This window comes from Bufo gargarizans, chromosome 1 (genome assembly GCF_014858855.1).
Source record: "Bufo gargarizans isolate SCDJY-AF-19 chromosome 1, ASM1485885v1, whole genome shotgun sequence".
NCBI classification, from domain to species: Eukaryota; Metazoa; Chordata; class Amphibia; order Anura; family Bufonidae; genus Bufo; species Bufo gargarizans.
In genome coordinates this window covers 671,358,014-671,502,192 of record NC_058080.1, presented here as the reverse complement: position 1 = coordinate 671,502,192, position 144,179 = coordinate 671,358,014, and the positions used below count along the sequence as shown (strand labels likewise).

Sequence of the window (144,179 nt, the reverse complement as noted above, 5' to 3'; positions counted from 1 at the left end):
CGTGAAAATCACCGCTCATGTGCACAGCCCCATAGAAATGTCACCACCAGACATCTGAGAAGCTCTGACAGATGCCCTTCAGAACCTCCTCCTTGAGCTTCCTTTTGTTTTGCTTTCATTTTCTCATCTCGTTAGCCTCTCTCAGCTGTCATGTAGTTGCACTGATTGCATCCCTTTAAATCCCTTCCCAGACTGCTTCACTTTGCGGTTTATATTCCTTCCTGGAGTGTGTGCATGCTGATCCTACTTCTGAGTCTTCTACAGATAAGTTTTGTTCATTCATTTGTGTTTTTCTGTTTGCTGGATCCCAGATGACCCTGACTCCCTCCGTATCAGGTGTAGGGAGCCGGTGGCCGTGTCCCCTCACTATTATAGGGTGTTCAGGTGTTATACAGTCGAGGTACGAGGATATGCGATCATCTACCATTGGGATTTTCGCATAGGCTGAGCAGTCAGGGAGAGAGCTAGGTCTGATGCAGGGCTCTCCCTTTTGTTCCTTAGTTTTGGATCCAGTGAGTCGGATATAGTTTCCTGTACACCTTCCGTGAAATGAATGGGTTAGGATTCAGTGCGGGTGCAATGCGTTCAACTCACGCATCGCATCCGCACGGAATACTCGCCCGTGTGAAAGGGGCCTAAGGGTGAATGGGACAAGGTATAAGGCCTCTTTCACACGAACGATACAGTTTTACATATTAATATACACTACTCACAAAAAGTTAGGGATAGTTGGCTTTCGGGTGAAATTTATGGAAAACGTAAAAAGTTCAGACTACAGTGATATTATATCATGAAAGTATGGCATTTAATTAGAAGCATGCAATGGTGATTTCTCAAACAATTTGTTGAAACAAAAGCCAACAACAGTGGTGGGCATACCCCCACAAAAATGTCAGTGTCTCAAAAACTTATCATGTGACCTTCAGCATCATTTACAGCTTGACAACAACGTCTCATGCTGTACACATGGACTTATTCTCTGCTGAGGCATGGCATCCCACTCTTCTTGAAGGGCAGTCCTCAGGTCATTAAGGGTTCTGGGGTACAATTGCGAGGTACTGTTGATTAATTGTTAGGTGTCGTCTTGGTCTCATGATGTCCAAATGTGAACAGTATGATGAGGAGGACTGTTTAAATACCAAATCTAATTGAACCAGGAAATGTATTGGGCGATTCATGGATCAAACATCTGTTGTGAATTTTACCACTAAGCTTCTTGATAGAGAGAAGCAAGTTGTGAAAAAATGACTGAAACATTGACCAATTGGACACATGCATTCAAAAGTTTGGAGAAGGTCACATTAAGTTCACCTGTAAAAGTTAGAGTGCATTTTAGATTCATCCTGAAATTTTACCCACAAGCCATATATCCCTAACCTTTTTGTGAATGGTGTATATAAAAAAAAAAATATATATATATATATATATATATACACACAGTATATATATCAGGTATCACAGTGTTAAAAAATGTCTGAACTATGAACATATTAGAAAAATGTTTCAGAGTGGTGAATGCTGTAACGGAAAAACACTTTAACCCCTTCAGGACCCTGCCATAAGGACGAGGCCATTTTTTGCATATCTGACATGTGTCACTTTATGTGGTGATAACTTTAAAACGCTTTTACTTATCCAAGCCATTCTGAGATTGTTTTCTCGTCACATATTATACTTCATGACAGTGGTAAATTTGAGTCAAAATATTTCATTTTAGCAATTTTCCAAATTTCTATTTCTCTGCTTTCAAAACAAATAGTGATACCTCCTAAAATAGTTATTACTTTACATTTCCCATATGTCTACTTCATGTTTGGATAATTTTGTAAATTACATTTTCTTTTTTTTTTTGTGGGAAATTAGAAGGCTTAGAAGTTTAGAAGCAAATCTTAAAATTTTTGAGAAAATTTCCAAAACCCAATTTTTAAGGATCAGTTCAGGTCTTTGTGGGGCTTACATAATAGAAACCACACTTAAATGGCCCCATTTTAGAAACTACACCCCTCAAGGTATTCAAAACTGATTTTTACAAACATTGTTAACCCTTTAGGTGTTCCACAAGAATTAAAGGAAAATGGAGATGAAACTTCAGAATGTCACTTTTATGGCAGATTTTCTATTTTAATCCATTTTTCCCAGTAACAAAGCAAGGGTTAACAGCCAAACAAAACTCAATATTACCCTGATTATGTAGTTTACAGAAACGCCCCATATATGGTCATAAACTGCTGTACGGGCACACGGCAGTGCGCAGAAGGAAAGGAACACCATATGGTTTTTGGAGGGCAGATTTCACTTTACTTTTAACACAATAAAAGCATTTTTAAAACAAACAAAAAAAATCATCTTTTAGTGTCTTCACATAGTTTATTTTTATTTTTATGTAAGGGCTTATTTTTTGCGGGATGAGGTGAACGTTTGATTGGTTGTATTTTGGGAAGCATATGCCTTTTTGATCGCTTGGTGTTCCAATTTTTTGTCACCTTACATCACAAAAAGTGCTTGTTTTAGCACAGTTTTTATTTTATTTTTTCTACAGCGTTCAGATGAGGGGGTGGATCATGTGATATTTTTATAGAGCCAGTCGTTACGGACGCGGCAGTACCCAATATGTCTGTTTTCTTCTTCTTCTTTTTTTTTGTTGTTGCAATTTTGTGTTTTATTTTGTGAAATTTTATTTTATTCTTTTACTTGAAACTTTATTTTTTCATTATGAAAAACACTTTTTTTATTTTTGTCCCACTATGGGACTTCAACTTCTGGCGTCTGATTCCCTCTGCAATGCATTACAATACAAGCTGTATTGTATCACATTGGCTGTCAGCTTTTATGCTGACAGCCTGCCTGTGAGACCCAGCCTAAGGGCTAGATCTCACAGGCTACCATAGGAGGCAAGCCCCAATGCCTATGGAAGGCACTGGGCTTGCCTTCTCTGCCATGGGGTCCCTGCCACTGCAGCACGGGGACCCGATGGAGATGCGGAGGGCACCTGTACCCTCCGCAAACCCTCTGCATGCTGCAGTCAGCTTTGACCATGGCATATAAGGGGTTAATACGCAGACATCATTGTCTTCACCGATGCCGGTGTATGCAGCAGGGACCCGGCTGTCAGTGACTGCCGGGCCCGTGCTGCTGATTGGGCGGGCACAGCTCCTGCACCCACCTGATCAGCCCGCAGTACATGTACGTCCCTGGTCCTTAAAGGGGTTCTCTGGGAATTAAGAAAATGAAAATACTTAAATATTACTTCATTATAAATACATTACCAAATACCTTTAACTAGTTATAAGGGCTTGCTTTGTCCGGGGAGCAATCATTAGGAGAAAATAAATGGCCGACATCCTACTAGTTCACACAAAACCTGTCCTAATTACACTGGAGGACAAGCTAAAGAGCTGCACCATCTTCCTCTCTTGTCAGATTTTGATCCTGAATACAGTTTAATATGATCTTCAGATGAATCTCTGTAGGAATGGAGTTCATTAGGAGACATGAAGTACAGAGAGGAGGTGAGGATGTAGATAATGAGCAGCAGCCCTTGTATGCAGTCTCTATTACCACAGACTGTCCTGTCCATCCTCTCTGTACTTCATGTCTCCTCATGAACTCCATTTCTACAGAGATTCAGCTGAAGATCTTAGTATCCGTATTCAGGATCATAATCCCTGACAAGCAGAGCAGAGAGGAGGATGAGGCAGTTCTTTAACTCAGCGTTGTAAAGTAACTTGTCCTGCTGTGTGAGAGGACAGGTTTTGTGTGTACTGATAGGATAGCGGCCATTTTATTTCTCCTATTAATTGCTCCCTAGACAAAATGAACAATTATAGCTAATGAAATGTATTTGGGAATATATTTATACCATAGTAATATTTAAGTATTTTTTTTTTCTTAATTTCCGGAGAACCCCTTTAACCACCTCAGCCCCCCTAGCTTAAACCCCCTTAATGACCAGACCACTTTTTACAATTTTGCACTACACTACTTTCACGGTTTATTGCTCGTCATACAACTTACCACCCAAATGAATTTTACCTCCTTTTCTTCTCACTAATAGAGCTTTCATTTGGTGGTATTTCATTGCTGCTGACATTTTTACTTTTTTTGTTATTAATCGAAATTGACCGAAATATTTGCAAAAAAATGACATTTTTCACTTTCAGTTGTAATTTTTTTTTTTAAACTACATTTCTATATAAATTTTCTCTAAATTTATTGTTCTACATGTCTTTGATAAAAAAAAAATGCAATAAGTGTATATTTATTGCTTTGGGTAAAAGTTATAGCGTTTACAAACTATAATACAAAAGTTTGAATTTCTGCATTTTGAAGCAGCTCTGACTTTCTGAGCACCTGTCATGTTTCCTGATGCCAGTGACAGTGACAGTAGAAACACCCCACAAATGACCCCATTTCGGAAAGTAGACACCCTAAGGTATTCGCTGATGGGCATAGTGAGTTCATAGAAGTTTTTATTTTTTGTCACAAGTTTGCGGAATATGATTATTTTTCTTTTTTTTTCTTTTTTTTTTTCTTACAAAGTCTCATATTCCACTAACTTGTGACAAAAAATAAAAACTTCCATAAACTCACTATGCCATCACGAAATACCTTGGGGTGTCTTCTTTCCAAAATGGGGTCACTTGTGGGGTAGTTATACTGCCCTGGCATTTTAGGGGACCTAAAGCATGAGAAGTAGTTTGGAATCCAAATGCGTAAAAAATGCCCTGTGAAATCCTAAAGGTGCTCTTTAGAATTTGGGCTCCTTTGCGCACCTAGGCTGCAAAAAAGTGTCACACATGTGGTATCGCCGTACTCAGAAGAAGTAGGGCAATGTGTTTTTGGGTGTATTTTTACATATACCCATGCTGGGTGAGAGAAATATCTCTCTAAAAGTCAACTTTTCCCATTTTTTTAATACAAAGTTGTCATTTTAGAGAGATATTTCTCTCACATAGCATGGGTATATGTAAAAATACACCCCAAACACATTGCCCAACTTCTCCTGAGTACGGCGATACCACATGTGTGACACTTTTTTTGCAGCCTAGGTGCCCAAAGGGGCCCAAATTCCTTTTAGGAGGGCATTTTTAGACATTTATATTCAAGACTTCTTCTCACGCTTTAGGGCCCCTAAAATGCCAGGGCAGTATAAATACCCCACAAGTGACCCCATTTTGGAAAGAAGACACTCCAAGGTATTCCGTGAGGGGTATGGCGAGTTCATAATAAGTCGCATCTACAGCCTGCCAGCGAATGATCGCCGCTGGCAGGCTGTAGATGCACTCGTTTACCTCCGGTTCCTGTGAACGTGCGCTCCTGTGTGCACGCGTTCACAGAAAATCTCGCGTCTCGCGAGATAACGCGTATATGCGTCCAGGAGGAATAAATCGACCGCCTCTGGAACGCAATCCTGCATTAGGCGGTCCGGAGGCGGTTAAGTCACGTCCAGCTGTGACGTACATGTATGGCAAGAGTCCTTAAGGGGTTAAAAACCAGCAATTAGCAATTTGCCATTTTTAGTCACCCTGTCCCTTGCAAAAAAAGGTAAATAATATTGACACCAATAAAAACTACAGTTCATCCTGCAAAAAACAAACAAGTTATAGAGCTCTGTTGACCAAAATATTTAAAAAAGTTATGACTGTCAGAAAATGGCGATGCAAAGAAAATTTAGATTTTTTCCCACGTTTTCCAATACAAGACATGGTAAATTAAATGGTGGCATTAAAAAATGCATCTTGCCCTGCAAAAAATAAGCCATCATATGGCTATGTGGACTGAAAATTCAGCAAGTTATGGCTATTGGAATGTGGGGAGAAAAAAATAAAAAATCCTAAAATTAAAATAGGCTCAGTCCTTAAGGTGTTAAAGAGACAACCATGAAGTTGGCTGGTGGGCAAGAGATGAAGATCTTTGTAACCTAAGTGGTGCTGTGAGTGCAACAGAGGCGCAGTCCGCAAGGGGTCCCTTTAAGATGAGAAGTGCTTTGCGACACCAGTTGCAATGAAGCAACAACGGGACAGAATCCCTTTAAGAAATGGTGTTGGTACCCAGGTGTAGGAATGGCCGAGTGGTATAGGGTGGCCTATAATGTCCCTTAATGTTTTTTGCACGTGTCATGGTGCTCCTACCTGGATACACTGGAACCCCAGGCGTTGGCTATGAAGCAGACAAAGGGGATAATTGAATTGTGGGATGAAGGATAAATTGAGTCCAGACCTTGTGATGAAGTTCAATAACAACTTTACTTTGCATAAACGTTTCTCCAAATGGTTTACAGACTTTGTCTTGGTCCCAGCAGGCTTTAGCATTAACTCTGGCAGGCAAACAAACTCAACTCTGCTACATCGGTTTCTCTCTGGCTCTGATGTGCTGACAGAATAATTTGCTTTAGCTGTATGCTGCAACTTCTCTCTTTGTAGTCTGACTCTAGCTTAATCCAGGCAACTTTTCCTCCTGGCTCCTGAGGCTCCAAGCTGTGGCCTCTGACTCCAGCAGAGTTTAGGGTGCTCTAGCTGGCTTGGCTTTGCTTGGCTGGGGCACGTCCAGCAGGGACATGCACATGCTGCACACCCTGCCCCTAGCTGGGGGTGTACTAGACTGCTCCTAGAAACTAGTCCCCTCCCCTCATTAGAGGGAGAGTTAGAATGGAACGAAGAGTTCCATTCTCTGTAACTGTAGCACTGCCATGCTTGCTGCCACCTACTGGAGAACCAGGTAAATTACACGATACATAAAAAAGTTACAAGAAATAGGAATGCACATTGTGAAGGACTTGGAATAAATACACAGATGACATGACACTAGCCCATTAGAGATAGTAGTGGGATGCAGAAGTGGTAATGCCACTCTGGGGTGTTACATGAGCAAGGCCCCAGTTCAGCCACCAAGAGAAAAGCCAGTCAGCTCGGAGATGTACCTAGTCCATGTCTTAAATGGCCATGACTGACTATCCGCCCTCCTAGCCCGCACAGCCAGCCCCTTTTAAATTTTATGATAGGGGCTGTCCTACGAAAAATATTCAACATTTTGCAAACCAGCACCTGGATCCGTATACTTTTGTAATTGCATGTACTTCTAAATTTTGTATAGCCACTGAGTCATTTACTAAAATCCATCTGAATAGTGCCACCTGCTGTTTGCCTTTTTTTTTTTTAAATACTATATTCAGCTCACTGAGGTGGACATACACCATCCTTCAACCAACACCAGCTGTAGCAGAAAGGACACGTCCACTGAGAATGTGCACGACCCCTGAGCTGCCAGCTTGAAATAAATCTAGCAGAGCAATTGGAGCAATGATTGGGGAGATCTCTGGATCCATGCTTGATACAGGGCTGGTTCTATAAACATATTGTAATGGGGGCGTGGCTAGGCTACCGGGGAGAATGGCTGCTTGAACAGGGAGCTCCCACACCCAGAGACTCTACAAAGCATTTCCCTGACATCTAACTGTTCCCTGCCTGTCTGCAGACCCCACAGACATCATGAGGAAAACCAAAAGACAGCTACCCCAACTCTCTGTCAAGAAATTGGAACAATACTTCGACCAGGAAAACAGCAAAGATGGCGTCGGTCCCCCTAGCCAGTCTCCAGTCTCCGGCTTTCGGCTCAGCTCTCTCCGACGGAGAATCCTCGCCCTCTTTTACCACAAAGTCCTCTGACGCCATCCTTACCTCAAACTCTGGAAAACATCAGACCCCATTTAGCTGGATCCTCATGCTGCAAAAATGGCGCCTGCATGATGCAGCTATCCTCATCTCTTAACACTGGCCTGGTCAAACAACGACCGCGTCTTGACTTCTTACAAACCATTCAGATCAGTGACCCCCATTCTGCCACTACATCTGGGTCTTCTGCAGGGTACCCCTTTAGAGATTACCCCACAACAGATATCCCCCTCTCTGAGGATACTTTGAAAAATATGCTGATAGTCCTAAAGGACTCTCTTCATAGCGACTTAGTGGGCTTGATTAACCCTCTTTAGGCAAGAGTCCAAGAAGTAGAAGAGAGGGTACTCCATATTGAGACAAAAATTGAGGAATTTTCTACCTCCCAAAACACGGTCATTGACGCACATAACGACATGTCTGATGAGTTAGAGGTGCTAAAAGCTAAGATAGCAGATTTTGAAGACCGCTCTCGCCGAAATAATATCAAATTCAGAGGCATACCAGAGACTATCACTCCTTCAGAACTACAAGCCTACCTACGCAAATTGTTCATTAATCTGATAACGTCTCCACAGGACCTGATTGTCGATAGGGCACACAGAGTCCCAAAACCAAAGCACTTAGATGCAGATTTCCCCGGGATACACTGGCACGGCTCCATTTCTATCACATCAATGAAGCCTTAATGACCGCCGCCAGGAAAATTGGGACTTTGCCATCTCCCTTTGAAAATGTGAAGTTGTTCACTGACCTTTCACCTGCCACTCTGCGGCAACGCCGGTCTCTGTTGCCTATAACAGCTGTCCTTTGCAATAACTCCATCCATTACAGATGGGTTTATCCACTAAAGGTGATCATTCCCAGGATGGTTTCCTACATATGGTTAAGTCACTAGAGGATGGAAAATCCTTGCTGCAAACATGGAAAATCCCTCTGGATCCGTCGGGAATAAAAGATCCTTCCCAACTACTCCATGTACAAAAAGAATGGCAGTAAGTTCTTCAGGGACGTTCCCGTGGAAGATGAGGCCTTCTTCCTTATTCATATGGTGCGGTGAGCACTGCACATATGGCCTTCCATCCTGGCCTCTTCTCTGAACTGTCGCTCCACTTTACCGCGGTTTGTTACCGTTGCTGACAATGCTTTTTTTTCTATGTTATAACTTTCTTTTCTCCTACAGTTTGGTTTTAGTTTAATTGATGCCTACTATCTCATGTTCCACCATGACCGCTGCCTTAAATACATTGATGGGGTTAAGATAATGTCCTTAAATGCCAAGGGACTTAATTGCCCTCAGAAACGGGCCTATGTATAGAAGGAAGCCTTAACTGCACATGCAGATGTGCTATGTATTCAAGAGTCACACCTGTTGTCTGCCGATGCCAGCTGAGTAAAATACCGCCTTTTTCCCAATATTATCCACTCCCATAATGTCAAAAAATTAAAAGGAGTCTTTATAACTGTCAAAAACACAATAGCCTTTTCCATTACTACCAAAATAATAGATACTAAAGGACGATATGTCATTCTGATATGCTCTATGAATAATATTATTTACACTCTAGTTAACCTATATGCTCCTAATTAGAGATGAGCGAATTTCCGCTTATGAAATTCGTTCACACTTCATTTGTTGGTAAAAGGTGAATTGCGTTATGGATTCTGTGACGACGGACCATAACGCAATTCTATGACAGAATGCCTTTAGAGGCATTCTGTTATTCATTCGGTCATAATAGAAGTCTATGGGCTGCAAAACAGATCCGTCCCGTTCCCGTTATGCAGGGAAGGACTTCAAATGATGACCCTGCCGAAACTGATTTATTTTTTCCGGACCCTACCCATCTCTCTCCCAGAGATATTTTTCAAACAGCACAGACACTCCTAAACAACTACCTCTGGAAATCTGGTCGACCCAGTATAGCATATTCACTGCTAATCAAAAGAAGAAGAGCAGGAGGCATCGGCCTCCCCTCTATTAAAGACTATTATAGAGCATTAGGACTGTCTTTTGCGTGAGACTGGTAGACCCCTAACCCTTAAAAAACGTGGGTACAAATTGAGTCATATATTGCAGGCAGATATTCTTTACAAGACCAACTAGTTGGTATTCTTTGAAATGCTCAACTACCCTCAGGCCATCTCCCTACCATGTCCCATGCCTACTCTCTTTGGTCGCAGATACATACCCAAAACAGCACTTCTAACTCATTCTTACCCTCTCATGCATCCATAACGGTGCTAGAGGCAAACTTAAAAGGATTGGACCTGACACAATGGCGGGAAGCAGGAATCGCTCATGTAGCCCAGTTATTGAAAAATCTATCAATCCTACCCTTCGAGGACTTAAAAAACACTTACTCAATCCCCAAAAGGGAACTATTTAACTACTTGAGAGTGCAACACTGCCTTGGCCAACTCCTCCACCTCCCCACAAGATCAATACTAACATTATTAGACTATTAGAGGAGGAGTGGGTCAAAGCCTTGCAGTTCTTAGTTGCTTCATTTAAATGTGTTACTCATTATGAAGCAGGGAAAAAACTCTGTTACGTTGGTATTTTACCCCTGTGAAATTGAGCCATATATACCCTGGAACGTCTCCATGCTGCTGACGGAATTTTGGTTGCACAGGCACTCTTCTCCACATACAATGGTAATGCAGAAAACTCTTTAGCGTCTGGAATCAGGTCTTTGATCTGATATCAGCTCGGAAACTGTCGAACCTTCACCAGCCCCGGTGTTGTTCTTAGGTATCCACCGTTTCCTGCCAGGCGTTAGATACCTCTTGGAATAAATTAGTAATTACACGCCATTGCCCCCCCCAGATATCCAAGAAGTATTCACTGTCCTAAACATCACTTATAAATTTGAGGGGTCACTCCCAAGCACCATTCTAGACCCCTCTATCACCGAAACTACCAGGACCCCTTGGCGTTCTTACCCTAACTATACCTCCTGAACATACTTAGTCTAGAGTATACTTTGGTCACCCTTGAGTGGACTGAGAGAAATATGTTCAGTTGAATGTTGTTACACACAGGTGTTCACCCTGCACACCTCGTGAGGAAGCCCTGTGACCATCAGGTCACAGCACAAACTACGTCAGGAAGAAGAGAGATTGCTGGATCCTGCGGCATCAGGAGCAGGAGAGGTGAGCTGATTTTTACTTGTTATTTGCTTTGAGGCTGGGGGTCTGATCAGTGGCATGGGGATTCTGATATTAGGCATTGGTGCCTCATCTTTAGGCATGAGGGTCTTATTTAAATTGGGGCTCTTTTCTGAGGTCTGATTGGGGTCATTCACATTGAAGTCTGAGCTGAGGTCTGATCTGAGGTCTTATTAAAATTGGGGGTCTGATCTGAGGTCTGATTGAGGGTCTTCTTAACATGGGGGTTTGATTGGGGCTGTGAGCGGAGGTCTGATTAACATTGGGGGTCTCATTATTGGTCTGATCTGAGGTCTAATGAAAAATATTTTTTTCTTATTGTTCTCCTCTAAAACCTATGTGTGTCTTATAGCGCGAAAAATACGGTACTTGCTTGGCTGTATTCCCATAGAAGTGAATGGAGAGAGCAACACACGTGCAGTCACCTCTCCATTCACATAGGCCGCAACACCAGGTGGAAAGAAGGTCGGGAGAACCTTGTTTTGGAGATAGATATGGCTCCCACCTGTGGGACCAGCACCTATCAGACATTTACAGCATATCCTTTAGCTATTCCATACATGTCTAACATGAGATTACATTAATATTTGACAAAAGAGACAAGACTACCATAAGAAAACCAATACAAAGGGGGGAATTTATCATGGGAGGGGTTGACTTGCTTTGAGTTTGCACAAGTTGAACCAAAATAAAGCATGCATGAAGCTACGTTTCGGGGGAACCCCTATCTCAAGCATCACCATCATTATCATGCTTGAGAAAGGGGGCAAGGTTCCCCCGAAACGTAGCTTCATATGTGCTGCTGCATGTTAATCACATTCGGATGCTGTTTCTTTAAAATCTAATCACCTGGGACTTTTAAAAGTACTTTTATGGACATGCTGGATATGTGATGTAAATTCTTCATTACATTGTTTTCTATGAAGATGAAAGTGAACACTCACAAGTAAATGGTTGCGGTTTTGGTGCGTCTTTTTTTGTATATTAGATGGACATTTTTGGTTGGGAAATGCTACTCCAATATTTTTTTGCCACCTCCTCCCTTTGCCTTACTGGAGACAAAATGCAACTTAACCTGTTAAGGACACATGACGTACTGGTACGGCATGATGTCCCAGTACCTAAGGACACATGACGTTCCGGTGATTGGAACTGGGTGCCTGCTCAAATTATTGAGCAGGCACCCTGGGACAATGCACCGGGGGGTCCTGTGACCCCCCCGTGTCGGCGATCGCAGAAAACCGCAGGTCAATTCAGACCTGCGGTTTGCTGCGTTTCCGGGTTATTCGGGTCTCTGGGGACCAGATAACCCGGAACAGGATAGTGATCGGTGGTGTGATAATACACCACCAATCACCATCCTGCGGTCCTGAGAGGTGATGGTGACATCACCTCTCAGGATCGGCTCTCATTGGTGGGCTGGGGCGGGCGGGCCATTCAAATTACTGCAGCGCTCTTCTCTTCCTCCTTTTGTGTCTGGGAGCAGAGGAGAGAGGAGCGCTGCACGTCGATCTCCAGATCCAGCTGCAGGGATCATCAGCCAGCACCCCCATCTGTGCCCCAGCACCCCCATCTGTGCACCACCTTCACCCAGGTATTTAGGGAAAGGTTAGGGACAGGTTAGGTTAGGCAGGGATATTCAGGGAAAGTTAGTGAAAAAAATAAAAAAAATAAACAGTTTTTGTTGCATCACCCTAAATCGGTGTCTGGGGTCCACAGCACAGCTGTGTGACCCTAGACCCCCCAGGGGTGCTGCAGCTTGGCCCCCTGCCCCCCCCCCACAATTTTTTTGGGGACGCATGCAAGATTTTGTATTTATTTTTCTGCGTACGTTGACTGTGGCCGTCACTCTTAGCGTCCGTCCACTGTTAGCGCATCGCACAGCCCACTGCTGATCAAGTTCGGACGGTGGATCAGCAAGTTTGAATTGTATTTTTATTTTTTCAAATTTTTTGGCCTTTTTTTTATATTTTTTTGTCTGTTAGGTTTAGGGTAAGTTCGCGAACACCCGTGCCCCCACACACACGCACACCAAATAAAGATTATCATGCACGCTCGCACACACACATTCCCCTATGGTCCGTCGGATGTTCTCGGCTGAGGAGGCTTACGCCCAGCTTGCCTCCGAGTCCGAGAGCCCCATTGAGGATGAGGATGACCCCACTTTCCTTTTGTCATCCGCGTCCGCCTCATCGTCTAGCGATGATGAAGAGTCCCCAAGGCGGCGGAGCAAGGGGACCGCCCTGCTAGGGACCCTGTGGCCCACACTAGTACGAGCAGCTCTGGAGCTCGTACTCGTTTTCCGGCCCACCAGTTAAGTCCACCGGAGCCCCCTGCCAGTGAACTTGCATGGTGTACCCCAGAGCATTTTGAGCCCGCGATTCCTGATTATGTAGGCCAACCAGGAATCCAGATTTCCACAGTGGGCTTCACTGAATACGACTACTTTAGTCTTTTTTTCAGTGACCACTTTGTAAACAAAGCAAACAAACCTGTACGCCCAACAGTCACTGCCATAAGCAGGAGAGGAGCAGACCCTGGATCTCATATACATGGCGAGCTAAGTATTTGTCTTATCTGCAATACTGCTATTTCCTTGTTCACCCCAGCATACCTGGAAGCGCCTTGGATTGGACATTTGTCCACTGTGTGTACTTGTATATCCTATGGTGTCTATCGGTCCCCTGGTGACCTGGCTGACTGCCAGTGAAACGCGTCGGGAATCTGGGACTCTTTTCATTTTAAATACGGTCTGTGTGTTCCCTGGTGAGTGTTACCTTTGTATTCTGACGAAGCTGGGCAGTCACTGTCACTGCTTTCAAAGGACATACAGTGAGGGCTTCATTTTCGAGTTAGAACCTAGGGATAAATTAGGGGAAGAGACCCAGCATCTGTCTCCCTCTTTATTTGTATCCCTGTGTTTCTAAAACTCACCCTCTTAGCAAGCGTGTACATCTCACAATTGCTTCTACTCTCTACCACACTATACTATTTGGTGGTGCATGACTACTGATGTATGTAGCTTCTTGTTTGACAAATTATTGGGCCTACTATTTTAACATTGACTATTAAAAGTTACTTTTTAAGGTGACCCCACAATTCAGTTATATTTCCAACAATTTGTTGCTAAACACCCGGGCTCCTTTTTGGCTAGGCCAGGTGGCTAGACTCCGGTCAGTGCAGCCGAGATGACGACGTTTTGGGGCCTCGTGCTGCAAATGGGCCTAGTAACAAAACCTAGTGTCAGGCATTACTGGAGTGGGGACGTCCTCTACTAGACCCCACTTTACAGTACGGCCATGACACGCTCCCGGTTTGAGGCCATCCGGAAATTATGCAGATAATGCAGCATGTCCCCCCAAGGTGATCCTGCCTATGACCGCCTGTACAAAATCAGGCCGGTCATCGATCACTTTGGGGCCAAATTTGTGCAGGCCTATGTATCTGGAAGGGAGTTCGCGGTTGAGGATTCTCTCATTTCTTTCAAGGGGAGACTCCTTTTCCACCAGCATGTTCCCTCTAAGTGGGCGAGGTATGGCGTGAAGCTGTACAAACTTTGTGAGAGTACCTCAGGGTATACTTACAAGTTTCGTGTGTACGAGGGGCGAGATTCCCGTATTCAACCCCCAGAATGTTCCCCCACTCTGGGTGTTAGCGGGAAACTTGTTCCAGTCCCTCGCCGCCAGATCCACGTCCGCTTGTGGGACCGTGCAGAAAAATCAACACGGCCTCCCTACCCACCCCCTCCAGGTACCTATCTCCAGGGGTGCGACCCGTGCCCTTACCAGTGGTACCCTGTTGCTGGTCAGATATAAGGACAAGAGGGATGTCCTTGTACTGTCCACAATTCACGGTAACTGCATCACCCCTGTCCCTGTGCGAGGTACCGCGGCAACGGTCCTCAAGACCGATTGTATCGTCGACTACAATCGGTATATGGGAGGAGTTGATCTCTCTGATCAAGTCCTCAAGCCATATAATGCCATGCGCAAAACCCGGGCATGGTACAAAAGTTGCAGTCTACTTGGTACAGGTTGCCTTGTACAACTCTTTTGTGCTGTCCCGGAGCGCTGGCAACACAGGGTAATTCCTTCAGTTCTATGAGGCAGTCCTCAAGGACCTGATCTCTTCTGACCGGGAAAGAGCAGGCCGGAGTACTTTGGGAACTGAAAGCGCCCGGATCGTCCCTGGCCAACACGTTCCAAGTGTGGTCCCCCATACTGGAAAGAAGGGTCGGACTCAAAAAATGTGCAGAGTGTGTCACAGGAGGGGGATACTGAAGGACACCACTGCTCAGTGTGACACGTGCCCCGATCATCCTGTCCTCTGCATTATTGGTGGCTTCAGGGAGTACCACACTTCCATGGAGTACTAAATTTATATTCCCCTTCCCCAATTTAGCCACTGACAAATCGGATAAAAAACTATGGTTCTCAGACTTGAGACACTAAAACAATGTTTTTTTTCAAAAATATTATTTAGTAAAACTAAAATTAAAATAAAATGCAGACATATATTCGGTATCGCCACATCCGTAAGAATCTGCTCTATAAAAATACCCCATGACCTAACCCTTCAGTTGAACACGGTCAAAAAATAAAATAAAAACTTGTCATAAAAAAATTAATCAATCACAAAAATTACATCACAAAAATTGTAATAGCAAGCGATCAAAAAGTCATATGCCCCCCCAAAATAGTGCCAATAAAACCGTCCTCTCATCCCGCAAAAAATGAGCCCCTACCTAAGATAATCAGCTAAAAACAAAAAAAAAGAACGGACTCAGACTATGGAGATACTATTTTTGTTTATAAAAAGATAATATAGTGTAAAACATAAATAGGGCGCAGAAGGAAAGGAACGCTGTATGGTTTCTGAAAGGCAGATTTTGATGGCCTTTTTTTTTTTGGCACCATGTCCCATTTGAAGCCCTCCTGATGCACCCCATGAGTAGAAACTTCATAAAAGCGACCCAATCTAAGAAACTACACCCCTCAAGGTATTGAAAACTGATTTTCCAAACTTTGTTAACCCTTTAGGTGTCCCTCAACAGTTTATGGCAAATGGAGATTAAATTTCAGAATTTCTATTTTTGATAACCTTGCCTCACAAAAATGTAATATAGATAAACCAAAAATCATATGTACACTAAAAATAGTCCCGACAAAACGGTCACCTTATCCCGTAGTTTCACACGGCGCACCTTTCCCTCTACGTCCTACCATGTGCCCGTACAGTAGTTTACGGCCACATATGGGGTGTTTCTGCAAACTACAGAATCAGGGCAATAAATATAGCATTTTGTCTGGCTGTTAACCCTTTCTTTCTAACTGGAAAAAATGGATTAAAATGGAAAATGTTACAAAAAAATCTAAATTCAGAAATGTTATCTCCATTTGCCATTAACTCTTGTTGAACACCTAAAGGGTTAACGACGTTTGTAAAATCAGTTTTGAATACCTGGAGGGGTTTAGTTTCTAGAATGGGGTCATTTTTGGGTGGTTTCTATTATGTAAGCCTCACAAAGTGACTTCAGACCTGAACTGGTCCCTAAAAATTGGGTTTTTGAAAATTTCTGAAAAATTTCAAGATTTGCTTCTAAGCCTTGTAATGTCCCCAAAAACTAAAATGGCCTTCCCAAAATGATCCAAACATGATGTAGACATGTGGAGAATGTAAAGTAATAACTAGTTTTGGAGGTATTACTATGTATTATAGAAATAGAGATATTGAAACTTGGAAATTTTTCCCAAATTTTTGTAAATTTGGTAATTTTTTCATAAATAGAAATAATTTTTTTTAACTTCATTTTACTAGTGTCATGAAGTACAAAATGTGACGAAAAAACAATCTCAGAATGGCCTGGATAAGTCAAAGAGTTTTAAAGTTATCACCACTTAAAGTGACACTGGTCAGATTTGCAAAAAATGGCCTGGTCCTTAAGGTGAAATATGGTCGTGTCCTTAGGGGGTTAAAAATAAAATAAAAATAGGCAGTGATATATCTGGAGTGAAACTAATTTACATAGCTAACTGCAGCCACTTTTCAAAAATGGCAGGAGCCTCGTAAAATACAAAGGTTGCAAATTCTGGCGCACAATGCAACTTGCACCAAAATTTGCGACTTTTCTATGGGGGTAGAACTTTGATATTCCCGTCCCCCCTCCGAAAATTCATTAGATCTTACACAAATGCCATGCAGATATTCCTTGCTCAGACTAAATGCAGACATCCAGCACCGCTCTGAAGCACACACTGATAGTATGCAATGATGACACTTTACTACAGGAAACCAGTTTCTATGACAACTTCCTTCATTTACTACCTTACATTCACTTCCTTGTGAAGTCCTCAATCTCATGATTATTTCACACTGAAAAACTCAAACAGTAAGAGGTTAAAAACGCCTGGGTGAGAATTATAGCAATAAGATCACCAAACGTTAATATTTTAATTTCCCTCCAAAATTGTAATATCCCAGCCCCCAGTAGGGTGGCCAGACGTCCGGTTTTAGGCCAGACAGTCGGGTTTTCAGGCTCCCTGTCCTCCGTCCGGCGCAGTGCCTGGACGGACACAGGGATGTCCTCCTTTTCAGTAGCTCACGTCTCAGACAGCAGCACTGCGCTGTCTGAGTGTGAGCTGCAGCAACTGACCGAGGCTTCTCTCATCCCCAGTCAGTCACTAGAGCCGCAGATATGACTCCCTGTGGATGACTGAGGGGAAGAAAAGCGCCGGGCTGCCCCCGCTCACCTTTCATTCACAAAGTTCTTCCCTCTCCTCCCCCGTGTTTTTTCCAGCCAATGGTGCGGGCGTGGCTTCACTGGCATGGGGCGTGGCTTTATGTGGTTTGGGGGCGTGGTTTGGGGCGTTGTGGGAGTTGTTTGGGGTGTTGTGGGAGTGGTTTGGGCCGGTCCGGCTTTCTAGGGTGAAGCCAGTGGCCACCCTAGCCCCCAGTAATATTCTCATCCTGTGGCTCGTGCTGTACAGCCGGAGCTGTACGGAGAGAATCCGAAACTGAAGAGTAGCTTTCAACCTGCCATAATGGCAAGAACTTAAAAGGGTTTTCTGAGATTTTAATACTGAGGACCTATCCTCAGCTGTTTGAGAAGGCACTGGTGCTCCTGTGAGTGCTTTGGCCTTCTCCGTGCTCATCAAGCACAGCTCTGTACATAGTATAGCTTCTGTGCTTGTATCGCAGCTCAGCCCGATTCACTTCTTTGAGGGTGAGCTGCTCCTAGTTCATGTGATCGATGAATGTGTCGTCACTGGCCTAGGAAAAGCTGTGAGAAGGCTGCGGCGCTCACAGGAGCGCCGGTGTCTTCTCAAACAGCTGACCAGTGGAGGTCCCGGGTGCCAGACACCCACCGATCAGATACTGATGACCTATTCTGAGGAGTAGACAGAAAAGACCGGCACTCACTTTTTCTTCTGCTGATTAAATCTCTTTATACGTCACATATGAGATATTCTGTGACGCGCGTTTCGGCTCCAATACAAGCCTTTCTCAAACAGATATAGCATACAAAATGACACAGTATACACGATTTAAATAGACCGCCTAAGCGGAAATGACATCAGGTAACCATAGTAATCAATCAAACAAAAATAAAACAACAACAGAAACACGTGAGAAGCGACCCAACTGCAGCAGCATCAATCAAAGTAGTAGTATTTGAAGATCATACGGAATTCTTTCAATGATCATGGCGACTTCTAATTCAGATGATGCGGTTGGGGGTTCCTCACGTTTTCTGAAAAAATACATAAAAAGACAAATAAATACAACATTTTTGTATATACACACTATATAAAATGGAGCTTGGAAAATTACAGGAAGCTATTCAAATCATACTCCTGGTTTAACCCCATGGGTTCCAATGTCTGTAATGTATGAATCCAATAGGATTTGCGTTTTTTCAACATTTTAATCCGATTACCCCCTCTGCGAGGTTGTGCCACATGTTCAATGATTTGAAAGCGCAATTGCGCAATATTATGTTTGCAGCGATTAAAGTGGTAAGGGACCGGTAAAAGCAAGTTGTTTTTCCTTATAGTGGACTTGTGTTTAGAGAAGCGATCTTTCATTCGCATAGATGTTTCTCCTATGTATAGAAGTCCACAAGGGCACTTTAGTAAGTATACAATATAATTGCTGTTACATGTGAACAAACCCCTAACACACTTCCAACACACAGGTCTCATCTTTCCACACCAGCGATTGCCAGAGAGATTACCAGCTCTGACAGAGAGAGGTAATCACTTCCAGCTGACACTGCTGGCCTGGAACGTGGGGAGTAGTCACCCACCCAGCACTTTGCCTACTTCCAGTAAGAGCTGGCCCGGATCAGCTATACAGCCATACTAAGCCATACTAAAATAGTAAAGTGTCAATCAGCATTAGCTACCTCTGACGCCTGAAAATACCGGCTCTTACTTCACCAAGGCCAGGATCCTTTGTGTGGCAGGGGGATCATCGGTTGGTGTCCCTGGATGTGGAAAGCCTATATACCCGTATCCCCCAAGACGAAGTTATAGAAGCCGTCATTATGATTCTAAAAAAATATGGATAGAAGTGAAGCCTTTCTGAATTTTATCAGAGAAGGTCTAGGATTGGTCCTTAAAAACAATGCCTTAGTCTTCGGGGATACCTTGTATACTCAAAAGTCTGGTATGGCGATGGGGACTCCCGTCGCATGCACCTTCGCCAATCTATTTTTGGCAAGGTTTGAGGATCGTTACAGCTATGCCATAACTAACCCTTTCCTCCCCTATATTAAGTTATACCTGAGGTATGTGGATGATGTGTTCATGGTATGGTCAGGGACGGAAGTCCTATTTATGGACTTCGTCAAACATCTCAATACCGTCAATGCCACGAACATGAAATTCACATACAACTATGGAGGTGATAGATTAGAGTTTTTGGATGTCCTCATATCTGTACAGGGGGGAGAGTTGGTTGCCGAGGGCTATAGTAAGCCCACGGCAACTAACTCTGTTACATTTTTCTAGCTACCATTCGACTCACGTTAAGAAGACTGTCCTCTATGGCCAGTTTGTTAGGCTACTTTCACACTTGCGTTTGATCGGATCCGTTCTGAACGGATCCGATCATATTAATGCAGACGGAGGCTCCGTTCAGTACGGATCCGTCTGCATTAATAACTTAGAAAAATTTCTAAGTGCGAAAGTAGCCTGAGCCCATCCGTTCAGACTTTCAATGTAAAGTCAATGGGGGACGGATCCGCTTGAAGATTGAGCCATATGGTGTCATCTTCAAGCGGATCCGTTCCCATTGACTTACATTGTAAGTCTGGACGGATCCGCACGCCTCCGCACGGCCAGGCGGACAGCTGAACGCTGCAAGCAGCGTTCAGCTGTCCGCCTGGCCGTGCGGAGGCGAGCGGAGGCTGAACGCCGCCAGACTGATGCAGTCTGAGCGGATCCGCATCCATTCAGACTGCATCAGGGCTGGACGGAAGCGTTCTGCTCCGCTCGTGAGCTCCTTCAAACGGAGCTCACGAGCGGACAGCAGAACGCTAGTGTGAAAGTAGCCTAAGATTGCGGCGCATCAACGGGACCGAGGAGGGTTTCAGGAGACAGACTATGGACCTTAGGGGCCATCTGTCTTCCATGGGCTATCCCTCGGCCTTGTTGAATGAGGCCCTTTCTAGGGTTACTGATATGAGTTCAGGAAAATCTGTGGTAAAACAAGGTAAAGAAGGGCAAAATACTCAAAAACTGTTTGTTTTTTAAGTTCAGTCTGATGGCAGATCTCATTAAAAAAAGTAGTGAGGACCCACTAGGATTCGCTAAAGCAGGACGAGAGCTTGGAAAGTATAAGGGGTATTCGCCCGTTAATAGCGTTTAGAAAATGGCATACTCTGAAGGACAGGTTAGTTCGTAGCCGCTTTACTGTACATAGTGCAACTACATGGTTAGATAGTTTCCAGTCTAAGGGCAATAGACTGTGGAGATTGCTCGTTCTGTGCCTTTAACCCTCAGTGGGACGTGTTGTCCTTTGGGGGTTTGAGGCACAGAGTGAACACATTAATTACTTGTCCAACTAAGTTTGTGGTGTATGTAATATTTTGTATATGCGGGAGATTTTATATTGGGAAAACCACCCTTAGCATGTTTGAGAGGTTTTGTGAACATTTAAATACCTTGAACACTGGCAGAGGTGTTCCTTGCCTTTTACAACATGTGAACAAGGACCACGGTGGAGATCGAGGTTTGCAGGAGTGGAGGTGGTGCCACCTCTACCACAAGAGAGCGACAGAGAGCTGGAACTAATGAGGAGAGAAGGAAGGTGGATATTCCATTCCAGAGCAATGGGACCCCTGGGACTTAATGAAAAGTTGGATATGGGAGTGTTTTTGTAGATTTGTTTGTTATGTTGTTTTTGTATATCAGGTTGGCGTCGTCTTTTGATAAAGGTCTGTAAGTATATGTAGTGCAATTCAGTCTCTATTGTTAACTTCCCATTATAGGGAGTGATGCTATCACCTGAGGGTGTGTTTTGCACCAGGTGTGGTTTTAAGATCTGCATTGCACTTACATACAGACTGAGGCCAGAGGAAGCGCATACAAGCTCTGTTTTACATGTGCATCAAATGTTGTTTGTCCCGCTGGCCCATTTTTAAGCAATGGAAGAATAAAGAAAGTTTTTGACATCCCAAGGTAAGTGCCACAATTTTATTTTTCTTGTGCACTGGATTCTTGGTGACACATACCTTCCGTCAACGATGGTCCCTTGCGCCTTCTTACATACCTCCCCCCTTTGTTCAACCCTGAGGGGGTGAACACTTGCCAGACAGACAGTGTACCCGGGACAGAGCATTCACGTTTCCCTGCAAGCGGCCTGCCCTGTGTTCCACTGAGAACTTGAAGTTCTGTAGTAATGACAAGAACCATCTAGTGACCCGAGCATTCCTCTCTTTGGCCTGGCTCATCCACTTGAGAGGGGAGTGGTCGGTCACTAGACTTTCTCCCTAACAGATAATAGTGGAGAGACTTGAGTGCCCATTTGATGGCCAGGCACTCTCTCTCCACTATACTGTACCAAGTCTCGGCTGGGGTGAGTTTGAGGCTCACTAAAACAATGGGATGCTTCTCCCCATTGATTTCCTGAGAGAGTACAGCTCTGAGGCCTACTTCAGAGGCATCGGTCTGTACCACAAACTCCTTCTTGAAGTCAGGCATCACCAAAACAGATAACCCACACAGGACCAACCAACACGGAAAAAGCCTCTTCCGCCTGGTCATTCAAGCGAACCATCAGACTTCCGCCCCTTCAAGAGCCCTGTCAACGGATCCGCTAAAGTGGCAAAATGGGGAACGAACCTCATAATAGCCTACCATTCCCAGGAACGACTTAACTTGCCTCGTGGTGACAGGTCGTGGCCAATTCCGAATCGCCTCTATTTTATTCACTTGGGGTTCGATAACTCCACGTCCAATGATGTACCCCAGGTATTTAGTCTCCTCTAACCCTATTGCGCATTTCTTTGGGTTAGCAGTCAGTCCCGTCTTCCTAAGGGAGTCCACTACAGCCTGCACTTTGGGTAGATGACTTTCCCAGTCGGTACTGTGGATGACGATATCGTCCAGGTAAGCCGACATGTACCGACGATGTAGACGAAGTACAATGTCCAAGATTTGTTGGAACGTGGCGGGGGCACCATGCAGACCAAAGGGTAACACTTTATACTGATACAGCCCCTCAGGAGTGACAAAGGCAGTTTTCTCTTTGGCAGCCTCCGTTAAGGGCACCTGCTAGTAGCCTTTCGTGAGGTCCAAAACAGAAAAATATCAGGCTTGTCCTAACCTCTCGATAAGCTCATCTACCCGGGGCATTGGATACGCATCGAACTTGGAGATTTTGTTTAGTGTGCGAAAATCGTTACAGAACCGCAACTTCCCATCCGGCTTGGGTATTAAGACTATCGGACTGGCCCATTCACTTTTGGACTCTTCAATGACGTCTAGTTGCATCATTAGCTGCACTTCCTCCGCGATGGCTTGTCGCCGAGCCTCGGGTACCAGGTATGGTTTTAACCAGACTTTTGCCTGAGGCTCAGTGAAAATGTCATGCTGGATTGTGGAAGTGCGTTCCGACTAACGAACACCCTGGCTTCCTGAGCCTGTTTAGAGGAGAGGTTGTCAGCAATTTTTACGGTGGCAACTGCTTCTCTTGCATCAGACCGAGGAGCTCAAACCTTTTCTCCTACAAAACCTTGCCGTGGGCTGTCTTCAGTAGAGGACTCCCCATCTATCTATGGTTTTAGTAAATTCACATGGTACACCTGCTCGGGCTTTCGCCGCCCGGCTGGTGTACCCTGTAAATTACCTCTCCCACTTTCTTGAGTACCTCGTAGGGCCCCTGCCACCTAGCTAGGAATTTACTGTCTACGGTTGGTATCTGGGTGACGTACTCAATAACACTTTTGTGCGGTGTGGGTTGTTGTTCCCATGCTTCTTTGGCATTGTCCAATAGACCACGAGGGTGTCTGCCATATAGCAGTTTGAAGGGCGAGAACTGGGGCACCTCTCGCACTGCGAACATGGAATAGGGCAGAAGAAGGTCCCAGTCCCTCCCATCCTTAGACACCACTCTTTTTAACATATTTTTCAATGTTTGATTAAATCTCTCTACCAGGCCATCCGTTTGCGGATGATACACTGACGTCCATAGCTGTTTTATGTGGAGCAACTTAGAGTTCCCTCATGACCTTGGACATAAAAGGGGTCCCCCAGTCAGAACCTCTTTAGGTAGACCCACTCGGCAAAACATCTCCATTAACTCCTTAGCTATGAGTTTGGCTGATCTACAGTGGATATAAAAAGTCTACACACCCTGTTAAAATGTCTGTTTTTTGTGCTGTAAATCATTTCAGAACTTTTTCCACCTTTGACCTATAAACTGTACCACTCAATTGAAAAACAAAGTGAAATCTTTTAGGTGGAGGGAAAAAAAACTAAAATAATGTGGTTATAACTGGGGATGTGGCTGTGTTCAGAATTAAGCAATCACATTCAAAATCATGTTAAATAGGAGTCAGCATACACCTGCCATCATTTAAAGTGCCTCTGATTAACCCCAAATAAAGTTCACCTGCTCTAGTTGGTCTTTCCCGAAATGTTCTTAGTCGCATCCCACAGCAAAAGCCATGGTCCACAGAGAGCGTCCAAAGCATCAAAGGGATCTCATTGTTAAAAGGTATCAGTCAGGAGAAGGGTAAAAAAAGAATTTCCAAGGCATTAGATATACCATGGAACACAGTGAAGACAGTCATCATCAAGTGGAGAAAATATGGCACAACAGTGACATTACCAAGAACTGGATGTCCCTCTAAAATTGATGAAAAGACCAGAAGAAAACTGGTCTGGGAGGCTACCAAGAGGCCTACAGCAACAATAAAGGAGCTGCAGGAATATCTGGCAAGTACTGGCTGTGTGGTACATGTGACAACAATCTCCTGTATTCTTCATATGTCTGCTCTATGGGGTAGAGTGGCAAGACTAAAGCCTTTTCTTACGAAGAAAAACATCCAAGTCAGGCTGCATTTTGCAAAAACACATCTGAAGTCTCCCAAAAGCATGTGGGAAAAGGTGTTATGGTCTGATGAAACCAAGGTTGAACTTTTTCCAAAAGATATGAATTCCAAAAGATATGTTCGGCGCAAAAACAACACTGCACATCACAAAAAGAACACCATGCCCACAGTGAAGCATGGTGGTGGCAGCATCATGCTCTGTTTTTCTTCAGCTGGAACTGGGGCCTTAGTTAAGCTAGAGGGAATTATGAACAGTTCCAAATACCAGTCAATATTTGCACAAAACCTTCAGGCTTCTGCTAGAAAGCTGAACATGAAGAGGAACTTCATCTTTCAGCATGACAACGACCCAAATCATACATCCAAATCAACAGAGGAATGGCTTCACCAGAAGAAGATTAAAGTTTTGGAATGGCGCAGCCAGAGCCCAGACCTGAATCCGATTGAAAATCTGTGGGGTGATCTGAAGAGGGCTGTGCACAGGAGATGCCCTTGCAATCTGACAGATTTGTATTGTTTTTGAAAAGAAGAGTGGGCAAATCTTGCCAAGTCAAAATTTGCCATGCTGATAGACTCATACCAAGACTGAGTGCTGTAATAATATCAAAAGGTGCTTCAGCAAAGTAATAGTTAAGGGTGTGCACACTTATGCAACCATATTATTTTAGGGTACTTTCACACTTGCGGCAGGACGGATCCGACAGGCTGTTCACCCTGTCGGATTCGTCCTTCCGCTATTTCGCCGTGCCGCCGCTCCGTCCCCATTGGCTATAATGGGGACGGGGCGGAGCTCCGGCACAGTACGGCAGTTCGCGGTGAGAGGCCACTGGACTAAAAAGTCGGACATGCAGGACTTTTAGTCAGGCGGCCTCTCGCCGTGCTGCGCCAGAGCTCCGTCCCCATTATAGTCAATGGGGGCGGAGCGGCAGCACGGCGAAATAGCGGAAGGACGGATCCATCCTGCTGCAAATGTGAAAGTAGCCTTATTTTTTAAAACATTTTCTTCCCTCTACCTAAAAGATTTCAGTTTGTTTTTCAATTGAGTTGTACAGTTTATAGGTCAAATTAAAAGGTGGAAAAAGTTCTGAAATGATTTATCTGTGTCTCATTTTTTTACATCACAGAAACCTGACATTTTAACAGGGGTGTGTAGACTTTTAATATCCACTGTATGTGGCAGTGGCACTGCCTCCGGGTACCGAGTGGCGTAGTCGAGGACGACCAAGATGTGTTGGTGCCCTCTAGCGGACTTTGGTACTGGGCCTATGAGATCCATAGCGATTTGCTCGAACGGAACCTCTATAATCGGAAGTCTCTCCCTATTATTAGTTCATAAGGTAAAGTGGTGGCAACGGCCACCTCGTAGGTCTACTTGCCGCCTCCCGTGGATAGAGACACCAGGGCGGTGGGATAGTCCTTTAAATCTCCATGTATACACACGACCCCGATTTTTCAGCCAGTATACTCGTCACGCCACCCTCACTGCAATGCCTGCATCCTCCACCAATTGTGGGGATTCGCTCTGGTAGTTTGGATAAGCAGGTGCAGTACAGAGGCAAAGTACAAGTTCGTAATTCAAACGTCCGTGTTTATTCACACATAAGGTAAAACAAAAACACTCTTTGCAAGTTTGTGCATAAAAAAGGTCACCTTGTCGGCGGTTCTGCCTCCAGCAGTCCTAATGCAGGCTTTAGGTGGCCTGCTCTCCCAACACACAGGTCTCAGCTTTCCAGCCCAGCACAGAGCTCAGTTCCCACACCAGCGATTGCCAGAGCTCCTCTGTCAGAGAGAGGTAATCACTTCCAGCTGACACTGCCGGCTGTTTTTTTTATAGGCCAGTCAAAACCCGGTCTGGAACGTGGGGAGTAGTCACCCACCCAGTACTTTGCCTACTCCCAGTAAGAGCCGTCCCGGATCAGCTATACAGCCATACTAAAATAGTAAAGTGTCAATCAGCATTAGCTGCCGCTGACACCTGAAAATATCGGCTCTTACTTCACCGAGGCCAGGAACCTCGCTGACACATTCCATTAACAAGGGACCCTTGCGCCTTTCTATTATATATATATATATATATATATTTATATCAAATTAGATAAATTATTTTAGTGTGCCTTATAACATATATACACTAATGTACTATATATGACCTAATATACCGTATTATATTGAGTTGCATTTTTTGGGTAACTGTAGGCATGCTTTGTACTGTACATACTTACCATAGCATAAAATGAACTGAAAAAGAGAAAGGACACATTTTGGTTCAAATAAATAACCTTTATTGGATAAAACAAATTAATAGTTTTAAGCACCAAAAGTGTGAGTATGCAGTTACATTTAATATGGGAATTGTGATTTAAAAAAATATCAAATAGTAAAAATAAGGGATGGGTGGAATAAAATGAAAGAATAACTGAACTAAAATAGAAAAAAATAAGCAAACGAGAAACACAAAATTAAATATTTTCATCTCATAGTATTGCCATATATAAATGTAAAAAAAAAATAATCATACTTTAATCACTTAATAAATACTTTAGAATAAAGGACCATTTGTTGGAACTGGACACTTCTGCATCACCATTTACAATACAATGTGCATCTGAAAATAGTCATTTATTAAAGTGATATTGTCTCGTAGAAAAAGCACAGGAACGTGCCATCGTAGCTTCAGGTTTAGAATATTGCACAAAGCTATAACATGAGCACGCTGCATGATCCTATGATGACTTCATACCTTTAATAAGGTCGGCTATATGCAAAAGAGGTACAGGCAGCGTACTGTATATGTGAACCAATCTACAGGCAGACGTACTGTAGTCATCAGCATTCACAGAAGGTAACCTGTGCCGTCACAGGGCAATATGCCAAGTACACAAGCCCTGGATGTAGTTACAGATTGCATTCAAATAAGGTACATGGAGTTGGAGGGCACAGTATACGCTCTGCATCCGGAGCCAGCTGTGAGACAAAGCATTATAATATAAGCCCAATCAATCCCAAAAAATAGAACCACAAGGGAAAAAAGTACAACAAAACTCTCTCATAAATGACCATTACTGCCTAAAATTAGTTTGTGGTAGGCTTTACCTTATAAAAAAAAAAAGTCAGGGAATTTTTTTTACACAATTTTATAAATATGATTTTAACTAAATCAGCAGCAGATTGAAGATTTATTTAGAAGTGACAGCAGCCATCTGTCCTGTACATCCCCCCGTAAAGATGCATGCCTAGCAGAGCTGAGCATGCACATTCATGTCAGTGAAAAGAAGGGAATAAGCCGATGACAGACTCCTAATGCAGGGGCTTACTTGCCAGCAGAGCCATCTTTCTGCTCCCTGATGCCTCCAAATGAATTACAGTTGGTCGAGGTTACTGAAGATGGCCAGCTAAACCTGGAGAAGAGTAAATATGGCTCCTCCCAAGTAAAAAACAACACGTCAGTGCTGGCCATGCCTGTCTGGATAATGTCAGAAATGACCTACATTGTCACATCTCAGCAACTGGCATCGGCCAAAAGAAAGCTACTTACAGTATGTTTCATAGAAACATCAACTGGGGTTTAGAAAGGACAGAAGTGTCAGTTATAGGAAGATAACAGGGTGGCATATCGCTAGGCTACTCCACAAATGTCAGATAGGTGCTCCTACCTCCAGAACAGTGCCCCCGAAGTGAAGACAGAAGCTGCGCCCACACCCTCCATTCACCACTATGGGAGGTCCAAAGAATAGCCCGGCGTCGGCTCGACCATTTACGGCAGTCCCATAGTAGTGAATAAAGAGGTGGCCACGCATGGCACTGCCGAAAATTGCAGAGAGCACTCGCTTGTCTATTTTCTGAAGTTTCATAGCAGTGAATGGAGAGGTGGGTGCACGCTTTGTTCCCCCCCTTCGCTTCAACGGCTCTGAAAGGAACACAGAGGTGGGACCCCACACCAATCCTAGCAATATGCCAAAAATGGTAAGATGGAAAACCCCTTTAAATCTGATCAGTTCTCCTTTTAGCAACTACTTGTATCCCCCATGTAATAACAATGCTGGAGCATCTTTTCTTAGAAATCTCTGTTGTGCTATTACTCTGTTATTCCTCCAGGAAGATATGAATAAATTGACAACTGGGAGTTACCCTTCCCCTTGTTAGTGAAGTGTTTCCCTACACAGACTGCACTGCAGGTACTGGCTGGACAGCGTCAGAATATGTAAGGCAACCTTTGACAAAGGTTATCATCGGTTTTCAATGTTTTCATTTGTTTCCAGGAGGAATAACAGAGGAAAAGCATAGCACCTGTAGAGGAAAACACACATTCAATTGCACACTCTAATTAAATTGAAAAGCATTTGGATACAACTCTGCTATTATTGAGGATTCGCTAGAAGATATATATTCCCAGTTTTGTGTAGTATTCTTCATTACAGTTTTATACAGGACAGCACAGATCAAAGAATGTCCACATTTCATTTTTAGTGCTTTACTCATTTTAAAGTGCAGTGGCTCATGTCACACCTAAGACTACTATCACACTGCCGTTTGGTTCGGATCCGTCATGTATCCGCACTGATGATACAAACGTCTGCATCTGTTCAGAGCGGATCAGTTTGTATTATCTGTAACATAGCCAAGACGGATCAGTCTTGAACACCATTGAAAGTCAATGGAGGACGGATCCGTTTTCTATTGTGCCATATTGTGTTAGTGAAAACGGATCCGTCCCCATTGACTTACATTGTGTGTTAGGACGGATCCGTTTGGCTCAGTTTCGTCAGACGGAATGGAGACGAAACGAAGGCAAACTTATGCATTCTGAACGGATCCTTATCCCTTCAGAATGCATTAGGGCAAAACTGATCCGTTCTGGACCGCTGGTGAGAGCCCTGAACGGATCTCCCAAACGGAAACCAAAACGCCAGTGTGAAAGTAGCCTTAGGGGTTAAAAACAACATTCAGAACATGGTCACATAGCATTGCATTTTGAAAATAATTAGCTACAGTTGTGTTCAAAATAATAGCAGTGTGTTTGAATAAGCGAATAATGCTCAAAATCCTTCTAATAGCTCCTATTCCCATACACACACATGCATTGGGAACACTACACATTCTATTCCAAATCAAAACAGGAAGAAAAATATATCAAATAACAAATTGAAGAAAAGTGAATATTAGACTGTTCAAAAAAAAAAAAAATAGCAGTGTTTGTATTCTTTACAAACTCAAACATTCACTATATAAACTGAAAAATGGTTGAAGATTTTGCTTTCCTTTGAATCACTTTCCTAATATTTAGTTGTATGACCGCTGTTTCTGAGAACTGCTGTACATCTGTGTTGCGTGGAGTCAACCAACTTCTGGCCCCTGTGAACAGGTAATCCAGCCCAGGATGATTAGCATTAGGTTAGTGATGTCTGACTGCTATTATTCTGAACACAACCGTAAATCCATAAAAACTATATACAATATTTCTAGGCCTTTTACGGATGGGATTCAGATCGCCTATGCACATTCAGAGTGACCGAGAATGTCGGAGAGCACATGCCAGCCTCCACAGATTCAGTCTTTATGCTGATGTGTGTGGAGCATCTAAGTAACTGAATGCCAATATATACCATTTTACCAATAACAAAAAAGATGGAAGATTGGTCTGTTGAGAGCCTAGACATGGAAAGGACGGTACCGACACAGACGGTATTGTGTGCGTACCAATGCCGGCATTCAGATGACTTTATTGTGTCTCCGTGTGGGAGTCATACAGTATATTTACCTCCATAAACAGATCCTTGCAAAGGAACTTTTCCTAAAAACCACTGGGAATGGTTTTCCTACGTTCCCCTGACGGAGCAGTAATACAGCAATCTGATATTAGAAAAGATGGCCTGCTTTTTCCCACAAACCACATCACTCTTGTCCATGATGACGTATACAGCAACTCAGGCCCATTCACTTTAAGGGGTTCTCCCACTAAATATATTCTACAGTTTTCAAACCAGCACCTGGATCTGAATACTTCTGTAATTGCATGTAGTTAAAAATATATTACAGCTACTGAGTTATTCACTGAAATCTATCTGTATAGCGCCATCTGCTGTTGGCTCTTTTACTTTTTAAAACAAATCTTTTTATATTGAGAAGAATAAGGTTACAAATTCACATTGGGCATATAAGGTCATATCAAAATAAACCTATTTGATACAATCCACTTTGTACTTTCGAGTCACTTTATAGATAAGAAAACATCTAAAAACCTACCACCCCCACCCGACCCCCAGTATTCCCTATCCCCCTCTCTTACCCTTACTCACTCCGGCAATGGTTCGTCTCTTTACCCTATACTCTTAGATCACAATGTGGTTATGAGACATCCAGTTACTCCATAGCTTGTTGAACTTCATGTTGTGGGCAACATTTTTTATTTTTTTTAGGAATATAGTTTTTCTCATACACCAGCATGTTATTAACTTTTAAGTGGAATTCCTCAGGTGTCAGTGGTCTCACCTGTATCCAGTGTAAGGCCCCTTTCACACGAGCGAGTATTCCGCGCGGGTGTGATGCGTGAGTTGAACGCATTGCACCCGCACTGAATCCTGACCCATTCATTTCTATGGGGCTGTTCACATGAGCGGTGATTTTCACGCATCACTTATGCGTTGCCTGAAAATCGCAGCATGCTCCTCTTTGTGCGTTGCAGTGCGATAATCCACGCAACGCAGGCCCCATAGAAGTGAATGGGGTTGCGTGAAAATCGCAAGCATCCGCAAGCAAGTGCGGATGCGGTGCTATTTTCACGCATGGGTTCTAGGTGACAGTCTATTCACTGTATTATTTTCCCTTATAACATGGTTATAAGGGAAAATAATAGCATTCTGACTACAGAATGCATAGTATAATAGTGCTGGAAGGGTTAAAAAAATAAAAAAGTTAACTCACCTTATCCTCTTGTTCGCGTAGTTCGTTCCCGGTCTGTTCTTTGCTAGCTGTGGGCTTGGGCTAAAGGACCTGTGGTGATGTCAGATCACATGCTCCATCACCATGGTGATGGACCATGTGATTGGAGCATGTGATCTGACGTCACCACAGGTCAATCAGCCCAAGCCCACAGCTAGCAAAGAACAGACGGGGAACGAACTACGCGAACAAGAGGATAAGGTGAGTTAACTTTTTTATTTTTTTAACCCTTCCAGCACTATTATACTATGCATTCTGTAGTCAGAATGCTATTATTTTCCCTTATAACCCTGTTATAAGGGAAAACAATACAATCTTCAGAACATCAATCCCAAGCCCGAACTTCTGTGAAGAAGTTCGGGTTTGGGTACCAAACATGCGCGATTTTTCTCACGCGAGTGCAAAACGCATGACAATGTTTTGCACTCGGGCGGAAAAATCGCGCATTTTCCCGCAACGCACCCGCCTCTTATCCGGGCAAAAAACATGACGCCCGTGTGAAAGAGGCCTAAGGCTATCAGTTTCCTGGCTACATACAAGAGCCTTCCCAATGCGACCTTTATAGCCTCGTCCGTCCCTACCTTCGAGACATATCCCAATATACATATTTTGGGGTCTCTATCTACTCTTACGGAAAATACTTGGCGTATAATCTCTAATATACCCACCCAATACCCGTCTAATCTCTGACAGTGCCACATCATGTGAAGCAGATCAGCCGCTTCCAATAAGCATCTTGGACACTTTGCATCGTTTCTGACACCAATGTGCTGTAAAAATATTGGCGTTTTATATACTCTATGAATAATGAAAAGTTGGGAGAGTTTCCCCCTATTCACTCTATGACACCGCCTCTAAAATATCATCCCATTGATCCTGCGATATCTCCCCCACATCTCTCTCCCATTTCATTATCCTACCCCCTGCCGCCATACTAAATCGCTGAAGATGGAATTAATTCTATCGAATCTATCCAGGGGCAAGCAGACAGGGGCGTCGTGGAGTATGTATAGGAGTTGGGGCATCGTTACCATCTTGGAGATTAACTCTTCCCACTACTGATAGAAACAACTTACACCATGCTCTAATCTTCACTCTAAATTTCGCCAACAGCGGATACAAATTTAACTCCTCAAAGTCCGTGAGCCTGGGTGAAATTTGAATCCCTAAATACTCTCAACACATGGGATATTGTAAGCGATGGCCATGGCAGACACAGCCTGACCATCAATGGGTATCAGCGCCGATTTTTACCAGTTGATCGTAAGTACACAGCATGTTCAGCCCTACAATTCCCAAACTCAGAAACAAACCGTTAACAACACCTTCCATGCAACTCACACTCCTGCATCAGAGGAACCGGTAGTAAAATGTCAGTCAGATTGTCGAATCAGTAGAATCGTCCTGTGACGAGTTGTCATCCTAGACAATCTGGTAAAAAGAGAGAGGGGGGAAAAAAAGAAAAAAGGGGAACAGGAAAACACCCCCAAGAAGCCGGGTGGAACAACAAAAACCTATCCTCCTGGACGCCAACTTCTCAGATGACCTTGTTTTGCTCTTTTAATTGATTTTCGCGGCAATCTAGCCATTGTGCCGCCTCTTCTGGATCCTCAAAGAACCGTGTAGATCCCAGGGCCACCACTTTGAATTTAGCCAGAAACAAAATAGAATATTGGATTTGCAGATTTCTGAGTCTTCTCTTAACATCCAGGAAACGTGCCCTCCTCTTCTGGACCTCTGTAGAATAGTCCGGGAAGATGGAAATTTTAGCTTAATTTATGATCAGGTGCTTAGAGGGTGGTGTTGCAGCTGGCAACTGCCACCATGAGATCTTTAGAGTGGGTTCTTGTTTAGAGTGGGTTCTCACCCCTTCCGACACCCTGGCAAATCTGCTAAGTCGCGCTACAACGCTCCTACTCACCACCTCATGCGGGCCCTCCTCTACGCCAGTGCCAAGTTGTTTATGATCGCAAGGAGTTCTTCCCCTTCTTCGGCATCCTTGCTCATTAATGAGCAACGCAGATGGATCCCCCTGTTTTAAGCACACTTTCAAGGTGTTTCCCATCCTCCAGGTATCTTTTTCAGCAGGATGCATCAGGATACTGGCAGGAGCGTTCTTAGGGGCCTCTCACTCCATGCTGCGGCAGGTCACCAAACCTCCCCCTTTTGGCTCTTTTTCTAATTTCTCTGTCCTGCTCACTGAGACAGAAGCAAATGCTTAGTTCCATCACTCAACTACTAATAGCTGCAGCAGAAAGGACACTCCCCTTGCGCTGACAGCTTTAAATAAATCTAGCAGAACAATTGGAGCAATAAATGGGGAGATCTTTGGATCCAGTTGACGCACAGGGTTGGTTCTAGCTTCGTTAGAAAGAGGTTGACATGTACTAGATTATTTCTTCCATTTTTTACATTATTCATAAAATAACCCCTTTAATCATGTCTCCGCTACCAAAAACTTGCGGATATTTTTACATTATTCATGAAATAAGCTTCAATATTGGACACATCACAGACATGAAGAGCACTGTGTAGAGGGAAGGGGTCAAACCACACCTTACAGGTTGCATTCACACTCCGTTTTACATGTGTGCGTTAGAGGTGTACGTTGAGGATCTCCCTGACATAGATCTTTGATGGATACTACGGTAAATGCATCGCCCAACATGCCTCCGTATGGAATAGCAGTCGTCAGCAACGAAGGTATGCTGATGTCCACCAGCCGGATGAAGGGACACTGCTGCCTGCCTCCATCACGTACATAAGGGTCTATGCATACATTTCACGTATGAGCCGGGAGTTTTCATCTGGACAGTGAAAAAGGCAGTGAGAAAGTAGCCTTACCGCGAATCAAAGATAATAACAGTAATATAATATATCAAAGCCCCAGTCTGTGTGGGCGCCTAATGCAAAATGAAATACCTGGGACTCATTGGAACATATCCTCTGTGTTCAGGAATACACCAGCAGGGAAGGGAGCTTCTGATTAAGTAAAACTCTTTCATGTAGGGCTGCAAAAGTGGGTGACAAGTTAATCACCTTTTTTTTCTCCCAGCGAATGCACTTGTATTAGGACATGAATTAAAGAACAGCTCCACATCATCAAAAGACAAGCTTCTCTTTTGAACCGATCTTTTATTCCCAAAACACAGATTTGACCTAGCTGTTCTGGCGGTTACACAATATCGGGTAAGGCGGGCGGCACTTCAACAAAAACACTTCGAGAAGACTACTGCTGGCATCTGTTACCAGTAAGACCCATTATACAACCGGCTGCAGGAACCACTGGGCATGTCACATAGATTATTATATATCCAGTAATGTCTATTACTGGTGGGTAAGAAAATAGAGCTGTATTAACGTGCTACGCTGCACAAAAAGCTTCTTTGTAGGATCCAGTGAAAGATTACAAGGTCAAATGAGGGGGGAAAACATCACCCGCTAAATCCATCTACAGGAGTGTACACATTTGTACATGTCATAGTTATGGATGTTACACAAGATCATCAACCAGATTGTTAGGTTTCTTCACAAATTATGAACCGTGGAGGGAATTTATCAAGCCCTGCTCTGCAAAAATCTGGTGTGAAAAAGTTGCAACTTTTGGGCTTATTTGATCCAAACAATTTGTGCCATTTTGCATTTTTATTCCACCCACTCTAGTTTCAAAAAATGGGTGAGAAAGTGGTGTGGTTAGCCTGGTAGGCCACTTTCAGACAGGTGAGTCCCACGCATTGGACTGGCAGCGCGTGTCAGGGAGAGCACCTGTCCTGAACTTCCAGCACTGCCGGGGTCGCATAGCATTATATTGATTTAAGATGCTATGTAACCCTTACAGTTCTGGAATGTACTGGATAACACTGACAGCATTATGTCAGTGTTCTTCAATAAATTCCAGACCTCTACTGGTTACATAGCATCATAAAATCAATAAAATGCTATGGGACCACCGACAGTGCTGGAAGGGCAGGACGGGTGCTGCTGCATACCCACGCTGCGAGTCCAGAGCGTGAGACTTGATCGTCCGAAAGGGGCCTTAAAGGGTCATTAACTTTTCAAAAAAACTTTTGAAATGCCATAAAGACATATCAAAAGTTTAGATCTGTGGATGAGGGGAGAGAAGCACGTGCATATTGTGCCCTCTCCTCCCTGCACTAGATGGGCTCTATAGAAGTCTATGGGCCAGTCTCGATTCAGTCCTCAGCAGAGAGGTGAGATAGTGCCATATGCATGGGCTTCTCTCTCCTTGTTCTAGGGATCGTGAGGGTCTCAGCACTAAGACTTTTGACATGTCTCTATGACATATAAAAAATGTATTTTGAAAGAATATTCACCATTTACGCTCAGTGAAGCCAGATTTAGGAACTGCAAGTTTTTAAAAAGTCACAAAAATGGTCTCAATCTTACTACGGCAAAGGACTGACTAATTATTTTCACAATACGTTTTCCCCTATAGGTATATATTGTTAGATTATAGGGAATGTGCAATCAGAAAAAAGCAGTGTTTAAATCGCTTTTTATGTTAAGGATTTTGGTGATTATTTTTTTTCCCCCCATGTTGCTATCTATATTTTATGTAGGTCTAAGATATGTCAAGACTCCCTGTTTTCTGAGAGCAGCCACATGGGCCATAGACACAATGGACCAGAGGGAATCCCACTGACTTCTATGGGAGAATTTTCTAGACAGTTCTGTGACCTGTATAGAGGTCAGGAGGGAGAAGATAAGCTGTGATATCACCTATTGTGAATGGTGGATCCATTCTTATCTATACAGAGATGTTACTTCTCATTGTAATTCTGCTTAAAAGTTACCTGTACAGAACAGAAAATCATGACCCATTATTAGGCCTAGTGGGCAGTGCAAAAATTGCAGGATTATATGAAATTTTTTTTAAATATAGTGACATGGAAAATGACGGTAAAAACAAAAAAAATTTTTTTTTTTAAACAATAGGACATTTTATGATGACACACTTTGGCAGATGAAGTTATAACTTGAAGGGGCTGTCCCTCATATGGACAATTCCTTTCCATGTGGGTAATTAGGCCATTGGTACTTCATAGCGGGAGTCCCCCACTATGAGCCAGAGCTCTGGTGGACTCCGTATAACCCTGTATGAAATGCTTATTCATGTGAACATACAACGTTTCCTGTCAACAGCTGATCACTTGGGTGACTATATTTTATATATTGATATCCAAATCAGACATCCCCTTTAAAGGGAAATAATAAAAATAAGTGTATGTCCATGTTCAGCTTTGAATTTCAGTACAAAACACCCAAAAAAAAAAAAAGAAGAACAGAACAAAAAAACATCTTCGATGAAAAAAGCAGGCCATTGCAGTCATTTACCAGAAAAGCAGTTTTTTTTTTTAGATGGCTAGATAGAAAATAATTATTGGACACAAGATCATTTCATTGAAAGCCACGATAGCTAATTACCACAGGAACCTACTGATCAAGATATGGTAGAACTGCGTGTCACCTCAATGAAGTAGGGATAGCTTGAAATCCGCTATCTTGTGGAGGCGTAAAAGGGATTGCAACCTATCCTGATCTGCCGACAAATAACTGATCCTGCTGGCGCCTTTAAAACAAATGACAATGATGGCATGTTGAATATTGCGGCATAAAATCATAATATGGGGCAGCATGGAGTTTGTAGTTCTCCCCATGTTTGCGTGGGTTTCCTCCCACACTCCAAAGACTGATAGGGAACTTAGATTGTGAGCCCCATTGGGTACAGCAATGTCTGTAAAGCGCTGAAGAATATGTCAGCGTTATATAAATTGAGTAAAATTAATAAGAAACAGCATGCTAATGAGGAAATAGAGCATGTCTATGAATATGGCTTTTATGTTACGGTATTTTATTTTTTAGTTTGTTAGATGTTGGTGCATTTTTTGATAAGTAAAAAAAAAGGGAAGCAAGTATTTGGTGGGTTATTAACTTTTCATCTCCTAAATTACACAGAAAACACACACACACACACACACGGCGATGATATTAAAGATACAAATCTGTCACCTCTCGTACAAAGCAGAGCTTAAATAAATTATATCGCTGGGGACAGTATATATAGAAACCTACAGGTATTTCAAAAAGGCACAAATATTCCAAAATGAACTTCATAATACATATTATGTGCAAAATGCTAAATATTCAGTAAAAAAAAAAAAAAAAAAGGAATAAATCTCACCAGGACTTCATTTTCTTCTCGAGCTGTGCGGCCGTTCCTTGCAAATTTGTAAAGAATGGGCACTTGCTTCTCGCATCTCATTCAAAGCGAGATGTTTAATGTGGGGGTAACTGATTAAAGGGGTTTCCCACTGCAAAGACATTGATGACCTATCCTCAGAAAAAGGTCATCAATATCAGACTGGCGGAAGGTCCAACTCCCAGGACCCCTACTGATCAGGTGTTTGAAGTCTCATTCGCAGAGTCACTGCAGTGTAATTACAACGGCTCGTTCTATTTATTTGAATGGAAACTAAAAGGTAGCTATTCTGCTCTCTCTTCCTTTTAGGCCTCATGCACACAAAACAATTTATGGTCCCCAATACACGGGCCCCACCTGTGCAACGGCCGGGACGGATCCAGACCCATTCAACTTGAATGGGTACGTGACCTGTCTGCACCACAAAAAAAATAGAACATGTTCTATTTCTTTGCGCTGCGGAGGCATGGAGAGAAACCCCATGGACGCACTCTGTAGTGCTTTAGTGGGGTTCCATGCCTCAGTTCTACACCACACCTTTCGTATTGCGGACCCGTTCAAGTGAACGGGTCCGCATCTGTGATACAGTGTGCACACGGCCAGTGTCCATATATTGTGGACCCACTGTTTGTGGGCTGAAATACAGGCACAGCCAGGCAACCGACAAGTGCATGAGGCCTTACACTTATGATAAGTTTATATCAAGTAGAAATGGCCTCTCTTGGATTAAAGGGATTGTCTAACTATCTATACTCCTCAATGAATACAGTGACGCCACTCAGCATCTCACTGATATTTGATTACTTGGCTGCATCGATGACGTAGCCATATACCCCACATCACCGTTGCAGCCAATCACTGACATTAGAGACTGCTGAGACTAGTGATTGGCTGCAGCAGTCACGTGGGATATACAGCTAAATCACCACTGCAGCCATGTAAACACACTGGAGCACCAACGCTAGAAACAGCAGCTAGTTAAGCGGCGAATATACCATTTTATTTTTATGTTTACACATTTAGAGGCTTTGGGAAGCTTTTTAAATAAGCTAGACAAGACCTTTAACAGACAATGACCGAGGAATTTAACGCATTATTTCCAACTTTTAGCATCATTTTACATGTAAACCTACCGTACATTACTTTTTCTGCATTGAGCTGGAGCAGCTGCCATTATTATTGTCAGGACTGTAATCTCCCAGTATCCCCTGGAGGGTATATCTCTGTCAGGTCTGTTTGAGATGAGTGTCCTGTGTGGAAATCACTCTTCGTGTGTGAGCGTGATTCCCCGTTAAGGACATTGCTCATTTCTCAGGAGCGGACGGCATTATAGTGATTTATAATGCTGTGTGTCTCTGCGCAAACTTACTTCTACAGAGTTATACTTTCAGGGCACGCTCGTCTGAAAGATGCCTAAGGGACCTTATTCTAACAACTCGCTTTCTGGGAAGTGTCATCTTTACATCAGACAGTGTAGAGAAAAAAAGAAAATCCCACTTTCTCACTGCAGAAACGGAACAAAGCTGTCAGAAGACTTATCTGGTGAAAAGGTTCTTGACTGTTTCCAATAAAAACCAGCTGACTTGCAAAGATTTCCTGTGGATTATATCTATACTCAAATCTTATATACCAGAAACGAGTCCCAGGTTCACTTCAACCAAAAAAAGAGCAAATTTAGTGGATTTACGTTAGCACTCAAAAACACCAGACTCACAGTTCTCCCAGCATTCACAGTGCCAAGTTAGCGCTAAGAGCTTTTAAAACAATAGTTTGCATAGTTTATATTTTTTAAAGATATTGTGTTATATAAAGGTGAGTGGCAAAGATTTTAAAAAAATATCTGTATACATTTACCATAATAATATGGGAGGAAAAACTAACAATGTCACACTCAGTCTTTTTACCTAGTAGGCAATGTACACCATTTTAGTAGGTAACAATAAAAAATAATAATAATAAAAAAAAATAATAATAATCCAACAACCAAAAATGTTGGTATAAGGCTGGAACCGCTCCTGTCGTTTTTGCCAGTTTTATTTTTTTTTGCCAAAAGAAGAAGGAAGGCCTTAAACCACTACTTCCTGTTGGATCCATTACTGGCTTTGATGCAAATATTGTCTTAAAAAAACTGCAAATCAAAGGGTTTTTCAAGAGTTCACTATTGATGGCCTATCCTCAAGATAGGTCCATCAATATCTGATCGGTGGGGGTCCGACTCCTGGCACCCCTGCCGAACAGCTAGTTAAAGAGGCGCTAATTCTCCTTACATTGTATAGTGGCTGTGCTTGGTACTGCAGCCCAGGCTCTTTCACTCAAAAGAGACTGAGCTGCACACCTAGGCCATGAGGCCAATTAACACAACGTTATAGACCTTGGAAGAGGCCACATCTGTCACTAGAGGGCCACGGTCTTTTCAAACAGCTGATTGGCGGGGGTGAACGGAGTCAGACCCGACCGATCAGCTATGGATGACGGGACATCAATACTGAACTCTAAGAAAAACCCCTTTAAAAACGGCATGCGTGTTTCCAGCCTAAAGAGTCAGGTTATAACTGAGGCACTGAACCATCATTAACTAGGAAAGGGTGAGCAAAAGGGAAATAACTAAGGTGGGCAGGGCTTTGTTTGCTTGGTCTGGGGGGGGCATTCTGCTGCAGAAATCTGCCTCCTAGCCAAAGGTGAAGCAACAGCCCCAAATTTATTGATCCCGATGCACCACTGGAGAGACAAAGTTAAAACTTACTGACCACATATATATATTTTTAACTTTCGTCCCCCTATAACTTACCAGATATTTTACATATAGAGTGAGGTAAACTACATCAACTTGGTTCCAACAATCCCTGCTGGCGTTTTTCAGTAAAGAAAGCAAAGTAGGTTGATGAAAGCATGGATAGGAGGGACATTTTCTCTCCGGGTCACTCCATACTTCACAGCCAAGGGGATCTCAACCATCTGAACACAGTAATACAAAAACCACTGCAAAGTGGTATTTACAGGATGAAACCCTAAAATATTGGGGTTGTAATGATTTACAATTCATTGACATATGTAGAAAAGCACGTTGCCGATTTATCACTGTGCATGCTATGTACTACTTGGAGAAATTGGATGCAAAAGCTTCACATGAGCATCATGCCTGCACATCGGAATTCAGTTCATTTCTACAGAAAATAGTTTTATCTACCAAGCAAATGTTATTTTTGGTTTTATCAAAACTAAGCAAAATAGACTGTGTGTGTGACACCTACAGTATAAGTAGTAAGCGGAGCAGCCAAACCCAATGCTTAACCTAAATCCTTCAATTAGTAGTGAATTTAGGTAAGCAGGTTGGTTAAAAATAATCTGTTATGGGGCGCTTTCCCTAGAGACCACAGAACGGCCATCACACGCTAAATGCTAAACGGCCGTATCAAAGAAAATATGCACAGTAAATAATACTAGGTTCTTCTGAAAGTTTGATGTATAAATATAAATTTTGCATTTTCCTTAGGAAACCCGGTAAGGAAGTCAAAACGATATTGCAAAAAAATAATTAAGACCAAAAAAATTAAAAGCCAACAAATATTAAAAATGCAAAAAATATAAGAATTAGTAAAATGACTAACTGCTCCTTATGTACAGTACGTAATCGGTGGCGGGAGCAGCTACATGTATTTGTGCATGGAAAAAGCTCTTCGTCCATGGCAACACAATAGTCTTGAAGGGAAAGAGGGTGAGAGACGTCAGACCAAAGTCTCAGGTGGACCTTACCAGATATGCTGTAATATTAAGTAATGGTAAGCACCAAACCGTGGCCGCCTCACCGTAATGTTACTGCAATCCATTGGACCCTCGATTGGAGTAAGCAGGACACATTCTGCTTCTGATTAATACAGTTGCTGAAAAGGAGGTCAGTTTTCGTCCTTCTCCTCCAGGTGGACTGGGTTCAGTGCATCCAGTGATATGGATTTTAAAGATGTCATTTGTTGACTCCGACATAACAAATAAGTGAATAGTGTTTGCCATAAAAATACCAAACCTTTGAACTGGCCAATACGCGACATGAAGATAAAAACTGGATTTGGAAGCTGAGGAAAGGCCAAAACATCCATTACGTAAAGTATGTCATGGTTGCCATCGGATCTGTCGTTGTATGAGGCTTCTCTATAGTGGAATGTACCTGACATACTGGCCTCCTCTTTCGTTTCTTCATGCAGCAAAAGCAATTCCGTTTGGCTGTGGATAGCTCAAGGGTTCATGAGATCCACCTGTGTGTGCAAATAAGAGACCATATTATCATGTTTATGAAGTGTCCATCATGAATGAGCTTTACAAACCAGCCATAATATTAACACCCCCCTCTCCCCCCCATCTAATACTGTACAGGCCTCTCGTGTTACCTAAACAGCTATGGCCCATCAGACATGGACTCCACAAAATCTCAGCAATCTGTGCTACAACAGCTCTTCTGTAGGACCACATGCATGAATCAGTCTAGGGCGCTCATGACCACGACGTACGTTTCCCAGCTGTCCTTCCTTGGACAACTCTTGGTAGGTATACCACTGCATACCAGGAACACCCCAAGAGATCTGCTGTTTTGAAGATGCTCTGACCCAATCGTCTAGCCATCACTATTTGGCTTTTGTCATAGCTGCTCCTTACATTTGCACAATTTTTCTATTTCTAATACATCAACTTCATGAACTTACTGTCCAATGTATTCACTTTACTGGACAGTGGTTTTAATATTATGACTGATGGGTGTATACTGAAATACTAAACAGCTGAAATACAAAATCTCTAACATTTATCATAGATGGCATCACTAGGATGTGCCCCAAATGTGGGCTCCAACTGCAGGATCCTCTCCCAGTCACAAGAATGAACATGGCCTCCTTACACTCTAGTCCTCTAGACACAGGGTCAGTCTCATCCAGCAGCTTTGTCTGATATACCATAGTGATATGCCATCAATAATAAGACCAGGAAACTGAAATTTCCCTTTACTTTATATTTATGCAGAGAAACATATACAGTATATGCCCAGTGGGTTACAACCCAAGATCACCATGTTATCTCCCACATGTGCGTCCAATCCTGGCTAAGAAGAAAATCCAGTGCAGCATTGTGGATCTTTTTTTTTTTTTTTTTTTTTTTTTTATGGCGGCTATCATTTCGAATTACTTTTGCCTAGAAGAAACAGATTTTAAGCAAACAAACGGATCTGACTATATGTGAGCAGTTGCAGACTTGTTTTCCTGATGCACAGCTTTTGAGGGAGTCTGTCGGCTCATTTTCATCTATTAACCTACTAGCAGTGGTCTGTAGGTGACATATACAACATGTAGAGCATACATTTTTCCCTTGCTGGTGGTTTGGTGGCCCAGGAAAATAAGTTTCTTCCAAAATGCAAGTATCCAACTGGGCAGTCCATAGCACGTTTAGTGTCTAGGTTCTCCTCTCCTAACTGAGCCCCATCCCTCCCCCTTGCTCCGGATTGACACCTCGCTCTCCTTCTGATGTCACACTTCCCCACTCTACAGCCTGACCTCTTTTGGGTATCCTAACTGTGCAGTGCCTTCTATGAGGCCACTGTCCATAGTTGGTAATGTACGGCCTGGCTGCACACTGCGACTGCACCAGATTTCAGAGTGGGGATGCGTGACTTTGACATCTCTTTCTCCTCCCTATCAGGAGCAAGGGTGAGGAGGGCCTGAGCACTTGCCTAACTATGACCTGCCCAAATGGACATTGCCGCTTCATTTGGACAGGGCCAGCAAACAGGGCAATTGCCCAGGGCCCCCCATCCCTAAATGGGGCCCCCTGCTGAGCTGCCTAGACACATGTGGAAAAGAGCAGGTGGCTGCACCTGAGAAGAGCACAGACAGCACAGCAAGGAGCACTGGTCCCTGGTCTCCCGCCCACTGTAGCCCGCAGGGTCCTTATGCTGTAGTGAGTAGCTGGGTGCTGCATCCATAGCACCGGTTCCACAGCAGTCAGGCAGACCTTGGCCCCGCCCCCTTCCTCTCTCTCACCGGAGGCCCTGCACTGTGAATGTAATGGACTCTTCTAGCCTGCCCCCGAGGTCAACAGCGTTTCTGGTGAGTTCAGAATGTCACCCTCTAATGACCTGACAAATATGTGCTGCCGGCCCCTCTCTCCTCTCTGTACTGCAATAAATGACAAGGGCTGCTTGTTGGCAAACATAACCTGAACAGTCCAGACCCCCGACTAACAGGAGGGTAGACAGCCTACAGAGAATGTACAGAATCAAATGTACTGCATCCCCCCCCATAGCTGTTTTTTTGTTTAACCATTTGCTGCATGGAACAATATAATGTCATATTTCTAATGTATCTAATGCTTGTCTAGCTCACAAATATCTTTATTTCTGCATTGTCTATCTACCCATATATCTTTATCATCTGTATTTCTCATATCTATCAATAAAGCTTTATTGGCAGGTCTAAAATTATACATTAGTATTGCCAAAGCATGTGGGAAATAGGGGGTTGAGAAATCGGAACACACCCGGGGTCGGTGTATAGGAGTCCGTGGCGTATCAGGCTCCTCTTAGTCTGTGGCAGGCACTGATATATTGTGCTGCTATGTCCACAGTGTTCTCTTCCTCTCCCAGCAGAATGGGCAGTTTCTCTTCCTCCTCCATGGAGCTGAAGTCTGGGAGTAGATCAGAGAGTCTCCTAAAGTGGATGTCCCTCACTGCTGAGTATTTGGGACAGTATATCAGGAAGTGGGCGTAATCCTCCACCGCCTCCAGGTGGCATGGCTGGCACAGTCTGCTTGCTCTAGGCATGTAGCTCTATCAATGCCGTTCGGATTTAATGGCCAGGCTGTGGGCGCTCAGTCTGTAGCGGCTCAGGATTTTCTGGTATCTGGGGTTCCCTAGTTTCTCCAGATATGGGGCCAGTTTGTAGTCTCTCTGCAGGCTGTGCAGAAAGAGAGAGGTGGTAGTCCAGCTTCAAAAAAATTGTGCTTTATTTCATGCAGTAAAAAAATTCCATAAAAAAAAAAAAAAAAAAAAAAGACAGGCAAGCAGTCTACACATTTTGGACCTATAAATCACGGTCCTTACTCATGACAGAGCTGCCATTAACTCGTGCTCCCTATGAATCACACTTCCGCCAATCCAATCTGGAATGCAGGTTCACGTGGTTCATACAAATCAGGAGAAACCCGAATTAAACTTCCCTTAAAAATTAACACTATATGTGCCAAAAAAACAGCATAATGTGATGTTGTTTTATTTCTGAATGACTTTATAATGTTATGTTTTTTTCTTTTCTTGGAAGCTGGACTACCACCACTTTCTTTTTGCAGTTCGAACAGCCGAGTCCAGGCTGTGTCTGTGCCTCCTGAGTTGTTGCTCGCAGTTGAGCGCTGCTTTGTCGTTTTCAAAATAGTCACTTTTTTCTCTGCAGGCTCTGGTGCACCGTCAGCTTCTGGGATGCTCTTACCTCCTTCCTCCATTCACTGACATATTCCTCTTGTCTCTTGTTTACTGGCTTTTGTGAAGTGGTGTGGGGTGATTTTCTGGTCGGGCTGGGTTTCAGCAAGTTGATTTTGGGGCTTTGCCTTGCCTGGGATTCCTTGTAGCAAGGCTTTATGGTGATGGGAGCCTTCACTACTACCATGTAGATGGCACCAGAATAATAGCACTCTCTTCTGGATTGTAAAGTGTAGAGAGAATCTGCCCAGCTCCCCTCGACAGGCACTGTTAGAGGTGCTCCGATGGACCTGGAGGAGATTCTTACAGAATTACAGGAGGAATATTTCTTTTGGGCTGGAATCCCATCTTGACCAGTCGGGGTACGTGTAAAGGCCCCAGACTTCACTGCCATACAGGAGGCTTGGTGCAATGATTGAGTTCGTACAGTCATCTTCTGATGTTGTGGAAGGTCTTGCATGCTTTGTCTTTCAGCTCCTCAATGGCTGATTTAAAGCTCCCAGTTTGGTCCATTATCAGGCCCAGGTAGGTGTACCTGTAAGAGGGCGGTTGTGTAGGGGGCCTGGCTGACTGTTTTCCTTCTCTGGAACACCACAGTGTTGGTCTTTTTTAAATTGATGGGAAGGGCCCATGTGGTGCTGAATTTCTCCAGAATGACCGCATACAGGAGAACTTTCACCTCAGCGTCATGGAGCATGAGACCTGGTGTTGAGGATGACTCCAGAGCCGCTGCCAGCTCGTTGATGTAAATTTTAAAGAGAGTTGGACTGAGGCTGCAGCCCTGTCCGACTTCTCGGCTCTGCTGGAAGCCGTTCTTTTCCCATTTACCTTCACTCTGCATCGGTTCTCTGTGTAGGAGCTTTTGATGACGTATGTCTTTCCTCCTATTCCGCTCTCCAATAGCTTCAGGAGCAATCCTGGGTGCCACACCGAGTCAAAGGCCTTTTTGAAGTCCACGAAACAAGCATATATCTTTCCCTGCTTTGTGTTGTGGACATGGCTCTGGATAAGGCGGTGCAGGGTGTAAACCTGGTCTGTGGTGCGGTGGTTTGGCATGAACCCTGCTTGGCTTTTACTGAGTACATTGTGCTGGATGAGAAAGCTGAGGATTCTCCGGTTCAGGATACTGTTAAATATTTTCCCCAGATAGTTGGTCGGGTCATATCTGTCCCCGCTCTTGTGTATTGGGGTTATGACACCTTGGTTCCAGGCTTGGGGGAAGTATCCAGCGCTTAGCACAATGTTGCAGTTTTGCTATGGCTGCCTATATTGATGGTGGGCTGTACTTAATCATTTCGGGTGGGATGCCATCTGTGCCGCTGGCTTTCTTAACTCTTATGGTTGATATTCTCTCCATCTCCTGCAGTGTTATGGGTGAGTCTAGTGGGTTTTGGAAATCTTTAATTGTCTCTTCTATGCTCTTCAGTTTTGACCTCATTTGTTCTTGGTCTGGGTTACGTTCTACATGTGGGATGTCTCTGTAGAGGTCTCTCAAATACTGGAGCCAGATGTTGCCGTTCTGAATATGGAGGTTGTTTTTCTTCTCATTTGTGTCCAGGTGGTTCCATAGTTCCCAGGAGTCATCTTGGAGGGCATCTTAAAGTTGTGTAAGTTTGGTTGAGGTATATTCTTGCTTTTTTCTTCTGAGAAGGGTTTAGTATTGCCTCTGCGTTGTGTCATAGACTTCCCGCAGGTTGGGGTTGTTGGGATCTCTATGCTTTTTATTTGAGGCCGATCTTAAGGTCTTACGTACAGCTCTGCACTCCTCATCAAACAAAGTGTTGAGGTTATCTTCTTTTTGCTTCAGGTGGCTATACTTTTTAAGGTCAGACATTTCTGCCATGGTGAAAAATAAATTATTTAGATCTCTTGCAGCTTGATTGACTCCTTCTGGGTTTATCTCAAACACCTTGTTGAAGTAGTAGAGCATCCCTTGCATTTCTGGTTTATTGTGCACCTCTTTATATTTCTGAGCAGATGTCTTGGACCACTTATAAGATGGAGGTAATGTGAAGAGGCCGGCCTGCTGAGGTATTTGCCCTGGTGGTTTGTTTGTGGACTTAATATATAGGGATGTTTGGTTATGATCAGACAAGTGCGATTGTGGGCTGACTATGAAGGCCCCAATGTTTGCGGGATCCATGTCTGTGATGGCGTAGTCCACTACGCTGCTACCCACATGGGAGTTTAATGTAGTCCTTACTAAAGAGTCTCTCTTGGTGCGACCGTTGAGAATGTGGAGTCCTAGGCTTCGGCAAAGATTCAACAATTTTTTGCCACTTTTATTTACTGTGCTGTCATGACTGATCCTCTCTGTATGCACTGAGCTGTCGCCGTCGGTCTGTGCTCCATTTATATAGAGGTTTCCATCTGTGGTCAGGTAGTCTCTTTCCCTGCCTGTTCTGGCATTGAGATCTCCCATGATAAGGACTTTGCCCAGGGTTTGATAGTGGGTGGCTTTCCTTTGCAGGATCTCAAAGCATTCTGGGTTGTAGTAAGGGGACTCAGGTGGTGGTATGTAGGCCGCACAGAGGCAGATGTCGGACTGGGAGGTGAGGATGGAGCAGTCTATTCTGATCCAGATGTGGCTGTTTCCCCGTTTCAGTGGTTTGATCTGCTCATGGAGCTCCACTTTATACTACACTAGTATTCCTCCCAAACAGCAGCCAAGTTTGGTGGTTTTATTTTTCAGGGCCGGGACAGAGATTTCCCTGTATCCAGTGGGTCCATGTTTCTAGAAGGATCTGAATGTCGATGTTTCTCAAACTCTGGGTGAAGTCGGGATCCTTTACTTTACATCCAAAGGCTGACACGTTCAGACATTGGATGTTCCAGCTGCTGATTATAAAGGATGTCATAGCGGGTCCTTATACCTTGTAAAGAGCGGGTTTCATAGGAAGAGCTGAGGGTCTGACTGGTTCTGGTATGATAGATGAGGCTTGTGTTGTCCAGTCACTTGAATGTTCTACACAGAGTTCCGAGCAGGTTTTTTACCTCGTCTCGGTCTCTGCTCTGTATTTCTCTGTGTGAGGCGGGTGGTTTCCTCCATAGTTTTTGCCTCTGGTTGCCCGAGTTGGGGTACAGGGCCTTGTTTCATATCTATCAATTTCATATCTATCTAATATCTATCTATCTACCCATCTAGAAAAATATTCCATGCTGCTCCAAAAAGTTGTTCAATGCAACATTTCAGTCCTCTTACCAGGACTTTTCTCAAGCATTATAAAAATACTATGTGAGAAAAGGACTGAAACGTCCGAATTGAACAACTTTTGGGAGCAGCGTGAAATTTTCTTTTCCATTTACTTGGATGCTGGATCACTTCCACAGCTGCTGTCACGGCGTCATTCACATTGCTCCTGCTGTGCCGCTTGTGTTTTATAAAAAAAAATTCTATCCATCTTTCTATCGAAAATTTTGGAAGAAAGGCAGCATTCTGACTTCAGTGAACAAGTAGATTCCTTTATTCACCCAAGACTCAATGCCATTGAGCGTTTGGGTGAATAAATAAATCCACTTTTTTTTTCATTTTTACTTGCATTTTTAATTTTTTCTTCATATTTCTTTCTATTTATTATTTACTTTGAATGCACAAAACATTATCTCCATGTCCCTGCTGTCTCTATATACAGAGCACTGGTAACAATGACTATTTTCAGGTGTTTTCTAATTATTTAAGAGAGTTAAGCAAGTCTCTTGGGCAAACTTGCTAAGGGAAGCACACAGAGGGCTCATGCACACAGTAAATCTGTATCATAATTAACATTTCTTACACATTTTCTAACTCTTAAAATAAGATAAGCTTTAATACCAGTTAGTTCTCCCAATCTGTGCAAGGCAAGCTCTCCTCCTCATCTTCTGATTCAGGCGAGGCCTCCTTGATCCGTCTAAGTGCTTCGTGAATGCTGCGTGTCAGTGGGTCGGTGTCAGGCAGAAGGGCGAAGGATTCTTTTAAAACATCCTTTTGTACTTTCTTCAATTTTACCCCTTTTCTGATTTGAGCTAATATGTTATCACTGTCATCCTCATCTGGGAAAGGAGCTAAGGCTCGCTGTTCCACCTTCCTCAGGTGAAAACTACCACGTTTCAGGGATGCCAGGACTTCATCCATTGGGGAGCTTACTGCAAAAGAACATAAGGCTCAAGAAAACAGTTTTCTCATAAGACAGCTTAAATGAAAACGTTTAGTTTATTACAAGAACCACGCGTCATGGCCTAGAACTAAAAATCCCCTATATAAAGTCTATTCATGTATTATGTGAGTCAGTGAAGCTGCCAACAGGATGCTTTATGTAAGAGAGACTAGACATTCAGAGAACTGAAAATCTGCTGCTGGTTCCCCTATAGAGTACAGCTGATCACTGGGGTCCAGAACATTAGATTACTGGTTTATCTTTGGCATTGCTCAAAGCAGAAAGTCCCTTTAACCCCTTAAGGACCAGGCCATTTTTTGCTAATCTGACCAGTGTCACTTTATGTGGTGTTAACTTTAAAACGCTTTGACTTATCCAGGCCATTGTGAGATTGTTTTTTCGTCACATATCGTACTTCATGACACTGGTAAAATGGAGTAAAAAAAAAACAAAAAAAAAACAAAAACAAATCTACTAAAAATTTGGAAAAATTTGCAAATTTCCAAGTTTCAATTTCTCTTCTTCTATAATACATAATAATACCTACAAAAATAGTTATTTGTCTACTTCATATTTGGATCATTTTGGGAATGACATTTTATTTTTTGGGGATGTTACAAGGCTTAGAAGTTTAAAAGAAAATCTTGAAATTTTTCACAAATTTTCCATAACCCACTTTCTAAGGACCAGTTCAGGTCTGAAGTCACTTTGTGAGGCTTACAGAATAGAAACAACCCAAAAATGATCCCATTCTAGAAACTACACCCCTCAAGGTATTCAAAACTGATTTTACAAACTTTGTTAACCCTTTAGAATTAATGGAAAAAGGAGATTGTCGTATAACTTGCCAGTAAAATCTCTTTCTCGCTCTTCATTGGGGGACACAGGAACCGTGGGTATAGCTATGTCCTCTAGAAAGCGTTGACACTAGTAAAAGCTGTTAGCTCCTCCCCTGGCAGCTATACCCCCTCCAGCCTGGAGAGAGAGCTTCAGTTTGTGTACAAGCAGTAGGAGAAGCAAGCCAACCAAGAAAGAAACATGGAACACCAACCATGCCAAAAGGACCCAACGGGGTTCAAACCAGCAACTGCTCAACTGTGGTCGAACAACAAAACTGGGTGGGTGCCGTTTCCCCCAATGAAGAGCGAGAAAGAGATTTTACTGGTAAGTTATACAAAAATCTCCTTTTCTCGCCCATATTCATTGGGGGACACAGGAACCGTGAGACTTCCAAAAGCAGTCCACAGGGAGGGAAAAACCACAGACCCATGGAAGCAAGCGCCCCGGCAGGAATCTAAAAAAACTGCCGCCTGCAAGACCATGCAGCCTAAGGGCGGCATCCGCCGATGCATAAGTATGCACCTGGTAAAATTTGTGAATGTGTGTAAAGAGGGCCAAGTAGCCGCCTCACACAACTGAGCAGAAGCACGATTCCTCCGCACCCAAGATGCGCCCACCGCTCTGGTGGAGTAAGTCGTGACACCTAAGGCCGAAACCCTGCCTCAGGTGCGGTATGCTTCAGCAATTGTAGATCGAATTCGGCGTGCGATTGCCACCTTGGAAGCCGCCAGTCCCCTTCGAGGACCCTTTGGAATGACAATAAGGGGATCCGCACGGCGGATGGGACCGGAGGCTGCTAACTAGATCTTCAGAGCTCTGACCACGTCCAATGGTGTAACTCCGTTTCCTTAGGGTGGAGGAGAGGGGCACAGTGAGGGAAGGACAATTTCCTCGTTAATATGGAAGTCAGAGACCCCTTTCGGAAGAAAAGAAGGGACAGGCCAGCGAACCACCTTGACCCTATGAAGAACCAAGAAGAGTTCTCTGCAGAGAACGCCGATAGTGATAGCGACCAGAAAAACTACCTTCCAGGACAGGAGTCTGAGAAACTCTCCCACACGGGCTCCAGGGAAAACCTGGAGCGCTGAGAGGACTAAACTCAGATCCCAAGGAGGTAAAGGAGGACGGTACAGAGGAACCGTATAAGCTACTCCCTGAAGAAGGTCCTCACAGGCGCTGGAAAAGGATAGAAGGCGATGACGCCTGACCCTGCACGAACTAACACCAGACCAAGGTCCAACCCCGATTGGAGAAAGGACAGGACCGTGGGGAGAAAAATGAAGTGGCAGAGCACTTCAGCTTCCACAGAAACCCAGGAAGGACATCCAGGTCCTGAACAGATCCTGGACGATGCAGGCTTGCGGATGACATCCGCCTAAAAAATCTCTTCGAATAAAATGGTGGTCTTAATAGCCAAGCTGGCAAACGAAGAGACCTAAAATACTAATGGAAAACCGGACTCTAAAGGAAGGACATCTCTGAGTGGCAGTGACCAGGACGTCCGCTAGAAGGAGACGAGGTCGGTGTACTACGTGCGACGGCCAATCCCCAGGGCGACTATCTTCTGTAGAACTCTGGGTAGGAAGAGGAAGGGGGAAAACGCAAAGGAGGGAGAACCCTTACCAGGGAATCAGGGCATCCACGCCGCAAGCTTCGGGGTGGAAAGCCATTAAGTCCACGTCCAGGTGACTCCAACGCAGACAGCCCGCCTCGAACACCATCCGCAGTCCAGGAATACAGAAGGGAGAGGCCGGCAGCCGTTTGTTCGAGGGGGAAGAAGAAATAGAAGGGTGTTCCTACCAGGAATGGAACATCTATCATCACAGCAAGACGTGACAGCAACCCCGCGCCGTCTGGTGTAGGGAGTCTCGCAGTCTACCCTCGGAATGGGCAGTGGGAAGTAAGATCACCAGAGGGATGACGTGACTTAGACATTAGTGATGTCTTAAGAGAGGAATATATTATAAGTAACTCACCCAGGACCAATGTGAAGGATTCACCTGCAGAAGGAGAGATGTGGAACGCACCACATCCCACCAGCTGGGTCCGGAACTCTGGAATAGAAGGCCACTAAAGAATACCCCGTGCAATGCAGATGTAGCCAGGGATTGAGTGGCTGTGCCAAAAACTCTGCCTGAGGAGGAAGCCAAGTAAGGGGAGCCACAACTGTATCGCTAGCCCATACTCCAGCAGAGAAGGGGGCCATACCGCAGAGGCCACCAATTCAGATCTAGAAGAATCCGCCACCTGACGAAGGAGCTATGCAGTAAGAACCATAGTATGTAGTGGTAACGCAAATACCACTCTCTCAGAAGTAGCCAGTGCCTGCCCTGTCGGCACAAACTAAAGGGAAGCCGTGAGGCCATCCGTAGGAGCCATGGCACCATACTGCCCCAGTTGAGAAGAGCTAGCTATAACACTTTACCTGGAAGGCTCTGAACAGGAGCAACAGGAAGCTAGCATCAGGGTAGAACCCCCAGCTGAGGAGGACTGCAGAGTCAAAGAACACTCGACTCGCTGAAACGTACTCCCCAGAATATGCGCAATGGCATATGCACTACGTAGTGATGAGGACAATGTCCTGACCAACTGGAAACGAGGAGGCCCATGGAGAAGGGTGGTCTGTAGGACCCATAAATGTTGCTAGGCAACTCCTCTGAAAGACAGAGGATGGCACAACCATGCTCCAAACCAGTACCAAAGATAAGAAGGATACCAAGTGGAAACAGCGACAGTATCCACTGGCGGCACCCATACACCGCAGATGCAGAGCACCAGCACCCACGGGTATCGACTGTTGCCACGCCCCAGAGAAGCAGCTAAGGCATCTAGCGCCGTGGCGTAGTTGAACTGTAGTAATCTAAGATGCTCAGGTATTCCCCTGTAAGCGGAATACTTGTGGAAGGGGAATGCAACAGGAAGCACGGTGATGGAGGCAGGAAGGGGTTAACTGTTTTTACTTACAGGCACCTTGTACTGAGAATCCTCAGAATATCTGGAGGTGGCTGGCCAGAAGGGGTTAAGCTGCCCTGATGAAGGGGGGCGGGGGTGAGTGGCGGGAATAATTTGCGCCTGTTATTAACCCTCCAGTCCCCTGACACCTGCGATCCTACATAGGGGTGGCCGGATTCGCATGTTGCGCCCGGCCGACCTGAGTCCATAGGGGCGCAGAGAAACCGGAGCAGTACACCAGCGCCTGCCCCGTCGAAAAAAACTCTACTACTGACACGGGCCGACGGTGAACACGCGGGCCGGAACACTGATGCGGTGCATGGCCGATTGCGCGACAGTTAACCCCCTCCAGAGCAGCACGCTCACTGTGTCTTAGCACACTGACACTGGCGGCACAGCAGCGGTCCCCCTGGATCGTGATCTTCCAGCCATAGGTTGTCCCTGATAGTTCCGCCAGTGCCCAACAAGGGAGGGATAAATATACTTACCTACCCTGTACCCATGTACTATGCCAGGATTAGCTGAGCGGAGCAGGCTCCTGCTTCTAGCTGCTCCACTAAGCTAAAAGAACTGCATGTCAGCTCTTCGCTTAGCGAAGCAGGAGCCTGCTCCGCTCAGCGAATCCTGGCATAGTACATGGGTACACATGTGCTATGCCAAGAGTTAGTAATCCTCCAGGGAGTACGGGCATGACCAGCAATATGAGCTACTGCCTGTACTCACAGCACTGCTGCTGCCCATTGAGAAAATGTGTACTCCGTACTCTGCCGACAGCTCAGCAGTGTACAGAGAATAGAGTTTTAAGTGCACAGGGAATGGTGTGCTTTAGGTAGGAAAAAAAGAGTAGTAAAAAGGAGATTTTTGTATAACTTACCAGTTAAATCTCTTTCTCGCTCTTCCTTGGGGGACACAGACCTTGGGTATAGCTCAGCTCCCTAGGAGGCGTGACACTAAGTAAAACTGTTAAGCCCCTCCTCCATCAGCTATACCCTCAGCCTGGAGATAGAGGCTACCAGTTGCGTGTCCAAGTAGTGAAAGGATAACAACCAATAACGGAAACAACCAGCCAGCAACCCAACGGGGCGCCAGACCATAACCCTGTAACCAAACACAGAAGGGTGGGTGCTGTGTCCCCCAAGGAAGAGCGAGAAAGAGATTTAACTGGTAAGTTATACAAAAATCTCCTTTTCTCGCCCATTTTCCTTGGGGGACACAGACCTTGGGACGTTTAAGAGCAGTCCAAGAAGGGAGGGACCACAAACCCAAGGCGGAACACCACCAGAGCATCAGGAAACCGCTGCCTGCAAAACCAGGCGGCCCAAAGCAGCATCCGCTGATGCATGCGTATGCACCCTATAGAACTTTGTGAAAGTGTGCAGAGAGGACCAAGTGGCTGCTTTGCACAACTGTTCAGCCGAGGCCCGATGCCTCTGCGCCCAGGAAGCTCCGACTGCTCTGGTGGAATGAGCAGTGACGCCGAAAGGCGGAGGTCTGCCCTTGGCTCGATAAGCCTCAGACACCGCCAGTTTAATGAAACGGGCAATAGCCACCTTGGAGACCGCCAACCCTTTGCGCGAACCCTCCGGAACCACAAACAGGGAGTCCGTGCGCCGAAAGGACCCGGTGACCTCCAAGTAAATCCTCAACGCCCTGACCACATCCAGACGGTGCAGTTCCCGTTCTCTGGGGTGGGAAGGAGAGGGACAGAGCGACGGAAGGACGATGTCCTCATTGATGTGAAAGGCGGAGACCACCTTTGGCAGGAAAGTCGGGACAGGCCGAAGCACAACCTTATCCTGGTGGAAGATCAGGAAAGGTTCGGAGCAAGAAAGAGCCGCTAACTCCGACACCCGTCGGAGAGACGTGACGGCCACAAGAAAGATGACCTTGCAGGACAGAAGGCGAAGGGAGACCTCCCGTAAAGGCTCGAAGGGGGCTGATTGGAGCGACGAGAGCACCACATTCAGGTCCCAGGAAGGAACTGGAGGGCGGTACGGCGGAACAGAGTGAGCCACCCCTTGTAAAAAGGTCTTAATTGGCCCTAGAGGGGCCAGGGGACGCTGGAGAAGAATAGACAGCGCCGAAATCTGACCCTTCAGAGAACTGAGGCACAGCCCCAGGTCCAGACCCGACTGGAGGAAGGACAGGATTGTGGGAAGAGAAAACCTGGGGGAGGTGGGATGCTCCGGGACTCACAGAACCCCAGATAGGACCTCCAAACCCGATAGTAGACCCTAGAGGATACGGGCTTACGAGCCCGGATCATGGTGCGGACTACGTCCGCGGAGAAACCCCGTCGCGTTAAGACGGCGGTCTCAATAGCCACGCCGTCAAACGTAGCGAGCCTAAATGCTCGTGGAAGATCGGTCCCTGAGAGAGAAGGTCTTCCCTGGAGGGCAGTGGCCACGGTGCGTCTGCCAACAGCAACATTAGGTCGGCGTACCAAGACCGGCGGGGCCAATCCGGGGCGATTAGAATCGCGGGGACGCCCTCTGCCGCGATCCTCCGAAGAACCCGTGGCAGGAGGGGAAAAGGAGGAAAGACGTACAGAAGGGAGAATTCGCGCCACGGAAGGACGAGCGCGTCGGCGCCGTATGCCTTCGGGTCCCGTGCCCTGGCCAGGTATAGGGGGACCTTGTGGTTGAATTTGGAGGCCATGAGGTCCACGTCGGGGCGACCCCAGCGAAGACAAAGGGCTTCGAACACCTCTGGGTGCAGGGACCATTCTCCCGGGTCGATGGTGGACCGGCTGAGGAAATCCGCCGCCCAGTTGTCCACCCCCGGGATGTAAATCGCAGATAAGGCCGGCACGTGCGTCTCCGCCCAGAGGAGAATGAGGGTCACCTCTTGCATCGCTGCGAGTGCCTCCCTGATGGTTTATGTATGCCACAGCCGTGGCATTGTCCGATTGGATCCGAACAGGGTGGCCCCTCAGCAGATGGGTCCAGTGTCTGAGGGACAGAAGAATCGCCCTCAGTTCCAGAATATTGATTGGAAGTCTGGACTCCGATAGAGACCAAACGCCCTGGACGGACCGGGGAGGGAAACCCCCCCACCCCCCACCCCCGTAAGCTGGCATCTGTGGTAATCACCAGCCAGTTCAGTGGAAGGAAGGACTTCCCCCTTAGAGGGATATGCAACCACCAGCCGAGGGAAGCCCGAGCCAGGGGAGGCAGAAGAAAGGTCCTGTCCAGACTCCTCGGTGATTTGTCCCAGGCCGACAGAATTGCCCTCTGAAAGGTGCGGGATCGGAATTGTGCGAACGGCACCGCTTCGAAACAGGCAACCATCTTTCCCAACAACCGCATGCTGGATCTGAGGGAAGGGCGGTGATGACGGAGGAGACTGCGAACCGACCCGCGAAGGGCCAGACGCTTGTCCGACGGAAGGCGGACCTCCGCCAACTCTGTATCCAGGAGCATCCCCAGGAAGATCAGCCGTCTGGAGGGGGTAAGGGAAGATTTGGGGTGGTTGATAATCCAACCGAACCGCGTCAGGGTCTCCAGAGTGAGTTCCACACTGCGGGATGTCTGAGAGAAGGAGGGTGCCTTGACCAGGATGTCGTCCAAGTATGGGAGAAGAAAAACACTTCTTGAACGTAGAAGGGCCAAGACAGGGGCCAGGACCTTGGTGAACACTCGAGGAGCCGTCGCCAGACCAAAGGGAAGGGCGATGAATTGGAAGTGATCGTCCCCCACCGCGAAGCGCAGGAAGCGGTGATGACATGGAGCAACCGGAACGTGGAGGTATGCATCCTGAATGTCGATTGAGGCCATGAAATCCCCTCTTTCCAGGGAGGCCACTGCGGACCTGAGAGACTCCATCCGGAATCTCTGCAGTCGGAGAAAACGGTTCAGGCGTTTTAGGTCCAAGATCGGACGCACTGAGCCTTCCTTCTTGGGAACCACAAAGAGGTTCGAGTAGAACCCCCTGAACCTTTCCGTCGGAGGCACGGGGGCGACGACACCCTTGTCCATTAGAGAGTGAATGGCCGCGAAGAAGGCGGCCACTCGTACGGGATCTCGCGGAGGACGGGATCGGAAGAAACGGTCTGGCGGAATGGACGCAAATTCGATTTTGTATCCGCAAGATACAATCTCGAGCGCCCATGCGTCTGAGATGTGGGCCCGCCATACGTTCCTGAATAGGAGAAGGCGGCCCCCCACCCGGGTGGGTGGGGGCGCACCTTCAGGCAGAGGGCTGCTGGCCTGTGGGAGCCCGTGCAGGCTGGGACTTGCGCCAGGTAGGTTGCGTCCGAAAAAAACGGCTTCTTGCGTCTATCCTGGGCTGGGCCAGAGGAAGAAGAACTGGCCGCGGGTCTAGACCCGGTGGGCTTGCGAAAGGACCGAAAACGGGACGAACCAGCGCGACCACGGGGGGCGCCCATTGGCCTGGACTGGGGGAGGTGAGTATTCTTCCCACCCGTGGCCTCTGATATAAGTTCGTCCAGACGGGTTCCGAACAGGCGGGAACCCGTGAATGGTAGGCCGGCCAAAGAGCGTTTGGAAGCGGCGTCCGCCGCCCAAACCTTCAGCCAGAGTTCCCTCCTGACAGAAACTGCCAGGGCAGAGGAACGGGCAATGAGGGCACCCGCATCAAGGGAGGCCTCACAGACGAATTTTCCGGCCTGAACAATTAGTTGGGCTAAGGAACGGAGGTCCTGAACAGGGACGTCCGACCCTAACTCCCGTTCCAGTTGCAAACCCCATTCAGAGACCGCTTTGCCAACCCAGGCGGAGGCAAAGACCGGTCTAAGGGCCGAACCAGAGGCAGTAAATATGGCCTTGGAGAGGGATTCCGTACGACGGTCCTCAACAGACTGGAGGGAAGATCCGTCCTGTACAGGAATAGTAGTGCTTTTGGAAAGGCGAGCCACGGGAGGATCAACCTTAGGCGGGGATGTCCACGTGGTCACAGAATCCGCTGGAAAGGGATAACAAATGTCCAGCTTTTTGGGTGTAATAAAGCGGACGTTAGGCCGAGTCCAAGCCTTGGATACCACAGAAGAAAAATCAGCGTGTATGGGAAAAACCTTGGAGGCCTGTTTGGGGCGGAGAAAGGACACGCCGGCCTGTTCAGAGCTGGGGGGGTCATCGTGTAGCTGAAAGGTATCACGGATGCTAGTGACAAGATGCCCCACCGCGGACGCCAATTTGGACGGAAGCTCTGAGTCCATGTCCACGTCCGAATCCGCCAGTTCTCCCTCAGAAAGCGTATCCCTTTGAGAGGATAGACTTGACTGAGCTCGCACGCATGGCGGAGAGAGCGAAGCATCTGGAGAAGATGTGCGCTCAACCCTTGAACGTTTCTGAGTATGCCGGGCCCTGGAAGATTCGCTGGGAGGCAGGGAACCAGTGGGGGCGGCAGAAACGGTAGTCCCAGCGGGTGCGACAGGGATTGTGGCAGCCTGCGGGAGAGGCGGTCTATCCACGAGACGGCCCACTACGTGTGTAAGGCTTTCCACCGCCTGAGACAAAGACCTAGCCCAGTCAGGGGGTTCAGAGGCACCGGGGGGCGCAGCGGGAAGCGGGCCCTGCACCGGGGCCTGACATGCAAGGCAATGCGGCTCAGATTGCCCACGCGGAAAAAGTTCCTTACAGGCGGTACAGGCATGGTACCAGGGTTTGGGGGCACCTGTGGGATCTGACATGCTGAAGTGTGGTTGTACTCTAATATAGAGACCACAAAGGGTTATAGCAGCTATGACCAGGAGGGTTAGGAGAGGGTTAACTGTCCTACCAGTGCCTCAGAAGAACGTCAGGAGATGGCCCAGATCAGCAGCAGCAGAGAAGCAGTGAACAGCAGTGAGCAGCAGAGAGCGCCCACAGAAGCCGAGCGATGTACACAGGAGGTTAGAGTCCCCCACCGTGTCCCAGCTTCCTGTCAGGAGTGAGGAAGCGCGGGAAACCTCAGCAGAAAGCACGGGGAACAAGCTCCGCCCCCTCCAGCGCTTGAAATGTCTCCTGTGAAGGAGAACGTAGCTCCGCCCCCAAAATGACGCGCGCGTAAGCCCCGCCCCCTGCCGAGACCGCTAAGCCCCGCCCCCCGTTCTCGGCGGGAAGGGGGAGAGAGAAGAGAAAAATGGAGTCAGCCCTGAATGAGGGGGAGGGGGGGGGGGGGGGGGAGAGAGAGAAGAGAAAAATGGAGTCAGCCCTGAATGAGGGGGAGGGGGGGGGAGAAAGATAGCAGCATGGGGGGGGAACGGCGTGGGGGTGCTGAGGATGCTGCTGTGCTGCATTGTCCTGCAGATGAGCGCTCAGAATGAGCGACCACGGGTGCCCCCCTTACCCAGAGGGGTAGATGCTGCAGATAGGGACGGGGTATGGGCTGGAATAGCCATCTCACCGTCCGACGTCTTCACCCTCAGTCCTTTCCAGCAGGGTCGCCCCTTCAGCCACTGGCACCGCAGTGGCAGGAAGCTGGAAGAGGGGCTTGGCGTGCGGGCGACCCCCTAGCTGGCGGGATGTAGGGGAGCCATTGCTGCCCAGATCCTCCTATTGCTTCTGTGGGGGAGGCAGCAGTGCAGATAAGTTGGCACTGGCGCAGCTCAACCCCGGGAGAGCAGAGAGGTCTAATGCGTCTCTGGTATCCCTAGGAAAAAATAAAATAACAAAATTAGAAGAAAAAGTAAAAATAACAAGGAGAAAACAGCCCTGCAGTAGCAGGGAGTGTCTTGCCTCCTTGGACACTAAGCTAAAACTGGTAGCCTCTATCTCCAGGCTGAGGGTATAGCTGATGGAGGAGGGGCTTAACAGTTTTACTTAGTGTCACGCCTCCTAGGGAGCTGAGCTATACCCAAGGTCTGTGTCCCCCAAGGAAAATGGGCGAGAAAATAGAAGTATAGGACTGGGGAGCTGTGAATACCATGCTCCTGGAGATGGCTGTACCCACCGCTCTGATGCCTGTAGAAGACCAGGGAGAAGTGAGAGCAGGAAGAGCGCCGGCGCTGTCCAGAGCAGAGCAGGTAAGTTATTTAGTTTATTTTATGTCTGATTTGAGGTCTGATGAAGCTTTGGGGTCTGATCTAAAGTCTAATGAGAAACTGGGGTCTGATCTGAGGTCTGATGAAAACTGGGTGTCTGATGAAAAATATTTCTTCATATTTTCCTCCTCTAAAACCTAGGTGCGTCTTATGGTGTGGAAAGAACTTTAAAATACAAGTTTTACTGAATCCTTTCCCAAAAACTGTATATCAATCTGCTCAGCTCCTCCTGCTCTATAACCGGGTGCTATCAGATTGCATTGGATTTTGTTGTTACAGGTCTCTCCTAAACAATATGAGGCAAAAACTGAAAAATTTGCTGGCATTCTATTTATTATCACTGCCACAGCTTATACTTGCAAAATGTGGTAATCTGTTTTCATTTCAAATAAGTTTTACAAAAATTAGCTGTGATGTACCATCTCATGAACTGGTCGATAAATAAAGCTGCTACATGTACTGGGGAAGAGGTAACTATAAGCATTACTTGTTTTGGGCAACAAAGTACATTTTATCAATTTCTTTACAACTGAACTAGTGACACATAATTTATCATATGCCGATGTATGTACTGTGGGGGAGATTTATCAAACTGGTGTGAAGTAGAATTGGCTTAGCTGCACATAGCAACCAATCAGATTCCACCTTTCATTTTCCAAAGGAGCTGTGAAACATGAAAGGTGGAATCTGATTGGTTGCTATGGGCAACTAAGCCAGTTCTACTTTAGGGTACTTTCACACTGTTTTCCGGTATTGAGTTCCGTCACAGGGGCTCAATACCGGAAAAAACTATTCAGTTTTATCCGAATGCATTCTGAATGGAAAGCATTCCTGTCAGTTTGCATCAGGATGTCTTCAGTTCAGTCACTCTTACGGTATTTGGCCGGAGAAAATACCGCAGCATGCCTTAAAGCGAACCTTTCACCTGCATTTCACTTAATAAACTATCAAAAGTACCTTATAGATCATCCTCATTGTGTGATCATACAGTCTTGTCCCGCTTTTCTGCCATGTATATGCATGAAAAAAATCGCCTTATAAAGTACTCTTCTCCAGCTCCACGATAGAAGTCAAGGGGGTAGCCCTTCCCTCACTAGACGGGATCGCGCTGCTACTGAGGCCGACGGCGCATGCGCCGCCTGTACAAGTGCGGTCCCGGCGACTGAGCCAGGTGTCAATTAGACTGCATAGAGGCGGGGTTAGGGCAGGGGAGTTACAGCCTGGAGTGAGGGAAGGGCTACCCCCTTGACTTCTATCGTGACTTGTGGAGCTGGAGAAGAGTACTTTATAAGGCGATTTTTTCATGCATATACATGGCAGAAAAGCGGGACAAGACTGTATGATAACACAATGAGGATGATCTATAAGGTACTTTTGATAGAAATGCAGGTGAAAGGTTCGCTTTAAAGGAATTTATGAAAAGGTAAAGGTGGGTTCATTTTATGTGTACAGCTTGAATGGTTCCTTAAAATAAATAATAAATTAAATAATAATCGTGGCTCCATACCTCTTCTCCTTTGTATGCCCTCCAGATCTCCAGTTTTCTTCAGTTTTTCTCTGGCACTGAGAAGCTGACTGCTGTCAAATAACTGGGACAATGGGCCGCTGGAAGGTGTTTGGGGTGCAGTCTCTTCTGACTCCTTCTTAACATGAATAACTCTGACTTCTAAAGGATTAACTTCTTTCTTGTGAGGTGGAGGAGGTGGCGGAGGTGGTGGCGGGGGTGGTGGGGAGGACAATGGAAGGGAAAGGGGTTGCACAGCATTAGCTTCAAGTGTTTTGTGAGTTAAAGTCGGGAGAGAAGTGGTTTCCTGAAGTCCAGAGGTATCTACATCAGGAGGTAATATATTCTCTTCAAGTTTTAGGTTTTTGAGCTCCAAAGGTTGCATGTTTTCTGGTGACTCCATATCAAGTGTCCCCTGTGTCTGAATACTGACAGAGAGGGACTGTGGTTCATCAACACTGGGGCAACTTTTCCCATGGTCTTTCTTCTACTATGAGTCAAGCGCAGTCTTGTTGATTTAAAGATCACTTGCCCAGGATGTCGCTAAACAGATAAAAAGTAACTTTAGTGATAAATCAATTGTGAATTATAAAAATACTGCCAAATCGTGCTATACTGAGATTACTTAGCAAGTCCTCTTACTTCTCAACCACTCCAGGCTGGAGGCATTGCCAGCATTTTTTAATGGGGTACTAATCAAGCATTTGCAGTGAATGCGAGTTCCAGCAAGAAATCTATAACAGATATTTCCTATTGAAAATTACAAGGGAAACTTTAAAGCTACTAAAACATAATGTTACACGGGACCCTAAGCCATGATGAAGGATTTTTCTCGGCATGATTTAAGGGAATCTGCTACCAGTCATATCATACCCTATCAGAGGGCAGCAAAAACTTTCAACTTTGATTGAAATGCTGGGTCACATACTTTTTTGGGCCAAGTAGTTTCCTTAAAATCCCTGGTGAGAAGCTTTAGGACAAACGCGAGTGCTGCCATGAAGGCTGCCAATCAGCAGCGGGGAGAATCAGGAGCTCGTGAATATGAGGACTCCTCACTAAAGCTGCCCAATAGGAATTTTAAGAAAAATGACCCGGCGTTTCAGTTACGGACTGTGTCACCAGTTTATGCTGCCCTCAGATAGAACAGCATAAAACATGGGACAGATCTCCTTTAAAGGGAATGTGTCATCTATAACTTTTTTTTTTTTGCCAGTTAAAACCAGATAGTGACCCCTTTGCGACCTCTGCCGTACATGTATGGCGGCAGACGGCACTTTAACCTCTTCTGGACACAGGGCGTACAGGTACGCCCTTATGTCCTGGTACTTAAGGACACAGGGCGTACCTGTACGCCCTGAGTATTTCTGATCACCGCCGCACAGCGGGCGATGATCGGAAGCAGGTGCCTGCTCAAATCATTGAGCAGGCACCTCGGCAAAATGCACGGGGGTGCCATCGGGTCCCCATGCGGCCGTAGGGGGGACCCGATGGCATGGAAGGCAGCGCGATGTCTGAGGAAGGCACGTCCTGTGACGTGCCTGTGGGATCCAGCCCCCTGGATCTCACAGGCCCGGAAGCTGTATGAGTAATACACACGGTACATACAGAAGCATTGGAATGCATTGTAAAGGATTAGACCCCCAAAAGTTCAAGTCCCAAAGTGGGACAAAAAATTTAGTGAAAAAAAAAAGTTTAAAAAGTAAAGTTTTCCCCCCCAAAAACAAAAGTTTCAAGTAAAAATAAACAAAAATGTCATTTTCCCCAAATAAAGTTAAAAAAAAAAAAAGGTAAAAAATTGAGGGGGGAAAAAGTATACATATTAGGCATCGCCGCGTCCGTATGGACCGGCTCTATAAACATATAACATGACCTAACCCCTCAGATGAACACCGTAAAAAACAAAACAAAAAAAAAAACTGTGCTAAATAAACCATTTTTTGTCACCTTACATCACAAAAAGTGTAATAGCAAGCGATCAAAAAGTCACACGCACCCCAAAATAAAGCCAATCAAACAGTCATCTCATCCCGCACAAATCATACCCTACCCAAGGTAATCGCCCAAAAACTTAAAAAATTATGGCTCTCAGACTATGGAAACACTAACACTTTTTTTTTTGCTTCAAAAATGAAATCATTGTGTAAAATGGGGTCACTTTTTTAGAGTTTCTATTTGAGGGGTGCATCAGGGAAGCTTCAAATGGGACATGGTGTTAAAAAAAAACCAAAAAAAAAAAAACAGCTAAATCTGCCTCCCAAAAACCTTCCAGTTTACGACCACATATGGATGGGGTATTTCTGTAAACTACAGAATCAGGGCCATAAATATTGAGTTTTGTTTGGCTGTTAATCCTTGCTTTGTTACTGGAAAAAAATGGATTAAAATTGAAAATTTGCCCAAAAAATTGAAATTCTGAAATTTCATCTCCATTTGCCAATAACTCTTATGGAACACCTAAAGGGTTAACGACGTTTGTAAAAAATCAGTTTTGAATACCTTGAGGGGTGTAGTTTCTTAGATGGGGTCACCTTTATGGAGTTTCTACTCTAGGGTTGCATCAGGGGGGCTTCAAATGGGACATGGTGTCAAAAAAACCAGTCCAGCAAAATCTGCCTTCCAAAAACCGTATGGCATTCCTTTCCTTCTGCGCCCTGCCGTGTGCCCGTACAGCGGTTTACGACCACATATGGGGTGTTTCTGTAAACTACAGAATCAGGGCCATAAATATTGAGTTTGATTTGGCTGTTAACCCTTGCTTTGCAACCGAAAAAAAAATATAAAAAAATGGAAAATATGCCAAAAAAGTGACATTTTGAAATTATCTCTCTATTTTCCATTAATTCTTGTGGAACACCTAAGGTCCCTTTCACACGAGCAAGTTTTCCGCGCGGGTGCAATGCGTGACGTGAACGCATAGCACCCGCACTGAATCCGGACCCATTCATTTCAATGGGTCTGTGTACATGAGCGTTGTTTTTCACGCATCAGTTCTGCTTTGCATGAAAATCGCACCATGTTCTATATTCTGCGTTTTTCACGCAGCCCTGGCCCCATAGAAGTGAATGGGGCTGTGTGAAAAACGCATTGCATCCGCAAGCAAGTGCGGGTGCGATGCGTTTTTCACTGATGGTTGCTAAGAGATGTTGTTTATAAACCTTCAGTTTTTTATCACGCGCGTGAAAAACGCATCAAAACGCATTGCACCCGCGCGGAAAAAACTGAACAACTAAACGCAATCGCAGACAAAACTGACTGAACTTGCTTGCAAAATAATGCGAGTTTCACTGAACGCACCCTGAACGCATCCGGACCTAATCCGTCACGCTCGTGTGAAACCAGCCTAAAGGGTTAACAAAGTTTGTAAAAATCAGTTTTGAATACCTTGAGGGGTGTAGTTTCTAGAATGGGGTCATTTTTGGGTGGTTTCTATTATGTAAGCCTCGCAAAGTGACTTCAGACCTGAACTGGTCCCTAAAAATTGGGTTTTAGAAAATTTCTGAAAAATTTCAAGATTTGCTTCTAAACTTCTAAGCCTTGTAACATCCCCAAAAAATAAAATATCATTCCCAAAATGATCCAAACATGAAGTAGACATATGGGGAATGTAAAGTAATAACTATTTTGGAGGTATTACTATGTATTATAGAAGTAGAGAAATTGAAACTTGGAAATTTGCAACTTTTTAAAAAAAAAATTAGAAAATTTGGTATTTTTTTTTTTATAAATAAAAATGATTTTTTTTTTTTACTTCATTTTACCAGTGTCATGAAGTACAACATGTGACGAAAAAACAACCTCAGAATGGCTTGGATAAATCAAAGCGTTTTAAAGTTATCACCACTCACGCTGGGTTCACACCTGAGCGTTTTACAGCGCGTTCCCACGCGCTGTAAAACGCACAACAGGCAAGAACCAATGATTCCCTATGGGAATGGTTCACACCTAGGCGTTTTACAGCGCGTACGATCGCGCTGTAAAACGCCCGACGCTCAAACAAGTACAGGAGCTTTTTTTGGCGAGTTTGACGCGCGTTTGGGCCATAGACTCTTTGGACAACACTGCTGTCAATCACTCAAACGCGCGTTTACTATTACAAAAAACGCGCATAAAAACGCGCGACAAAATCGCGCATAAAAACGCGCGTTTGCGAAACGCTTAGGTGTGAACCCAGCGTTAAAGTGACACTGGTCAGATTTGCAAAAAATAGCCTGGTCCTTAAGGTGAAATAAGGCTGTGTCCTTAAGGAGTTAAAGATGGAGCCTACTCAAGTGCAGCAGGTGCAATAGCCATAGGGTTTCTGGTGTTTCAAAACAGACCCGAGGAGGATGCAGGCAATTAGCCATAAGGCTAACTGCATACATTTAACCCCTTAGATGCAACGCTCCTGTAACAATGTTCCCCGGCTCAGATTCGGAAACCTGTTACATTAGCACAATGGATGACAGCCTCAAGCAGGCTTCAAGGCTTTTAAATGGAGTGTACTATAGCTGGATCCTACACTGCCCTGAATGTTGTAGGCTTAAAGCCCAGGAGAGGCAAATACTTGATGGTATAAGACCAATCTGTGGTAGCCACTGCATTGTTGGTACCGTAATTGGGCCCAACACAATTTTGATTAAAAAAAATCTAATATAGTAAGTATAGCAGTAATGCAATTCAGAAAAATCTATTTTGTATGTGTGCGTTGTGCTAAAAAAAAAAAAATTCCCCTCCATCAATCTGCACTCAATACCCCATAATGAGAAAGTAAAAACTAAATTTTAGAATTTTTTGGCAAATTTATTTAAAAAAGTAGACAAGTATTCCAACCCTTTGCTATGACACTTGATATTTAGCTGTGCGAGTTTCCATTTCTCTTGGTCAATCAGTTGATTGGACATGATTTTGAAAGACCCGTCTATATAAGGTCTCACAGCTGACAATGCATATCGGAGCAAAAAACCAAACAAACAATGAGGAGGAAAGAACTGCCTGTAGAGTTCAGAGACCAGATTGTGTCGAGGCACAGATCTGGAGAAGGGTACCAAAAATTTCTGATGTACTTAGTTCCTATAAGCACAGTGGTCTCCATAATTCTTAAACAGAATTTGGACAACCAGGACTGTTCCTAGGGCTGGCCATCCCTACAAACTAAGTAATCGGGGGGAAAAGGGCCAAGAACCCAATTGACATCTGGTGAGCTCCAAAGATCCTGTGTGCAGATGAGAAAAATTCCAGAAGGTCAACCATCACAGCAAGGCCTATTGCACACGACCGTATGGCTTTTTCAGTGTTTTGCGGTCCGTTTTTCATGGATCCGCTGTTCCGTTTTTTGTTTCCGTTGTGTTTCCGTTTCTGTTCCGTTTTTCCGTTCCGTTTTTCCGTATGGCATATACAGTATACAGTAATTACATAGATAAAATTGGGTTGGCCATAACATTTTCAATAGATGGTTCAGGAAAAAACTGAACGGAAACGGAAGACATACGGATGCATTTCCGTATGAGTTCCGTTTTTTTTGCGGATCCATTGACTTGAATGGAGCCACGGACTGTGATTTGCGGGCAATAATAGGACATGTTCTATGTTAAAACGGAACGGAAAAACAGAAATACGGAAACGGAATGCATACGGAGTACATTCGGTTTTTTTGCGGAACCATTGAAATGAATGGTTCCGTATACGGAACGCAAAAAACGGCCAGTAAACGGGGAAAAAAAAACGGCCGTGTGCAATAGGCCCAACACTCATCAATCTTGGCTTTATGGCAGAGTGGCCAGAAAGAAGCCTCTCCACAATAAAAAGGAGATTTTTGTATAACTTACCAGTTAAATCTCTTTCTCGCTCTTCCTTGGGGGACACAGACCTTGGGTATAGCTCAGCTCCCTAGGAGGCGTGACACTAAGTAAAACTGTTAAGCCCCTCCTCCATCAGCTATACCCTCAGCCTGGAGATAGAGGCTACCAGTTGCGTGTCCAAGTAGTGAAAGGATAACAACCAATAACGGAAACAACCAGCCAGCAACCCAACGGGGCGCCAGACCATAACCCTGTAACAAAACACAGAAGGGTGGGTGCTGTGTCCCCCAAGGAAGAGCGAGAAAGAGATTTAACTGGTAAGTTATACAAAAATCTCCTTTTCTCGCCCATTTTCCTTGGGGGACACAGACCTTGGGACGTTCAAGAGCAGTCCAAGAAGGGAGGGACCACAAACCCAAGGCGGACCACCACCGGAGCATCAGGAAACCGCTGCCTGCAAAACCAGGCGGCCCAAAGCAGCATCCGCTGATGCATGCGTATGCACTCTATAGAACCTTGTGAAAGTGTGCAGAGAGGACCAAGTGGCTGCTTTGCACAACTGTTCAGCCGAGGCCCGATGCCTCTGCGCCCAGGAAGCTCCGACTGCTCTGGTGGAATGAGCAGTGACGCTGAAAGGCGGAGCTCTACCCTTGGCTCGATAAGCCTCAGACACCGCCAGTTTAATGAAACGGGCAATAGCCACCTTGGAGACCGCCAAACCCTTGCGCGAACCCTCCGGAACCACAAACAGGGAGTCCGTGCGCCGAAAGGATCCGGTGACCTCCAGATAAATCTTCAACGCCCTGACCACATCCAGACGGTGCAGTTCCCGTTCTCTGGGGTGGGAAGGAGAGGGACAGAGCGACGGAAGGACGATGTCCTCATTGATGTGAAAGGCGGAGACCACCTTTGGCAGGAAGGACGGGACAGGCCGAAGCACAACCTTATCCTGGTGGAAGATCAGGAAAGGTTCGGAGCAAGAAAGAGCCGCCAACTCCGACACCCGTCGGAGAGATGTGATGGCCACAAGAAAAATGACCTTGTAGGACAGAAGGCGAAGGGAGACCTCCCGTAAAGGCTCGAAGGGGGCTGATTGGAGCGCCGAGAGCACCACATTCAGGTCCCAGGATGGAACTGGAGGGCGGTACGGCGGAACAGAGTGAGCCACCCCTTGTAAGAAGGTCTTAATTGGCCCCAGAGGGGCCAGGGGACGCTGGAGAAGAATAGACAGCGCCGAAATCTGTCCCTTCAGAGAACTGAGGCTCAGCCCCAGGTCCAGACCCGACTGGAGGAAGGACAGGATCGTGGGAAGAGAAAACCGGAGAGGTGGAATGCTCCGGGACTCACAGAACCCCAGATAGGACCTCCAAACCCGATAGTAGATCCTAGAGGACACGGGCTTACGAGCACGGATCATGGTGCGGACTACGTCCGCGGAGAAACCCCGTCGCGTTAAGACGGCGGTCTCAATAGCCACGCCGTCAAACGTAGCGAGCCTAAATGCTCGTGGAAGATCGGTCCCTGAGAGAGAAGGTCTTCCCTGGAGGGCAGTGGCCACGGTGCGTCTGCCAACAGCAACATTAGGTCGGCGTACCAAGACCGGCGGGGCCAATCCGGGGCGATCAGAATCGCGGGAACGCCCTCTGCCGCGATCCTCCGAAGAACCCGTGGCAGGAGGGGGAAAGGAGGAAAGACGTACAGAAGGGAGAATTCGCGCCACGGAAGAACGAGCGCGTCGGCGCCGTACGCCTTCGGGTCCCGTGCCCTGGCCAGGTATCGGGGGACCTTGTGGTTGAATTTGGAAGCCATGAGGTCCACGTCGGGGCGACCCCAGCGAAGACAAAGGGCTTCGAACACCTCTGGGTGCAGGGACCATTCTCCCGGGTCGATGGTGGACCGGCTCAGGAAATCCGCCGCCCAGTTGTCCACCCCCGGGATGTAAATCGCGGATAAGGCCGGCACATGCGCCTCCGCCCAGAGGAGAATGAGGGTCACCTCTTGCATCGCTGCAGCGCTGCGAGTGCCTCCCTGATGGTTTATGTATGCCACAGCCGTGGCATTGTCCGATTGGATCCGAACAGGGTGGCCCCTCAGTAGATGGGTCCAGTGTCTGAGGGACAGAAGAATCGCCCTCAGTTCCAGAATATTGATTGGAAGTCTGGACTCCGATAGAGACCAAACGCCCTGGACGGACCGGGGAGGGAAAACCCCCCCCCACCCCCGTAAGCTGGCATCGGTGGTAATCACCAGCCAGTTCAGTGGGAGGAAGGACCTCCCCCGTAGGGGGATATGCAACCACCAGCTGAGGGAAGCCCGAGCCAGGGGAGGCAGAAGAAAGGTCCTGTCCAGACTCCTCGGTGATTTGTCCCAGGCCGACAGAATTGCCCTCTGAAAGGTGCGGGATCGGAATTGTGCGAACGGCACCGCTTCGAAACAGGCAACCATCTTCCCCAACAACCGCATGCTGGTTCTGAGGGAAGGGCGGTGATGACGGAGGAGACTGCGAACAGACCCGCAAAGGGCCAGACGCTTGTCCGACGGGAGGCGGACCTCCGCCAACTCCGTATCCAGGAGCATCCCCAGGAAGATCAGCCGTCTGGAGGGGGTAAGAGAAGACTTGGGGTGGTTGATGATCCAACCGAACCGCGTCAGGGTCTCCAGAGTGAGTCCCACACTGCCGGATGCCTGAGAGAAGGAGGGTGCCTTGACCAAGATGTCGTCCAAGTAAGGGAGAAGAAAAACACTTCTTGAACGCAGAAGGGCCAAGACAGGGGCCAGGACCTTGGTGAATACTCGAGGAGCCGTCGCCAGACCAAAGGGAAGGGCGACGAATTGGAAGTGATCGTCCCCCACCGCGAAGCGCAGGAAGCGGTGATGACATGGAGCAACCGGAACGTGGAGATATGCATCCTGAACGTCGATTGAGGCCATGAAATCCCCTCTTTCCAGGGAGGCCACTGCGGACCTGAGAGACTCCATCCGGAATCTCTGCAGTCGGAGAAAACGGTTCAGGCGCTTTAGGTCCAAGATCGGTCGCACTGAGCCTTCCTTCTTGGGAACCACAAAGAGGTTCGAGTAGAACCCCCTGAACCTTTCCGTCGGAGGCACGGGGGCGACGACACCCTTGTCCATTAGAGAGCGAATGGCCGTGAAGAAGGCGGCCGCTCGTACGGGATCCCGCGGAGGACGGGACCGGAAGAAACGGTCTGGCGGAATGGACGCAAATTCGATCTTGTATCCGCAAGATACAATCTCGAGCGCCCATGCGTCTGAGATGTGGGCCCGCCATACGTTCCTGAACAGTAGAAGGCGGCCCCCCACCCGGGTGGGTGGGGGCGCACCTTCAGGCAGAGGGCTGCTGGCCTGAGGGAGCCCGTGTGGGCTGGGGCTTGCGCCAGGTAGATTGCGTCCGAAAAAACGGCTTCTTGCGTCTATCCTGGGCTGGGCCAGAGGAAGAAGAACCGGCCGCGGGTCTAGACCCGGTGGGCTTGCGAAAGGACCGAAAACGGGACGAACCAGCGCGACCGCGGGGGGCGCCCCTCGGCCTGGACTGGGGGAGGAGAGTACTCTTCCCACCCGTGGCCTCAGATATAAGTTCGTCCAGACGGGTTCCGAACAAGCGGGAACCCGAGAATGGTAGGCCAGCCAAAGAGCGTTTGGAAGCGGCGTCCGCCGCCCAAACCTTCAGCCAGAGTTCCCTCCTGACAGAAACTGCCAGGGCAGAGGAACGGGCAATGAGGGCACCCGCATCAAGAGAGGCCTCACAGACAAATTTTACGGCCTGGACAATTAGTTGGGCTAAGGAACGGAGGTCCTGTAGAGGGACGTCCGACCCTAACTCCCGTTCCAGTTGCAAACCCCATTCAGAGACCGCTTTACCAGCCCAGGCGGAGGCAAAGACCGGTCTAAGGGCCGAACCAGAGGCAGTAAATATGGCCTTGGAGAGGGATTCCGTACGACGGTCCTCAGCAGACTGGAGGGAAGATCCGTCTTGTACAGGAATAGTAGTGCTTTTGGACAGGCGAGCCACGGGAGGATCAACCTTAGGCGGGGACGTCCACGTGGTCACAGAATCCGCTGGAAAGGGATAACAAATGTCCAGCTTTTTGGGTGTAACAAAGCGGACGTTAGGCCGGGTCCAAGCCTTGGACACCACAGAAGAAAAATCTGCGTGGATGGGAAAGACCTTGGAGGTCTGTCTGGGGCGAAGAAAGGACACGCCGGCCTGTTCAGAGTTGGGGGGGTCATCGTGTATGTGAAAGGTATCACGGATGCTAGTGATAAGATGCCCCACCGCGGACGCCAATTTGGACGGAAGCTCTGAGTCCATGTCCACGTCCGAATCCGCCAGTTCTCCCTCAGAAAGCGTATCCCTTTGAGAGGATAGACTTGACTGAGCTCGCACGCATGGCGGAGAGAGCGAAGCATCTGGAGAAGATGTGCGCTCAACCCTTGAACGTTTCTGAATATGCCGGGCCCTGGAAGATTCGCTGGGAGGCAGGGAATCAGTGGGGGCGGCAGAAACGGTAGTCCCAGCGGGTGCGACAGGGATTGTGGCAGCCTGCGGGAGAGGCGGTCTATCCACGAGACGGCCCACTACGTGTGTAAGGCTTTCCACCGCCTGAGACAGAGACCTAGCCCAGTCAGGGGGTTCAGAGGCACCGGGGGGCGCAGCGGAGAGCGGGCCCTGCACCGGGGCCTGACATGCAAGGCAATGCGGCTCAGATTGCCCACACGAAAAAAGTTCCTTACAGGCGGTACAGGCATGGTACCAGGGTTTGGGGGCACCCGTGGGATCTGACATGCTGAAAAAGTGGTCGTACCAATACAGAGACCACAAGGGATATAGCAACTATGACCAGGAGGGTTAGGAGAGGGTTAACTGTCCTACCAGTGCCTCAGAAGAACGTCAGGAGTAGAGAGGATCAGCAGCAGCTGCAGCAGCAGCAGCAGCAGGGAGCAGCAAACAGCAGAGAGCCTGCAGATAGCGCCCACAGAAGCCGAGCGATACACCAGGTGCTCAGAGTCCCCCACGTGTCCCAGCTTCCTGTCTAGGAGTGAGGAAACGCGGGAAGAATTCAGCAGAAGCGCGGGGAACAAGCTCCGCCCCCTCCAGCGCTTGAAATGTCTCCTGTGAAGGAGAACCTAACTCCGCCCCCAAAATGGCGCGCGCGCGCGTAAGCCACGCCCCCTGCTGCCGAAAAAACTCGCAGGGCTAAGCAGAAGCAGGATGCCATGAAATAAAGAGCCCGCAGGCCCCAAGAGTGCGGCGATTATTCCCAGGTGGGTGACCTTCTGCCACCATCGTCCCCTGCCCCGCCGATGCCGGTATGGTCATGTCGGGCATAAGCCCCGCCCCCCGTTCGGAACGGAGCGGGCGGCGGCGGGAGGGAGAGAGGGAGAGATCAGCCGTCTTGAAGAGTAGCCTGAAAATGGGGGAAAACGGCGTGAGATACACGGAGGGGAGCTGGGGAGGGTCTGCTGGAGCGCTCAGAATGAGCGACCACGGGTGCCCCCCTTACCCAGAGGGGTACATGCTTGCCGATAGGGACGGGTATGGGCTGGAAAAGCCATCTCACCTGTCTTCACCCTCAGTTCCTTCCAGCAGGGTCGCCCCTTCAGCTACTGGCACCGCAGTGGCAGGAAGCTGGGAGAGGGGCTTTGCGTGCGGGCGACCCCCTAGCTGGCGGGATGTAGGGGAGCCATTGCTGCCCAGATCCTCCTATTGCTTCTGTGGGGGAGGCAGCAGTGCAGATAAGTTGGCACTGGCGCAGCTCACCCCGGGAGAGCAGAGAGGCCCAATGCGTCTCTGGTATCTCTAGGAAAACACAAAAATAAAATAAAATTACAACAAGGAGAAAACAGCCCTGCAGTAGCAGGGAGTGTCTTGCCTCCTTGGACACTAAGCTAAAACTGGTAGCCTCTATCTCCAGGCTGAGGGTATAGCTGATGGAGGAGGGGCTTAACAGTTTTACTTAGTGTCACGCCTCCTAGGGAGCTGAGCTATACCCAAGGTCTGTGTCCCCCAAGGAAAATGGGCGAGAAAATATATATGAAAGCCTGTCTTGAGGTTGCAAAAAGCACCTCAAAGACTCTCAGATGGTCTGGTCTGATGAAACCAAGACTGAACTTTTTGACCTTGGTTCTAAGCATCATGTTTGGAGGAAACCAGGCACTGCTCATCACCTGCCCAATACCATCCCTACAGTAAAGCATGGTGGTGGCAGCATTATGCTGTGGGGTTGTTTTTGAGCAGCTGGGACAGGGAGACTGGTTAGAGTTGAGGGAAAGGTGAATGGAGCAAACCTATTCAAGAGCGTTCTGGGCCTCATACTGGGCTGATGGTTCACCTTCCAACAAGACAGTGACCCTAAGCACACAGCCAAGAGAACACAGGAGTGGCTTAGGGACAACTCTATGAATGTTCCAGACGCCTGACTTGAACCTAATCAAACATCTCTGGAGAGACCTGAAAACATAGAACTTGTGACAGAATCCCTTTAACAGAACTCCCTACTGCAAAATTCAAACGGGTGAAACCAATATTTGGTAAAAAAAATTAATAAAAAATTCAATGGGAAATCTCTCTATAATAAACCAGTTAGTCTGGGTCAACGTCATGTTTTTGACATACGGTACCATTAATTAATAAGTATCATACGTTGTACAACCCAGGTGCAAATGTTCCTAAACTAAATATATCGGAATGAGGAGCGAACCTGCTTAAATGTGCGTAGCCTGTCCAATGTTTTTTGGCGCTCCTGAGTAACCCAAGTGTTTTTGCGATCTTCTTCATCTTGTAGTTTGTCTCGTGCCTGAAGACATAATATAATACATACAAAATTAATGTAAAAAATTAAAGCAAATGTGTTTTTAAAAGAATCATAGCGTACAAAAAAAAAAATGTTAAAATTTATATATATATATACACATATTATATATATATATATATATATATATACACACACACACATTATATATATATATATATATATATATATATATATATATATATATATATATATAGATAGGCTTCCACCTTTCATTTTTCCGAGCTCCTTTGGAAAATAAAAAAGGTGGAATCTGATTGGTTGCTATGGGTAACTGAGCTAGTTTTCTTTAACACCAGTTAAGGAAATCATTGATAAATCTCCCCCATAGTTTTCAAATCCTGGACATCCTTTAATACAAGGCACTTACTAATGCATTGTTATTCTCCATATTGCTTCCTTTGCTGGCTGGATTAATTTTTCCATCACATCCTATACACTGCTCGTTTCCATGGTTACGACCATTCTGCAATTTATGAGAGGTAGTTGTGTTTGAACACTATAGGAAAAAGCCTATGGGCACTCCCACGGTCCCGGCCACCAGACAGGCCGGCGCTTTTTCCTATATTGTGCAAGTTCGACCACCACTGATTGATTGCATGGTTGTCTGTAACCATGGAAACGAGCAGTGTATAATGTGATGGAAAAATGAATCCAGCCAGCAAAGGAAGCAATATGGGTAATAACAATATATTAGTAAGTGGCTTGTATTAACTTTCTCTACATAAATGCCACTTGCTGAAGTGAGACAACCCCTTTAACCACTTCAGCCCCGCTAGGTGAAACCCCCTTCATGACCAGAGCACTTTTTACACTTCGGCACTACACTACTTTCACCGTTTATCGCTCGGTCATGCAAATTACCACCCAAATGAATTTTACCTCCTTTTCTTCTCACTAATGGAGCTTTCATTTGGTGGTATTTCATTGCTGCTGGCATTTTTACTTTTTTTGTTATTAATCAAAATGTAACGATTTTTTTGCAAAAAAATGACATTTTTCACTTTCAGCTGTAAAATTTTGCAAAAAAAACGACATCCATATATAAATTTTTCGCCAAATTTATTGTTCTACATGTCTTTGATAAAAAAAAAATGTTTGGGCAAAAAAAAAAATGGTTTGGGTAAAAGTTATAGCATTTACAAACTATGGTACAAAAATGTGAATTTCCGCTTTTTGAAGCAGCTCTGACTTTCTGAGCACCTGTCATGTTTCCTGAGGTTCTACAATGCCCAAACAGTAGAAAAAACCCCACAAATGACCCCATTTCAGAAAGTAGACACCCTAAGGTATTCGCTGATGGGCATAGTGAGTTCATAGAACTTTTTATTTTTTGTCACAAGTTAGCGGAAAATGATGATGATTTTATTTTTTTTATTTTTTCTTACAAAGTCTCATATTCCACTAACTTGCGACAAAAAATAAAAAATTCTAGGAACTCACCATGCCCCTCACAGAATACCTTGGGGTGTCTTCTTTCCAAAATGGGGTCACTTGTGGGGTAGTTATACTGCCCTGGCAATTTAGGGGCCCAAATGTGTGAGAAGAACTTTGCAATCAAAATGTGTAAAAAATGACCGGTGAAATCCGAAAGGTGCACTTTGGAATATGTGCCCCTTTGCCCACATTCGCATCAAAAAAGTGTCACACATCTGGTATCGCCGTACTCAGGAGAAGTTGGGGAATGTGTTTTGGGGTGTCATTTTACATATACCCATGCTGGGTGAGAAAAATATCTTGGTCAAATGCCAACTTTGTATAAAAAAATGGGAAAAGTTGTCTTTTGCCAAGATATTTTTCTCACCCAGCATGGGTATATGTAAAATGACACCCCAAAACACATTCCCCAACTTCTCCTGAGTACGGCGATACCAGAGGTGTCACACTTTTTTGCAGCCAAGGTGGGCAAAGGGGCACATATTCCAAAGTGCACCTTTCAGATTTCGCAGGCCATTTTTTACACATTTTGATTGCAAGGTACTTCTCACACATTTGGGCCCCTAAATTGCCAGGGCAGTATAACTACGCCACAAGTGACCCCATTTTGGAAAGAAGACACCCCAAGGTATTCCCGTGAGGGGCATGGCGAGTTCCTAGAATTTTTTATTTTATGTCACAAGTTAGCGGAAAATGATGATTTTTTTTCTCTTTTTTCCTTACAAAGTCTCATATTCCACTAACTTGCGACAAAAAATAAAAAATTCTAGGAACTCGCCATGCCCCTCACGGAATACCTTGGGGTGTCTTCTTTCCAAAATGGGGTCACTTGTGGCGTAGTTATACTGCCCTGGCAATTTAGGGGCCCATATGTGTGAGAAGTACTTTGCAATCAAAATCTGTAAAAAATGACCGGTGAAATCCGAAAGGTGCACTTTGGAATATGTGCCCCTTTGCCCACCTTGGCATCAAAAAAGTGTCACACATCTGGTATCGCCGTACTCAGGAGAAGTTGGGGAATGTGATTTGGGGTGTCATTTTACATATACCCATGCTGGGTGAGAGAAATATCTTGGCAAAAGACAACTTTTCCCATTTTTTTATACAAAGTTGGCATTTGACCAAGATATTTTTCTCACCCAGCATGGGTATATGTAAAATGACACCCCAAAACACATTCCCCAACTTCTCCTGAGTACGGCAATACCACATGTGTGACACTTTTTTGCAGCCTAGATGCGCAAAGGGGCCCAAATTCCTTTTAGGAGGGCATTTTTAGACATTTGGATCCCAGACTTCTTCTCACACTTTCGGGCCCCTAAAAAGCCAGGGCAGTATAAATACCCCACATGTGACCCCACTTTGGAAAGAAGACACCCCAAGGTATTCAATGAGGGGCATGGCGAGTTCCTAGAAATTTTTTTTTTTTTGCATAAGTTAGCGGATATTGATTTTTTTTTGTTTTTTTCTCACAAAGTCTCACTTTCCGCTAACTTAGGACAAAAATTTCAATCTTTCATGGACTCAATATGCCCCTCACGGAATACCTTGGGGTGTCTTCTTTCCGAAATGGGGTCACATGTGGGGTATTTATACTGCCCTGGCTTTTTAGGGGCCCTAAAGCGTGAGAAGAAGTCTGGAATATAAATGTCTAAAAATGTTTACGCATTTGGATTCCGTGAGGGGTATGGTGCGTCCATGTGAGATTTTATTTTTTGACACAAGTTAGTGGAATATGAGACTTTGTAAGAAAAAACAAAAACAAAAACAAAATTTCCGCTAACTTGTGCCAAAAAATGGGGGGGGGGGGACGACGACGTCTGATCACCCCCCTGTCACTGATCACCCCCCCTGTAAGGCTCCATTCAGACATCCGCATGATTTTTTACGGATCCATGGATACATGGATCGGATCCACGGATACATGGATCGGATCCACAAAACGCATGCGGACGTCTGAATGGAGCCTTACAGGGGGGTTATTAATGACAGGGGGTGATCAGGGTAATCACCCCCCTGTCACTGATCACCCCCCCTGTAAGGCTTCATTCAGACATCCGCATGATTTTTTACGGATCCATGGATAGGATCCACAGAACGCATGCGGACGTCTGAATGGAGCCTTACAGGGGGGTTATCAATGACAGGGGGTGATCAGGGTAATCAGGGTGATCACCCCCCTGTCACTGATCACCCCCCCTGTAAGGCTCCATTCAGACATCCGCATTATTTTTTACGGATACATGGATCGGATCCACAGAACGCATGCGGACGTCTGAATGGAGCCTTACAGGGGGGTTATCAATGACAGGGGATGATCAGGGTGATCACCCCCCTGTCACTGATCACCCCCCCTGTAAGGCTCCATTCAGACATCCGCATGATTTTTTACGGATCCATGGATACATGGATCGGATCCACAAAACGCATGCGGACGTCTGAATGGAGCCTTACAGGGGGGTTATCAATGACAGGGGGTGATCAGGGTAATCAGGGTGATCACCCCCCTGTCACTGATCACCCCCCCTGTAAGGCTCCATTCAGACATCCGCATGATTTTTTACGGATCCATGGATACATGGATCGGATCCACAGAACGCATGCGGACGTCTGAATGGAGCCTTACAGGGGGGTTATCAATGACAGGGGGTGATCAGGGTAACCAGGGTGATCACCCCCTGTCACTGATCACCCCCCCCTGTAAGGCTCCATTCAGACGTCCGCATGATTTTTACGGATCCATGGATACATGGATCGGATCCGTAAAAATCATGCGGACGTCTGAATGGAGCCTTACAGGGGGGTGATCAATGACAGGGGGGTGATCAATGACAGGGGGTGATCAGGGAGTGTATATGGGTGATCACCCGCCTGTCATTGATCACCCCCCTGTAAGGCTCCATTCAGACGTCCGTATGCTTTTTGCGGATCCGATCCATGTATCCGTGGATCCGTAAAAATCATACGGACGTCTGAACGGAGCCTGACAGGGGGGTGATCAATGACAGGGCGGTGATCAATGACAGGGGGGTGATCAGGGAGTTTATATGGGGTGATCATGGGTGATCAGGGGTTTATAAGGGGTTAATAAGTGACGGGGGGGGGGGGGGGTGTAGTGTAGTGTAGTGTTTGGTGGGACTGTACTGACCTACCTGAGTCCTCTGGTGGTCGATCCTAACAAAAGGGACCACCAGAGGACCAGGTAGGAGGTATATTAGACGCTGTTATGAAACAGCGTCTAATATACCTGTTAGGGGTTAAAAAATTCGGATCTCCAGCCTGCCAGCGAGCGATCGCCGCTGGCAGGCTGGAGATCCACTCGCTTACCTTCCGTTCCTGTGAGCGCGCGCGCCTGTGCGCCCGCGCGTTCACAGGAAATCTCGCGTCTCGCGAGAAGACGCGTATATGCGTCCAGGAGGAATAAAGCAACCACCTCCCGGACGCATATACGCGTACAGCGGTCGGGAGGTGGTTAAAGGGATTTTCCGATACCTTAATATTGATGACCTATCCTCAGGATAGGCCACCAATATCTGATTGATGGGGATCCGAGACCCGCACCCCCACCGATCAGCTGTTCTGCAGTAGTTCTGTACATTTCTGTAGTGGATTGAGCCGATTACAGTAAACAACCGGCCTATCCTGAGAATAAGTTATTAATACAGTTATGAAAAACCCCTTTAAAGCCTGAAGGCTAAGGACAGACACTTTTTTGATTCTTCATAGCTGCATTCCAAAGAGCCATAACTCTAAGGCTACTTTCACACTAGCGCTCATATTTTCCGGTATTGAGATCCGTCATAGGGGCTCAATACCGGAAAAAAACGCTTCAGTTTTGTCCCAATTCATTGTCAATGGGAACAAAACGTAACTGAACAGAATGCTCCAAAATGCATTCCGTTCCGTTCTTTTTTTTTTTTTGGCACAGTTAGCGGAAATTGATTTTTTTTTTTCTCACAAAGTCTCCTTTTCCGCTAACTTGGGACAAAAAGTTCAATCTTTCATGGACTCAATATGGCCCTCAGCGAATACCTTGGGGTGTCTTCTTTCCGAAATGGGGTCACATGTGGGGTATTTATACTGCCCTGGCATTTTAGGGGCCCTAAGAGAAGAAGTCTGGAATATAAATGTCTAAAAAATTTTACGCATTTGGACTCTGTGAGGGGTATGGTGAGTTCATGTGAGATTTTATTTTTTTGTCACAAATTTGTGGAATATGAGACTTTTTAAGAAAAATATAAAAAACAAAAAATAAAATCAATATCCGCTAACTTGTGCAATAAAATAAAAATGTCTGAATGGAGCCTTACAGGGGGTGATATGACAGGGTGATCACCACCCTGTCATTGATCACCCCCCTGTAAGGCTCCATTCAGACGTCCGTACGTGTTTTGCGGATCCGTGGTGTCAGTGTTTTTCAGATCCACGGATCCGCGAAACACATACGGACGTCTGAATGGAGCCTTACAGGGGGGTGATCAATGACAGGGGGGTGATCACCCCATATAGACTCCCTGATCACCCTCCTGTCATTGATCACCCCCTGTAAGGCTCCATTCAGGAGGTCCGTATGTGTTTTGCGGATCCACGGATTGGATGCGCAAAACACATACGGACGTCTGAATGGAACCTTACACCTCCTGGGGATTAAATATACTCCCAATACGTCTACAGTAGGGTTGTGCCTATTATTTGCACAAGCCTTTAAGGTGAGCCTCCAATTGGAGTATCTTGTCTAATTGTATATACGTTTTCACCCTATGGTGCGCCTTTTCTTTGTTTACCTAGTAAACAACGCCTGAGAACGTGATCCCTTTAAAACCTGGCAGAATAAAAGTTCCTATTCACATTACCTCTATGATAAAAACTCCACACTTGGCATGTCTGCCCTGCTCACCTGCCTAGTAATTTCAGCAGATTAACATGGTCAAAACTGCAGGCAGCCTCCTTTTAACTAAAGGCTCTTCATGAAGTACATATAACGTGATGAAGTGACGTTGTAGGAAATATGACATCAGAAAATATCCTATTGTGTAAATCACGTTTTTATGCTTAACATATTTGTAGAGAATTTTTGATGTTTTTTTTTTTTTTTTTTTTTTTATGCTGTGTAAATGCATTAGAGCTGAACCCGGATACAAGCTCCCCTTCACTCATTTATCCGGTATGAGTGGAGCATCAGAGCATTTCGTTGCTCCGATACTCCACTCTTGTCCATGGCATATGTCTAAGTATTGCAGCTTCTCTCTCTCTCTAAGAGAACGGGCCTGAGTTCAAATGCCGAAATAATAACAAATAAATAAAATGTCATTTTTAAGAAAAACAAGAATGTAAATGTTCATAACATAAAAGTATAAACTCACTATTGGTGTGGCATGATGAAGTCTATACTGCTCATCAGTCTGAAGACGCTGCTGCATCTTTTCACTGTTCTTAGCGATGCAAATCTCCTAAAAACCATTGGGAAAAAATGTTAATAAACACAATGCGATATAAGGGGGAAAGATCATGTTCTAGCGTCTAGTCAATTCAAGCATACAGTCAACTTTCAGATTGTGTATTGCTTTGGACAAGTAATCTGGACAGGGTCAAAAAAAAATTTGATGGACTTTGTTACAATATACCATTGACAGCAGGAGAGTCTAGGACATGAGAAAGATTTGTCATGATGCAGTGTTTGGCCCGGATGGCAGGAAGGATGGCCTTGTCCAATATATTCAAGCAGGCCCACTGACGGCACAAGGATATATTGACGAATGATGGCTCCACTTTTAAACCCTGGACTCCAGTCATACATGTCCAGCAGTGGTCCTGAAGAAGTTAAATCATCTGGACCACTTGGACCACAAGTGCTAACAATCAGGGGACAATTCTCCCCATGTCCAGCTCTCTTTGAAACTATGTTCTCTCTGAAAAGCTGCACCGTTGTAATGAGGAGGCCTCTGGTTAGGGCAGCATGAATCTGCAGAAAGGTTCCTTTGTAACTCTACCGTCAGCTTTCTCTTACATCACATGGGGAAGAAGGGGGCCCTCTTTTTCTCATTCACAGGACAGTAGATTATACCTTTTTATTTCTGAGGTAGGCTTTTTTCGCTGAAATTCGGCCTCGTTTTGCCTCCAGCTGCCGAACTTTTAGCTGAAGTTTATGCAACTCTTCCATCTGTAAATGTATGGATGATGCCATGTCTTCTATATCGAGCATTGCCTCCATACTTTCATATGTATCATAATAAACCACTTCCTCTCTTTTCTCTGCGGGTAAAGATTATAAGAAAAAATAAAATAAATCTTAGTGGAAGTGTGTGTATACGAAAGATAGATTAGACAGATAAATATATTAGATTGACTTTTAAGTGTAAAGATAAAGACAACACAAGTAAACACAATAAGCAGAGTTTAAATGAGTAGTCCATCACCCAAGTGAAAAATTGCCCCCATCAAACGTTGCGATGACTTGCGATGAGTATCTTATATCACTGTGAAGGAATTTTGGGCCACTTTTCTCTGCAGAATTGTTTTAATGTGGCTCCATCGGGAAGTTTTCAAGCATGAATTGCCTGTTTAAGGTCTTGCCACAGCATCTCAGTAGGATTTGAGTCAGGACTCACTCATTCAGAGGTGGACTTGCTTGTGCACCTCAGGTCATTGTTCCGGTGCATAATCCAACTATGCTTAGGCTTCAAGTCACAAACTGATTGCCGGACACTCTTATCAGATCTGATAGAGAGCAGAATTCATGGTCCATCAATTATGACAAGTATTCCAGGTCCTACAGAAGCAAAGCAGCCCCAGACCACCAACCCAGCACCATGTCTGACTGTTTGTATGGCTGTAATGTGCATTTAGCTTTATGGCAGATGTGATGGGACCCACATTAGGGCTGAGCGATTAGTTGAAAATTAACCGAAATCAAAATGCAACTTGATTAATCAACATAATCTTGCCATGTCAAGTATTTCAATTATTATGGTTTCGGCTGGTGCTGCTCTACTCCAAGTCTCCTCTCCCCTGCTCTTTAGATGTTTGTGTCCGTCTCACCCCACTCCTCCAACTGCACCTGCCCCCATCCTACTGCTCCAACTGCGGTCTCCTCCCTCCCCCAATGCTCCAACTGCGTCTGCCTACCCCCACCCCTCCACCTGTCCAACTGCAGCCGCTTATCCCACCACCACCTCTCCAACTGGGGTCACCTATCTCCCACTGCTCCAACTATTGATAGTGAACTATGAGGGCAAAAATGTTCAATTAATCACAATTTCAATTTTGGTCACAATCACCCAGCACTAAGCCACATGTTCCAAAAAGTTACACCTTTGGCTCATCAGTCCTGAATATGGTCTTAAAACTCTTGAGGGCCATCTAGACGTTTTCTGGCAAATGCAAGATGAATTCTTTGTGTTCTTTTCAGCCAGCAGTGGTTTGCGCCTTCTAACTCCTGCATGGATGTGATTTTTACCCAGTGTCTTTTTTATTGTGGAATCATGTACACTGAACTTAAAGAGCCAAAGTTTTCTTAAAGGATAACTGTCACACTTAGACCCTAATTTCAATTTTCATATATGTAGTTACTAATAACATGATATTCCAGAATCAGTTACTATTAGACTGACTTACCCCATATTTAATAAGATTCAGCCCTTAGGAACCAGTCTGCATAAAACTGCAATTTCACTATTCAGTTAAGATGGCCGCCACTGCCCTCACCCTGAGGCTAATCCCGCCTGCCCTCACTAGCCAGTACCAATAGCCCCCAAAAGTGTCAGTAACCCCCTAAAGGGGTAATCTCCTGCAGCACAAAGGGGTCCTCTTACCACATGTTGCTTTCATTTATACACTGAGCAGACGGCAAATCTCCCTTCCCTGGTCTGCGCTGCTTCGACTCTGCATTGTCCAGCTCTGCTGAGTGAGGGAGCGTCTGCCAAGCGCAGGGACAGGGAGAAGTGCACACAGCCCAGGCACTGTTATCAGCTGCTGGGGAGGACCTGGCTTTAATCATTTACTTACAGTCCCTGGCTGTCAGTAATCTGACCCTGCATGCTGCGTCCTCCGTCCTTCAACACATAGACGGACCTGCCTAGCAACCTTATTTTAAGCAGAGGTAAAAGTAGGCAGTACAGGGAACAAAACTGTGGAATTGAGGGGTAACTGAATACACAGTGAAAATTTTAAATAGGACCACCAAGGTGATATTAATCATCACTAATCCAATACTCCAAAAAAAAATATACGACAGTTATACTTTTGATATGACACAGACATACAAAAAATTTTGATTGGTGTGGGTCTGAGTGACGAGACCCCCACGATCCCTAGAATGAAGAGAGAGAAGTTCCTGCATATTGTGCTCTCACCTCGCTGCAAGAGAGATGAATCCAATAAAAAAGAAAAGGCTGTAGGCCTGTCTTTATTCAGTCCCCATCAGCAAGGAGAGCGAGCGCTATATGCAAGTGGTTCTCTCTCCTCGTTCTATGGATCAGTAAGGTCTTGGCATCATAAATATCAGATAGAAGTGAGTCCCAAAGGTGGGACTGCGCACTTATCTGTAGAACAAGCCCCCAAAGTGAAGGGAGAGCAGCCTCAAGTTCCGAATATGGTGGAGCTCTGGCACTTCTTGTTCTCCATTCACTGCTATGGGACTTATAAAAACTGCCAAGTGTTACTTTCGGAAGTCCGTAGCAGTGAATGGAGAGGACAATGTACATGTATGGTGTGCTCTCCATCGCTAGTCCAATTCTGACATATCCTAGTGATATACCATTAATGTTTAGATAGGACAAGCCCTTTAACTGAGGCAAGTGAGACCCATAGTTCTTTACATTTTTGTCTGGGATTTTATTAAATTTTTTTGCAACGTTCTGGATGAGCCATCAATGCGTTCCTGGTGAAATTTTGGTAGGCCGGCCCCTCCTAGGAAGGTTCGCCATTGGTCCAAGTTTTATCCATTTGTGGATAATAGTTTACAGTGTGGTTTGCTCGCGTGTCACAGCCTTAGCAATGACTTTGTAGTCCATTCCAGATTTCAATCACTGTATTTCGCATAGGATTTGAATCTCTTTAGAAAGTGGCACGGGGACGCTTTTTGAGTCCTCCTAGCCTGCTTCACATTGCCAGACAGGTTTTATTTAAGTGACGTTTAGATTTAACTGGTCTGGCAGTAATCAGGCCTGGAGGTACCTAACAGGACAATACTTTTTTTTCACAAAGGGTCCGATAGGGCTGAAAAGTATTTTCCTTCAATAAATGAAATCATTTGAAAACAGCCTTTTGTGTTTATTTGGGTTATCTTTTTCTAATACTAAGGGTACATTCACACGACTGTAGTTTTGGTCCGCATCCAATCCATTTTTTTATTATTTTTTTTTGCGGATAGGATGCAGACCCATTGAATTCAATAGGTCTGCAAAAAATGCACAGAGTACACCTTGTGCGTTTCGCATCCGTATGTCCGTTCCGCAGCCCCGCAACAAAGATAGAACATGTCCTATTCTTGTCCATTTTGTGGGCAAGGATAGGAATTGTTACAATGGATCCGCAAAAAAAATAAAAACATGATGCAACATGGACATCACATGAATGTCATCCGTATTTTTTGCGATCCGCAAAATACATACGGTCGTGTGAATGTAGCCTAAAGGGAAATTAACACTCTTACACACTGAACAGGAAGTTCAGGAGCAGCCCCCCTTTCTCTCCTACTCCCCTGACATCGGCTGCCTCCAAGCCTTTTCATCTTGCTCATTCCACCCCATTTACCATCTGAGACAGAGCTCAGCAGTGCAGAGAATTGGTGAAGGACCTGAGTGATGTCACAATGTGGGTGGTGCTCCTGTGCTGTGTGTCTGTGAGAGGTTAGTCACTCTATACGTTGGCAAATACTAGGAGTAGAAGTTCTTATACTCATTCCCTGTAATGTCTTCTGATAGCTCGTAATAATATCCTAGAAATGCCGAGTTGTAGTTCCCTCCTCCTATACCCCTTTCCCTATAATGTCCACTAATGTCCCATACTAACGGCCTTCGGGCTTTCACACAAGCAGATCCTGTGCAGGTAATCCGCTGTGTGAAAGAGTGCCAAGCCCCGCTCTGGACAGCAGAGACACAGAGCATTAACACGACTGATAATGTTCCATGTCTCTCTGTGATCTTTTTACTACAAAATCACAGTGAGATAAAGTCGTCACCGTTATTTTGTAGTAAAAAGGTCACAGAGAGGCACGGAGCATTATCAGTCATGTTAGTGCTCCGTGTCTCTGCTGTCCGGAACGGGACTTGGCTCTCTTTCACGCAGCGGATTACCCGTACGGCATCCGCTCGTGTGAAAGAGCCCGTAGAAGCTTGAGTAATAATGACTAGCAGAGGAAGATCTCTGACAGAAGGTTTCGGTCAGAATAGACATTTTCTTTCACCAACTGTCACTAGCATGTGGCACTATGAAGGAGTGAGGAGGGGTATTTATCTTGGCAGATTTAGTATTCTTTAGTCATTTACAGTTCCACATGGTTGGAACTAGGAGATTCCTTCCAACAAAATGGCCCCTCTCACTGTGTAGACAAGCTATCCAGACTAATGCCAGCCCCTCCTCCTATACTTTCTGCCTTACGTGTACTAGCATCAGAGGGTGAGAGGGAGTTGAAGACATGGTTGTAGTCTGAGAGAACAATGCACAGCTTTTCTATTGTATTTTTCATAATCTGCAATTGCGATAGCTGACGAAACAAGAGAAAATAACAAAGACACATAAGGAGATTAGGTTATGTTTTTTTGGTTGTTCTTTTTTGTTTTTGGATTCTGGCTTTAGTTTCCCTTTAAAAGTAGTGTGAGCATCTGAAACATTCAATTGTGACCAATATACAGCAATCAAAGAAACTGGGAAGGTGACATACAGTGGCCATATTCTGTACAAACAACTAAAAGTTGTACAGAATACAGCCAAGGCTCATTCTAATTATTTTAACAAGAGACTAAACTACCCACGCTGTGGACCAAGCAATTTGAATTAGGCTACTTTGACATCTGCGTTTTTATTCAGGTTTTGAAATCCGGCAGAGGATCTCAAAACCTGAATAAAATGGATCTGTTTTATAACACTTTGCATCTGTTCCATTTGTATGTGGTTGCATTAAATCCAAAATGAACAAACCGGATCCGGCATTAAAATTATTTTCCGTCAAAGATTTTTATGCTGGATTCGGTTTGTTCCATTTCACAGACTGGACACAAAACCGCAGCTTGCTTGTGTCAAGTCACAAAATGTAACAAAACTGAACTGATGCATCCTGATCAGATTTATCCCCATTGACAATGAAATGGGGACAAACTGAACCATATCGCTCAGTTTTGAGATCCTCTGCCGGATCTCAAAACCAGAAAGCCAAAACGCTGATGTGAAAGTAGCCTTAGAGTACTTTCACAGTAGCGTTTCTCTTTTCCGGTATTGAGTTCCATCACAGGAGCTCAATTTCAGAAAAAAACTGATCAGTTTTATCCTAATGCATTCTGAATGGAGAGCGTCTAATTGAAATGTATTAGTGTCGGATCCGGCATTAAGTGTTCTGGCAAAACGGATCCGGTTTTCTGGTCTGCGCATGCACAGACCTTTAAAAATGCAAAAAAAATAAAATAAAATACCGGATCCGTTTTTCCAGATGACACCGGAGAGACGGATACGGTATTTTAATGCATTTGTGAGACTGATCTATCTGCATCTGGATCCATCTCACAAAGGCATCCGTTTGTGTCCAGATTGCCGGATCCAGCAGGCAGTTCCGGCGACGGAAGTGCCTGCCAGAATCCTCTGCCGCAAGTGTGAAAGTACCCCAAGTTGAAAAACTACTGTACCAGAGCCCTTGTACAATGTGATAACATCACAAGGCAGAGCTATGTGTTAAAGGAGTCTTCCAAAACTAAAAAAAGTAGCCCAGACCTGCCTGACCCAGGGTGGGGGGTGATGCTCACCTGAATCCCACCACTGGATCCAGTCTGTTATGTGATGTGAGACATGTGATGTGATTGGCTGCAGCGGTCACGTGTGCCCCCGTTGATGGATGGTGTCCTTGGCGCACATGGGAGCTGAACTGCCGGCCCAGACTGGATCCAGCGGTGGGGATCCGGTGAGCATCACCCCCACCCTGGGTCAGGCAGGTCTGGGCTACTTTTTTAGTGTTGGATAACTCCTTTAACACTATTGCTCTGCCTTGTGATGTTATAAGTTTTGGGTCGGGCAGGTTTGGGCCACTTTTTTAGGGCTCGCTCACACACACACAAACGTATTTTTGTCGCGCTGTTCGCAAAATTATAGAAAATGTCCTATTCTTTTCCGCATTATGGACAAGGATAGGACTGTTCTATTAGGGGCTGGCCGTTCCACAAAATGTGGAATGCACAGGGCTGGTATCTGTTTTACGGATCCGCAATTTGCAGACTGCAAAACAGCTAACAGTTGTGTGCATGAGCCCTTAGTGTTGAATAACCCCTTTAAGTCTTTGTGACTTAAGATTTGACGTTTTGGAAAACCCCTTTAGAAATTATCTGAGATTTCACATACTTGGCACTAAAAGTTTCCGCATCACTGGAAGAACTAGAAGTTGACCTCCGTTATTCTAACCATAGTGGGAAAAGTAAATCACTTAAAACCAAGTCAGTCATCTCAAAACACTAAAAATAATATCACAAACAAATATAAAGCAGGCAAAATTGATTCCATAAGAATAGCAATACTGTGTCTGAAAAGGTACTGGAGAGGGTGTATATCACCCAGAAAGCTTAGCAAAGTGAAGTTTGCTGAGGCGTTTTTTACAAAGGTGCTTTATGAGCTGGATTTTTATGGAATGGCAGACTGTTGTTGGTAGTGGGACTTGCCATTCCCTCCTCACTCCAGTACACAACTTTCCCCTAGCCGGAGGCAACAGGTGTAGCTGCTAGACACATTACTGAAGGGATAAATATAGGGCTGAAATGCTCAGTCAGTGCCACAGCCTGTAAACTGCAACTTGCTTGCTATGAAAGCCTGATCTACCGTGTTGAAGACATAGGTGAGGAAACTGCTGTGTTTATTTAGCAAGGCGTTTTGTTAACACATTTCTTTTTCTGTTAAGTCAGGACTTTACCAAAGTGCATGTCTTTGGGCTGCTGTTATTGTTTTGGGTGAAAATAAAGTGCTTTGGACTGTTAACCTGTTTAATCCAGTAGAGTCTGTCATCACCGACCCAGTCCATACGTACAAATCCCGACAAGAGGTTTGGTGCAACCATCTAGCACCTAGAAAATGTTGCAGTGTATATTCCAAGTGTACTGCAGTCATGAGTATATGGAGATACAACTTAGACCTGATCCATTTGTTACTCTCTAGTGTATACATCAGATATGCATTTGCATTTAGGCACACATCTCATGCAATAACAAAAAGGCTGCACCTGAAATCTGCCGCTTAATGCTTTCCAGTTGAGCTGTGAGCAGCAGCTCCTCACACTTGAGAATCTCAAACTGTACTTCATAGAGCTGAAGCTGGTGATCGTAATAGTCCGCTTCTAATTGGTCTAATATGGCTATTGCTTCTGTTCCACCATGTAAACTCTGCATCTGGATGGTACAAAAAAAACAGAAGCCTCGATTAGCGCCAGGCAGCATATCATACAACAGATTCTTACCTAATAAGGATATCGTTCTTCCATTAGCTTGGTGGTCTTGTATGCTTTTCAAATGAAACAAACAACTAATATGCTGGAAGAAGAAAGCCAAAAAGCTCCAGCCCTGTGATTGTATGCAGACATGGAAAATGGTGCCAACACTTCGGAGCCTGTTCAGATGTGGGCACTGGAGTACATGGCAATAAACACTCTGCAAATGCACACTGTACTGTAACCTCAACCATGTACATTCAGGTTGGAATAAACTAGGCAGAACAATGTCCTACAATACACCCAAAAGAGAAGCTGTTGCCCATGACAAACAATAAGATTTATTTTTCTAAAAACTTTTAAAGAAAAATTCTAGGTGGCATCTAACTGGCTCATATGAACAGCTGTTCTCTCCTGATTATTAGTTTTGGTAAATCTTATTTATAACAGACTTGGGGTCCATTCACACATCCAAACACGGACACCGGCAATGTGCGTTCCGCATTTTGCGGACCGCACATTGACGGGACTCTCATAGAAAATGCCTTTTCTTGTCCGCAATTGCGGACAAGAATAGGACATGTTCTATTTTTTTGCGGAACGGAAGCGCGGATGCGGACAGCACTTTCCGGCCCCATTGAAAATGAATGGGTCCGCAACTGTTCCGCCACAAAAACGGATGCGGACCCATTTTGCAGATGTGTGAATGGACCCTTAGTCTGGAAAATCTGGTAAAACCAGACTGAATGAGCGGAATAATATGCAGATTTTAACTGGTTAGAAACGTCAGATCATTTGCATTTCAAGGAATCTCTAAGAGCAGAGGCAGGCAATGACCGTACAATACAGAACAGATAACCTAACATTAACATTCAGCTACCGTCCAAAACAGCAGACACCCCAAGGACACCAGAGCCCAACACCTGAAGCAACACTTTCTTAAATTAGGCTTAAATGACCAATATTCTGCTCTGCCCTCATGGTTATTACCATAACAAGTTACTGTGATGGCAGATGGCATAATGGGGAATCAGAGGATATCTTAGCATTGACCCCATGATGACCAGCCCTGAAAAGACCTTAAAGGGGTTGTCCCACCTGCACATCTATAGCATATCCACAGGATATGATAAATGTCCAACAGATATGGATCCCACCTCTTGGACGCTCTCCTATCTCAAGAACGGAACCCTATTGCGCGCTGCAGTGAAAGCAGAGGTGGCCACATATTCGTGGCTCTCTTCATCCAATGCTACGGGACTTCCAAAAAATAGCCTAGCGCTCTCACCTAGCTATTTTTGGATGTCCCATAGCAGTGAATGTTTACTGTGGCCAGTCATGGAGCCGATTATTATGTTTTTCGAGAAATATTTTTCTTTTTTAGTTCTAAAGAGCACTTAGGGACAATGACACTGACTTTTTTTATTTTATTTTACACTTTTCCACTATAACTTGGACACTCATAGGAGCCCAGTAACGGAAAAAAAGCCTTCCGCAGATATGATATGGTCCAAGACCCTGCAGCACTGTGTGCCCAGCGAACACCGATCACATGATCGCCGGGTGCAATTGCAGTTTTCTCTGTTTGAGCTTTTGACCACCTTATAGTCTAGAAAAGAAAAGGCACCAGTAGTTATAAACTCCGTCTCAAACAGCTGGGGATCTGACTTGCTTCAGAAACATTACTGCATCGACACCAAAACAATGTTGCTGCAGATTCCGGACCTACACCAACCATCATCAAATGATTGTGGGTGATCACTAACAAATAATAAAAGCCAAGAGATTCACCCTGTACAGAATATGCCTTCAGCATAACCACCATTAACCACATAAAAGTTCTGCCTGGGCAGCAAAGGGATGGGGGGTGGGCTGCTTTAGCTGCTCATATCTCTCGATTGGTAGCAGCTAGCGATATGTGCCTAGTCTTGTTTGAAAGCTGGCAGTCCAAGACCAGAATCCCAGCATTAGCACAACCTTAGCAGGAAATATTACAGTTAGATCATACCAGTGTATTACTGTACTGTGGCGGCAGCAGGGAGCGCACGGCGTCATAGCAACCCATGACGCCGTGCGCTCCTGCATTCAGCAGGAATCCTTGCCGCGGTCCCACGGACCGCTCACGGCCGTGAACAACGGCCGTGTGCATTCGGCCTTAGGCCGAATGCACACAGCCGTGGAACCCGGTCCGTGGTATCCCGGCCTGGCCTTCTGCTGACAGCAGGAGCGCACGGCGACATTGGTTGCTACGACGCCGTGCGATTCATGCCGCCACTGCACTACAGTAATACACTCCACGGCAGTGTGCATTCGGCCTTAGAAATCGAGTTGGGAATAAAAGCAGTAAAATCTGCATTTACTTTCACTTTCAGCTGCATTCACTGCATCTCAATTTCTAACAGCGATATCTTCCCATGTGGTGAAGATAATGCTGTGATTCTGGTATTGTTTAAAAGCTTGAAATGGCAGCAAACAATACATATCCCTAGCTACTACCAATCCAGATATATGAGCAACTAAAACAGCCCACCACCATCCCCTGCTGCTGGAGCACTCGGGCAGAAATGTTAGGAAGTTAAACTGGGATATCTGATGTGTGCCTCAACGTGTACAAGAAGTAAGCAGCATAGGAAGGCTTACCTATTCTCAATGAGCCCTACTGGTCTGTGTCATACTCTACATTGGCCCTGTGACTACTTACTAAAAGCTGATTAAGCCCCTATTACATTGCTTGATGTCAGGAGTATTACCACAAACCTCAGATAGAACCCTCCAAAGTATACCACTGTACAGGAGTACAGCTGCCTATGTCAGCCACTGATTCCCATTGTAACAGAATGAATACCGCACAGTATATGTTATTTTGTTTTTGTTTTTACACTGTAACTTGTATCTCTGTATAGAAAAGGTCAGCAGACTATGATTTCCAGAAAAAAAAAAGGGCATACAAAATACAAACATGTGTGCCAAAAGGACACAGTTTTGGCATGTAATTGGCTTATGTGTCAGGCGCTTGAACAGACCCGGATCCTGTTGACTACACAGGAGACTAATATATGGACATTCACTGACAATATACTAAATATAATATACAAATCAAATATATCTATCTGGTATATCTATCTAATATAGGGAGTGGCGACAAAGGCCTTCACATGGACTCTGCACATTCCCGTATTCCCCTATGGTGGTGCTGCAGGGAACCTGAACCCTTGTTGCCAGGACCCCATAAATAATAGCCGATTGCTGAGCTCCCTGTGATCAAAAACCATCAGGCACCCCTGTACAATTTGCAGTTACCTCCTCCTTTAGTGCATGCTTCTTTTGTTCAAGACAGATTTCCTTTGCTCTCATCAACTGCAATGTCTCTTTAGAAACCCCGTACTGAAGTTTTTCCATGCGTTCCACTGCCGTCGTCCAGGTAGTCCTTCCAAACTTTTTCTGGTCTGCTCGCATCCGATCAGAGACAGCTTCATATACAAAAATACATATTCAGAATCCTACATGAGCAACCTCAATAACAGATGTCAATTTTTCAAATAACTGGTATTAAAAATACTTGAATAATACATGAGCTGCACTTACTCTAGGCCTATGCGACAACAGGTCTATTTAGTGGCATAACTGTGCTACTGAAATTGTCCTTTTTGCAGTCAAATTGTTATTCGAGCGGTTTTCCTAATTAATATTATAAACGGGTGATGAAAGTAAGGAATTTAGAGCAATAAAGAATACACTACAAAACTAGTTACAATCCAGATGAAGAGGTAAAGATACGTTTATCCATTTACCTTTCTGAGCTTTTGCTGTGATTTCGAAGTACTTAACAGTTAAGTCTTGAATAGAGAGCACGGCCATATGAGCTTTCTTCTGCCAGTCCGCATCTTCCTTCTTCAGGCTTTCAATTCGTCTGGGGCCCAAGTAATCATTTTCTATAGAAATCTAGAATAAAAACAAAACAAGAAATCCTGTGGCTTTACAATTTTCTTATATCGATGGATCTATGTGCTAATAACAGAGTCTGTAACCCTTTGTCTGCCAAGGATGCATCTCACACGTCCATGTTATTGATGGCTGTATCTCAGGCCAGGTCTTGTTTTAAAGCTACACCCAGATTCTATATTAGAGAAGCTCAACCAGTATATACTGGAGCTCGGCCCACCAACTACCAAATGGCGATTGTGGCATAAGACGCAAAAATATGTATACAAATTTGGCTAGCTCACAGTTAATTTGTATATGGTATATTTACTCAATTAAATTGACTGTATTACAAAACAATGTTTTAATCAAAACAGTAAAACATTAAATCTAATTAAAATATATACTCTCGGTCCCTTAAGATATTTCTTCATGCGGAGCTCACGCATAAAAACTCATGTATATAATAAAAAGGTATGGCTTTGTCGTGCTCAATTAGGCATAAAGATTGTTTAGACAGGGTAGTGTCCAGTCTATTAGTGCTCCCGTGTTTATGCCGGGACTTATGGTGCAGTCAGAATCTTGCTTAAATATTCCAGTATTTCATGTCCACTAAAAGTGACCCTTGTCTTGATTCTATAGAGTCCTAATGAGGTTTAGTTTACTGGCGCTCCTCTACATATGATGGAACTTGTAGTACCACTATATTCCAGCTTTTATATAGGGTCCCTTTAATTGTCTCAATATCAGATGCCCAGTAAATGATTCCTTATTAAATGTACAGTCGTGGCCAAAAGTTTTGAGAATGACACAAATATTAGTTTTTACAAAGTTTGCTGCTAAACTGCTTTTAGATCTTTGTTTCATTTGTTTCTGTGATGTAGTGAAATATAAATTACACGCACTTCATACGTTTCAAAGGCTTTTATCGACAATTACATGACATTTATGCAAAGAGTCAGTATTTGCAGTGTTGGCCCTTCCTTTTCAGGACCTCTGCAATTCGACTGGGCATGCTCTCAACCAACTTCTGGGCCAATTCCTGACTGATAGCAACCCATTCTTTCATAATCACTTCTTTGTCAGTTTCTTTGGAGTTTGTCAGAATTAGTAGGTTTTTGTTTGTCCACCCGCCTCTTGAGGATTGGCCACAAGTTCTCAATGGGATTAAGATCTGGGGAGTTTCCAGGTCATGGACCCAAAATGTCAACGTTTTGGTCCCCGAGCCACTTAGTTATCACTTTTGCCTTATGGCACGGTGCTCCATCGTGCTGGAAAATGCATTGTTCTTCACCAAACTGTTGTTGGATTGTTGGAAGAAGTTGCTGTTGGAGGGTGTTTTGGTACCAATCTTTATTCATGGCTGTGTTTTTGGGCAAAATTGTGAGTGAGCCCACTCCCTTGGATGAGAAGCAACCCCACACATGAATGATCTCAGGATGCTTTACTGTTGGCATGACACAGGACTGATGGTAGCGCTCACCTTTTCTTCTCCAGACAAGCCTTTTTCCTGAGGCCCCAAACAATCGGAAAGAGGCTTCATCAGAGAATATGACTTTGCCCCAGTCCTCAGCAGTCCATTCACCATATTTTCTGCTGAAGATCAATCTGTCCCTAATGGGGTTTTTTTTGGAGAGAAGTGGCTTCTTTGCTGCCCTTCTTGACACCAGGCCATCTTCTAAAAGTCTTTGCCTCACTGTGCGTGCAGATGCACTCACACCTGCCTGCTGCCATTCCCGAGCAAGCTCTGCAGTGGTGGCACTCCGATCCCGCACCTGAATCCTAGGAGACGATCCTGGCGCTTGCTGGACTTTCTTGGACGCCCTGAAGCCTTCTTAACAAGAATTGAACCTCTTTCCTTGAAGTTCTTGATGATTCTATAAATTGCTGATTGAGGTGCAATCTTAGTAGCCACAATATCCTTGCCTGTGAAGCCATTTTTATGCAACGCAATGATGGCTGCACGCGTTTCTTTGCAGGTCACCATGGTTAACAATGGAAGAACAATGATTTCAAGCATCACCCTCCTTTTAACAGGTCAAGTCTGCCATTTTAACCCAATCAGCCTGACATAATGACCTCCAGCCTTGTGCTCATCAACATTCTCACCTGAGTTAACAAGACTATTACTGAAATGATCTCAGCAGGTCCTTTAATGACAGCAATGAAATGCAGTGGAAAGTTTTTTTGGGGGGGATTAAGTTAATTTTTATGGCAAAGAAGGACTATGCAATTCATCTGATCACTCTTCATAACATTCTGGAGTATATGCAAATTGCTATTATAAAAACTTAAGCAGCAAATTTTCCAATTTCCAATATGTAATTCTCAAAAAACTTTTGGCCACGACTGTAGATACCGGTAATAGTTCTGGGGATTGTAACTTACAGCTTTTGTTGCGATGCGGTCCTCCCTCTATGTTTGTATAGGCCGCCTGCTCCGTGCAATGCTGGCTTGGATGGTTTAGCTACGCATGTGCCGTTGGAGCCCCAAGACAGCGTGGATGTTCTTGTATAGACGGACTTAAACTGTAACTGTATGCCTTCAATATTCGACAAGCTGTGCCCACCAGACGCGTTATGGAAAATCATGTTCCTTCCTCAGTGGTGACAAATTCTGTCTTATGGTTGAACTACCTGTCCTCAGCTGGCTGTAATCTCAGCCAGAGTGGAAGACAATTATGTCCGTCCGAAAGCAGCCATATTAAATTTACTGATTAATAGCTAATGATTAGGATTACAGTTTGTACAGGGAATGGAAAATATATGCCTGTATAGTTCCCAATACCTGCAAAATGTCCAAAAACCCTTGGCAGTGAGTTAAATGCATTGTCCAGTTTTGAAAACCCATTTTCACATACCCCATCAGTGAGTTAATGGAGAGAACTTACTAAGAGGAGACATTGCTTACTTTTTCCTGTGGAGGTGGTGCAGGGAGACGGAGGACTCACTGCCAAGGTTTTCTTACAAATTACAGCTGAATGCTGGGGCTCCAAGAAGGCAGATATTTTGTGATCTGTTTAGTGTCATGTGACCAGTCCAATAAGTAGACATTGTCCAAAGAAAACAATCCCTTTAATATTACAGCACCTGTCTGTACTGTAAACTTGTAAAATCTGCTCTAAAGAGTCCATATAAGAAACTACATGAAAGGGCACAGCATGGCTCAGAGAGAAAATTGTAGATCAAGTCATAAGTTTCCATACACCTTATTCACATGCCAGTAAATCCCGGACGTGTGCCATCCATGTTCTCCACGGACGGCACATGTACCTATTAATTTTAATGTGCGTTTTCAAACATCCATGAGTTAGCCCGGGAGCATGCTCTATTTTGTCCGTGTTTACAGATCCTTCACGCTCATTATAGTCTAGGGCAGGGATGGCCAACCTGAGGCTCTCCAGCTGTTGCAAAACTACAACTCCCAGCATTCCCAGGCTACCATCAGCCTACAGCAGGGCATGGTGGGAGTTTTAGTTTTACAACAGCTGGAGAGCCTCAGGTTGGCCATGCCTGGTCTAGGGGGGTCAGTGAAAAACACAGACGTAATCTGCGTTTCATGGACCATTAAGAGAAGATGCTCTAAAAATTAATTTTCAGTTGTGTAGCTTCCGTGGAACACTGAGGACACATGGAGAGCAAAGTACGGACACGCAGACCAAATTCTTTACAGAAATCTTCACAGGTGACTCACTGACCATCTTAGCCACAATCATTAAAACTCACACAATTATGGCCATCTAATCTTAGTACACATTCTCTCTCTTAGATCAGTAAGTAACACTATTACATTTGGTTTATTTCAGCTTTTATTTCTTTCCTCACATTGCCAGCGGTGCAGAGGTTTACATACATCAAGTGGACTGTGCCTTTAAGTAGCCTGGAAAATTCCAGAAAATGACATCATGGTTTTTAAAATGACATCATTAATTGGAGGTGTACACGTGCCAAGAACAAAAGCAAATTAACTTACGAAGGAAATGCTGGATGGACCAGGTACAAAGGTGCCTATATCACCTGTAAAATGTGTCCGATATCAACATGACCTGAAGGCTGCTCCGCAAGGAAAAGACAGGTTGCAGGTGCAGTTGCACATGGGGAGTCCGGGGACATAAAGACTTGTAGTTACATATGGTGGAAAAAGGAGGATGTGTAAAGCATGGGGGTGGAAGCATCGTGTTGTTGTTTGTGAAAGATTGATGCTCTTCACAAAATAGATGGTATTATGAGGAAGGAGAATTATGTGGGAATACTGAAGCCACCTCTCAAGTCATAAGCCAAAAGACATTATGAATCCGTGTTTTTTGAGCAGACCTGGATCCACAGGCTGCCTCCATGCTCCAGCAGACGTTAGCAGCTGTGTTTACATGGACGACACATTTACAAATCTAGTCCACCTTCACCGGTACACATTTGCATGGTCATGAATATGCTTATTTCAGACCGATGAAAACAAATCTCACTGAGCTATACCAGGGTGAAAGTTCTCCAACCCAACCAAGTTCTCAGGACAGTCAAAATATAAAGCCAAATCGTGAATAGTACAAGAGTGTAAGCAGAACACAATACAGAGAACGGCATGGTGAAACTTTTTTTTTGCCCACATATATAGTGCAGGATAGGCCATTATTAAAAAATAAGATGCAGGCTCTTGTGTATACCTCTTATTTGATGTGCAATTTGTAGGCTGTCTGCCATCTTCTTTCTTCCCTAAGATATGGATTTCCTAATGAATCTGCAGTGCATCCTCTGAGGGCAGCCATGACAGATTAGTGACACAGCTGTTATTCTCTGACACTGCAGGGTCTTCATGTTCTCCTATGAGATGCAGCTTGAGCCTGTCTGCCCCGTCACCTCTCTCTCTCTCCTGTCATCACTTACATGAAGGAGGTAGGGAAACTAGTGTGAAGCTACATCTCATAGAACTACACTGGAGAGTCAGCACACACAGATAGTACAGGCAGCAGTGTGAGTCAGGAGGCTTATATAACTGCAGCTAATCACTGGATACATTGACCTACTATACATCTGTACTCCTGGTCCTTTAGACAAGAGAGAACATGGAGGGGAGGGGCCTTAGAGCTGCCAGAAGGGACTTGATAGGTGACGATTAGGGATGAGCGAATCGACTTCGGATGAAACATTTGGAGTTGATTCGCATAAAACTTTGTTTCAATACTGTACGGAGAGAGCGCTCTGTACAGTATTAGAATGTATTGGCTCAAATGAGCCAAAGTTATTACTTTGCAAAGTCTCGCGAGACTTCGGGTAATAACTGCAAAAATTAATTTCTATGGTTAAAAAAACTTTTTTTCTGAACTCTGGTTCGGATCCAAGGTACCACTTGGAACCGAACCAGAGTTCGGAAAAAGGTTTTTAACAGTAGAAATTAATTTTCTACCTTCTGGAGGAGAGGTAATCTGCAGGATTTAAATCTTGGGTGCATGTCTTTAACCCTGGGTTCAGACCTGAGCGTTTTACAGCGCGTTCCTACGCGCTGTAAAACGCACAACAGGCAAGAACCAATAATTCCCTATGGGAATGGTTCTCACCTGGGCGTTTTACAGCGCGTACGATCGCGCTGTAAAACGCCCGACGCTCAAACAAGTGCTTGAGCTTTTTTTTGAGCGTTTGTCGCGCGTTCCCGCACATAGATATTGCCTTTGTGTAGAGCAGTACAGTCTGCTGAGCTCTGCGTATACCAAGGAGTGAGAAATAGAAAGAGAACACTTGTTGGGGCTCCATCCATATAATGGAGGTCTATGGGTCTGGTGAAAGTATGTACCAGGTTGGTTTTAAGAGTATTCCAGTATACAAAACTTACCTCCTACTGAAAGTATGGAGTAAATATCGTCAGTATATAGTAAATTGATCTTTTTCGGTAGTTTCCGATATGATCACTCACCACTTACTGGCCAGAAATGTGAGGTTTCTAGCTCGCTGCCTAGGATGATGAGTTGTAGCTCATCTTTAGCTCAGTTCCAGCACTAGGAGATATAGGAGTCTGTAACCCGGAACCAATGTGAGAGGCTCCGCAGTGAGGGAACACAATATGAGATGCACAAGAGGTGGGAGACCTGCATTCAGCACCCAGGGGAATATGGAATTGATGCCAGCGATGGAAGATGAGAACTGTAGTAGGCTAGCCACATGGGCAGCTGCTGAAGACAAGCCTGCTGCACCGAGGAGAGCATATACAGAACAACGAAGGGACAAAAAGTTAATTATACACGATTAGAAGTGGTCCCTCTCCAATTGGGGTGTCTATGGGTGGGCTGATGGGGTATTTTGATGACTTTCTGTTGTTTTCTATGTACTGATTAAAATTCTTCATAATATTAAAAAAGAACATTTAGGCTGTGGTGATAGTGTTATACCGCTGCTCTGACTGTAATAAGCCTGCTGTGAACACTTATCAGATGCGGAGTGCGAGACGTTTTATCATTAAATGAAAAAAATCTGCGTAACCGATTTAGAACTTGATGGCAGCAACACAGCTCACAAAATTTGAGACAGGGTCATGTCTGCCATTGGGTAGCATCCCCTCTTCTTCTTACAGTCTGTATAGGTCTGAGAAGTGAGGAGACCAAGTGCTTGGGTTTTGGGAGAAGAATGTTGTCCCATCTTGCCTGCTGTAGGATTCTAGCTGCTCAACACTTCTGGGTCTTTTCTGCTGGATTTTTCCATTTCATGATGCACCAAATGTAGTGAAAGGTCTGGACTGCAGGTGGGACTCTTCTTATGTGAAACTATGCTGTTGTGATGGATGAAGTATGTGGTTTACCATTTTCTTGCTGAAATAGGCAAGCTACATTGTTGGGTTAGACGTGTATGTTGTTCTAAAAGCTCTATATACTGCTCCGCATTGAAGTGTAAGCTGCCCATAGGCACTAATGCAGCCCAATGCCATCAGAGATGCAGACTTCTCAACTGTGAATTGTTCCTCTCCACTTCAGCCCAAAGGACACAGATGGCAGCGATTTCCAAAAAGAATTTCAAATTCAGATTCATTTTAAATGAGGTTTGGCCCAGAGAAGACAGCAGTGTATCTGGATTGTGCTGACATATGGTTTTTCTTTGCATGATGCAGCTTTAACTTGCATTTGTGGATTGCACTGCAAACTGTGATCAGTCAGTGATTTCTGGGAGCGCCCCTGATCCCATGCAGTACAGAATCATGCCCGTTTTTAAGGTGGTGCTGCCTGAGAGCCCCTAGATCACAAGCATTCGGTACTGACCGTCGGCCTTGTCCCTTGAGCACATGGATTTCTTCACATGTAAGGTAGGTGGTGGGATATTCAAAGGCAGTTATTTTTCTACAATGAAGCACAGCCATTATTTTTATTTTTTTTACTCAGGTATGCTTTAAGATATGACCTGAAGGTATTAGGTTTTTGCAGCCATCACACAGGGCACGTACAGAGGAGGAATGGGAATGCCCTATTAAGGAACATAGAATGCGGTTCTGATGGCATTGCATCTATTACAAGGTTTTCCATCTAATACGGTACTTCTGTAATGACACAGTAGTTTGTCTGCTTTCTTCTTCAAAAGATGTAAAAGAATTTTAATTGACTGTGTCATTCTGAAATCAAGTCCACGTTGTCAACTTGCATAGAAAGGAAATGAGACATCAAAGGCTATAACTACTTGACACAACTGGGACAATCGAGGCAAGACCCATATTTCTTATATAATGAGATTAAAGGGAAAAGGCAAAAAAGTTACTCCTAGATAAGAAGTACACAAATCATCCTTCACTGGTTAGCCCTCGGGCACATACAGCCAAATGTTACCACGTACAGCAATATGACATGTGTTTAATGCAAATACATGGTCAGAGACCAACTTTTTGGCAAAATCAAGTTTTTACATTAACCCCTTCATGCCTCTGCAATTTTCCATTTTTTTTCCCGGAGCCATAAATTTCCATTCACATATAATTTTTTTGTGGGGCAGTTGTATGTGGAGGGCAGGGGTGGAACTGAAAAAGGACCCGCAATTCCTCTATAGTTTTATGGATTTTGTTCTTCTGGCGTTCCCTATGTGGTAAAACTGACCTATTCCCTTCATTCTCCAGGTCAGTGTGATTGCAGTGATACCACATTTTTAGAGTTGTTAATGTGTTTTAATATTTAAAAAACTAAAATAAAATTTGAAAAAAAATATTTTTTTTCTTTCTTTGCATCACTATATTCAGACCCCCGTTGACTTTCTTATATGTCTGTCTATAGAGCTATGTGAGGGCTAATTTTCTGCCAGGCAATCTGTAGCTTTTATCCATACCATTTTGGAGTGTGTATGACTCCAAAAATTGCAAATTGGCCATTTCTTTTTCCCATTATGCCGTTCACTGTACCGGATAAAAACATTTTGGGATGCCAATTTGGGATTTTTTTATTCATTTATAAAATGGGGAAAGAAGGGTGATTAGATTTTTCTTTTATATTTATAAAACAAACTTTTTCATACTTATATTAATTCCCTTTGGGGACTTTAACATGTGATCCTCTGATCACTTCTCCTATAGACTGCAATGATTTGGCAGAAAGGAACTTCACTATGGCAGGCCTCAGAGCCTTCAGAAGACCTGAAGCTGCCATACCAACCATACAGCTCTCTCTCGATCTCAGGGGAGCCGTTCAGGTCTGCATTCTCACAAATGCATTGCAAGAACGGATCCGTCTCTCCGCTTGTCATGCGGACAGACTGAGCTGTCTTCTATCTTTTTTTCCACATTTTTACCGCATGCGCAGACCGGAAGAACGGATCCGGCATTCCGGTATTTTGAATGCGGGATCCGGCACTAATACTTTCCTATGGGGAAAAATGCCGGATCCGGCATTCAGGCAAGTCTTCAGTTTTTTTCGCCGGAGATAAACCCATATTTTTCCCTGATCAGTCAAAATGACTGAACTGAAGACATCCTGAACGGATTACTCTCCATTCAGAATGCATGGGGATATGCCTGATCAGTTATTTTCCGGTATAGAGTCCCTGTGAAGGAACTCTATGCCGGAAAAGAAAAACGCTAGTGTGAAAGTACCCTTAAACAACAATTTATTGGAAGAAATGAAACTTTTCATTTTCACAGCCAAGTATTTCCAAATTCCGTAAAACGCTTACGGGGTCAAAGTGCTCAGTACTCCCCTTAATATATTCTTTAAGGGGTGTAGTTTCCAAAATGGGGTCACTTTTTGAGAGTTTCCGCTGTAAGGGTATGTCAGGGTCTCTTCAAATACAAAACGGTGCCCAAAAACCATTCCAGCAAAATTTGCCTCCAAAATCCTTTCTTTCTGACCACTGCCATGTGCCCCGACAGCAGTTTACCACCAAATACCGGGTATTTCTGTAAACTGCAGAATCAGTGTAATGCATATTGAGTAATGCATATTTATGTTGCTGTTAACTCTTGCTGTGTTGGAAAAAAGAAAATTGATTAACATGAAAAATCTGCAAAAATAAAAAGAAATTTTGCCTTCATTTACTTTTAATTCTTGTGGAACACCTAAAGGGTTAACAAAGTTTGTAACATCAGTTTTGAATAATTTGAGAGTGTAGTTTCTAAAATGGGGTAATTTATGGGTGGTTTCCATTATGCAAGCCCCTCAAAATCACTTTATAAATGTTGCTTGAAAAAATGGATTTGGAAATTTGCTTGAAAAAATGGATTTGGAAATTTGCTTGAAATTTTGAAAAATGGCTTCTAAACTTCTAACATTCTAAAAAAATAAAATGATATTTACAAAATGATGCCAACATAAAGCAGACATATGGGGAATGATGACTGATAACTATCTTATGAGGCATTACTATCAGTCTTAAAAGTAGAGAAATTCAAAATTTTGAAAATTCAGAATTTTTTCAAATTTTTGGTAAATTTGGGATTTTTTTTATAAATAAAGAAAAATATATTGACTCAATTTTACCACTGTCACGAAGTACAATGTGTAACGCAATAACAATCTTAGAATGGCCTGGATAAGTAAAAGTGTTCCAAAGTTATTACCACATAAAGTGACACGTCAGATTTGTAAAAAAACGGGCTGAGAAGAAAGGTGAAAACTGGCCCGGAAAGGGTTAAGATGTTACAGTTTTCACTGTCCAGAGTCCTCACCATATGTGGCAACTTGCAGTTTTATTTTTCAGCTTGTAAAGTGTACACTGGGATCAGCAATCATTTCATGATCATCAGAGGGAAGGATCACCATGAAGAATAACAAATCAAACCATGCCCACAACACACTCCCATAGATTGCTTTCTTGTTTCCAGAAGCCGGCTGAAAGGCAGGTCTCTGAAAATGCAGTCGTTGTCAGCTCATTTTATCAATCAATGCCTGTGAAGCAACCTTCTGCCAATCTCGCTCTATGTGCAGATACACACCTGTCACCAGAGAGTAATAAAACGACCCTGTAAATTACTACAAAAGTATGGTAATGTTCATATATGCATTCAGCCCTGCTGGGGAGTCAGTCACTCGAAGACGAGATAGAGCAGCAAGCAATGATATCTGTCCCATCAGAAGAACGAACCCTGGCAGAACCCCGCTGTAAGTCAATCAGGTGCTGTTTGGACGCCTTGTTCTATGAATCTATCACATAACTGCAACCACTTTCTCTCCTACTAGTTGGAAACTAGTCCCAAGAGACAATGGAAGCTGTCATGACATGCTAGAAGTTAAAGGATAACTGTCATATGTTCATAAAAAAATCTATTTTAGCATATGTTACTTCTGCAGCAGCATTATGCATAAAGCAATCTTTGGTTTCTTCAATTACCACAGTTTTCCTTGAGTGTCCCCCTTAGTTACAGCTGTTTTGAATCCTACATTATGAAGATCTTCTCAAGAAGGATCCTCTGCCAGTTCTGAAGCCAAAACTGCTTTCCCTCAGGTCACATACAAACTGCAGAAGCCAGCATGCAGTGTGGAGAACCGCCCCTCTGTCTTCCTAGACAGACAGATGAGCCAAAGCAATGGTCTTTTAAAGGGAGCAGTGGAAAGGGACAGAGGACACTAATGAAAGCTGTTATTATAAGGTAATTACAGAGCTTTTGGCAATCATTGACAGACTAACTCAGGTATACATGCCTAGCTCTAATAAACTAGCAAATAAAAAACAAATATGACAGTTATCCTTTAACCTCTGGGGGACACCGGGCGTACCTGTAAGCCCTGATGTCCCGGTACTTAAGGACACAGGGCATACATGTACGCCATGTGTATTTCCGATCACTGCCGCGTGGTGATCGGAACAGAATGCCTGCTGAAATCATTCAGCAGGCACTCTGCGACAATGCCAAGGGGGGCCCTGTGAACCCCTCGTATCGGCGATCGTTGCAAACCGCAGGTCAATTCAGACCTGCGGTTTGCAGAGTTTACAGGTCGTTTCGGCGGGGATCAGCGGTGCCATCGGGTCCCCATGCTGCTGTAATGGGGACCCGATGGCATGGAAGGCATCGCAATGTCTTCCTTAGGCATCAGGGCTGCTTTCCGGTGAAGAGCGTGTGAGATCCAGCCCCCTGGATAACACAGGCCGGAAGCTGTATGAGTAATACACACTGTATTACTCATACAGCCAATGCATTCCAATACAGAAGGAATGCATTGTAAAGGGGGATCAGATCCCCAAAAGTTGAAGTCCCAAAGTGGGACAAAAAAAAAAAAAGTGAAAAAAAAAAAGGGTTTAAAGAATAAAGTTTTCCCCCAAAAAGTTCAAAAAAATAAATAAAATAATTGGGGGAAAAAATAGGGAAAAAAAGAAAAGTAGACATATTAGGTATTGCCACGTCCGTATCGACCGACTCTATAAACATATCACATGACCTAACCTCTCAGATAAACACCGTAGAAAAATAAAAATTGTGCTAAATAAACCATTTGTCACCTTGCATCACTAACCCTAAGATCAGACCTGAGCGTTTTACAGCGCGTTCCTACGCGCTGTAAAACGCTCAACACGGAGAAACCAATGATTCCCTATGGGAATGGTTCTCACCTGGGCTTTTTACAGTGCGTACGATCGCGCTGTAAAACGCCCGACGCTCAAACAAGTACTTGAGCTTCTTTGGGGCGTTTTGACGCGCGTTTGTGGCCATAGGACACTGCAGTCAATGACACAAACGCGCATCAAACGCGTGTTTACTATTACAAAAACGCGCGTCAAAAACGCGCGTTTGCGAAACGCTTAGGTGTGAAACCAGGGTAAAAGTACAACAGCAAGTGATCAAAAAGGTGTATGCCCACCAAAATAGTACCAATCTAACCGTCACCTCATCACGCAAAAAATGAGCTCCTACCTAAAGACAATCGCCCAAAAAATAAATAAAAAAGTATGGCTCAGAATATGAAGAATATGAAGTTTTACACAATAACAGCTTTTTTTAAAACAAAAATTGTGATGTTTTACATCACTATTTTTGTTTTAAAAAAAAGCTGTTATTGTGTAAAACTTAGTAAATAAAAATAAAAAAAAGTATACATATTAGGTATCGCCGTGTCCGCAAGAACCTGCTTTATAAAAATAATCACATGACCTAACCCCTCAGGTGAACACTGTAAAAAAAAAAAAAAAAAAAAAAAAAAAAAAATTGGGCGTTTTTGCAAACTACAGAATCAGGGCCATAAATATTGAGTTTTGCTTGGCTGTTAACCCTTGGTTTGTAACTGGAAAAAATGGATTCAAATGGAAAATCTGCCAAAACAGTGAAATTTTATATCTCTATTTTCCATGAATTCTTGTGGAACACCTAAAAGGGTTAACAAAGTTTGCAAAATCAGTTTTGAATACCTTGAGGAGTGTAGTTTGTAAAATGGGGTCATTTTTGGGTGGTTTCTATTATGTAAGCCTCACAAAGTGACTTCAGACCTGAACTGGTCCTGAAAAAGTGGGTTTTAGAAATTTTCTAAAAAAAATTTAAGATTTGCTTCTAAACTTCTAAGCCTTTTAACGTCCCCAAAAAAGAAAATGGCATTCACAAAAAACATGAAGTAGACATATGGGGAATGTAAAGTTATCACTATTTTTGGAGGTATTACTATCTATTATAAAAGTAGAGAAATTGGAATTTGGAAATTAGCAAATTTTTCAAAAATTTGGGTAAATTTGGATTTTTTTTTATAAATAAAAAAACTTTTGGACTCAATTTTACCATGAAGTACAATACATGACGAGAAAATCTCAGAATGGCCTGCATAAGTAAAAGTGTTTTAAAGTTATCACCACATAAATTGACACGTCAGATTTGCAAAAAATGGCCTGGTGAAAATTAGCCCGGTCCTCAAGGGGTTAAGGTACATCTCGTCTCATTTTTCAAATTTTCAACAAAGTGTCCAAAACTATTTTTTTAAGCACCAATTCGGTTATAAAGTGATTTTGAGGGGATTACATAATGGAAACCACTCATAAATCACCCAATTTTAGAAACTACACCCCAATTATTCAAAACTGGTGTAACAAACATTGTTAACCCTTTAGGTGTTCCACAATAATTAAAGGAAAATGGAGGCGAAATAAAAAAAAAATTCATGCAGATTTTTCATGTTAATCAATTTTTTTCTTGCAACACAGCAAGAATTAACAGCAATATAAACCTCAATATGCATTACTCTGTTTCTGCAGTTTACAGAAATACCCGATATGTGGTGATAAACTGCTCTATGGGCACGTGGCAGTGGTCAGAAGGAAAGAAGCGCCATATGGATTTTGGAGGCAGATTTTGCTAGAATGGTTTTTGAACACCATTTTGCATTTGAAGAGACCCTAACGTACCCTTACAGTGGAAACCCTCAAAAAGTGACCCCATTTTGGAAACTACACCCTTCAAAGCATATATTAAGGGGTGTACTGAGCACTGTGACCCCCTAAGCGTTTTACGGAATTTGAAAACACTTGGCTGTGAAAATGAAGTTTCATTTCTTCCAATAAAATGTTGCTTTAGCCCCAAATTTTTCATTTTCACAAGGGGTAACAGGAGAAAAAGCACCCCATAATTTGTTACCCATTTTCTCCTGAATACGGCAACATCCCACATGTGGTGGTAAACTGCTATGGGGGCACATGGCAGGACTCAGAAGGAAGGAGCGCCATATGGCTTTTGATGGAATGGTTTGTGGGCGCCATCGTTTTTTATTTTAACGATTGTCTCATGTGGGGGCTCATTTTTTGCGGAATGAGGTGACCTTTTCATTGGTACCATTTTAGGGTACATACGACTTTTTGATTGCTTGGTATTACACTATTTGTGAGGCAAGGTTAAAAAAAAGACTGTTTTAGCATTTTTCTTTTACAGTATTAACCTGAGGGGGCATATAATGTGATATTTGTATAGAGCAGGTTGTTACGGACACGGTGATACCAATTATGTATTTTTTTTTGTTGTTCAGTTTTACACAGTAAATCCATTTTTGAATAGAATGAAATCTTGTTTTTGTGATTCCATTTTCTGACTACCCTATTTTTTTTATTTTTCTGGTGCATGTCTTAGGTTGGGTCTCATTTTTTGTGGGATGAGATTGCGGTTTGATTGGTACCATTTTGGGGTACATATGAATTTTTGATCGCTTGGTGTGAGGCAAGGTGACAAAAAAATGGCTTTTTTTTTTTTACAGCATTCACCTAAGGCCTCCTGCACACGAACTTTTTTTACACGGTCCGCAAAAACGGGGTCCGTAGGTCCGTGATCCGTGCCCGTTTTTTCTTCCGTGGGTCTTCCGTGATTTTTGGAGGATCCACGGACATGAAAAATGAAAAAAAAAATCTAAGTCAAGTTTGCCATTGAAATGATAGGAAAAAACGGACACGGATCACGGACACGGATGACAATCTTGTGTGCATCCGTGATTTTCACGGACCCATTGACTTGAATGGGCCCGTGAACCGTTGGCCGTGAAAAAAATAGGACAGGTCATATTTTTTTCACGGCCAGGAAACACGGCTCACGGATGCGGCTGCCAAACGGTGCAGTTTCCGATTTTTCCACGGACCCATTGAAAGTCAATGGGTCCGCAAAAAAAAACGGAAAACGGCACAACGGCCACGGGTGCACACAACGGTCGTGTGCAGGAGGCCTAAGAGGGCATCTCATGTGATATTTTTATAGAGCAGGTTGTTACGGACGCAGCAATACCTAAGATGTCTATTATTTTGTATTCAGTTTTACACAGTAAATGCATTTTTGAACAGCATTAAATCTTGTTTTTGTGTTGCCATTTTCTGAGAGCCATAATTTTTGGACGATTGTCTTAGGTAGGGTCTCATTTTTTGCTGGATGAGATGACGGTTTGATTGGTACTATTTTGGGCTAAATACGCCTTTTTAAACTGTTGGTATTACACTTTTTGAGGTAAGGAGACCAAAAAAAAAAAAAAAAGGCTGTTTTGGCATTCAGTTTTTTATTTTATTTTGTTTTTTACTACATCTACTTGACAGGGTGGATCATGTGATATTTGTATAGAGACGGTCGATACGGACACGGCAAATATCTAATATGTATGCTTTTCCTTTTTTATTACTTAATTTGGGGAAAAGAACGCTTTATTTTTTTTACTCCCCCTCACCCCCCACAACATTTATTATTCCCCCTTCTGCTTCAGTATTGTAATGCATTGGCTGTAAGTAAGTGTATTACACACTGTAATACACTTACAGCCTTCCTGACTGAGATCCAGGGGGATTGATCTCACAGGCTTACATGGAAGGCAGCCCTGATGCCTGTGGAAGGCATCGGGCTGCCTTCCCTGCCATCAGGTCCCCATCACATCAGTGCGGGGATGGGGAAGGTCGGGAGCTCCCTTACTCCATACACCCTGCGGTCAGCGCTGACTGCGGCATAGTGAGGGTTAATGCGCCGGCATTGGTGTTTTCAGGGATGTTGGAGCGTACAGCAGACCTTATTTCCTGCAGTGGTTTTCATTCTTCTTTTCAATTGCTATTATGCAAATGAACCCTGAAGGTGCCCAGAAGGGGAGCTGTTCTTCACGCTCTGAGCAAAGTAACACCCGGCTGCAGTGCCTAGACCTCCTTTATTTAGAGCCCAAGCACGCCTCCTCGTTATGCAATATCGTCCCACAGCCTAGTTTAACGGCGCCGCCCCTTCCGCTACGTCAACAAATTCATTCATGCCACAGACCTGGAATCTTCAATTCTTCCGTCAGAAATCTTGCGCAGGTGCAGTGCCGCCTACGCCTGTGCGATCCAATAGCTCCTGAGGGCAACAGCCTCAAAAGTGTCACTGGGCATGTGCTGAGCCCAGTGACGTCTTCTTATCGCTGTTGCCCTCAGGAGCGGTTGGATCGCACAGGCACAGGCAGTACTGCGCTTGCGCAAGATTTCAGACGGCAGTGGCTCAGTTTCATTAGACAGACACCAAAAAGCTGCAGGCAGCGTTTTGGTGTCCGCCTCCAGAGCGGAATGGTGACTGATCGGAGGCAAACTGATGCATTCTGAGCGGATCCTTTTCCATTCAGAATGCATTAGGGCTAAACTGATCAGTTTTGAACCGCTTGAGAGAGCCCTGAACGGATCTCACAAACGGAAAGCCAAAAAGCCTAGTGTGAAAGTAGCCTAAGACATGCCTGTGCTGAGCAATTTGGTAGTGGTAGGTTCAAAATAGACTATGGAGAGATTGAAAAAATTGCTAGACACACAAATCTATGTAAACCAGTATCCTCCTTCTACTCAGTACTCATGTACCAATTGGCTTCTCCGCTGACCAAAGCTTTGGCAAAGTGGCAGAAGGATATCCCTAGACTAGAAGACAGGCATGAAAGAGAGCTCGCGTATAACTGGAGGAGTACAGTCATAAGTGCTAGGGATCAGTTGATACAGGTGAAGCGGTTGAACAGGGTCTATTTGACTCCGAGCAGGCTGGAACGAATGCGTCAACTTAATAGTTCTGTATGTTCTAGATGTAATAGCGAATAGCACTCTAATGCATCTGGGAATGTCCGAAAATTGCGGATTTCTGGTCAGCAATTCATTAGTTTTTTAACTTGAAACTGGGATTGCTGGAGGTATGCTCCCCTGAAAATAGCCTGTTAGGACTGGATTGGATGCAACTTATAGATGAAGTCTTACCAATGTATAAAATGACATATTTGGCTAGAAATAATCCTGAGATTTGACAAAATATGGGGATTGTGGTTGACTGCTAGAACATCGGTGGTCTAAAGGAATGCTTGAGAATGCGGGGGGGGGGGGGGGGTGTATGAGAGAGTAAATGATATTAAAATGTATAAGATAATTGTTATGAAGCAACAGCGAAAAGGCAGCCCTGAAGGAATAACACTGCCGGACTTTTAGTACATCTGTTTAATGTACCAAACCGTTGCCAACATGTTCCACTGGTTTGTGTGAATCTGGTTCTTTGAACTGTTCTAAATGTTTATTTCTTAAAATGACAAATAAAAAAAATAAAAAAAAAAAATTAAAGACTGCCACTGCTCCAAAGGTGTTTGGGCCGCCCCCGACCTCCACTTCCTACCCCTGGCTCGACACTTGCCGAGGCGGGTCATCACAGCCAATCACTTGCCGAGGCGGGTCATCGCTGCAGCCAATCACTTGCAGGCAGTGATTGGCTGAGTGCCATTCCCAGCCATATCAAGACAGGAGCAGGAAGTGTTGTTGTTTTTTTTTTAACCATTTTCTGTCCATGTGAATACTATTTTTTGCACCAGATTAACCCTTTAACATATAGACAAGACATACAAAAACATACAAGCAATACCTTAATCTGCTGCCTCCTTAACATAGCGAGCTCCCTCATGTCTCGGAAAGGCTGTAACAAGTACTGATAAAACTCTGTAGTGGCCTCTACGACAGCGTTGTACGCGTCATCCTCCATCTGATACAACTCCAGCAGATCCACCATGTTCTCCGTGGCTTTATGCTTTTCCAACAGCTGCAAAAAGAAAGGACAGAATTTAAACCTCCATATATCGTCTCCCACTGCAGCAGCGAGTTTCTATGGCATTGCTTTATAATACTGGGTAAGTGCAGTATAGCCATTTATAGACGAGTATTTTAAAGGGGTATCCCAGTTACATCACTATGGTAAGGGGACACCTATTCGATAGGCGGGGGTCTGAATGTTGCTTTGATGCAGTTTTTGAAGCCAAAATGGAGTAAAAAATGAGATATAGAATCCTTTTTATGTATCTCTCCTCCATTTATGATCAATTCCTGGCTTCAAAAACATTTGAAAGTCCCCCTTAACGGAGTTGTCTGACTCTTTAGGAGTGTATAAGTACAAATGTTTTTTTTGTTTTTTTTTTCAGGGAAGATGTGCCAAAACAACATGCGGACACTGCAGCCAATCATCGATCACGTGCCGTACTTACTTGATGCCACTCACATAAATAAAGGCCGGCAGGGACTGAAGAGTACAGTTTGTCATGAAAAGACTTTCTTTAAGCAGCAGCACAAGAGCAGTGGACAATGTAATAGTGACTAGTGAGCACTACGGAGACACACTATGGCACTACATGGGAACTGTCTGGCAGCACTCTCACGGATCGGTTTCATATGGACACTTTACACTGCTGCATATTGTGGTCTCATCTGCCTTTGGGGGGGCCGACGATTTTTCAAAATCACTTTGCCCCTCATGTCCTCCATGCGGAATAGGGTAAACCCAGAGGCCAACTAGCAGCTGCCAATAACATCACACGCCAGTGTATGGCATTACTGTACTCTGGCAGCAAAGTGGTCAACACCTTTAAGTTTGAAAAAAAATTGTTAGGCCGTCAATATTAAAAATCTTTTTAAGGCCCCCTGCACACGATCAGGATTGCGTGCGGATTCTGCGCGCGGATTTTGACCTGCGGTGCGGATTTTAAAATCAGCGACATGACCGGATTTTCTTCATACACTTAGTGAAATCAGCATGCGGAAAAGCCGCACAGAATCCGCACGCAAATCCGCACCAATTAATGCGGATTGACCGCACAGATTTGCCTGCGAACACCTGCGGATTTCAGTGCGGATTCTCCGCACATGAATCCTGAACGTGTGCATGTAGCCTAAGTCCCCCTTCCCACTATACAAAATAGATGCACGAGATAGTGAGAACTGTCGGCCAAATGCTATTAAATATAGGACAATTTTTCAATAAGGGGCAGAATAGGTTACAAAAATAAAAACATCACTCGCCATCACCGATGCCCTGCCACTGCTGTTCTGGTGGTTCACATCACATTTTATGTCTCAGTTTGACGTATACGTTAGGGGAAAAAAAAGGATACAAAAAAAACGCAGCACACCACTTCTTCTATCCTGTACAATCTGGTTAAAAAAAATGTTTTTTTGTGTGTGTTTTTTTACAATGGAAAAAAAAACACCTTTTTTTATTTTATTTTTACACTGGAACTCAATGGTTAAGGGATGCCCTGTATGGCATCAGTCTGGGGCATTCGTTTAACTTATACGTATTTTGTATACATTAAACAGATGGGAAAGACGTGATGTGAAACCAGCCTAATGGGTGCCATGTTGAAGTGCCTTTAAATAGGTCCAGTGGTAAAAAGCCGGAAGGTAAGGCCTAAAGATCAAATCTAATGGGATCATTTATCAAACTGGTGTAAAGTAGAACTGGCTTAGTTGCCCATAGCAGCCAATCAGATTCCGTCTTTCATTTTCCAAAGGAGCTGTGAAAAATGAAAGGTGCTATGGGCAACTAAGCCAGTTCTACTTTACACCAGTTTGATAAATGATCCCATTAGATTTGATCTTTAGGCCTTAGGATCTGGATATCAGACCAGTGGTTGTCTGACACACGGCACAACTGCCAATTGGCTCGTTACCAGTGTGCCGTGTAATTACCTCCTATTCAGGTGAACAGAACCAGCAGCTGGAATTACACCGCACTGACAAAGCAGACGACATGCCGGTAAACACTGAAGAGGACGCAGCCCTTGAGCGAGCACCCCAGCCCCTTCAAACAGTCGATTGGCAGGAGTGCCGGGAGTCAGACAACCACCAATCCGATATTAATAACCAAACCTGAGGACAGTTAATCAATATTATGAAACCCGTCAACTAACTCTGTTAAAAACGAGTATAAAATACAGTGATCACCCAAGGTGTATACCGACAGGTAGACATGGACAGTGAAATACCTGGGACACATCTGTGAGGGCAGGCTACCCATGCTACATGGCCATTGGTATGACCGGAGAGACATGCCGAACTGCCAACAGAAAATGCAACTAGCAAACTATTTGGGCAGATTCATTAGAGCGTGCAATAACTGGCTGCAGTGCCCACTCTGCTGACGGCAGCAGCACAGGACGGGCACACACTGGCAGCTTACACACCGCGGTGCCGCGCACAATCCTCCCTCCAACTAGCTTCAATGATGAACTTTGGTTCTTTCTGAAGATTGTGCAATCTTTTCTAGTGCACCGGGGCATCGGGTCCTCACACTGCAGACTCCGCCAGTCTCCAAATGTCACGAGTTATTGGTAAAGGTGCACGATCAAAGAATATTTTTCCAGGAGGACACAGGGATATGCCATAAATTGTCTAATAGATGTGGGACTATGTAGAGAAGAGACCCCTAAAAGCCTGGTGAGGAGACCCCCACACCCAGGTGGAGGATGGATGGAGAGGTCGCTTCCCCTGGATATGGCAGCCACTTGGTCTGTGTTCACATTAGGCTTCTGTCCCACGTGTACCGTATACACATGGCGTACAAGCTAAGCAGGTGCAGTAGCATCTGTCACCATAGGCTTCCATTGGGGGGGGGGGGGGGGGGTGTCCATTTAACGTATACTTTATTGTGCTGGACTCTGGAAAAGCGTAGTAGCAGTACTATACCAGCATGGTAAACGTGGGGCAAAAGCATGATGTGAACACAACCAGCAGCTCTCCACAGGAGCAGGTCATGCAGAAGAATTCGAGGCTAGGGGTGCCCTCAAAGGGGCTGCGTCACTTCAGCAAATGGCATTTATTATGTAGAGAAAGTGGATACAAGACACTTACTAATGTATTGTGATTCTCCATATTGTCTCCTTTGCTGGCTGGAATCAGTTTTCCATCACATTATACACTACTCGTTTCCATGGTCACGCCCACCCTGCAATCCAGCATCGGTGGCCGTGCTTGCACACTAAAGGAAAAACCGCTGGCCTATGTGAGCTCCCTCGGGCCCGGCCACCAGAGAGGCTGGCGCTTTTTCCTATTGTGTGCAAGCACGGCCACCACTGCTGGATTGTAGGACGGTCATAACCATGGAAACAAGCATTGTATAATGTGATGGGAAAACGAATCAAGCCAGCAAAGGAGGCAATAGGGACAATCACAATACATTAGTAAGTGCCTTGTGTTAACTTCTTCTACATAATAAATGCTATTTGCTTAGGTGAGACAACCCCTTTAAGGCTAGGGTTACAAGGCAATTTTAGACCTATCGGGTGCCAACCAAAACTTTGGTCATGTGTGTGAGGCCTAAGGCTTGGGCTACACTGCAGTCTTGGGCACGTTTTACAGTGTAGCAGTGCCGCTATAGGAAAAATTGGGGTCGCATGATTTATACCAGCGCAAAACCAAAAGCGCCCAAAAACAATTTTTCCAATTCTGGGATCACGATCACATCAAACTTGTGAATCACACTGCGACTCCGTCCATTTCTATGGCGGCACTACTACACTTTGAAACTTGGCAGCGCAACACTTGTCTCCCCCAAGATGGCTGTCCAGCCCCAGTCTTAGGCCTCATGCACACGAATGTAGTTTTGGCCCGCATCCTATACACATTTTTTTGCGGCTTACATTTCTATGGGTCCGAATCTGTGTGGCCATTCTGAAAATGACAGAAAAAGTCCTAACGTTGTCCGTAGGTAGTTGTACTGATGGGAGTGAGAAGACTGCAGAACGCACACAGCTGGTATCCGTATTATGCGGTCCGCAAATGGATACGGTCAAGTGCATGAGGCCTTACACTGCGACATGCTGAATTCTGTTCTGGGAAATGTCATGGAGGCTTCTGTGTATTTCTTAATTGATTTGAGGATCACAGAAGGAAAGCATGGCTGCTCTACCTCTCAGGGGAGGGGGAGAATCGATACATTCGCATGTCTCTGCTTCCGGATACTCCTATAGGGTCTCTACACAAATGAATTTGGCTCTGGCAGTTTTTTTGGCCATCTGTAGTTTTTATTGCACACAGTAGGGTACATATAAAGACTGTCATTACAAACACCAGTCCTAGTATAAAGTACGTCAGTGCAGAATGTGCCAAATATAATAGCTTATATATAATATATTGATGACTTAGCCTCAGGATAAGTCATCAATATCATATCGGCCGGGGGCTAGGAGTCAGCTGCAGCTTCCTCGCAGCTTACCAAGTACAGCGCCACACATTGCATAGTGGCTGTGCCCTGTACTGCAGCTCAGGGCCATTCACTTCAAAGCAAATAAGTTGCGCCTAGGTCAGGTGACCAATGTACAGTGACATCACTGACCTAGGAATATACAGTGAGTGCTTGGAGCCGATTTGCTGCTGCTGACCCATCCTGAGTATAGGATATTACATTCTTGGAAAATCCCTTTAAGAAGCACAATCCACATAAAGGGGTTGTCTGGGTTCAGAGCTGAATCCGGACATATCCCCATTTTCACCCAGGCAGCCCGACGCCTGATTTGAGCATCAGAGCAGTTCATGCTCCGATGCTCTCCTTTGCCCTGCACTGAATCGCGCAGGGTAAAGGCATTTTCTGAAGTTACAGTGACGAACTGAGCTCTCCATATGGCTTGCCAGGCGGAGGTTTCCGCCGAGCAGTGAGCCCGGTGACGTCACCGGCACCGATGGACGGGCTTTAGCGCGGCCCTAGCTTGTAAAATGGCTAGGGCAGCTCTAAAGCCCGCCCATCACAGCCGGTGAAGTCACCAAACACTGCTGGGCGGAAACCTCTGCACGGCAGTGTGTTATTGTAAATAAAAGAGTCTGTGCCCTGCACTGAGCGCATCGGAGCATGAACTGCTCTAATGCTAACATCGGGGGGGCTGCCTGGGTGAAATTATGGGTATGTCCGGGTTCAGCTCTGAACATGGACAACCCCTTGAATAAATTGACATAGCTCCAGGCAGTCCGTGTGCCAGAAGTTCAAGATCTACATCGGCTATGATCTACTGTAGATCTGAACTATCACAGGATGCCAGTTTCTGGTAATAATGATATTAAATGGGTATTCCAGTTAAAAAAAAAAAAGTATATGATAGGAAATCAAAAATTTCTAATATCCATGTATTTAAAATTCTGCATACATACCTTTCTTATATCAGGCAGGTGACCCCTATATGTAGTAGAATGGTATCACCCATGTGCCAGTCCTGTTAATGTATCCATGGCAAACCTGAAACCTGGCATCTTCATAAGATCCTGACATCCAGTAAGCAGCAGTGTTACATGACATACATGTCAGGGGTCAACATACAGGGCACATCCATGTGATAACTACATAGGACTAGTAGTGGCATAAGGATTCTACCGCAGTTCTTACAGTAACTACATTATTGTGTGCATTTACATGGCCTCCTGCCTCTAGGTGATGTTGTCATGTTATTAATAAAGTTTAGTGTTTAAACAAAAAAATTCAATAAAAAAAAAAAAAAAAGCACAGACACTGACAGACATGTTGAGGTTCCGCTGCAGGTAGCAACACTGTATATAGTGTATATGTTCTGCTCTACACCATACACTACTACTCCTCTGTTAGATATCCAGACAGTTAAAAGATTATTCCCATCTTGTACATTGGGGGCATACAGCTAGGATATGCCCCCAATGTCTGACAGGTGCCGGTCCCACCTCTGGGACTCGTATCTATACTAATTAAGGAGTTCACCGCACAAGCGTCCTCCATTCATTCCTATGGGAGCGCTGAAAATAGCCAAGCCAGCTGGCTCGGCTATTTCCGTAAGCCCCATAGAAGAGAATGGAGTGATGGCCGCGCTTGTGCGCTATGCTTTCCATTTATTTCAATGGGACTTCCGAAAATAGCAGAGCGTGTCACTCAGCTATTTTCAACTCTCCCATAGGAATAAATGGAGGGCGGTCGTGCATGTGCGGCGCGCCCTCCACCACTTTGCGGGCACCGTATAGGTGCTGGTGCCAGAGGTGGGACTCGCACCTAACAGACATTGGGGACATATCCTAGCAATGGGAATAACCTTTAATTGTAGGCCAGGTCACATGATACTTGTGAGGGTCACATGACTGATGCCACGTTTAGGCCGTTATGGCTTCCAGCAGAGAACAGGCTGCCCCAGCACTCTGGATCGACAAGGCCGGCAGTGTGAACAGGCCGTAGCTCTCCTATGGGTGCCTTTTACAGGACTAAAATGGGCCATACCATTTTTTTTCCCTTTAGGAAGAGGCTATTGTATGGATATAATAAATGTCAGTGAGCATAATTTTAAATTGATGTATTTTAGAAAACTGTTCAAAATCCTATTCTCGACATAAAAATACGTAATCATTAAAACCGGAATACCTCTTTAAAATCTGTTGGGCTGCAGCAGGCCCCTCCACTTTTCTGAAAAGTTGTAAGAGGAGTGAAAGATTGCACTGATTAGGGCTGCAACGATTAATCGATGTAATCGATTATATTCGATAACTGGATTCGTTGTCGACGAATCCAGTTATCGAATAATCGCCGATTCGTTGCTATTCGGGCGGGCGGGCGGTCGCTGCATCTTTATTTTACCTTTTTACAATGACGCTCCCGCTCCTGTAACAGCCAGGCAGAGCGGACGGCGGCGTAACGTCACTCACTCACGTGACACGCCTGCTCCGCCTCCTTCATTCATGAAGTGGGCGGAGCATGCGCGTCACGTGATTGAGTGACGTTACGCCGCCGTCCGCTCTGCCTGGCTGTTACAGGAGCGGGAGCGTCATTGTAAAAAGGTAAAATAAAGATGCAAGCATCGGGGCCGGGGCTGTTAGGGGGAAGGGGGAGGGGGGATCTGTCTATGGCACTGCTATGGGAAGGGGGGGGTCTGTGTATAGCACTGCTATGGGGAGGGGGGAGGATCTGTCTATGGCACTGCTATGGGGAGGGGGGAGGATCTGTCTATGGCACTGCTATGGGGAGGGGGGTCTGTGTATAGCACTGCTATGGGGAGGAGGGGGGGTCTGTGTATGACACTGCTATGGGAAGGGGGGTCTGTGCACTGTTATGAGGAAAGGGATCTGTGCACTGTTATGCCCATAACAGTGCACATATCCCCCTCTCCATAACTACGCCGTCCACAGATCCCCCTCTCCATAACTACGCCGTCCACAGATCCCCCTCTCCATAACTACGCCGTCCACAGATCCCCCATAATAGTGCCGTCCACAGATCCCCCATAATAGTGCCGTCCACAGATCCCCCATAATAGTGCCGTCCACAGATCCCCCATAATAGTGCCGTCCACAGATCCCCCATAATAGTGTCGTCCACAGATCCCCCATAATAGTGTCGTCCACAGATCCCCCATAATAGTGTCGTCCACAGATCCCCCATAATAGTGTCGTCCACAGATCCCCCATAATAGTGTCGTCCACAGATCCCCCATAATAGTGTCGTCCACAGATCCCCCATAATAGTGTCGTCCACAGATCCCCCATAATAGTGTCGTCCACAGATCCCCCATAATAGTGTCGTCCACAGATCCCCCATAATAGTGTCGTCCACAGATCCCCCATAATAGTGTCGTCCACAGATCCCCCATAATAGTGTCGTCCACAGATCCCCCATAATAGTGTCGTCCACAGATCCCCCATAATAGTGTCGTCCACAGATCCCCCATAATAGTGTCGTCCACAGATCCCCCATAAGTGTCGTCCACAGATCCCCCATAATAGTGTCGTCCACAATTTGTTTTAATATGGCCTTTGAACATAATTTTTCAAGTAAGATCATATAAACCTCTGTTTTGTAATTTTGTCGTTTTTTCCGATTAATCGATTAATCGTAGAAATTAATCGGCAACTAATCGATTATTCAAATAATCGTTAGCTGCAGCCCTAGCACTGATCATTTTCCACATTTTTCCCCTATAGAGAAGGTGATGCCAAAATGTCTGTAAGCAACGCCAAAAGCTCCCGCACGCTGCCTTCTTGTAACAAAGCCAGAAAGATAAAAAAATGTCACCTAATGCAGAGAAGAAACGCCCGTGTGTCCTGCGCTTCGTACTTCCCTTAGACCCTCAGCTAACATCTGGAGCTGGTGTTTTATTGCCAAAAACACAAAAGTGCAGACAAACACCTGAAAAAAGCGGTGTGCGTCGGGGTACCTGCACACGTTGCGGACTTTCATGGAATACAGCATAAGTAAAGTGAATGACATTTGCCAAATCCCATGTCCACTCTGCGTAGTTAAGGGCGGAAACTGACCTGTCACGCGGACTATTCTTTTTATTTTAATACTGATGCCCTATCCTCTGGGTTGGTCATTAGCAGTGATGGCCAGTTCGCAGTGTTCACCAATGAACACATGCGAGCTGCCATCTTAACTGACAAGTCCAGCGATGCACAGGTAAGCCCTTACCTGTGCCGCGAGCCGGTCTGAAACAAATGCGGTCACCGGGAGCAGGCAGTAGCGAGAACAGCCCGATGAAGACCCCCGGGTATGTCACAAAAAGCCGACCCTTTCCCTTCAGCATGTTCGGCGCATGCCCAGTTTAACAGTTAAAGCTGATGCCCTCTGTTGAACTGGAAGAGCGCAGGCAGTGTTTGGCGCTGCGCCCATAGGCTATGCTGAAGGGAAAGGGTGGGTGAGGTTATCGGCCTCTCGTGATGTAGCCGGGGAAGGGGGGGGGGGGCAACGACGCTGCTAAAGGGGTGTAGTGTACGAGCGGAGGAGAGGCATGCTTGGGCTCTGTAGGGGGGGGGGTCGGTCTGGGCACTTGATGGGGCGTTCCTGGGCACCTTTTGAAAGAAAATAACGCCCCTCTGGGCACCTTAATGCCTCATTAGCATACGGATATAAGTGGATTTTATGAAGCTATAATACCAGCTACAAAGAAAAACCTATGGAAAGAAGGTCTAACGACCTGTAAGGACATACTTTTGGTTTAATATCAATTCTCTAGGTGACAGATTCCCTTGTAAATCCCAGAAAACTAACAGAAAATCCTAAAAAACACACTACGGCACTACATAGTGCAGATTTAGGTACATTTTATGCGGTTTTGCTGTGGATGTTATAAAGACTTTCTGCATACAAATCTGAACCATGCGCAGGTAGCCTCATAGGGGTTGTGTCACTTCAGCAGATGGCATTTATCATGTAGAGAAAGTGAACACAAGGCACTTACTAATGTATTGTGATTGTCCATATTGTCTCCTTTGCTGGCTGGATTCATTTTCCATCACATCATACACTGCTCGTTTCCATGGTTACGACCAGCCTGCAATCCATCAATGGTGGTCGTGCTTGTACACTATAGAAAAAGCACCAGCCTATGTGCGCTCTCACAGTGCCGGTTCCTATAAAGTGAAGCACGGCCACCGCTGATGGACTATCACAATACATTAGTAAGTGGCTTGTATCACATGAAGTAAGGGGATCCGATCACTGTGACCAGTGATTGGCTGCAGAGGAGTGGAGCATCAGAGAACGGGAAATGGAGCGGGGAGCCAACGCAAGAAGCAAGTAAATGAGCTTCACTTTATGGGGGGTGGGGGGTTGGGGGCTGTTGTCCCCCCCCAATATTTGCACGTCCTCTTACACAGACCACTATATCAGGCAATTATTGGAATAAACCAAATGTTCCCAGAGGTGCAGCCGTCACCTCTGCTGTATGGGGATCGGCATAGCCATCTTCTGTCCTTAGACCCAGTGATGGGCGAACTTGTGTTTTTACGTCCAGCGTACAAGGTTCAGGTTATCTAAGGATTCTGTTATAGATTCCGCTACCACGGATTGGACCGTAAGTTATGGTCTGTGGTAGCGGAATCCATGACAGAATTCTTAGATAACCCGAACCTTGTACGCTGGATGTAAAATCACAAGTTGTCTGATCTCTAGTTATGGAGAATCAGTTCACCCTGTATGGCCGGTGCTGGTGACAGTGTGGGGGTATAGCAGGGGGCACCCGTACCTCGTGCAGCCCCCGCCGGGCCCGCTGCAGCGCCTCCTCGTAGCCCTTGTGCCGCAGCTCGCTCAGGCTCTCGTAGTACTCCTCCGGGTCGTCGCTCTCCGTGAACAGCACCTGGGACAGGATCTTCCAGCCGCAGGTGTCCAGGCTGTGGCCCAGGTACTGCTGCAGGCGGCTGCTCAGCTCCTCCACCTGCTCCTCGCTCAGCTCCGGGGCCCCGAACAGCACGGACCACATGCCGGACGGCTCCTCGGGGAAGGCGGGCAGACAGTGCTCCAGCTCGGCGCTGACGGAGCACAGCTGCTGGTGCACGGCCCGCAGGTCCTGGAAGGAGAAGAGGCCGGCCCAGCTGCAGTCCTCGTCCTGCTGCTCAGCCTCCCGAGCGGGGCTGCCGGACGGCGTCGTGTCCCTCCTCACGGGGCTGCCCTCCGGCTCTTCCCTCCGGGAGGGGCTCCGGCTGCCCCCCTTGTCGGCGCTCCGCTGCCGCTGCGCGGTCCGGTTGTGACAGGTGATGGCGAACTTGCCTTCCACTTCGTTCCAGGCCACTATGAACACGAACTTGTGCCGTTCCTTCTCCTCGAAGACATTGGGCCGCACGGCCACCCAGTCCGACTCCAGCGTGTCCTCCAGAGAGAACGACATGTCGCCGGGGCCCCCTCACAGCCTCATCCGCTGCGGACTAGCTGTATACGTGCGCGGCTCCGGCGGCGGATGGATCCCTGCGAGTGGCGCTGCGCCCGGTGTCTGCGGCCGGATCTCTCTACACTTGTGCCCCTATTGTTGTTGTTGTCATCAGCGGCCGCGCTGCTCGGCGGTCATGGGCGCCTCGTTAACCGTCACCGGGCAGCGGCCCCGTTCTCCTTCCGTTGTCGCCCGTCTTATCTCCAGCATGACCTCCTCGGCTTCCACCCGCATCACGTAGTCTCCTCTACCGCCGACCGGACTCCTCGCCACCGCCGCCGCTGCCTCCTCCTCTCTGCCCTCAGCAGCGACCTCCCCCTTCTCAGGACGATGGAGACAACAAAGCTGTCAGGCCGGTGCTGACGTCACGACCTGTGAGAAGGAACGTAAACATGCGCACGTGTCCCGTGCTCTGCCGCGCATGCTCGCAGCGGGCGCCGTCTGGTCATATGATTGGAGTAGAGCTCCTCTCACTCTAGTGCTGCTGCGACCTGTTGTCCCCGCCTGTCCTGCTGGTCTGTGTGTTTGTGTAGTCAGACAATAGGGCTGGCTGTACATTGAGAGTAGATGCCCCATGATGATGACTGCTGTGTGGGCAGCTATGGGAGTGACAAGTGTGCAGCTTCCCTCTAAGGAATTGACAACCCCTTGTGAAAGAGATCAGAGAAATTGCGGGAGATTTCTCAAAATTGGCTTAGTTGCCCATAGCAACCAATCAGATTCCACCTTTCATTTTTCACAGCTCCTTTGGAAAATGAAAGGTGGAATCTGATTGGTTGCTATGGGCAACTGAGCCAGTTCTGCTTTACCCCCTGTTGTTTCCAGCAGTCTGCCCTGCAGTGGATACTAATGAGAAGCTATGGAGACTGGAAAGTCCTGGAAGCCGCTGCCACTGTGACTCATAGAGGGGGGCCCTGACCAGGGATGTTCACAGCCCCTCTATGTAATGTCATCACTGTATGACCTGTGCACATGAGGTTGTTTGCATCTGCTCATTTCATACTTGATTGTACACAACCCTGGTGTATACCCCACGTGTACCCCAGATGCCCACAATTTGTCTCCTTAAAGGGGTATTCCCATCTCAGACAATGGGGGCATATTGCTAAGATATTGTGTGATAGGTGCGGGTTCCACCTCTGGGACCCGCACCTACACCGAGAACGGAGCAGGGAAGGTGGTGGCCGGTGGGCTCCGGGTTTTCCAGGGTCCGGCCACCATCAAGCGCTGTCCCCATAGGATTGAATGGGAGAACACCGCACTTGTGCGGCCACCGCTCCCATTTATTTCTGTGGGGCCGACGAAATAGCTGAGCCAGCGCTCTGCTATTTTCATCGGACCCATAGAAATGAATGAAGGGCGGCTGCGCAGTGCGCCCTCCACAATCTTTAGGGGTCCGTTCTCGATGTAGGTGCAGCTCCCAGAGGTGGGACCCGCACCTATAAGACAATGGGGGAATATCCTAGCGATATGCAACCCCATTGTCTGAAATGGGAAAACCCCTTTAATGGCAGATAGCCGGTTTTCCCTGTAAAATACTTGTATGGATGGGTGATTTCTTCTATCACCTGCTGTAAAAGCGCTATTAAAGTTAGACCTCACGCACACGCCTGTTGACTTGTTCCGCGACTGATTTGCATTTTCTGTGGCTTGCACGCAGACCCATTTATTTCTACGGGAGTGCAGAAAATGCAGAGAGCATCTGTGCAGCCATTCCGCACATTGAAGAAGTCCGATTGTTGTCTGTTCTAGTAGAGAAACGGATAAGGTCGTACACGGCGACATTCATGTCACGCAGCATGTTATAATGCTAGTCTATGGGTTTTTTGCAGTGTGGCACCATAGACTAGCATTTTAAAATATGTCGCATGACATTACTGCGACAAATGTCGTGTAGCCCTAGCCTTAGGATGTAGAAATCCCCTGGCATATGCTGCAGATCAGGGGTGCACAACCTGTTTTGGTCTGGGGGCCATATTATCACATTATTCTATTTTAAGGGGCCCCACAAAAAATGTCCACTGGCGTCCACTGGTCATTACCGCCTCCTGCCCCCCAGTGATAGGCTATATCTGTCTGACCGATGCTATGCAATAACCAGTAAACACTTTCCCTCAGGCCTCACGCACACCGCCGTATTTTGTATCTATGTCCGATCCGCATTTTTTTGCAGATTGCACACACACCCATTCGTGGGTCTGCAAAAAAAAAAAAAGGACAGCATACAGATGCCATCTGCTCACTGTCCGCATCCGTGTGGCGCAGATCATAGACCACGTCCTATTCTTGTCCATATCACAGACCAGAACAGTCATTTCTAGCAATGGGAGTAAGAAAAATGCGAATTGCACACGGAAGGTTTCCGTATTTTGCAGATCCGCAACATGGATAAGGTCGTGTGCGTTGAGCCTTACTGATGGGGAAAGTGCTCATTGTTTAACCCTTTAATGACCAGCCCTGAAGAGGCCTTAATGACCAGATTCTTTGTCATGACTTAGCGCACGTGGTTGTTTAATGGTTATTTGTTACATGGCGACATTTTTATTTATTTTTTAGCATTTTTTTAGCTTTTTTTTTTATTGAAGGAAAACTGCAAAACAATTTTGAATATATTTTTTAATATATATGATATATTTTTTGGTGCATAATATGTTCCCGAAGAGGTGATGATAAGACACCTGGGGGGGTCTGGAGCGCATATCGGTGATGGGGCTGCTGATTTTTTTTTTTTCTCATTACTTTCCTGCTTTCATTTTTAAATCACTGCATCTAGATGATTAAAATCACTAACTAATGTAATGGGAGGCATGCTAATTGTTTTAATTAGAATTACTATGGCAGGTACCAGTAAAATGACAGATTTGCTGTTTTTAATCTTCGGATTACACATGTCCATCCTAAGAAGTAATAAATGAAGGTCGCTGCACCCATTAACATTGCGATCAGCAGTATGAGAGGCGTCCCTGATCACATTTTCTTGTAAGATACTGATGACTTTATTTTAAGAAATCGCCTAGGCTTGTATTTGTAGGATGTAAATGGTGTATTCCCTAAGAATGCAGAAGCAGAGCTCTACTGTACGGGTGTGCGGATCCGCAAACCTTCTGCGTGTAAGGGCAAATTGCAGATCCGCAAAATATGGATGCCGTCCATGTGTGTTCCACGATTTCTGGAATGGAACAGGCTATTCAAAACGGACAAGAATAGGACATGTTCTATTTTTTTTGCCTGGCTGGGGAACGAAACAATGGATGCGGATAGGCGAGCATGCGCATCTTTTGCGGCCCCGTTGAAGTGAATGGGTCCGCAACCAAGCAGCAAAAACTTAGGGCTCATGCACACAAACTTTGTTGGGACTCATTCACTTCAATGGGGCTGCAAAAAACAGGGGAGACATTGCATTCAGATTACCCATCCACATAGGGTGATTGACAGCTCTCCCCGCATCAATGTGTGTATAGAGCAGACTGTGTGAATAGAGTAATCAGGACTCTCACCGTCTTTCCTAGGAGTCCTGTATATTACAGAGCTCAGCTCCTCACCTCTATCATATCCTCATTTCACACAGGGCAGCAGAAATCACATGGCAGTAAAGATGTCAATTGGTCTCATCAGCAGGGCTTCTTCACCTATGGGTGGCTGTCCCCGCAGGTGAAGAAGCACCCACCTGCTGCAACATTTAGCCCAACACTGACAATTTCTTCCCTGCGCTGCTTCTCTGAGCAAGGGCAGAAGCTCTGCTTCAACTTCTGGGCTGTGACTGAGCAGGCGCTGCTACCTGGTAGTGTAGTGGCGCCTGTGCAGTTGCTGCTCTGAAGCCAAAGTAGAGCTTCTGCCCTTGCTGTGCTAGTGGCAGAAGGGTACTTCCACCCCCAGAGGTGAAGAAGGCCTGCTGATGACAGGAATCACTTTGTTACCTGGCAGGTTCACTTTAAGGGGAGTCTTTACCCTAAAAAGACAATTATAGAACACTAACCCCATGATCTGCATTATAGTCCCCATATTGGAATGCTACTTACCGTATAGCTGTCCGTCGCTTATGTTCGCTAAAAAATACTTTTATTCAATATGTTAATTAGGTTCTGAAGGTGCCCAGGGGCGGCGTTTAAGCAGCTGGTGCCCAGGCCCCTGTTCGCTTTTCATATGAAACTCCTCCCCTTTCACCCCTCTGGCCCGCCCTATGTTCTTCAGAAATCCAGCGCCAGCGCCGTTTACAAGATTCGCCGCGCCTGCGCACTTCATTCCCTATTATGGGCAGAGGCACAAGAGCGTTTAATGCGCATGTGCCGGCCCATACATCTAGCCAGCCTTGTGCCTCAGCCCATAATGGGGAATGAAGTGCGCAGGCACGGCGAATCTTGTGAACGGCGCTGGTGCCGGATTTCTAAAAGAACCTAGGGTGGGCCAGAGGGGTGAAAGGGGAGGGGTTTCATATGAAAAGCGACTAGGGGCCTTTAGAACCTAATTTACATATTGAATATTGAATAAAAGTGGGATGAAATGTGCGTAATAGAAACCCGAATATCTCCCACTTGTAATATGGAAATCACTTGTATCAGCGACGCATGACACTTGGAGCTTAGATTTTGTAACATGGCATGTCTATTATTTATCCCATTAATTCAGAATTCACAGTTTTATTGATCTAGGCTTTATAGTGGCTTCTCCAGGATGGGATCATATCCAAAGCTATGCCAGTGTTGTTCTAGGCCCTCATCCAAGACTTCAATCCTGGCTCGGTTCCTCTGCTGGAAAGTTGGTTACTCTGCATTCTCAGATGAGACGTCTTCTACTGTTTTGGCCTTTTGTGCTAAACAATGCCTGCCTTGGGCGATATACCTGAATAGTTGCTGCATACCACTTAAACTTGGCAGCGGTGTTGTTCAGTGGCTGCCATCTTCCTAGGAGGTGTAGATCAGGTTTCCCTTACACTAGGGAGGCAGAGTCATCTATTGTAGTAACACAAATACCAAGTTTACGTGTTGTTAAGTGTCCTTCTGATATTGATTTCCCACCTGATTATGGGCGCAAAGAGGTACGGGCAGCACACTGGGTGGTACAGTTGCTGGGTACAACGTAAAAAAAAAGGATTTACAGGGGTCCAATTAAAGGGTTTCAGGGATTTTTATAATCTAGCCCTCGAAGGACGACTTCACGAGGCAAAAGTAAAATATGCCACATATTCTTCAGCAGGAACTATTGAAATTTTTCAGGTTTTTTTGCATGTTCCAGCCGCGTCCATCGGAACACTGCACCAAGAAAAGACTTTCACATTCTTGGCGCAGTCACGGCTATAAACCACGGTCACGTGAAGTGCAGAGCGGCCTTCCATTGAGAACAATCGTAGGCAGATTCAGTGCTTCTACCGACGCCTTTTTGGTGCGGCATATTTTATCAGCAAAAAACTATGTGAATGGGGTCTACAAAGGCTTTCACACTATGTTGGCTCACACTGCGTTGCATTCCTGCTCACTCCTCCCCCTCCCCTTTCCATAGACTTGCATTGACATGTGTAATCTGTGTCAGGAGGATTGGCCGGCATATATACACTCACCTAAAGAATTATTAGGAACACCTGTTCTATTTCTCATTAATGCGATTATCTAGTCAACCAATCACATGGCAGTTGCTTCAATGCATGTAGGGTTGTCGTCCTGGTCAAGACAATCTCCTGAACTCCAAACTGAATGTCAGAATGGGAAAGAAAGGTGATTTAAGCAATTTTGAGCGTGGCATGGTTGTTGGTGCCAGACGGGCCGGTCTGAGTTTTTCACAATCTGCTCAGTTACTGGGATTTTCACGCACAACCATTTCTAGGGTTTACAAAAAATGGTGTGAAAAGGGAAAAACATCCAGTATGCGGCCGTCCTGTGGGCGAAAATGCCTTGTTGATGCTAGAGGTCAGAGGAGAATGGGCCGACTGATTCAAGCTGATAGAAGAGTAACGTTGACTGAAATAACCACTCGTTACATCCGAGATATGCAGCAAAGAATTTGTGAAGCCACAACACGCACAACCTTGAGGCGGATGGGCTACAACAGCAGAAGACCCCACCGGGTACCACTCATCTCCACTACAAATAGGAAAAAGAGGCTACAATTTTCACGAGCTCACCAAAATTGGACTGTTGAAGACTGGAAAAATGTTGCCTGGTCTGATGAGTTTCGATTTCTGTTGAGACATTCAAATGGTAGAGTCCGAATTTGGTGTAAACAGAATAAGAAAATGTATCCATAATGCCTTGTTACCACTGTGCCGGCTGGTGGTGGTGGTATAATGGTGTGGGGATGTTTTCTGGGCACACTTTAGGCCCCTTAGTGCCAATTGGCCATCGTTTAAATGCCACAGGCTACCTGAGCATTGTTTCTGACCATGTCCATCCCTTCATGACCACCTCTGATGGCTACTTCCAGCAGGATAATGCACCATGTCACAAAGCTCCATTCATTTCAAATTGGTTTCTTGAACATGACAATGAGTTCACTGTACTAAAATGGCCCCCACAGTCACCAGATCTCAACCCAATGGAGCATCTTTGGGATGTGGTGGAACGGGAGCTTCGTGCCCTGGATGTGCATCCCTCAAATCTCCATCAACTGCAAGATGCTATCCTATCAATATGGGCTAACATTTCTAAAGAATGCTATCAGCACCTTGTAGAATCAATGCCACGTAGAATGAAGGCAGTTCTGAAGGCAAAAGAGGGTCCAACACCGTATTAGTATGGTGTTCCTAATAATTCTTTAGGTGAGTGTATATATATCTGTATAGCGCCATAGGCAGGAAGAGAAGGCATTTAAAAAAAAAAAAAAAAAAAGTAGAGAGCAGTGTTATGTCAGGACAGGAGAACAAATAGGAACACAATGCTATTTCTCTGATAACACTGAATAATTAGGCATATGTGACATTCAGGATTCCGGGAACTCATGTGAATTGTAAGGCCACAGATGCGGCAGATTTGTTGTGGATTTTTGCACCAAATTTTGAGACCATTTTCAAATCCACCTTTTATCCAGTGCATTTGCTGTGGATACCTTTGCGGTACAGATTTTGACACAGACTCACAGCACAGTCCGCAGTGGCGGTAATCCACTGCACCTGGATTCAGACTAATGGTTTGGCGCTCATTCAGATGGGCAATGTTCACGTCTGAGTGTGCAATGGACAGCACTTGAACTAAATACTGACTCAATATACCTGTAATACTTGGGCCAATTAACATGTGTAGTGTCCCTCATAAACCATTGGTCTGTGCAGGAAAAAAATATCACAGCAAGCGCCATCCAGGTCTGTTTTTCCTGCAACACTCGCCCATTTTAGTAATTGGGTGCATGAGCAAAATGGACTGCTCAGGGGCATCACCCATGTGCGGAACATGGACAAGTTTCATATTTCTTGTCTGGAAAATCCCTTACCAGAAGGTTTAAACCTAACCTTTTATTTATCGATAGTACAGTGTGTGCACATATGGAAAAACACTTTTTCTGGCCATTATATGACTTGTATCTGCCATACTTTAGCAATTTAGTTTGCAGTTCTTACTCAGAAGCAGCCCCAAGATTATGGAGGACATTACAGAGAGGTACTGACTTGCATGGATGTGAATTTAGAACTTGGGCTGAGGCAGAATCTTTCTCTTGCTGTGCCTGTCTCTGCGTTACTGCTCCCCCCCCCCCCCTCCATAGACTTGCATTGACATGTGTAATATGTTCCTTTAGTGAGCTGCTCTGTCCTGAACACCTTCAATAGATTTTTAGCTTCTCTCTTCTGCCATACCCATTTGTCTCTGATAAGACATATTACAAAGTTTCTTGTAGTCGCTTGTACTATTGATTCATGAAAAGTTGTGTGAAAACGTAGTAACCATTAGGGGATCTATGGGCATTTTGTACAATTAGTAGTTGTAATTAACCTGTGGAGGGAAGACCTTATACATGGTACTTACCCTCCCTGACTCCCCCATTGCCACCATCTCCTCTGATTCGCACGTGCTGCAGACTCTTCCGTCTAGGTCCCGACTGGCTGTGGCTACTTCTCTTCCTGTTTAGCTGCCTTGATTATAATGAAGCTGAGCAGGAAATGAAGGGGCCACGTCCATTCGGGACCCAAGTGGAAGACCCCCCAGCGAGAAAGGGTAAGTACTATGTAAAAGATCTTCCCTCCACAGGTTAAACTATTAATTAGACAATATTCCCAGAGAACCCCTTTAAGCCCTTTACATTAATTTAAATGGAATAAAATGTCTATTTCTTAGTGAAGCATAAAAATAGAGATTTATCCAAATTGGTGCAAAGCAAATCTGCATGTTGTTTGATTCACGTCCACATATTTTCTTTATTGCCGTACATCAAGTCCCAGGATTATCCCGGTTTTGCTTTGCCAACGACAAGTACCAAGGTGCATCTTCTGTTCTAGTTCTCCTGTGATCAGCATCATCCAGAGATCAAATGGTATAGGAAGAATTCTGGCAGCTGACACAAGGATGTCATTTTCCTGATAGTACTATAGAATTCGGTATGTTAGAAATTGTATTTATATAAGTATGTGGCTACTGTTACCACAAAATGCAATGCAATCTGACAGCACCATGGTATAGCGCAGGAGGAGCTGAGCAGATTGATACATAGTTTATGGGAAAAAGATCCAGTAAAAGTTGTAATATATACATTTATATCTCTGCATCGCTGCACCCCCCCACCCCCGATAGATGTGTGGGACGTAGATAGTGGCGCTGTTATTTGTATTTAACTTCCTACAAGTTACTCAGGTTCCCTTGTCTTATTTACATTTTTTTTTTAAAAGCACAAAAACGATTCATTGTGACAAATCTATAATAATTGCAGTCATCTGCACTGTAACGGAGGATGTGTACATGAGTGACAGATGACGGGTAAGTGGATGATGATGGATAAGAAGGATGAAGTGAGGAGACAAGAGAATAGAGCTGAGCGGAAGTATCTCTGAGTGAAGGAGCGAGCCGGCCTGAAGGAAAGAGGAGAAACTGAATGAAGGATGAAGTGTACGTGATTTATGGAGCAGGAACCAAGCCAGGGGCCAGATGTATTCTCTCCGGTTCCCATGCTATAAGCAGGACCTTGGGATGATATGGGTGAGTTTTCTATACAGCATTCGCACTACCATACTGGGGCTAAAATACTGTTTTGTTTTTTTTCATTACATTCTTTGGGGGGACATTTAATAAACTGCTCCAGAATTGTGGCCTAATTTGCAACAAAAACTAGCACGTGTGCTTTACACCACATTTATTGTGCGTTTTAGGCTATTATATATTGTATTATCTAAAATGACCAAGATGGATCCAGCACTAAAACCACTGTAAGTCAATGGGCGCCGGTTCCGTTTTCTTCAGTTTCCGAGAAATCTGATCCGGAACTGTTGATTTACAATGTATTTCATGCCAGATCAGTCTTCATCAGTATCCCATGACACTGCTTGCAGCGGTTCTCTGTCCGGCATGGGAACACAACCAAACGGAACAGAATGCATTCTGGTGCACTCCATTCTTTTCAGTTCAGTTCTGTCCCCATTGACAATAAATGGGGACAAAACGGAAGCGTTTTCCCGCTGCTATTGAGATCTTATGACTAATCTCGATACCGGAAAGGAAAACACTGATGTGAAGGTAGCCCTAGTTGCTTTTTGGGAAGATGTGTCACTGTATAGGGGTGTGACAAAATTTCACCAAAAATAATCCAACCAGGACACAAGTGTCTGGCAAAGCACCAAATTTACAGAGTCCATTAATCTGTCTACTCTAAGTGGGTAACGTGTTGAGAGCAATGCGCCAGAAAAGTGGAGTGATTTTGGCTGTTCTGTCAGTGGAGCAGGCATGTGTGCCAAATTTATGATGTATTTGCTCCATTTTTAGAGTGGCTTACGTCATGCTTGCCGTTGCATTTACTAAGGGGCGGCCAGTTGTTTTGTTGGCGGAGCTACAATTTTAGCAACATTTATCATTGCAACTTTTTACAAAGTCTGAAGTGTCCTTCAGTCCCCTGGTGGTCTACAGGCCGCCAGAACCTTTGTAGTAAATATGATTAGACTTTATAGGGTTTCTCTACTCCAGTCCTCGGGACCCACCTACCGGTCAGGATTTGAGAATATCCCAAAGAATGAATACCTGTGGTAAGTCCTGATGCATGGACACTAATTATATCACCTGCTCAATACTAAGGAAATCCTGAAAACATGACCGTCAGGTGGGTCCCGAGGACCGGAGTTGAGAAACCCTGCTAGACTGAAAAATCTATTGGGAATTTGTGCGACAAATTTTTAAGAATTGACAGGCGTGATTTTCGAAATTTGTCACAAACTAGCTTCAAAACAAGCAAACACTTCAAAAAAACATGCCAAAAGTCGCATATTGATATACAGTCTAAATATCAGACAAGATTAGTAAATCTGCACCATTGGTGCATAACTGTGACCACAACCCAATTCTAGAAGAAATGGCTGTGATGGCAGGAATGCTGTGTGCCACTATGGCTGTGCTCAACTACTTCTGGAAAAAGTCCAGACGGATTCAGTTGGAGACATCACTTCCCTAGCACTTCTTTCTAGATATTTCCACCTTCACATTTGTCAGCTCCCACACAGATTGGACATTGGTGTCATATCCCAGCAATATCACACCAGTATTTTTATTTTAAAATAATCTGTGTTCCATGTGTCTTTTTTTTTATTAATAAATCTCCCATCCCCCACTTTTGACCAGGTGTGAGGGATTATATTGGAGGATTCCATGTTGGTTATGGGATTAGATCTAGCCATTACTAATCTGTAAATCATACAGGACACCAACTGTCAGCTGAGCTGTTTCCCGCAGTTTAGTGATTTTCCTTTAACTGAGGATTCGAGCTTAGTAAATGCCATCTGAATTTTATAGAATGGTAGAGCATGGGCTTGTTAATTCTAGTTGATCTTTTTTTTTATTGTAATTGCGTATTGTGTATTTTTGTATTACTCAGCTGCAAGCATTCAACATCCAAATTATACTGTAATAATCTATCCATTTATAATAAATGTGAAACCTGTGACCAATGTGAATGGAGACATTCTGTGGTGAGCCCTAGGGAATATATTGACCCTTTATAAATAATAGGATATTCAGAATGATTTAGTATTCTTACATATTGTTATAGACATATATATTATGAACAAAGTTATTGAGACACCTACACATTACACCTATATAGGCTTTTATGATATCTCAGTCTAAATCCATAGGCATTAATATGGAGTAGGTCCCCTCTGAACTATAAGAGCTTACACTCTCCTGGGAAGACTTTCTATAAGATATTGGAGTGTGTCTGTGGGAATTTTAGCCTATTCTTCCATAAGAGCATTTGTGAGGTCAGACACTGACGTTGGATGAGAGGACCTGGCTCACAATCTTCATTCATCTCAAAGATATTTGATGGGATTAAGGATTCTGATGGGCCAGCCAAACTCGCCCATCCATGCCTTTATGCATTGTGCCAACTATAAAGTTTGTTGGAGGAGGGAAAGTGCTGCGGGGTTGTTTTTCAGGAAATGTCTTAGGCTTAGTTCCAGAGAAGGGAAATCTTAATGGGTCCGCATACCAAAACATTTTGGGACAATTGTATGCTTCCAATTTTGTGGGAACAGTTTGGGCAAAGCACTTTTCTGTTATATGACTGTGCCCCTAGTGCACAATGCAATATCCATAAAGGCATGGTTGGGTGAGTTCGGTGGAGAAGGGACAATGCTGTGCGGTTGTTGTCCCGGTGCACAAAGCAGGATCCTTGAAGGCATGGTTGGGTGAGTTTGGTGGAGAAGGGACAATGCTGTGGGGTTGTTGTCCCGGTGCACAAAGCAGGATCCTTGAAGGCATGGTTGGGTGACTTTGGTGAAGAAGGGACAATGCTGTGGGGTTGTTTTTCAGGGGTTAGTCTAGGCCCCTTAGTCCCAATAAAGGAAAATCTTAATGCCTAAGCAAACCAAGACATTTTTGCGGGACTGTGTCCCGGTGCACAAAGCGGGATCCTTGAAGGCATGGTTGGGTGAGTTTAGTGGAGAAGGGACAATGGTGTGGGGTTGTTGTCCCGGTGCCCAAAGCGGGATCCTTGAAGGCATGGTTGAGCGAGTTTGGTGTAAAACTTGACTTGCCCGCACACAGCCCTGACCTCAGCCCTATCCAAAATCTTTGAGATGAAATAGAATGGAGGTTTGAGAGCCAGGGCCTCTCATCCAACATCACTGACATAACATAATGTTACCCTATAGATGGCGTGACGTATCAAGTATGCTGCACCAGAAAATTGGAGAGCTTTTAGCTGTTTTGTCAGTGGAGTAGGACTTTGCCCCAAATTGATGATGCATTTGCACCTTTTGTTAGGGAGAGTTGTGCCACCCCCGGCAAATTGCATTTACTGATGCATTTACTGATGGACAGATGTTTTGTGGGTGGGGTTTCATTTTTACAGCCAGTCACCCTAAAAACTTTCAAGTGTACTCCAGTCCCCTGGAGGCCATGCGACAACTCTAACAAACGGCATTACAGTTTGTAAATTTGTCGCAAATTTGCTACTAGTAAAACCAGAATGATAAAGTAAAATGACAGTTTTTATTAGGCTACAATATTGAGCGTAACAACCAAAGACGTGAGTGATAAAAGATAATCATGATAATAGTTTTATCACTCCGCATTGTGCCTGTAATTTCTATCCCCGGCTACCTCTTCGCTGCGTGTGACTGCGTAGTTGAACCTAATAATAGAATACAAAGCAATTCTTTTAACCTTTAATTAACCATTGCCGGTCATTATCTTTCATGTTCTATATTCAGTATGCACAGGCGCTGATGTCAGCGGAAGTGTTAAAGGTCATCCTTATGTATGGTAGCCTTAAACATCTCGCCAATACAGGCTTGAAAGCACTTTAAAGGGAAAATACGGTGCATTATTTAACAGCTGAGCGAGGGAGGCACATGAGTGACGCCTGCCTGCGTGTGATGAAAAATAGAAGAGACAGATAATTGCTGCATCTCTGGGAAGAAAGACAGCAGCGTGGAGGGCTAAGTATAATGAGGGGACTGCTAGGGTCTAGTGGACTTCAAAAGGGAAATGTCGCTAGTTCTGCCATGATTACTTTAGCTTCTTCTAGGTTATATCTATATATATTTAGAAAAAGTTACAGCATATACACTGCATCTCTAGAGACATATACAAAAAGTACTTTCTGAAGCTGGAGAACTAGAGACTTTGATGTACAGCACTGGCTTTGTTTGAGCCTAATGGAGGTTTATCAGGAATTATGCCTCATTGAGCACTAGCATTATTCCACAAAAAAAGTCCAGATTTTCACGGAGCAAATACGGCTGGATGAGTGGGCAACCATGTGCTACATGGCCAGTCAAGTGCGCTCTACAGCGAGGTACTCTTAGTGGCTCTCCATTCCAGCTAAAGGCTATGGACACCTTCAGGGGCATTTTACTCATTTTTGAGCTAAAAATCATTTTTTTTGTTCATCTTTATTAAATGGAGTCTGTCACCACATTTTGACATTATAGACCGCTTACATAGAGCTGTAGCATAACTGTAGATGATTCGAATGGTACCTTTGTTGTGTTCTTGTGAGGTTCACCCGAAAAAAACTGACTTTTATTAGTATGTAAATGAGAGCTGGGGCATTGTGGGCACGGCATCACTGTAGCTACTGCGCATGCGCCGGCCAACGGCGCAAAACCAGCGGCAAGGAGACGGACCAGAGGCACAGTAGCTACAGTGATGCTGTGCCCACAATGTGCATGCCCCGGCCCAACGAAGGAGAGCGCAGGCACGGGATCTCGCTGGGAGAGAAGGAGGACGCAAGGGAAGAGAAGGGCAGGCAGGGGCGGGGATATGAGCAAAAGTGGCAGAGCAGCCTGGGCTACAACGAAGTGAACGCCGCCCCTGGGCACTTGCGAGCCAGTTTTTGCCTCGGGTGAACTTCACAAGAACACAGCGCTGTGTAAGCGGTCTATAATGTCAAAATGTGGTGACAGACTCCCTTTAAAAATGTTCAGCCGTTTCTGAGATACAGGGCTAAACATCTGTTTGCAAGTTGTCACAGTCTGTTTTCTTTGAATCTCGTCAGCTGATGACTCACGCAGAGCTCTTATCGCTGATATCCTAACCTCATAAACACTTAATAAAGCGGAATTCTTATCAAACTGATAAATGTTTATAAGGCCAGAGAGAAGAGGTACACATCAGCTGACAGGGTTCAAAGAAAACAAAGTCATAGCTTACAACCAGACTGATTTTTTAACCCTTCTAACTCAGAAACAGCTGAACATTTTTTAATAAAGACCAATTGAAAAAAAAAAAAATTTATCGCAAAATAAGTGAAATGCAGTCATAAAAGAATGTCCCTGAAGGTGTCCATACACATTAAGTAGAAGCTAGTTGACGGTTAAATAGCAGTTGAAGAAACAAACATGGCCATACACCTTTTTAGACCATATTGGCCGTTTCAGTTGTCCAGACTGCCCATACATATTCAATTAAACCAGGCAATGGACAAAGGATCTTCCTGGGAACTTTCTTTAAAATAAGGATTTTTCGTTCATAAACAATCTTTCTTTCAATGAAAGATCTTTCGCCTGACTTTCGGATGAACATATTAAAAGTGGCCGACTCGTTTTCAAAAGATCAGGCTCTGTCATGGGTTGAGTAAGATGAACGTTCGTTTTTGTTGAAATAGTCAATTTTGATCAACTTTAGACAAATGTGTGTGGCCACCTTTTTCATAAATCTTCCCATTTGGATGTGTGTGTGAACTATTGCCGATTACACTATGAATCACATTTGCTGAATCAGCCAGTAGAGTTAATTGATGAGTAGTCATGAAATCTTCCTTGGTATAATGAAGTGTGGTGTTTTTCTCTGGCATGTATGATAATTACTTAATTACCTAACAAGGTTGTTAGAATCATAATTATTTTTAATGTTTTAAAACTTTGCTTCTGGTAACTCTTTCCATGCCTCTGATTAGGACCCTTTCACTTAAATGGTCACCTAAAATACTACATTTCCCTTGAAGTGGGCACTGCAGGGAAAATATATGACCATTTGCGACTGTTCACCCGGAGTTTTTGAAGTCAGACCTGCAATGATTCTCCAGAATTGAGTTGTTTGCACTGATAAGTGTAGTGTCAGGAATGGGCGACTACCGTCACACACAAACAGGGATAGTGCAGCCCTAAAACTTCCCGGACCCACTATTCCTACGTACTTGCATGGTCACCCAAGGCAGTACACTATGGGGAACAACAAACAAATATACACAAAGAGTAGTCCTACGGTAAAGGGTCAAATGCCAGTTGGACAATAAAGTACAAAAATGCCTGTGGCAAACGAGAAAACCAACACGTCAAAAAGTCAGAACCAGGAGTCAAATACACACTCCCTGGAGCCCCAGCATGCCACCTCATTGGCCCGATGTCAGAATGGGCTGCCCAGCGGTCCTGGCTCCAGTTCTGTTTAACTGATCCGACAGCCTGCTGGAGTTCACTGAATCCTGCCTAGCTACATACTGCCATTCACTGCCAGACCCCAGTGATTATAATGGGATCCAACGGGGACCCAGCTGCTTTCTGGCATGAGTGCCGGGTTTTGGCTGGACAAAACCCACTATATGCACCAGTGATTGTCCAGCCTCTTTCTGGCACTCATTCTGGAAAGCGGTGAGATCTCTGCCGGATCCCATTATAGTCAATAGGGTCTGGAGGTGAATGGCAGTATATGACTAGGCAGGATCCGGTGAGCTACAGCAGCCTGCCATGTGGCTGATGGTGAGTAGCTTGTCATCTATCTACATGATACATCTGCCTTATTATTATGGGTGTTCTGTAACAAACACATTTTATTTTTATTGCCACCTTTTGATAATATGAATAACCAGATGGTATTTGGAAATGATAGGGTGTGAGGTTTATGGCCAGGTCACAATCACACCCTTTGTTAAGAGTCCAAAACACAATACTTCCTGTGTGATTCATATACATTGTTCTGGCTGTCAAGCATTCCAACGCCTAATGGGTGTCTTAGATATAATCTAATGAAGAGGGCGGTCAGCTCCTCAAGAGTAAAATCCATGGACTCCACTGCTCAAGAGCATATCCTTGTAATAGTACAAAAAGAAACACCTGGAAATACTGTATAGATGCTGCCACACAGTGCACTTATGATGCAGGTAAAAACTGCATGCAGTGAGGGTGCAAACCAGACAGTCAGGTTTCTTGATGCAGTTTTGGAAGCCAAAGCCAAGAGTTAATTCAAATAAAGAGGAGGAGAAGGTTGTATCTGTCCTTCATACTTTCTTGCTATTTATGATCCACTCCTGATTTTTGCTTCCAAAACTGCATCAGGAAACCTGACCATGTGCACATACCCTTCTAGAATTTAGCCAATTAAAGGGGTTGTCCAAGTTATTTTTTTGTCCTTTCTATGTTCCTAACTAGGCAAATATAACAACTTTACAATTAACTCACTTTATCTGCAGTGCCTGGTTTATCAGATTTGACTGAGGGTCGCATGACCTGTGATGTCAGCTTCTCCCTCTGCTCTGATAAAGTTCGTTTACAAGCCTGTAAGCGAGACGTCACTGTGCTGGCCACACCCCCTTCACTGCCGGGCTGTCTGCTCTCTCCTAGGATTTTTAACCCCTTCCGCTGCACAGACTGGGTAGCTGCAGGCAGTGACAATTCTGGGAATTGGAGCTGACAGACTAGAGAGAGCATTGCACAAGAAGGTAGGGGGAAGATCCTGTGTATTAGCAGTGTCGTTATACAGCTGGGACTTGTAGTTCTACACTTACAAGTTGCTGTTGATTCTCCCAGCACTCAGGGCAGCTCTTGTATCCACTCCCTTATCAGTGTCATTATACAGCTGGGACTTCTAGTTCTACACTTACAAGTTGCTGTTGATTCTGCCAGCATTCAAGGCAGCTCTTGTATCCACTCCCTTATCAGTGTCATTGTACAACTGGGACTTGTAGTTCTACACATTGCTCTTGTAGCCACTCCCTTAGCACAGCAGGGGGAGGGGCAGAGAGAGTTTTTATTGCATGTAAACAAGGGCCAACAAAGAACCAGGGAAAAGAGATACAATACAGGTCCTTCTCAAAAAATTAGCATATTGTGATAAAGTTCATTATTTTCTGTAATGTACTGATAAACATTAGACTTTCATATATTTTAGATTCATTACACACCAACTGAAGTAGTTCAAGCCTTTTATTGTTTTAATATTGATGATTTTGGCATACAGCTCATGAAAACCCAAATTTCCTATCTCAAAAAATTAGCATATTTCATCAGACCAATAAAAGAAAAGTGTTTTTAATACAAAAAAAGTCAACCTTCAAATAATTATGTTCAGTTATGCACTCAATACTTGGTCGGGAATCCTTTTGCAGAAATGACTGCTTCAATGCGGCGTGGCATGGAGGCAATCAGCCTGTGGCACTGCTTAGGTGTTATGGAGGCCCAGGATGCTTCGATAGCGGCCTTAAGCTCATCCAGAGTGTTGGGTCTTGCGTCTCTCAACTTTCTCTTCCCAATATCCCACAGATTCTCTATGGGGTTCAGGTCAGGAGAGTTGGCAGGCCAATTGAGCACAGTAATACCATGGTCAGTAAACCATTTACCAGTGGTTTTGGCACTGTGAGCAGGTGCCAGGTCGTGCTGAAAAATGAAATCTTCATCTCCATAAAGCTTTTCAGCAGATGGAAGCATGAAGTGCTCCAAAATCTCCTGATGGCTAGCTGCATTGACCCTGCCCTTGATAAAACACAGTGGACCAACACCAGCAGCTGACATGGCACCCCAGACCATCACTGACTGTGGGTACTTGACACTGGACTTCAGGCATTTTGGCATTTCCCTCTCCCCAGTCTTCCTCCAGACTCTGGCACCTTGATTTCCGAATGACGTGCAAAATTTGCTTTCATCCGAAAAAAGTACTTTGGACCACTGAGCAACAGTCCAGTGCTGCTTCTCTGTAGCCCTGGTCAGGCGCTTCTGCCGCTGTTTCTGGGGAATGCGGCACCTGTAGCCCATTTCCTGCACACGCCTGTACACGGTGGCTCTGGATGTTTCTACTCCAGACTCAGTCCACTGCTTCCGCAGGTCCCCCAAGGTCTGGAATCGGTCCTTCTCCACAATCTTCCTCAGGGTCCGGTCACCTCTTCTCGTTGTGCAGCGTTTTCTGCCACACTTTTTCCTTCCCACAGACTTCCCACTGAGGTGCCTTGATACAGCACTCTGGGAACAGTCTATTCGTTCAGAAATTTCTTTCTGTGTCTTACCCTCTTGCTTGAGGGTGTCAGTGATGGCCTTCTGGACAGCAGTCAGGTCGGCAGTCTTACCCATGATTGCGGTTTTGAGTAATGAACCAGGCTGGGAGTTTTTAAAAGCCTCAGGAATCTTTTGCAGGTGTTTAGAATTAATTAGTTGATTCAGATGATTAGGTTAATAGCTCGTTTAGAGAACCTTTTCATGATATGCTAATTTTTTTAGATAGGAATTTTCGGTTTTCATGAGCTGTATGCCAAAATCATCAATATTAAAACAATAAAAGGCTTTAACTACTTCAGTTGGTGTGTAATGAATCTAAAATATATGAAAGTCTAATGTTTATCAGTACATTACAGAAAATAATGAACTTTATCACAATATGCTAATTTTTTGAGAAGGACCTGTATATATATATTTTTTTTTTTGCATAAAACTTGCTTAGCTTAGTTATATATTGCTGCCCATCTGATTTTCAGTACTATATTTTTTTTTTTCATAACTCGGACAACCCCTTTAAGCAGCTTATTTAAAGGGAATCTTTGGTGATTTTTTTTTTTTTTTCATTTTCCAGGTCAATATCTATAATTCAACAAAAACCATAAAATTCAGCACTGGCCAGTTTTCACAAGTGGTCTGTATAGACCACTTTACCGCAGTTACCTGATTATCTGTCATTCTAAGATAAGATAAGATGTCTTTATTGTCACTGTACAATACAATGTAATACAATGTACAATACAATAAAATGTTGTTTGGAGCAATCCTAGATGCCATGGACAGAGGAACAAGAACTGACATTTAAACTAAAGCATTACACAAAAAACAAAACATTGCACTAGAAGGCATTACTATTCACAGTTCACAGCATATATATAGCAAGAGCAAAGTAGGAAGTGCTTTGAACTATCTCCACGTTTCCACCATTAATGCTACTGGGATGGTGTCCATTTTGTTTCTTCTTCCTAAAATCCAGAATTAGCTCCTTTATTTTCTTGGTATTGAGTATGAGATTGTTGTTCTTACTCCATCTCTCTAGGTTCTCAACCTCTTTCCTATAGGCTGTTTCATCATTGTTGGAGATTAGGCCTATCACGGTCGTGTCATCTGCAAATTTTATAATGGTATTGGTATTGTGAATAGGTTTACAGTCATTTGTAAAGAGGGAATAAAGGAGAGGGCTCAACACACAACCTTGCGGTACCCCAGTGTTTAGTATTAAGGATGAAGAGAAGTGCTTGCCCATGCGTACGATTTGTGGTCTTTTTGTAAGAAAATCCAGTATCCAGTTGCACAGGTGTGAGCTGAGACCCAAGCTGTTCAGTTTCATTGCCAATTTGTTGGGAGGGATGGCGTTAAAGGCCGAGCTGTAATCAATGAACAGCATCCGCACATAGCTGTCTCTCTATTCCAGGTGTGACAGCGCAGTGTGAAGGGTAAGTGAGACAGCATCCTCAGCCGACCTATGTGCTCTGTAAGCAAACTGGTATTGGTCCATGGAGGTGCAGATTCATGTGCCTGAGGACAAGTTGTTCAAAGCACTTCATAGCAATAGGAGTGAGAGCCACCGGGCGATAATCAGTTAAGGTCTTCACCCTGGCCTGTTTTGGAATTGGGACAATTGTGGAGGACTTCAGGCATATGGGGACAATGGCCTGCTCTAGTGAGCTGTTAAATATACTGGTAAACACTGCTTTCAGCTGTTTAGCGCAGTTTTTTAGGACTTTTCCAGGAACTTCATCAGGGCCAGCTGCTTTGTGGGGATTAATGTGGTTTAAGGCCCATTCTACCTCATGTGCTCTCAGTATCAGGGAACATGATGGAGCCTCTTGCTGGGCAAATTTGATGATAGGCAGCTCATTGTCTTTGTCAAATCGTGCAAAAAAATGATTTAGGTCATCAGGAGAGAAAGCATTTCCAGTGTTGATAGAACAGGTGTTGCTCTTATAATTTGTAATGGACTTGATACCCTGCCACATGCGTCGGGAATCAGAGCTTGCAAAATGTTGTTGTATTTTTGTTTTGTAGCAGTGCTTCGCCTCCTTAATGCCCCTCTTCAGATTGGACCTGGCTGTTTTGTACTCCTCTTGGTCTCCCTTTCGGAAAGCAATGTCACGTGCCTTCAAAAGGTTTTGGACATTTCTGTTTATCCATGGTTTCCTATTTGGGAAGGTCCGAATGATTTTGGTTACTGCCTATAATGATTCTAATACTGCCTATAATGATATCAACCCTGTATATAGATAAGACAGGATCCACCCTTCACAATTCACTAGCTTAGGCCTGTGGTGTGAATTCCGTCAGAGAACAACCTGCCGGAATTCTCTGGATCTGGCACTGCCGGACACAAACGGAGTTCCTATCAGCCCCATTTAGTATTATGGGGCCCGGCAGAGAATCGGCTAGACACAAACTGCTGCACACTGCGGTTTGCATCCGCCCAATTCCCGGAACTTTCTGCCAGATTAGGCAGCCGGATCTACAGTATGTGCCGCAGATGCCAAACTTTCCTTGTACAATGACCTCTGCACAGGTCACAGAGCATGCCTAGAAAACTCTCCCTTAGAAGTCAATGAAGCCCCCTCCTTTCCATTGTGTCTATGGACCATGGGGCTGCCGTAAAGCAATTTTCTTAATGCTTTCTAACAGCTCAGGCAAGATGGCCGCCCCATAGACACGTTCAGGAAATAGAATAAATAAATCTGTAATCTTTGTAAAAAATCTGTAATCTCTGTAAAAAATGATATGTGCTGCTATTTGATTGTGGCAGATAAAATTTTTGGTGACACATTCTCTTTAAGCTGTTCTGAAACTACAACTCCCAGAATGCTTCATGTACTTCTGTGGCAGTTACAAGAGCACCAAGCAAATTTGCATGCTAGGAGTTGTAGTTTCACAGCAGCTGGACTGCCAAAGGTTGGTGATTCTTGCCCTGGACAAGATCATTGACAGTCATGTGAATGTTACTTTGACGCATACCAGCTACCTAAATATTGTTGTAGATCAAATACACCCCTTCGAGGCAGAGGTGTGCCCTAAATGTAGTGGCCAATTTCAGCAGGATAATTTACCCTGCCACCCTGCAAATATTGGTCATGAATGGTTTGAAGAAAATAACAGTTCAAGGTGATGATGTGTCCTAATTCTATAGTGTGACATACTAGAAAACAAGTCTGAAAATAAAACTAGTCTGATCTATGGAGGCTCCCCTTACAACTTACAGGGCTTAAAGGCTATGTACACATTTGGGTACAGTTTTTTATTATTGCATCTTACTCATTTAGGGCTAAAAATATTATTTTTTTCACTTGGTCTTTACTAAAAATATTGAGCCAGTCTGTTACAAAGGGTTAACTGTTTTTCTAGCGTGTGTTCATCCTACTTTTACTTTGTGCCGGTCATCTAAATCTAAATCTTATCTCTAAATTACAAAGAGGTCAATAACACTTATCTAAGTCATATTCTTATCAGTAAGATTGATTGAGCTTTGATAAGTGTTTATATGATCTGAGAGCAGAGATAAGGAGCCTATCAGCTCCCTGCCTGACTGAGAGAAAATTCAGTTCCTGCTGGTAGAGCATCTCAGCTCTGTACAGAGAAAAGGACTCCAAATTTTTAATAAAGGCCAATTGAAAAAAAATATTTTAACTCATAATGAGTACAATGCACTAATAAATAAATTGGCCCCCAAAGGTTATACATACCCTTGTAAAGAGTTGTCCTCTTTAAGCCCTGTGAAGGGTTTACAATTAATTACGGAAGCTTGCTGTGCTATGCTGTTTGTGCAGCTCCTACTCACCGCTATGGGTGCACCAGCTGTTTCTGTAACTTGTAACCCTTGGCCGGCGCTTACTGTAAGTTATTTCCATCTCAGACAGAGATCAATCTTTTTAAAGGATCTACTGCAAATGTCATGGTACCAGATACCAGAGGACCTCTGCTAGAACAGCCCGCCAGAACCATTAACGCCAGTATGAAACAGTCCGAAGTATCATCCAGTTAAAGCATTTCTTCAGGATCAGACTGTGCCTGGCATCGCACCCACTTCTGCCATGAGGTGATATAAGATTCTTGCCTCAGACAGCAGCTGACCTGC

At 44.9% G+C, this 144,179-nt stretch overlaps 1 protein-coding gene across 1 annotated transcript; it reads right to left on the bottom strand.

Moving 5' to 3' along the window:
• Positions 1-35,249: 35,249 nt before the first annotated feature.
• On the bottom strand, positions 35,250-122,369 carry JMY (junction mediating and regulatory protein, p53 cofactor). The gene is given in 12 exon segments (XM_044276115.1): positions 35,250-41,808; positions 48,820-49,130; positions 61,423-61,891; positions 61,894-61,962; positions 73,916-74,011; positions 80,827-80,913; positions 81,528-81,715; positions 88,875-89,040; positions 92,379-92,548; positions 92,870-93,020; positions 110,724-110,897; positions 121,087-122,369. Coding segments are annotated over 11 exon segments (2,517 nt in total). The 5' UTR covers positions 121,726-122,369; the 3' UTR covers positions 35,250-41,808; positions 48,820-48,822.
• Positions 122,370-144,179: the final 21,810 nt, after the last annotated feature.